General features: G+C 40.1%; 2 protein-coding genes and 1 long non-coding RNA gene across 12 annotated transcripts in view; 2 read left to right on the top strand and 1 right to left on the bottom strand.

Moving 5' to 3' along the window:
• Positions 1-31,029: 31,029 nt before the first annotated feature.
• KCNJ16 (potassium inwardly rectifying channel subfamily J member 16) lies at positions 31,030-83,299 on the top strand. 10 transcript variants are annotated; one of them, XM_073883189.1, is made up of 7 exons: positions 31,030-31,201; positions 35,783-35,981; positions 39,622-39,728; positions 58,404-58,556; positions 60,479-60,709; positions 73,254-73,461; positions 81,096-83,299. In XM_073883189.1, exon 7 carries the CDS (start codon positions 81,183-81,185, stop codon positions 82,440-82,442), a length of 1,260 nt encoding a protein of 419 aa, XP_073739290.1. In that variant the 5' UTR covers positions 31,030-31,201; positions 35,783-35,981; positions 39,622-39,728; positions 58,404-58,556; positions 60,479-60,709; positions 73,254-73,461; positions 81,096-81,182; the 3' UTR covers positions 82,443-83,299. The 10 variants fall into 10 exon arrangements, with proteins under 10 accessions (XP_073739290.1, XP_073739295.1, XP_073739289.1 ...); XM_073883194.1 differs by lacking the exons at positions 58,404-58,556; positions 60,479-60,709 and having other exon boundaries at positions 81,096-81,303; positions 81,541-83,299; XM_073883188.1 differs by lacking the exon at positions 58,404-58,556.
• On the bottom strand, positions 72,251-73,653 carry LOC112837595 (uncharacterized). Its single transcript, XR_003211775.2, has 2 exons — positions 73,529-73,653; positions 72,251-73,427 (listed from the first exon to the last, which is right to left on the bottom strand). It is a non-coding gene; the product is annotated as an uncharacterized lncRNA (long non-coding RNA).
• A 28,872-nt stretch (positions 83,300-112,171) lies between the features above and the next one.
• The window catches only part of KCNJ2 (potassium inwardly rectifying channel subfamily J member 2), a 345,114-nt gene continuing 325,947 nt past the window's right edge, over positions 112,172-131,338 (top strand). The window contains exons 1-5 of the mRNA XM_025889973.2: positions 112,172-112,351; positions 112,857-113,271; positions 113,602-113,749; positions 117,304-118,754; positions 126,380-127,264. Of these exons, the coding sequence (XP_025745758.1) occupies positions 117,522-118,754; positions 126,380-126,442 (1,296 nt within the window). The 5' untranslated portion in view covers positions 112,172-112,351; positions 112,857-113,271; positions 113,602-113,749; positions 117,304-117,521 and the 3' untranslated portion in view covers positions 126,443-127,264. The remainder of the gene's footprint in view (positions 112,352-112,856; positions 113,272-113,601; positions 113,750-117,303; positions 118,755-126,379; positions 127,265-131,338) is intronic.

Below are 131,338 nucleotides of genomic sequence, written 5' to 3'. Positions count from 1 at the left end.
AAAGAAAGAAAGAAAGAAAGAAAGAAAGAAAGAAAGAAAGAAAGAAAAAAAGAAAAACAGTATGGTAGTCTCTCAAAAAATTAAAAACTAGAACTACCATATAATCCAGCATCCCACTTCTAGGTATATATTCAAAGGAACTGAAATTAGAATCTTAAAGAGCTAATATGCAACCCCCTGGAGTTTTTCTCTCTCAGACTCATCCACATGAGCCTCCAGCAATGATCAGGAACAGTTTCGATTTTTCTACCCCAGCACTGGTTCCCACGGAGATTTCTGCTCTGGTAACTTGTGACTCTGTATTTCCTTGTACATGTCTCCAATTTCAGTGGCAGCAATTTGCTCTGGCAGATCTGAGAAGAGTTGTTGATTTTTCAGCTTGATCAGTTTTTTATTTGTTGTTAGGATGGTGTGACAACTTCCAAGCTTCTTATATCCCAGACAAAGACCCATTTGTTTTTTTAAACTAAAAATTTTATTATGCTTTAAACTGAGGGATACATCCTTCTAGAAATACAGCACTATGATACAGAGGATATGTCTGATAATATTTTTAAATTACTGGACTTGGGAGCTTATTCTTTGATTCTAATCATTTTCAACGTTATAATCTGATAAAGGAGTTAATTCATCATGTTATTAGAGGCAGGTTCCCATATACATCTGTGCAGAGTAGATGATTTTAAATGGTTACTTCCTAAAGACAATGATGAAAGGAGGAAAGATACATTTGGATAATAAAGGATTATAGATAAATTGACAGAAACAGAGCCTGAATATTCTACCTAAAAACTCCATATCATCCCTAGTTTTCAACCTAAATTTACTTGAATTAAGTTCGAATTTTGTCTCCTCAAGAAACCCTTCATATGAGTTTTGGTAAATCTCCAATTATGTATCAACCTGAAGGGCTTACAATGAAAGAGGACTGCCTACGGTGCTACTTTGCAACCCCATCTATTGCAAATAAGCTTTGCAAAAGGAACAAAAGGGACATGAGTGGAATAGCATTTAAGGAATCAGAGCACAATACACCAACCCAAGCAAATGAGATCTGTAGAGCTATTGTTTGTTGTTGGTAGATTTACCATTACTAGCCTTTAGGTGATGGAAGCTATGATTTCTCCAAAGTCTCTCAGACAGTAACATCTTTTGTCTGGATATATTTGCATCCTAATATTGCAGAAGACCTGGTAACGTGCTGGTAAGAAACAGAGCTCAGGTTGTCGCCCTCTCTTAAACTTCTAAAATTATTTCTTACTTTGCAGAAGATTTCTGGAGTTGTAAGCCCTGGGATTCATGGCTCCCTCTCAGTGCATGAGACTCACTTTCCTTGAGGCAAATACTTGACATATTTTCTTAAATGCAACAGTGGGAAGCCAGTGTATCAGTCAGGTGTTGCCTTTACCTTGCTGTAAGCAGATTTCTTCAGATTTGGGATGTTTCTCTTAAGTTTTCATTGCCGGACTTGCCAGGCCATGCATGTGCAGAAGCTAAACAAAACAAAACAAAACAAAACAAAACACAAAAAAAACCCAAAACAACAACAACGTTTTTGTATTATTCTCACAGCCTTTTGGCAGTACTGTAGCCTTGATTTATAATTTGGCAATTAAATTTTCTTTTGTACTTGGAGAAAATTTTAAAAACGTGGCTTCATAGTGTCTCTCTACACCCAGTGGTGTCAAAAGACTTAAAAACAATTATTATGTAAGTTTCAAAGGTGTGAAGGCCATTTCATTTTGGGGTTTTGTTTCTCTTTTCTAGCTGACTCTCTGGAAGGCCTTTTTCTTCTCCAGAGGCAAATGTCTTGTTGCTGGATATCACATGCATAGAGGGGGAACTTTGAAACTGGATCTGTGGACTTCTTCCTACCCCATGCCCTCTGACCTCAGCTGCATTTTTCTTTCCCAGAAATTCCTGTGAAAATGGGAATGATGGACTTTGAAAATCTAGACCATCCAATTCAATCATTTTAATCCTACCACAAATCATGGCTGCAGTGGGGATGTTATTTAAGATATATTAGCCTATATTCTAAAGGAAATTTAGTCATTTATTTAAAAAAAAATTCTTCAAAGGTATCTAATCACTGTGAACAGACATTGATTTACGTGTCATTCTGTTTTTCTGTCTGAGTCCCAAGATCAACTTCACATGTCTTCAAAACACATTAGTTTTGAGCAGGGTTGATAAAGAACAAAGGTCATTTTTAACAGGCTAGAAAACTGGATTCTCATAACAGTGCAGCCACGCCGAAGTATGAAGCTGCATTTCTGGGTGAAAGAATCATTGAGGAACTGAGAGCAAGCTACAAAATGCAATCAAAGGCAAGCAGATTTGCTCTTAGCAAACAGGAAGCCTGCTGCCTTTCCTTCGTAGTAGTACGGGAGAAAGAGTAAATAAGATCAGACTGAGGAAGTAATTTGTATCTCATGGTGCCTACCTACTCTGTGATAAAGAGTAGTTGCAAAATAACATAAGCTATATTTTTCTTTAGGGCCAAGGCATTCATTGACATGAAGGACAACCAAAGGTCTTTTATATTTATTTAAAAAGTCAATATGAAATTCCTACTATGACGTTACCATGGAGAGTTAGAGGGACCAAGGAGGGTGGGTGGCAGTAGCCAAAATGAGGAGGAGAAGGCCTTGAGAAATTCCCAGTATGATGGGGAAGGACGCTGTGCATATAAATAATCATAATTTGTAGTTACAAGTGTGATCATAATGCCTTGCACAATGGGCTATGGAAGGACACATTTAGCCTGGTAAGAAGGGAGGATTTATTGGAGATGCATGGGCCTCTAATAAGTCACTGGTAAAATATACCTAGCTGTTCTAGACTTCAAACTTTCCCAATTAGACAAATAGGCCAATCCATTTTCATACTACAGTTATAAATGGCCCTGTAAGCAAGTCAAGAGTAGGACTGAGCAAATGAGACTTGAAATGCAAAAGCAGGAACCAGGAAGTGGTGTGGGGCTAATAATCTTTCACGTTCAAGGGTCCCCTGAGTTTGGGTGGACGAAGTTAATTAGGTGGTGTAAAGGGGAGTAAGAGGCACCAAAAGCTTGCCCTTCGGAAATGGGCCCAGTAAACAAACCAGCCGTCATATGCATCCATAACTTCATCTTCTCCTTATGCTTCTTATGAGGTTTAAGGTGTGGATGCTCCCGCCTCACGGGCTGCAGCTGTGTGCCTGCGCGTGCACATGCGCATGCTGCAATTCTGGCTAGACCTTAGCCAGGACTTTGGGAAGAAGATTAGAAGGGGGCATTGGGTAGAGGGAAGTGAAAAACAAGAGGCAGAAGTTCCTTTGAAAAGGAAAGGGAGAAAAAGGCCAGCTCTCCAGGGTAGAGCAGATTCTGTTTCCTTGTTCCTCCATGCTTGCTCCTTCCCCAGATTTGTATTGCTCGCTCCTGATGACTTGTGGAACCCCCCTTCCTGGAATGTCATTGGTCCAAGTATTGTACGTCCGTAGAGAACAAAATTGAAAGGCAGCTGGAGTAAAACCAGAGTATACCTACGAAATGGTAGCTTGGGATGAAATTCTGTTTGGTTTTCTGACATGTTGCTCCGATGATCCTGAATAATAGATAATAGATTGTATAGACAGAAATTGTCAAAAAAATTTTTTTTATAAGTGGCTCTTGTGTGCTTTAATGGGTTAATATATGAGAGTCATTTGTATTTTTTTAAATTTTATTTCGTTATGTTATGTTAGTCACCATACAGAACATCATTAGATTTTGATGTAGTGATCCATGATTCATTGTTTACATATAACACCCAGTGCTCCATGCAGTGCATGCCCTCCTTAAAACCCATCACTGGGCTAACCCATCCCCCCACCCCCCTTCCCTCTAAAACCCTCAGTTTGTTTCTCGGAGTCCATAGTCTCTCATGGTTCATCTCCCCCTCCAATTTACCCCCCTTCATTTGTATTTTTAAAAGGCAAAAGATTTATGCAATCTGAAGAGAAACCACAGTTCATTTGTATTTTTAAAACAAACTTGATGTGTGGATTTCAAAATATTATAACTAAAAGCTAATTATAAAAATACACTTTTTGGGGTGTCTGGGTGGCTCAGTTGGTTAAGGGTCCCACTCTTGATTTCAGCTCAAAGTCATGATCTCAGGGTCTTGAGATAAAGCCCCAGGTTGGCTCCATGCTGGGGGTGGAGCCTGCTTAAGATTCTCTCTCCCTCTGCCTCTTCCCCCATCTCTGTCTCTCTCCCCATCACTAAAAATAAAATGAAATAAAAAAAAAATACTATCACTTCTTATTGAACTAAAATCATTATTTTGACTTGTAAATGTTAAGTGTGTGCTTTACTTTCAAGATGATAACAAGTTACTTTAATTGTTTACTTATTTATTTAGAAGTGTTTATTTTTTACTGTTAGGATATTGACATTGCTAAGTCTTTAAGGTTTTCCACAATTGTGACTGTTATTTTTGTTTAATGATTAGGAAAGGTGCCCTGTGACCAGGCAAATCAGGTTTTCTATCAGTCTGCCTATGTGCGTTTATATACTTTTCAAAAAAGGCAATTCATTAAAAAGGTAATCAAATTTTGTTTTTTGGGAAATAAACTCATAAATCAGAAACATATTCCCCTGGACCATATATCCTGATTTATTTCCATAAAATTTGGTCATTTTACCCATGATTATAATAACACGAAAGGGCATAGCTTGGAAAATAGAAAGTTAAAGGAAACTTTCTATTGAGATTTAAAATGTGGACTGGATATCGTTTGAATGCAAGTGAACCTCTGGGGGAAGTCACTATAAAGGATTGCTAAACATTAAGTATAGTTAAGGACTGAATGAAGCTGGGTAACTCCTGTAGATTTTTAAGTGAGGATGATCATACCCTGTTCAGCTTTATAATTTTTGTCTTTACTGAGATTTTGTCAAATTCTTGAATTTCAACTTGCTCAGTATAATATCGAATGAAAATCCCATTAGGTTAATCCCATAGAACCAGTTTGCGACCTTCTCTTTCCACAATCCCATTGTGGTTTGGATGTTTAGAACATCCAGGAACTTGCAGATCAGTATCGGTTTCAAGGGTTTAAGTAATTTCAGGAAATGAATGAAGTGGCCCATCTGACCTCCAGTATATGTGCCTGGTGTTTTCTTGTGACGACCTTGAAAATCACTTCTGTGACAATGTAAGCCCTATTCTACCAGTCAGAGGAAGACAAATATTTTTTCACGAAGTCATGAGAGTTCAAGGAAGAAAAGTGACTAACACAACAGTATTAGCCCACTCTTGGTGAAGATGAGTCCTGAAAAAAAGCTTGGAATGTGTTACTTCCCATTTACTTTTAAAGAGAGTTGCAACATCCAGGACATCTAACATTCAGTCAATAGCTGGGTTCTGCCCATGTGCATTTTCCTTCTTTTTAGAATACCCAGAAGTGATCTGTTTTAATTCAAAAGGAAATTTCTCATTTGGATGAAAGAGACTGTTGAGTTCATTTCTACCCCGATGACCATATGCAAAAGCACGGGTAGGGGAGGAAGGCCAGTGATGAGGAGACCCCAGGACCTTTACTCGAGATGTGACTTTGAGGTCAACTTTTTCAAGGCTCATATTTTTATTTGCAAAATGGGAGTGATAATTTTGTATTGACTCATGAGGTTATAAGGATTAAATAAGATAACACACTTGAAGTGCTTAACGTAGCACTTGACCTTTATAGCAAAGCCTACAACGGGAGAAAGCTGCTATAAATAACTCAAGACGGTTGTTTCCCTGTGTGTTTTTCTCCCTGCACTGATTCTCTTTTAACTAATGGCAGTAATGGATTTGTATCTCTTCTGGGGAAAAATAAGGACATACGGAACCAAACTAGTTTCTATTCCTTTGTCATGATACAAGCTTTTCCTCAGAAAATGCCTGGAACAAGAGCAATTCAAATGTATAATGAGAGGGTTCATCATTTATGAATAGCTATCTAACTAAGGTAAAGACCAAAAGAACCATGGCAGGATGTCTTACTCTTGTCCTTGGTTTGCTAGGCTTACTGGTGAGTTCTCATTTTTAGAATTCATGTCATTAGGATAGAAGTAGTGTAACTGTGAGAACTAGCTCTGAAGGAGAGAATTCTGCTCCCTAGAGAATGGGTACACTGCCTTCCCAATAAAAGAAAGAGGACACTTTCTGTGGCTCTATAGTTTAGTGACTCAGTTCGGTCCCTCTCTGATGTTGACTGAGGCTGGCTGGAAGTAAAGAGATACTAATTCCTTCCACACACAGCACAGGTGCTGTTTTTTGAAAGTTGGATGGATGACAATGAATATTTTAACCTCCCCATAACATGTAGTTGACACTTCTGTGCTTGGGGGAATTTTGACCCGTCTTGGCACTGTTACCTTGCTGCACATGGCACTTGTTCAAACAATTCTCAGCTTTCACCGAGCTTATGGTTTTCCATCTGGTTGTGTTGGAACAACTTCCTTTTGTCCACTGACCACATTAACAAAGAGTAAAGGGTCAGGAACAAAAATTACTAGGATCCAGCTGCCATATTGGATGTGTTTCTATGACAGGATCCTGTTTTATTTTTAGTAAGAGTATACATTTTTTCCATTGCTCTGGATACCTCTATCACTGTCCCATGGGACAAACTAAAGGAGCAGCCTCCATGTATCTATTCTGTACTTGAAACCATTTGTCCTCAAACACAAAACACTTCTAACTCACTTTTTCAAGAAACCACATTCTTTGTGGTGGAGGAAAATTCTATGCCTGAATGGCAATGTATGTATTCGTAGCTCCATTTTTCGAGATAGGTCTGATTAGCATATTATGATATGCCAGCAATATTACTGAATATCAGAATTACATATCCTACAGTCAAGTTTAAGGTGAAATGCTTTGGCTTATTTCATGCTAATCCATTAAATTAAAAACCATATGGTAGTTTGGTTGCATGTTAAAAAGAAAGCAAAGGAGACTATGTCTTAAGCTTTAGCTTATTCTCATAGAACAGTAAATTACAATTAAAATATAGGAATGTGACAAAAACTTATCCAAGACCATGGAATTTCTAGGCTGGAAAGAATCTCAGGTTTGACTCTTAGTCATCTTAACTTTGCAGATGAACAAATGAGACTAAAGGAGGCAAAGAGGCATCTCAAGGTCACAGATGAGTAAGTGGTGAAATTGAGACCCCAAGCTAGAGCTCTCAATTTTAAGACCAGTGTTCTTCAAACTGTGTAGTCAAGCTGTGTCTTCTCTTCAACATTATACAATTCAATTTTATGTGATTTAATAAATACTTATGATTTCCTATACCTAGTTAGTTCCTGCCATCTCATATGGATATCCTCTGAAACAAGTATCAACTGGTTGTTGAGATTTAATGAAATGATCCAGAATTTACCTTTTATTTTATTTCAGAAATCATCGCCCCAAGAGTTCTGGGTTTGTTTGTTTGTTTTTTAAGATTTTTATTTATAAGAGAGAGAGCACAAGCAGAGGGAGGAGAGAGGGAGAAGCAGACCCTCGCTGAGCAGGAAGCCCAATGTGGGGCTCGATCCCAGGACCCCGGGATCATGACCTGAGCTGAAGGCAGATGCTTAATCGACGGAGCCACCCAGGCGCCCCACCAAGAGTTCTATTTTTCTATCTTACAAATATATATATGCATTTATATATTATTATATATATTTACAATATATATAGTTTATATATATGTATGTAATTTTTGAAATTTTTTCTAGGATAACTGAATGATGGGAAAGGTCATGAGTCATAACCACCTATCATAAACATGTAGCCCAGAGATGAAATACCTGGTTTCCTCTATACACTTTCTTCTTCACAGAGGCTTGCTGGGAATGGTTATTAGTAGAAGCTATTTTGCCCATTCCTCACTAATTTGAAGGAACTGGTAGCAATCTGCTTCCCATTAATTCATGATGCATGGAGATTCGTGCTCTCATAGCACAAGCTATGTCTGCATGTTCAGATGACTCAACAGTTTGACTTTGCCAAGTTGATTCATTAACCCATTGTTTTATTGACACATGCAGAGTGCCGGCTATGCATCAGGGGCCCAAACTCTGTTCCCCAATCCCACTGGCATTTTCCTTTCATAGGCCCAAATGGAAGTACAGAAAACCAACAGTAGACTTGCACTGAGGAGTTAACCTGGCAATGGGACGAACCTATTTGAAAGAGAGGCACTGTCTCCAAATATGGTAACCAAATAAGGATAGAAAATCCACACTCTATCTGGACAAGTGGTAAAGTACCAGAGGACAAGCCAATAGGTCAACGTATTTCAGGGAGTGGATTCAAGCAAATCATTCAGGATCATGGCATCTAAGACAGAGCTCAGAAGTGCTTGCATATGGCATGTATCAGTACCCGAAACTGAGTCTGAGTGAGGAAATTAGCAATTAACAACAGCATCTATGTCTAGTTAAAAAAGCAAATAAAATAAATAATCTAAAATAAAGAGTAAAAATCTGCTACAGTAGAAATGATGAGAAATCCTGGGTATATTTTCTTCACAACAGTTATATGCTATTTCTTTATCTTTTTCCTTTATACTCAAATAATGTCGACTTACATTGGGGCGTTTCAGTTGGTCATTCCCACCGCTAAACTCTTCTATTTCTTGTTCCCTCTCCTGGAGGAACTAACTATACAATACGTCACCTGTCACAAGCTCAGAAGAGATCTGACAGGAGTATTTTCGACTGATTGCTATCCCCTGCTCTCCTCCAGTTACTGATACCTGAGCTGGGCCCCATGAGCTGGATTTGAGTTGATGCTGCCGAGCTGAATAATTTGCACAATTCAGCTTCCTATGTCCATTCATCTGCAGCTCTCTCTCTTCTTTTTAAAACAAATCACCTTAGGCACTATTGCAGGCAGGCCGTGATGGCATACTCTAATAGCTCGGTTATGTTGGTAATTACAATCATATGAGAGACGTCTCCCATGTAGACTATGACAACAACAGCCCATAAAAGCAGGACATTGGTAATTTGAGTTCCCACTTTAAAAAGAATCTGATTTTTTTTGTACATGTTTTCCTTCTCTGCTTAAAATTTCAGAATTTCATGAGCAATGTTGGAGAGTTGGGGTAGTTACACGACATTCAAATTTCAAGCTCTGATAATCTCTGATCTCTAGGAAAAAAAAAAAAAAGAAGTGACTCATCAGCAATCTATGGTTTATGGAATTGTGTCGTGTTACTCTGAGAAAGCAAAACATATTGGCTCCATAAAGGAAATGGAAACATTTGTCTTCAAAGAGATGTAGGTAAGAGAGTTTAATACTGTCAGGGAAATCATGTTCCCTGTGTGAAACATCTGCTGATTTTCTTTTCACTCAAGAAAGCCAAAATTGATCTCACATGGTATCCCCATTTGGTGATTCAAGCAAAGTTGCCCCAAAAGGGCCTGGGATTGATTGATTGATATTTGCCTATTTGTATTCAAGAAAATTAAGAAACACATGTCCCTAAATGTGAAGAAGTTTAAAAAGTTCTCTAAGGTTTCTACTTTCCTTACAATGGCAAAGAAGTCCTGTTTGGCAAGCTTATTAGCATTGAGAATCCAACTCTTCTGTTTTGCTTTGCTTTTTTATAATTGTGATCCTAAGTCTGGCTCTTTCCTCTGTTTCTCATCTATCATCCTGTCTGATCAATACATGGCCTCTATCCCTGGATGGCAAAATTTTCTGTTGCTTTCTGCTTGTGTGTAGGCTTAGGGATAAAATAGCAAGAGATCGAGACTTTCAGTGAATCTTTCAAAACTCAGCTTTCTTTTGTTTCCAGAAGTCTGTATTCATTTGATTCTATAGAAGTGGTAGGATTTTCCCCTAGTTTTAATCTTGGCTCTCTGTTTCGGTTTGACATAAACGAGGTCATCTTAAGTGGCTATAAAACTAATGCATATTATTAACACAAAACATTCTCAGGGGTACAGGAAGTTTTGAAAGTGACCTTTGGTACTGCTTGTCTTAACCAATTCCTCAGGAATCAGTTTAATCACAGAAGGGATGTTTACAAGAAGATCTGCAATGTACATACGTGTGTGCATATTTTACAGGCTGTTTTCTTGGATTATTAGCATTAAAAACACGATGGAAAAGAGGCCAAACATGGTGTGGGTGTTCCTGTTATTTTATATTTACGTTGGATCCTTGTAAAATGTTTTCCAAAGAGTGAATAAGATTCCTAGACAGAGAAGATTCTGAACTCTGCACATTATTGAAAAACCAGATGAGATATAGTGAAAAGCATTTGCTTTGGATATTTTAAGTAAGTGGATTAGTGTCACAGAATTGGAACAACACAAAAAACTAAAACAGTAACAACAAAACCCAACTTTAAATGAAACAAGAAAAGAACATTTCAAGTATAAGAGATTGCTGAATAAACTTTCAGAATGTAGCAATAATAAGTTGATAGGTTATAGAATACTGTGATTGAGATCTGGCAGAAATAGAAGAATAAAAAAAAACAGGATAGAAGATGGACGAGGAGTTGGAAGGGTAACATAATCCAATCAATAAGGCATTCCATCATGCAAGAAGAAAGGAAGCTCTTGATCAATGTCTTCAATTCTACCATAATTATGGTCCTCTGTTCTGAGTAGGGGAATGGTATTATTGGGGCCAGCTAATAGAATTTAGAGGTAGAATGATATAATATGTCAACACAACACTGAACAGCTATCTGGATATCTCCAAAAGATAACAAAAACTTTAACTCTTCATTTGACTGTTTAGGCATTAAATAAGTGTAATCTGAGAATATGCAGTCAGTTCTGGGTAACACTTGTTCTGAAAATGTGAGTTAGTTCCACGCACTTGATATACAAGGGAAAAATGTGAGCATAACATGTAATTTGAGCAAAGCTTTGTGTTTGCCTATATGTGATTTTGTGCTCAGGAAACACTAGGTGAATGAAAACAACTGTACCTACCTCACGTGAGTGGCCCAGGAATACACAAAACCCATCCGTACGATCCTTGGACATCTCCCAGTCATTTTAGGGCCCTGCATGTGTTATGAGCTCATCCCTCCATCCCTGGTATTACAACTTTCCATCAGATTTCAGATAATCTTCCTTCCACCACTTTGCAATAAACTCATAAGCTATACACCCTTCTTCTGATGCCCACATCCACAAGTAAATCTCAGACCTTTCTCAAGGCAAAGCACCCTGTTTATTGTAGTATTTATACATTCCTTAATACTGACCAAGTGTAAAACTCTGCCATCCTTTCAGTTAGCATCCTGCGTTTGTTTGTTTTTTTAATTTTTTTTTAACATATTACTGACAAAACTTTTGAGTATTATGCCCCCACCCTATTTTCCTTGTATGTCCTTTTTCTTTTTTTTTTCTCCTAGATCATGCATAGCATGGTGGATTTTTAAGAACACTTAGGTCATGTTATAGCAGAACCACTACACCAAAGAGGAAAACTCAGGGGTGATGGGGTTGTGCCAGGACTCCATGCCCCGAAGGTACTATTTCCTGTGAAATAGGATCTGTTCACTGCCCTCACCACATTAGCAAGAAAATCTAAACATGTTACTTTGTCTTCATTTGCAAATTTGCCCTCTGGTCATTTTATTCCTAATGCCTCTGTGGCTTCATTTACCGAGGGTGAACCTAACCAGTTGGCAATGCCTCACATTCTGAGATGGGTTTTCCAAAGGCCAAATGGACCATTTTCTTGTCTTTTCAAAGAGAGCCACACAGGAAGGAAAACAAGAAATTCAACTTTTAAGCTGGGCTATTCATGGCCTTTGCTAAATCCTGCCAAAGAATCATGGTTTTTCATTACAATTCATCTCACTGATTTCCTAATGGAATAAACTGGCCTTTTCATTAAGGCCATAGGAAAGCGAAGTTGGGTGACCCAAGTCATTAAGTGTTGCTATCTGATGAGTGAAAAATGGATTACTTTTCAGTATGCATTTGGGGATCCCTGCGTTTTCTTTCACTGGGTTCTATTTTGTGAAAATTGGTTCAAGGGGAATGAGAAGGTCAATCTTGCCTATTCTGCCCTGCTAGAACAATGTATGCCTTTCTGCTCTGTGGGCAAGCGAAATAAAATAGATGGGTTCAGTAATTGGAAATGTAGTGCTAACATTCTTATTTCCTGTTTTTAAGAGAGCCTAGCCATCTCACCCGCTCAGGAACATTCTATTCCTGTAACCAACAGGAATGTTACTTCATTAGTTTCTTAGCTTTTCCATCAAAGCAGACACACACATACGCGCACATGCATATGCACAGTGACTTTCTCTTTCTTCTACCAAACCCCCCTTCGTAGAGATATCAGTTTGCATAAAAGAGGAGAATAGATTCATTTAAACCCCACCTAGATTCACTATTAGGAATATAATGCTCTCTAACTCTGAGCTTATTAAAATACTCTGTGGATAAACAATGTAATTACATCTTTGCTGTAATGTGAATGCAATTCACTGTAAAACACATTCTGTGATTTATAATTTATTGAAATGAATAATTTGCTTATTTACTTTATACTTATTTAGCTACATTTACTTATTTGGGATAGTATTAAATATAACCTCACAAAGTATTATTTATCTTATGATTTATCTTCTGACTTATCAAAGTATCTTATGAAGGTCCGATTTTATCTTATTATAGTCTTAGTCTATAACATACACTGAACTGTTTGCATATCCAATTCATTATATTATTAAATTTTAAATAAGAAGAAAATAACAGTGGGTTAGGATTGGGATAAGATGGTATATAAGCCATTAGATACAATGTTCAAACATCTTTATTACAGGCAAACCATCTTTCATCTAAGTATTCTGTATACATCGTACTAAATATTCAGATTTTGTAATGTGTGTTTTTGTTGTGGGGGATAGAATGTATTAATACTTAGCAACCTGCTTTTGAAACTCATAGATCAGGAAAGGAGAAATTGTGAATACACTTTCTAGAGCAATTGTGTGTAGAGGTTTGTCTACACAGTTCTGCTAAGTTTTGGCTCCTTTGTTCTTTGTCCTTGTGAATCAAAGCAATAGTTGAAATGTGAAATATGTTGCTTTCTAAGCTGGATTGTGATTTACAAGGTACCAAAATAACTGGACATTATAAATATAGTCAGCCAATTTATTGTAGGAAAAAAACCATTCAAGATGTATTTTATCTTCAAACAGCATTATAGAAATCCACAACCAAATGTAAGCTTTCCAAACCAGTGAAATTTCAAAGTAACTCCTTCCAATTCAGCCTCAACTAGATCAATATTTTATATAGCATTAGCAACCTGGAGAGATAGCAATGGGAAAAAGAGATCTACAGAAATGTACAGAAATTTTCCATTTTGAAGAGTAATAATTGCTGGGAATATTTACATGTGAGTAATAGCAAAAACCTTGAAGACTATAGAAGTGTGACTATAATTTTTTAGTGTCAAATCCAGCTCTAATAATGAAGCTAAAACTTCAAATGCCTCCTTTGACTTAAAAACAAAAACAAGGGGCACCTGGGTGGCCCATTCAGTTAAGCATCTGCCTTGGGCTCAGGTCATGATCTCGGGGTCCTGGGATCGAGCCCCACATCGGGCTCCCTGCTCAGCAGCGAGTCTGCTTCTCTCTCTCCCTCTATGATCTCTCGCTTTTGTTCTCTCTCAAATAGATAAATATAATCTTAAAAAATAAATTGAATCAATCGGTCCTTTTGCCTTGATATAAACACAGAATCTTTTGTTGATTTATTCATTCACTCATTCATTAAGCATGTTATTGAGCACATATTACAGTTAAGGTACTAGTGTTAGGTACTGACTTTGCAGTGTAGAATAAAACAAAAGACGTAATCCCTGTTCTTATTTATGAAACTTCATTATAATATGGAACAATAAAATTTTATTTATCATCCAACTCTTACTGGCACGCTAGAAAACTAAGATGCGAAGAAATAAAGTGTCTTGACAAGGGTCATGTCTGTGGTTAGTTGTCAGTACAGAGGTAGAACCCAATTTCCTGACTTTTTCTCTAATAATGTTGCCCCTGCATTGGCTGCTTGTACTTACTTGCTGCCATTGGAAAATATTATTCTCATTAAGATGTAATGAATCTTCAGCAGAATTCCTCCCACGTACTCAGATAATGAAAACTGAGAATTATCTTTGGCTCTTTTCTCCCTTATTGCTTAGTTTTATCAACTGCTAAATAACATAAAACCATTTTTATTCTGTTTATGTTTGCCTAATTCTCCCTTGACTCAGTAACTTCAGCTTTCATTAATAAATGACTCCTGATTCATTCCACCCCCTTTTTGGATGCACCCCTCCTCCCGCCCAGTTGTCTCTTTCCACTCAGATTTGTGGGCAGATTCCCATTCTGACTCCGGCCTCCAGTGTCTCCATGTTGCCTCCACACCGAACACAACATCCTCAGTGGACAATGAAGCTCTTCCAGGATCTGGCACCACTGTTTTCAACCTCTGCTTTATTTATATATTTTTTAAGATTTTATTTATTTATTAGAGAGAGAGAGAGGGAGAGAGAACATGAGCAGGGGGTGGGGCAGAGGCAGAAGTGGGCTCCCTGCTGAGGAGGAAGCCCGATGTGGGGCTCGATCCCAGGACCCTGGGATCATGACCTGAGCTGAAAGCAGAGGCTTAACCAACTGAGCCACCCAGGTGCCCCTCAGCCTTTGCTTTATTAGAGTTGCCCCAAACCACATCAACCTGCAACACTCTTGTTTCCCCAAGAGTTTCTCTGTTCTGTCTCGTTCATGTTTTTCTTTAGGTTCAGAATACATGCATAACCTTTTCTACCTCTTGAAACTTCATGAAATTACCACTCGCATGCCGCTTTTAGGGATCTCCACCAATGGATTAAATTGTCCCTGCTTTGATCCCATACCAGTTGGGCTGTACTTCTTTTTTTTTTGTCTCTCTCTTTTTTTAAATTTTTTTATTGTTATGTTAATCACCATACATTACATCATTAGTTCTTGACATAGTGTTCCATGATTCGTTGTTTGTGCATAACACCCAGTGCTCCATGCAGAACGTGCCCTTCTTAATACCCATCACCAGGCTAACACGTCCCCCCACGCCCCCCAGAACCCTCAGTTTGTTTTTCAGAGTCCATCGTCTCTCATGGTTCGTCTCCCCCTCCGACTTACTCCCCTTCCTTCTTCCCTTCCTGCTATCTTCTTCTTTTTCTTTTTTCTTAACATATTTTGCATTATTTGTTTCAGAAGTACAGATCTGTGATTCAACGGTCTTGCACAAATCACAGGGCTCACCATAGCACATACCTTACCCAATGTCTATCACCCAACCACCCCATCCCTCCCACGTCCCCCCCACCACTCCAGCAACCCTCAGTTTGTTTCCTGAGATTAAGAATTCCTCATATCAGTGAGATCATATGATACATGTCTTTCTCTGATCGACTTATATCACTCAGCAGAACACCCTTCAGTTCCATCCACATCGTTGCAAATGGCAAGATCTCATTCCTTTTGATGGCTGCATAATATTGCATTGTGTATATATACCACATCTTCTTTATCCATTCATCTGTTGATGCACATCTTGGCTCTTTCCACAGTTTGGTTATTGTGGACATTGCTGCTATAAACATTGGGGTGCACATACCCCTTCGGATCCCTACATTTGTATCTTTGGGGTAAATACCCAGTAGTGCAATTGCTGGATCGTATGGTAGCTCTATTTTCAACTGTTTGAGGAACCTCCATACTGTTTTCCAGAGTGGCTGCACCAGCTTGCATTCCCACCAAAAGTGTAGGAGGGTTCCCCTTTCTCCACATCCCCGCCAACATCTGTCGTTTCCTGACTTGTTAATTTTAGCCATTCTGACTGGTGTGAGGTGGTATCTCATGGAGGTTTTGATTTGGATTTCTCTGATGCCGAGCGATGTTGAGCACTTTTTCATGTGTCTGTTGGCCATTTGGATGTGTTCTTTGGAAAAATGTCTGTTCATGTCTTCTGCCCATTTCTTGATTGGATTATTTGTTCTTCGGGTGTTGAGTTTGATAAGTTCTTTATAGATTTTGGATATAAGCCCTTTATCTGATATGTCATTTGCAAATATTTTCTCCCATTCTGTTGGTTGTCTTTTGGTTTTGTGGACTGTTTCTTTTGATGTGCAAAAGCTTTTTATCTTGAGGAAATCCCAATAGTTCATTTTTGCCCTTGCTTCCCTTGCCTTTGGCGATGTCTCTAGGAAGAAGTTGCGGCGGCTGAGGTCGAAGAGGTTGCAGCCTGTGTTCTCCTTTAGGATTTTGATGGACTCCTGTCTCACATTTAGGTCTTTCAACCATTTGGAGTCTATTTTTGTGTATGGTGTAAGGAAATGGTCCGGTTTCATTCTTCTGCATGTGGCTGGCCAATTTTCCCAACACCATTTGTTTAAGAAACGGTCTTTTTTCCATTGGACATTCTTTCCTGCTTTGTCAAAGATGAGTTGACCATAGAGTTGAGGGTCCATTTCTGGGCTCTCAATTCTGTTCCATTGATCTATGTGACAGCTTTTGTGCCAGTACCATACTGTCTTGATGATGACAGCTTTGTAATAGAGCTGGAAGTCTGGAATTGTGATGCCGCCAGCTCTGCTTTTCTTTTTCAATATTCCTCTGGCTATTCGGGGTCTCTTCTGGTTCCATACAAATTTTAGGATTATTTGTTCCATTTCTTTGAAAAAAGTGGATGGTATTTTGATGGGGATTGCATTGAATGTGTAGATTGCTCTAGGTACCATTGACATCTTCACAATGTTTGTTCTTCCAATCCATGAGCATGGAACGTTTTTCCATTTCTTTGTGAATTCTTCAATTTCTTTCATGAGTATTTTATAGTTTTCTGAGTATAGATCCTTTGCCTCTTTGGTTCAATTTATTCCTAGGTATCTTATGGTTTTGGGTGCAATTGTAAATGGAATCGACTCCTTGATTTCTCTCTCTTCTGTTTTGTTGTTGGTGTATAGGAATGCCACTGATTTCTGTGCATTGATTTTATATCCTGCTATTTGACTGAATTCCTGTATGAATTCTAGCAGTTTTGGGGTGGAGTCTTTTCGGTTTTCCACGTACAGTATCATATCATCTGCAAAGAGTGAGAGTTTGACTTCCTCTTTGCTGATTTGGATGCCTTTGATTTCTTTTTGTTGTCTGATTGCTGTGGCTAGGACTTCTAATATTATGTTGAATAGCAGTGGTGGTAGTGGACATCCCTGCCGCGTTCCTGACCTTAAGGGAAAAGCTCTCAGCTTTTCCACATTGAGAATGATATTCGTTGTAGTTTTTCATAGATGGCTTTTATGATATTGAGGTATATACCCTCTATCCCTATACTCTGAAGAGTTTTGATCAAGAAAGGATGCTGTACTTTGTCAAATGCTTTTTCTGCATCTATTGAGAGGATCATATGATCCTTGTTCTTTCTTTTGTTAAAGTATTGTATCACGTTGATCAATTTGCGGATGTTGAACCAGCCTTGCAGCCCAGGGATAAATCCCACTTGGTCATGGTGAATAATCCTTTTAATGTACTGTTGGATCCTATTGGCTAGTATTTTGGTGAGAATTTTTGCATCCATGTTCATCAAAGATATTGGTCTGTAATTCTCCTTTTTGATGGGGTCTTTGTCTGGTTTTGGGGTCAAGGTAATGGTGGCCTCATAAAATGAGTTTGGAAGTTTTCCTTCCATTTCTATTTTTTGGAACAGTTTCAGGAGAATAGGTATTAATTCTTCTTTAAATGTCTGATAGAATTCCCCTGGGAAGCCGTCTGGCCCTGGGCTTTTGTTTCTTGGGAGATTTTTGAGGACTGCTTCAATTCCCTTTGTGTTTATAGGTCTGTTCAGGTTTTCTATTTCTTCCTGGTTCAATTTTGGTAGTTGATACATCTCTAGGAATGCACCCATTTCTTCTAGATTATCTGATTTGCTGGCATAGACTTGCTCATAATATGTTCTTAGAATCGTTTGTATTTCTTTGGTGTTGGTTGTGATCTCTCCTCTTTCATTCATGATTTTGTGGATTTGGGTCATTTCTCTTTTCTTTTTGATAAGTCTGGCCCGGGGTTTATCAATCTTGTTAATTCTTTCAAAGAACCAGCTCCTAGTTTCGTTAATCTGTTCTACTGTTCTTTTGGTTTCTAGTTCATTGATTTCTGCTCTGATCTTTATTATTTCTCTTCTCCTGCTAGGTTAAAGCTTTATTTGCTGTTCTTTCTCCAGCTCCTTTAGGTGTAGGGTTAGGTTGTGTATTTGAGACCTTTCTTGTTTCTTGACAAAGGCTTGTATTGCTATGTACTTTCCCCTCAGGACTACCTTTGCTGTGTCCCAAAGATTTTGAACCGTTGTGTTTTCATTTTCATTGGTTTCCATGAATTTTTTTACTTCTTCTTTAATTTCCTGGTTGACCCATTCCTTCTTTAGTAGGATGCTCTTTAGCCTCCATGTATTTGAGTTCTTTCCCACTTTCCTCTTGTGATTGAGTTCTAGTTTGAAAACATTGTTGTCTGAAAATATGCAGGGAATAATCCCAGTCTTTTGTTACCGGTTGAGACCTGATTTGTGACCTAGGATGTGATCAATTCTGGAGAGTGTTCCATGGGCACTAGAGAAGAATGTGTATTCCATTGTTTGGGATGGAATGTTCTGAATATGTCTGTGAAGTCCATTTGGTCCAGTGTGTCATTTAAAGTCTTTATTTCCTTGTTGATCTTTTGCTTAGATGATCTGTCCATTTCAGTCAGGGGAGTGTTAAAGTCCCCCACTATTATTGTATTGCTGTCAATGTTTTTCTTCGCTTTTGTTATTAATTGCCTTGTATAATTGGCTGCTCCCATGTTCGGGGATAGATATTTACAATTGTTAGATCTTCTTGTTGGATAGACCCTTTAAGTAGGATATAGTGTCCTTCCTCATCTCTTACTACAGTCTTTGTTTTAAAATCTAATTTGTCTGATATAAGGATGGCCACCCCAGCTTTCTTTTGGTGTCCATTAGCATGGTAAATTGTTTCCATCCCCTCACTTTCAATGTGGGGGTGTCTTTGGGTCTAAAATGAGTCTCTTGCAGACAACATATGGATGGGTCTTGTTTTTTAATCCAATCTGATAGCCTGTTTCTTTTGATTGGGGCATTTAGTCCATTTACATTCAGGGTAACTATTGAAAGGTATGAATTTAGTGCCATTGTATTGCCTGTAAGGTGACTGTTACTGTATATTGTCTCTGTTCCTTTCTGATCTGTGCTGCTTTTAGTCTCTCTCTTTGCTTAGAGGACCCCTTTCAATATTTCTTGGAGGGCTGGTTTCATGTTTGCAAATTCCTTTAGTTTTTGTTTGTCCTGGAAGCTTTTTATCCCTCCTACAATTTTCAAAGAGAGCCTAGCTGGATATAGTATTCTTGGCTGCATATTTTTCTCATTTAGTGCTCTGAAGATCTGATGCCAGTCCTTTCTGGCCTGCCAGGTCTCTGTGGATAGGTCTGTTGCCAATCTAATATTTCTACCATTGTAGGTTACATATCTCTTCTCCTGAGCTGCTTTCAGGATTTTCTCTTTGTCTCTGAGACTCGTAAGTTTTACTATTTGATGTCGGGGTGTTGACCTATTTTTATTGATTTGGAGAGGGGTTCTCTGTGCCTCCTGGATTTTGATGCCTGTTTCCTTCCTCACATTAGGGAAGTTCTCTGCTATAATTTGCTCCAATATACCTTCTGCCCCTCTCTCTCTTTCTTCTTCTTCTGGGATCCCAATTATTCTAATGTTGTTTCTTCTTATGGTATCACTTATCTCTCGAATTCTGCCCTCGTGATCCTCTAGTTGTTTATCTCTCTTTTTCTCAGCCTCTTTATTTTCCATCATTTGGTCTTCTATATCGCTGATTCTCTCTTCTTCCTCATTTATCCTAGCAGTTAGTGGCCCCCATTTTTTATTGTACCTCATGAATAGCCTTTTTGATTTCGACTTGGTTAGATTTTAGTTCTTTTATTTCTCCAGAAAGGGTTTCTCTAATAATTTCCATCCTTTTTTCAAGTCCAGCTAGTATCTTTAAAGTCATGATTCTGAACTCTAGGTCCGACATCGTACTAATGTCTGTATTGAGTAGGTCCCTGGCTGATGGTACTATCTCTTGTTCTTTTTGCTGAGGTGATTTTTTTTGTCTTGTCATTTTGTCCAGAGGAGAATAGATGAATGAGAGAACAAAATGCTAACAGGTTAACAACGTCCCCAGCAAATATACTCTATACAAATCCGAAAAGTCCTGAAACCAGGGGAAAAGAAAGGGAAAGAAAGAAAAAAGAAAGAGAAAAGAAAGAAAAAAAAAAACCAAAAAGTTTAAAAGCAAAAACAGAACAATACAAAAAAACCGAATATGATCAAATATGATCAGGTAGTGCATAGATCAGTGCCACACACTAGATTTTGGGCGTATTTTGTTCTTTTAGCATAAATAGAAGTATACCTTAATATAGACATATATATATATATATGCCAAAAATAAGGGTAACTACTATGAAGGGATAACATATGACTCTAAAAAGGAAAAATAAAAAATGTTTTTTTAAAAAAAAGGGATTGATAAGATGTTGGTTGAAAAAGGGAAAAAGAGAAATTAAAAAAAACAGTTAAAAAATTAACTTTGAAAAACTAATGAATCATGGTAAAAAAAGTCATGAATTCTAGGTGCAGTATTCCCCTAGCGCTGGAGTTCTCCCCTTCTCCTTGATCGGTAAACTTGGTCTTGGCTTGCTGGCTGTTCGTGAGGATCTCCTGGGGGAGGGGCCTGTTGCCGTGGTTCCCAAATGTCTTTGCCGGAGGCGGAATTGCCCCGCCCTTGTCGGTCCCAGCTAAGCAAGCTGCTCGGGTTTGCTCTCAGAAGCTTTCGCTCCCTGCAAGCTTTCCCTATGGCCCTGGAGGACGACAGTGAAAACAGTGGCCTCCCAATCACCGCCCCAGAGGAGGCAAGAACTCGGGGCTCCGCTCCTCAGTGCGCCCCCAGAGAAAAGCAGTCACTCCCGTGTCCCCGGTCTCCGGCCGCACTCCGTGCTCACCCGGCCTGTGACCGAGCGTTTCTATCTCTGGCACCCGACCCCGCGTGGAGTCTCCAAACCCAGCAGATCCCTGCGGTGCGCTCCCGCGCCGCTCCTCCCGGGGGAGAAAGGGGAGTCTCCCCGGCTCTGCCGCTTGTTGGGTCCCTGCTGGAGGAGCAGTGGCCCGACTGTGCCACGGATCACAGTTTATGGCAACCCCGAGCTGAGAGCCCGTGCCTCGGCTCCGTCTCTGCAGCCGGCTTCCCCGCTCCGATACCTGGGAGCTCTGCCGCACTCAGGCACCCCCGGTCTTTCTGTGACCCCGAGGGTCCCGAGACCACACTGTCCCGGGAGGATTCTACCCCCCGCTTAGCCACTGGAGCGACGTCCCTTAGCGGAGCCGACTTCTAAAAGGTCCGATTTTGTGCTCCGCGGCTCTAGCACTTGCCAGAAGCGGCCGACGGAGGCCCCCTCCCCTGCCGTCTATCCTCCCGAATATCACCTCGGATTCACTTCTCCGCTCGCCCTACCTTCCAGAAAGTGGTCGCTTCTCTGTTCAGAGAGTTGTTGCTACTCTCCTCTTCGATCTCCTGTTGAGTTCGTAGGTGTTCAGAATGGTTTGATCCCTATTCAGCTGAATTCCTGAGACCAGACGAAATCCAGGTCTCCTGCTCCTCTGCCATCTTGCTCCGCCACCCCCCCCGGGTTTGTACTTCTTTTAAGCATTCCTATTACCTGACATCCAACAGTGTTGTTGTTTTTTCCATACTTATTGTATTTTCCTACTAGACTAATAACTCCTTGAGGGCATCAGGGGATTGTGTCTTATTCAAGTTCATAACTGTAGTGTTATGAACACTATATACACATTGCCTGTGCCTTGGTGCTCAGTAAATGTGTGCTAAATCAAGTTAATATATATTAATTAATATATTTATTATTAATTAGTTATATTAATGATATTATATAATTATGTTTGTTGTAACAACAACACCCGGGAGATACAAGTTAAGCCATGCATGTTTGTTATAACAAACATAATTATATAATATCATTAACATAACTAATTAATATATCTATATTAATATATGTTAATTATATATAAATATATAATATATTTTAGACCTAAATCCTATTCTAACAGATAACGATGCTTTCCTATCTCCTCCCCTTCTGCCCTATTCTTTTTTCTCCTCCCTCTTTCCTTGCCTTTCTATCTCTTCTAGAAAAGTGTATAAATTCTAAGCCCCTATCTGTCTTATTATATAACATGTGTAAGATTCAGTGAAAAAATTCAAGGAGTTGTAATTTAGTGGTGTTTGTTTTTGCTATGTGAGTGATCCAAAAGTCCTAGGAATTTGAGTTTATTTAAATGGGTAAATAGGTGAAATAGGCAGAGAGTGGACTTTATCACCAGAATACGAGCTATGACATGAAACTCAAATGAAATGTGGTCAGGGTTTGAAAGGACCTGGAAGGAGACGGCAGTGACCTTCACATCCGATCTCTTAGGGAGTCTAGAGCTCAGGCAGGGGCACTCTGTTGCTGGGTACTGGAGGCAGAGTGGGGAGTTACTTATGGATAGGAATTGTTCTGAGTTGGGTGAATTATTTAGCCTACACTAAATAAGCATACAAAAATCTTATGCTATGAAATAAATTTACCCGATATGTTTGCCTTACACTGAGCTTTAAATCTGTCAAAAAGAAGATAGTCTAAACTTTAGATTTTGAGATTTTCATTATAATTTAGTTGTATTTGCCTATTTTATTAGCTGACCGTATTTAGAACTAGAGATGCAAAAACTGATCTCTAGTTACTATAATCTGAAATGATTTTACTTTCATCCAGGGTCTGATAAAATTCAGTCCAGGGCTCATTGTTGATATTGAATCAAGACAATATAATTGTTAAACCAAGGAAAGATTTGCTCAGCTGATACCTAGGCAGAAACAAGTGGTTCAGATCTCTGGTTCTATAGCCAGACTGCCTGGGTTCATACCCTGGGGCCATTATTGACTAGATGTAGGGCCTTACGCAGATACTATAAGATGCCTGTGCCTTCCTCAGCTTACCCACTGGTTAAGTGAGAAAAATAAATGAGTTAATACATCAAAAATGTCTAAAACAGTCCCTGCTACTAGTATGCACTCAATAAATGTTTCTTATTGCTTTTATTTAGGGTCTAATTAGTATTGTTTCAGTAAAAATATGCTCTTGGAAATTTAAAAAAATTTTTCAGAAAAAAATTTCAGAAAAACAGAGCAATGTTAAATGCTATTTATATAGAATTTAACATGTTGCTGTAGACATCATCTTAATTAAATTGTTTCATTTCAAATGATACCAGTTTACATGAATATATTTCTTTCACATTTTGTCCAAATCACCCACTTTAGGAAACTATAATTTCATCATTAAAAAAAAAATATATCATTCTTTGAGGGGCGCCTGGGTGACTCAGTCAGTGGAGCATCTGACTGTTGATTTCGGCTCAGGTCATGTTCTTGGGGGTCATGGGATCGAGCCCCCGCCTCGGGCTTTGTGCTCAGAGGGGTGTCTGCTTGAGATTCTCTCTCTTCCTCTCCCTCTGCCCCTCCCCCTGCTCACGCAGGCATGTGTTCTCTCTCTGTCTCTCAAATAAATCTTAAAAAAAAAAATCATTCGTTGGAATATCATGCATTGTCTTCTGAAAATGCTGACCTGGATTGTTTCTTGAAGAAACAAATTCAAGTGGACTCTTTCCTTGGCTCTTTACTTTTTCTTCTGCTTCTTATCATATACATTCTGGAAGGCTCGGAACATATTAAAATACACAGAGCCCTTTAGTATTTAAACAGAAAAGAAGGGAAGAAATGAATGGGGAAGGGAGGCAGGGAGAGAGGAAGGGAAGGAGGAAGGGATGGGGAAAGGGAAGAAGGGAGGGAAGATGGAAGGCAGGAAGGGAGGGGAGATGGTTGAGCAGAGACTTATTTCAGGAGTCAAAGTTGTAGTTCTCATTACAATATGAAACATTTTGATGTGTGGTTTGAGGGACTCGCTGGGTGAACTTTATCTTTACAAAAGCAAAAATCCCGTTTGCATAAGCCAAAGAATCCCATTTCAGTTATATTCCCCTTGGAATTTCAAAAGCTCTCAAGTTCTCCCTCCTTCAATTACAAACATCAGTTCAGTGAGGTTTTTCATCGGCATAGAAGAAGTTAAAGGACATGTGACTCTGGTAGACAAAACAAGAAGATATACAGACTCACTGGAAATGTCTAGATTTTGAAAAGTACCTGATGTGGAAAAAAATTGAAAGGGACATCGGAATGGAAAATTCCTTTGCTGGCTTCCTGTTCTCCTTCCTGCTAAGGTGGGATTAGTTACCAGCTGTCAAATGAAATATCACTTTTAATTCTTATTTTGGGGGAAGGAAAGCATTAGAAAAAAAAATGTCTTGGAAGGGAATGAGGCAACAAGAACCTTCCTTTCTGTAATTCATTCCTGAAGTTTGACCAGAGGACAAAAGGGCACAGGCAGAGAAGGACAGGATTCTGCCTCCAGTACGAAAAGCGAGGAAGAAGTGAAGCGACTATGCAGGTAAACGGGTCTCCCGCAAGTATTTCCTAATGAAGTCATCAGTGTGGTAAGGAAGTTAGTTAAGGGTTTGGAGCTTGAAGCATTCAGGGAATTACCTCAAATCTTCCCTCAGATAGACAAAGACAGAATCAATAAAAACAAAATTGTCTCTAAAATGAGGGTGTGTTTGCAAACCCAGGCAGCCGCCTTTGATGCAATTCTCATTCCCTCAGAAGGCATGCCTCCTTGAGGAGAGTGACCGCTTTTCAACATACAAGCACTTCTTGCACAGGATTAGGATTTACCTAATGTTTGGGCACACCTTCAAATGTTGCATCACATCTGTGGCATGCTTGACAGTTTATAAAGCCCTCTCCCGGCATGGTTTCAGTTAATGCCCACAGCATGGTATCAACCATACCCGTAAATGTGGGTGGGCCTGGGGTACTGGGAAGCCAGCGCATAGGCTCCCAAAGATTGGCTTGACTTGTATCTCCCGGATGTTGGGAATTCCAAGGTTAGGAATGCATTCTGTTACATTATGACAAGAGGTCCTTGACCAAGGTTAAAAAACAAGAATCAAAATTGCTAATACAATTTGAATCTCAATTTTATCTTAAAACTATAGGGGAAAAGCATGCAAATCATTTTACCAAAGGACACTGAGGCTTGTGATTAATCTTTATTGCTTTCTTTGCACTCTTATTCATATTATATCCAATAAACATATAGAACTTTAATACCCGGGAGAGATTTTTAAAGGTATTTTTCCAATTTTTTTTCCCCTCTAGGATGGATCATGCAGCTTTTATCCTGTTTGCATGATTCAATATATCAGGCTTTTTTGGTATGGTCACCTTCATCATTTTTATTTAAATCATTTGTTGAAATAATGGTATATCATCTTATAACAATGCTGGACTGGATTGCTCCTTAAGAAAGCAAATTCAGATTAACTTTTTTGCCCCTTTTTCCTCTACCTCTTATGTATATTCTGGAGGGCTTGGAACACAGTACATCAGACTCCTTCAAGTGAAATGAGACACAACAAAGAAAAATTTGAGAGCTGGGGTGATGAAGAAAAAAAACAAAAAACAAAAAACAAAACAAAAATGTAATCACCTAGTAATTATTTATTTATGTTTTAATTAATTTATTTTTTATTATTATGTTATGTTAATCACCATATATTATATCATTAGTTTTTGATATAGTGTTCCATGATTCATTGTTTGCATCTTCTAGTAATTATGATGTTGGGTAGATTATCTGGTCAGCAAGAGGGTCTTCAGTGTCAGGACAAGTGGGAAATGGACAAGGAATGATAAGGCAGCTCATTAAGACCTTGGACTAAAGAAGAGTCCAGGGGATTTAAAAAGAAAAAATAAGTGTTTTGACCCCTCCAAATATGGCATACTTGTTTTTAAGAAAAGCCTTCATTGCTTAACATCTACTGTGTCACAGCTGTCTGCATGCTTTGTTAGATTCAAAGATGGTTAAGACTCAGTCAATCCTTATCCACTAGTATTTAAAATTCAGTAAATGAGGGGCGCCTGGGTGGTTCAGTCAGTTAAGCGTCTGCCTTGGGCTCAGGTCATAATCCCAGGATCCTGAGATGGAGTCCCACATCGGGCTCCCTGCTCAGCGGGAAGCCTGCTTCTCCCTCTCCCTCTACCCCACCTCCCTGCTTGTGCTTGAGCGTGGCACTCTCTCTCTCAAATAAATAAATAATCTTAAAAAAAATAAAGTTCAGTAAATGAAATGAGATGTGCAACAAAGGACTGTAATATACAAATTGAAAGGGACAGTGCCTTTAAAAAGTTTGTTCTTCCCATCCAAATGGCCAACAGGCACATGAAAAAGTGCTCCACATCGCTCGGCATCAGGGAAATCCAAATCAAAACCTCAATGAGATACCACCTCACACCCGTCAGAATAGCAAAAATTAACAAGTCAGGGAACGACAGATGTTGGCGGGGATGTGGAGAAAGGGGAACCCTGCTACACTGTTGGTGGGAATGCAAGCTGGTGCAACCCCTGTGGAAAACAGTATGGAGGTTCCTCAAACAGTTGAAATTAGAGCTACCAGTCGATCCAGCAATTGCACTACTGGGTATTTACCCCAAAGATACAAATGTAGGGACCCGAAGGGGTACGTGCACCCCAATGTTTATAGCAGCAATGTCCACAATAGCCAAACTGTGGAAAGAGCCAAGATGCCCATCAACAGATGAATGGATAAAGAAGAAGTGGTATATATACACAATGGAATATTATGCAGCCATCAAAAGGAATGAGATCTTGCCATTTGCAACGACGTGGATGGAACTGGAGGGTGTTATGCTGAGTGAAATAAGTCAATCAGAGAAAGACATGTATCATATGACCTCACTGATATGAGGAATTCTTAATCTCAGGAACAAACTGAGGGTTGCTGGAGTGGTCGGGGGTGGGAGGGGTGGGGTGGCTGGGTGATAGACATTGGGGAAGATATGTGCTACGGTGAGCACTGTGAATTGTGTAAGACTGTTGAATCACAGATCTGTACTTCTGAAACAAATAACGCAACATATTTTAAGAAAAAAAAAAGAAAAAGAAGAAGATAGCAGGAGAGGAAGAATGAAGGGGAGTAAGTCAGAGGGGGAGACGAACCAGGAGAGATGATGGACTCTGAAAAACAAACTGAGGTTTCTAGAGGGGAGGAGGGTAGGGGGATGGGTTAGCCTGGTGATGGGTGTTAAAGAGGGCACATTCTGCATGGAGCACTGGGTGTTATGAACAAACAATGAATCATGGAACACTACACCAAAACAAATTATGTAATATATGGTGATTAACATAACAATAAAAATTAAAAAAAAAGTTTGTTCTTCCTTAAAATTATTTTCCCTTTAAAAAAAAAATTGAGGATTTTATTTATTTATTTGTCAGGGAGAGAGAGAGAGTGAGCCAGCACAAGCAGGGGGAACAACAGGCGGAGGGAGAAGCAGGCTCCCCGCTGAGCAGGGAGCCCAATGTGGGACTCGATCTGGGATCCTGGGATCATGACCTGAGCTGAAGGCAGACGCTTAACCAACTGAGCCACCCAGGCATCCCTAAAATTATTTTTTAAATAAAATATAAGTTGATGTTTACAGTAGTCAGAGGAGGAGTTAGTAAAAGGAAACTTGAAGGAAAGATAGGATTTTTAAAAGATGTTTATCTCTTTACAGCAGTTGTAGGTTTACAGTAAAATTGAGGGAAGATACAGATTTCCCATCTAGTCCCTGCCCCACTCATGCATAGCTTCCTCCATTACCAACATCACTTACCAGAGTGGTGCATTGTTTTTTATCAAGAAGGAACCTACATTGACACATAATCACCCCATACCCACAGCTTAACTTAAGGTTCATTCTTGGTGTATATTCTATGAGTTCGGACAAATGCATAATGACACGTATCCTTCATTATAAAACCATACAGAGTATTTTCACTCTCTAAAAGTTCTCTGTGCTCTCTGCCTATTCATCTGTTCAGGCTACCCTCCCCCAAATCTTTTCACTGTCTCTATAGTTTTGCCTTTTCCAGAATGTCATATAGTTGGAATCATCCAGTATGTAGCCTTTTCAGATTGGCTTCTTTCACTTAGTAATATACATTTAAGATTCCTCCTTGCTTTAACCACAGTTTACTTACCCATTCACAGACTGAAGAACATCTTGGTTGGTTCCAAGTTTTGGCAACTGTGAATAGAGCTGCTCTAAATGCCAATGTGTAGGTTTTTGTGTGGGCAAAGTTTTTAACTCTTTTGGGTAAAGACCAAGGAGCATGATGGCTGGATTGTACAATAGAATGATAAGATTTTAGATTATAGAGTTGACTTGTGAGTTAACCATGTATTAATCATTAATCATAAAAGAAGAACATTGTCACTGGAGAATAGTGAATTGTATGGGTTAGCTGGCGTAGACATTGGCAAACATTTTTCTGTAAAGGGCCAGATACTAAATATTTTAGTCTTTGAGGGCTGCATGGTCTCTCTTAAGGCTCCAAGGACAACTGGACTCTACTACTATAGAGTGAAAGCAGCCATTGACAGTATGTAAATGAATAAGTGCAGCTATATTCCAATAAAACTTTATTTATGGACCTTGAAATTTGAATATCATATAATTTCCAAATGTCACAGAATCTTCTTCTTCTTTTAATTGTGCCCCCACGATTTAAACATGTAAAAATGATTTTTAGCTTGCAGGACTTACAAAAACAGGCATCAGGCTGAACAAACAAAAGCAGTTTTCCAGTGACAGAACTAGAGTGATAATACCACACTTCTACATAAGAAGTAGCCTCTTTGTATTATCTAACTCCTCTTTAGGCCATTACTGAAATCACTGAAGAGCAATCAAGTACAAATTATTGAAAAAGAGAATTGTTTATCACTTAAAGTTTTTACACTTTATTAATGAATTCTTTCATCATCTTGTTGCCTGACAAATCTTAACACAAACTTGCCTCTTTGATTTGCCTTGGCGTCTCTCTCTGTTTCGGGGAAGATTACAGTTCACCAAAGTTGACCTTCAGTGAAGTTAATTTTCAGTTAAGGTGGATTTAGGAGGCATAGACATGCAACAGAAAGCCAACACAGATATCATTTTCATCTGGCTTTAGAAAGTGTTTTTCTACTTACATGTGAGTATGGGTGTGTCTGATGTTCTGGGAATTTACTTCAAACAAAGGAATGAAGCCACGCTGTGATTTTCTGACTCAGTTGGAGTTGGGAAACCATCCAATTTCTCTATCTTGCCTTCTGTCCTGCTCTTCTCTGTAGTCTTTTTTAGGCTGTGTTTAGATGTCTCATCTTCTCAGATCAATCCAAACACTCACCCAAACAAAGCTACCTTTCCTGAAATGGTCCTTGCAGAGTTGAGGGTGTTACGTGTATCGTGGTGTTCTTGTAAAAGTTCCTTCAGATGGAATGCTAACAAAGGGAGCTCAGCTTTCAAACAAGGAAGGAATCAAGCAGAGTAAGTGATAAAATACTCACTAAATGACCAAGTCAGACTTATTATGGATAAACCACAGGGTAAGTTGCCTTGATTAGTATGTGCATGTCCTATTTTCCTGGTATTCAGATTTCTTTGCAGAAGAGGCAACTCCGTGTCCATCACCTCCCTAACATTTACTGGTAATTGAAAAGCTAGCTCCTTTAGAGGGTTCAGACTCTTCTGCATGGTACTCTGTAGCAGAAAATCAGTGCTTCCATCAGAATGTCCAATCCTTAATGATAGCTATAGCAGGTTGAGGATACTAATTATCTTCCTAAAGTAGGTCGTATTTATTATTATCATCCTCATTTTACAGATGAGGCAACTGGGATGCAGACAGCGTACATAGCTCCCAATATCACAAGCCTAGTGAGCACTAACATGAAAATCATATCTTGCTTCCTCAAGTGTTCATGCTTTTAAAAATGGAAACAAAACCCAAAAACCCCAAAATGGCAACTACGGTCAGAACCCAGAAATGACCCCCTAAATTCGGAGGGCTGACCAAACTGGATGGGGCCCCCTAGATCCTCCAGCTACCAATGCTCTTGGGAGTAAAAAAATACATGAATTCCTTGCCTGCACAATCTTCCTTTTGGGATCTCCTGGGCACCCCTCCCGCAGGTTCTGAAGAGCTTGGGATTGTTATTTCTTTAGTTTCTTGTGGCTGCCTTTCACATTCTTCTGGACCTTTCTCTTGACTCTACCATTTTAAATCCACCTTCTCGCTTATTCAATTTTCTGACTTCCGGTCCACTAGTTTGACCACATGACCACTCACCATTTCATTTCATCTCTTAGGACCTATTGCTGGGGCAGAGCAACTATCAGACTGCATATCCTGGATGTGAACCACAGCCTGTGTTTTTTATTAATCATTTCTGTCCTAAGCTCTGATCCTTGGGGTTCAGGGAGGGAGGACCCTCCAGTCTCCATCTCTGTCTTCCATTTATCAGGGCTTATTCAAAGATGCTAGACTAGTTCCTTGAAACTGTGCTGTACAGGGTAACTAATCGTTAGAGGCATGTTGAATAAAGGAATGAATGGATGCTTAGCTATTTCTAGCTGTCCTGTCTCAGTATCATTGGCATTGGATCTCAGCCCTCACTTGCTAAGAGGTAGAGTTCTGGTAAAAAGGATTTCTTTGCATTGGGTAGGAGCATTTCCATAGGTCACCTAACCAAGCCTGTTTATCAATATTTGTTGAACATATTTCTGGCCCAGGAAATCCTCCTCCTTTATTTCCCTGACCTGGTGAAAAGTTAATCAGGGTATGCTTGAATGCCCTTCACGCTGTACCTCCTCCAGAGGGACAGGGGCAGTGAGGTAACCTCTGTCTCAGCTGACCGGCTATCACCTGTTTTATAAGATGCCAAGGGCTACCTATGTAGATTCTCAGGTGGGACTGTAGGAACAAACCTGTGTCAATGGTTAACTCAAGTTCTTGGTTTCTGGAGTTTTTCTTTCCTTTATTATTAACTAAAGAACATTTTTACCATTGCTCAGCTGGGAGCACCAAGCTCATAGAGCCTCTGCAGGGAGAGTGAATAAAGGTAAGCATTGCTGTATTTTTGTTATATTCAGCCTATGCTTTGTTCATGCTGGCTTCTGTTTAAGGGGCAGCAATGTTTTGTACACAGCAATGTCAATTCAATGTTGAGTTAAAGGCAATTAAGATAATTTAATTTCCTATGCGAGTGTTTTAAGTAGTGTCATATTCCTTGAGTTCTTTTGAAACTTTGGTCAAAAGTATTCTCAAATTGGTCTTTATAGAGTTTATTAAACAGCTTTTACATGACACTATATATGTAGATATCTAAAAGTGACTTTATCGTATTCCATATTCAATACCAGATGGAGTATTCTATAATTTCTTTTGAAAGCAAATTATTGCATCCTGCATAAGTGTATAGACATTTATGGATATATAGCTTCAAACATTGAAATGTGCTTTTACACACACCTTCAAAAAACTTCAAGAAAAAATAGGTTAATTTTTTCTGGGAATTGTAAATAATGATATGAGAGGAAATAAAAATATACGTGTTTATAGACTTGTTTTTAAATGCTCCCTTTTTTCTAGTTGCCTGTGTGAGGCCGTTTTTTTGTGTTTTGTTTTTTTGTTTTTCAAGTAAGCTCTATGCCCCTTGAACTCACAACCCTGAGATCAAGAGTAGCATGCTTTACTGACTGAACCAGCCAGGTGCCCAGTTCTAGACTTATTTTGACATAAATTAGAAGTAGAGAATTCCATTTTGTTGTGTTCACTTTAATTTCTCCAAAGGTTTTTTTTTTCTCCTCATCCAATAAAATCTTAGAAATTTTATTCTTAGGTATGTATTGAGACAAGTGTGTACATGTTGATCTTTGCCCTCTGGAAACTATGAATTCTCTATTGTATACAATTGAACTGTTTCTGTTGGCAGTGGGTACAGGTGGTAACTATGAACTTTTTTACAAACCAGGTGGATTTTGACCAAGTGCATTAAGCTCTTAGATGATCATATGAACTGAAATGTTCTTAGGAAAATAGACCTGGATGGAATATTTCTGCTGAGCATTAATGCTACAGCTAGGCAAGAGTCAGAGCCTTAGGAAGAAAGACTAGATTAATGTATCTTTGCCACTTTACTTTGGAAACTGTAGGCCAACCACTGTCTATGTCAGATCTTAACCAGCAAAGTAACACAAAGAGCCTAAACTACAATTGTTTTGTAGAATGCCATTTAAGGAGTTCTTGAAATGAAGCTAAAAAGAAGTTTAAAGTGAACAGGGTCCAGAGTTCACGTCCATTCAAATTAGCAGAGGGAGAGGGAGAGAGAGAGAGAAAGAGAGATAGAGACAAAGACAGAAGGAGGAAGATACAGAGGGGAACTGGAGGTAACTGGTAGAAGTAACTCCTGTTTAGGATTACTTTTAGAACATGAGAATTGTGGTAAATCCAAGTCATTAGTCTCATTCAAAACAGGACCATGACCACATTTGACATTGGAAGAAAAGACTTGAGGAGGATGCTATTTGAAATCATTTTCCTAAATAAGTATATTTTGACTTGCAAGAGAACAAGTGTTTTCAAGGATATTGGAAAACTATGTTTCTTCCATTTTATATATATTAGTGGTGAGTCCAAGTGAAGGCTTAGATATCAGTTAGTTGAAAATTAGGAAACAGCAAAAAGTGTAGTTTTAGGGAAGATGATAGACATATACAGGATATTTAGAGCAAATATTTGGTACCAAAACAACTCATATATTTAGGTAAACCTTTTTTTCAAATTTACAAAACCCATCATCTGAACAAACTGTCCAGCTTTTGTCCCATATGAATTTATTCTTAAGTATAAATAAAGTTACCTCCTTGTTCTAGGAACAGTGGCCTCAAACCTAACTTTAGGAATAAAATGTGCATGCTTCCCATCACCACACAATACCCTACCTTTTCTAATCTGATGAATATTGAGAGTTAATAGGCTTGATACAAAGGGCAAAGAGGAAATGCCCCCAAAAGATCTCTCATGTGTGGTCCTTGTGCATGGATGTGGCTGAGAACATGTAGGTCACCAATACCCTCTTCCTATGAACCTGTGAGTGATGTCTTATCCATGGATATTGTTTTAACATACCTGGGAGCCTATCATCATAACTTTGTAACTCAGCATGACTGAAGCCTTAGCCCCCAAGAATCTACCTTGATTGTTTTTACCAAGAGATGGCTGGCATTGCTTTTCTTTTCTAGGCATACACAATTACTTATGTCACATTGATAAAAGCAGTTTTTCTAGCTGGAGGAAATTTTATTTGTTTTTTCCACTAATAGATTTTTGGGGATAATGGGAAAGAAATAAGTTGTTTTTTTTCAGGAGGGCAACGACCTATGTTTTGTTTGTGGAAAAGTAAACTCCAGAATTTTCCCTCTCTCTCTTTTTTCTTTTCTTTTTTTAAATTTGTTTTGTTTTTGTTTTTTTACCATCATGGTCTCAGCTCCTTAACCCCTGGTAAGACACTGATATTGAGATAATGGGTCATCCTGTCATTTCCCTGATTTAACTGGTAGTGTACTTAGCAAGAGACATTTTTCTCTGATTTATTCATTGATTGGTTCTCTCAGCAAATATTTACTAAGTGACAAAAAAGTCCTAAAGCTTGTGGGTTGCATGGGAGATTGCTTAATGGGTGAAACCACTTTCTTTGGGAATTTAAGACTAGTGAAGGAAGAAAAACAGATGATTTGTCAATGCATGACATATCATGTATCCAACAAATATTTATTGACTGACTACTCTGTGCCAGGCATTGATTAGACATATATTGATGAAAAGGACATATTAATGAAAAGAAAAAGACAAAAATTCCTGCCTTTATGAATCTTGCATTTTATAGTAGATGTTAGGGGAGTCTATCCAGAAGTAAAATTAAAAGCATGTTAGTGGTGATAAGCAGTATAGAGGAAAACACAATGGAGGAAGGAATTACTGGGGGCGGGGGCTGGAGGAGTGAGAGCATTGTATTCGTTATCTATTGCTGTGTAACAAATTTCCCCAAAACTGTGTCTCAGAGCAAAAATTGTTTGTCATCTCCAGTTTTCTGGGTCAGGAATCCAGGCTGATCTGGGTCCTCTGGATCACATACTGCAGTCAAAGTGTCCACTGGAACTAACCATCTGAAACCTTGCATGGGGGAGGATTCCCTTCCAAGCTCAATCACATGGTACTTGGCAGGATTGGTTCCTTTGGGGCAGTTGGATGGGGGGGGGGCGCTCAGTTCTCCACTAGTTGTTGGCGAGAGTCCTTCCTTAGTTCCTTGCCATGTGGGCCTCGCCATAAAATATCTCAAAACATGGCAGCTGGTTTCCATTAGAGCAAGCGGCAAGTAAACAAGACAGAGACAGAGTCTTTTTCAAACCTAATCTTGAAAGTGATGTCCCCTCACTTTGGCCAAATTCTATTCATTAGAAGTGAGTCACTTATTCCAGCCAACACTCAAGGGGAGGGGATTTCACAAGAACATGAACACCAGGAAACAGGGATCTTAGGGAACCATCTTCAAAGCTGTCTATTGCAGCTCTACATTTTTAAATAGAATTGTCAAAAGGGAGCCTCACTAAGTAGGTGATATTTGACTGAAGACTTGGAGGCGGTGAGGAAGTGAGCAATATGGATATCTTGGAGAAGCACAGTTCAGGTAGATGGAATAGTTGGGCAAGGCTCTGAGTGTCCCTGGCACGTTTGAGAGACAGCAAGGGGGATCAGTGTGGCTGAAGCAAAGTTGCAAGGGGAAGAGGAGTTGTAGATGAGGTCATGTGGATGTGCCAGGATTTTTTTCCAGAATGGAGAGGATTCTGCAAGCTAAATGTCTCAGAGATGGTTTTTTGAGACATTATGAAGGATCACCAGGAGGTATCAGTTTGAATAGGTAGAAAGACAGTGAGGAAGAGCATTGTAGATGGTAGACAGGTGATGTGGATGAAGAAAATACAGAAGTGGGGATGAGGGTAAAAGAAGACATGGCTCCTCTAGTTTGACCAATGGAAGAACAAGAAAGTATCTTAATATCAAGACTATGCTGAGGCCAATGACCTGCTCACCAAATGAGACTTGTAAGGAACACACAAATCTCATCACCATAGAAACCAGGTCTTCTTTGGCTGCTGTCAACAGACAGGGGGGCTACAAAGCAAAACTAGTTTTCTTGGGCAGTAAACAGTATTAGAAGGCTTTCTGGAAGGCTTTCTCCAAATGCCTCTCCCCTGAGGAGGATGTGATCTTCTCTCATCTTTTAGCACATAATGACCCAGCAGGTTGTCCATCAGTCTTAGCATCTTCAAAGAGTCCCTCTGTTGGAAACCATGGAAATAAGGGATCTAAATAAACAGTCCTTCTGAGATGCATTTTATCTCAGTCCATTCAGGCTTTTGTATCAAAAATGCTACTGATTGGGTGGCTTAAACAACAAACATTTAGTTCTCACAATCCTGGAGGCTGGAAGTTCAACATCAAGATACCGGTATATGTAGTGTTTGGTGAGACCCATTTTCTGGTTCATAGAGGGCCATTTTCTCAGTGGGAGGACACAAACATTTAGTCCATGGCATCTATTAGCATTGAAATAAACTCAGATAGGTTGTTTTTGGTTAAGGTTTCTAGGTCCAAGAGCTCAGCTTCAGTGGGAGAAAAATGGCTTTGTCTACACTCTGAAATGCATTGCATTGAAGGATTCCTATGTGGAGACAGTTGCATCCTGGTTTCTCAGCTGGCCAGCCTCAGAGGACTTGGAGGAGAGATCTCATCATCATCCTTTAAGCCATATGTGCCCTGAACTTTGTGGTTATTAAAATGTAGGGACTGAATGACTTTATTTTTTTTATGGCTGCTTTTGCCTGCAAAAGATGGGATCAACTATTTTTCTCCAGGGTTTTCTACTCTGAAACCAAGAATTCAGATGCAAAATGTACATTGCATTTTAAAGAGGCTTTTCACTATTAAATACAACTTTTTCTAGTTACCTTGGCTCCACATTCACTTTCTCTCAAAAATAGACCTGAAACTGTCCACAGATGCAAAGGAAATTGGGGAAAAGTCAATCTGAGTAAGAAACAGTCCCAAAGTAGATTTACTTGACAATTCCAAATAAAGGTGATCTTCACCTTAAATATGGTCCAGAAATATCACCTCAATTCTTAATTTTATTTTACTTACATGAGTATAGTTTAAAAGACTTCAAATGGTTACGTGGCTTCAGATTATATTCCACAAGATTTGTTCTTTTAACTTAAAAACAAACATTCAGCTATTTCTTTTTTCTTTTTTTTTTTTAAAGAAAAAAGTATGTTCAAGGAAACATAACCAAAAGCATCTTTTATTATGGTGAATTTTAATTTTTCATTATATTCCATTTTAAATTAGAACCATGTTCCCATGCAATCAATAATCTTTTATTCAATCTGGATACAAAGATAACAAACACTTGGTCCCTGCCCTCAGTCTGGCAGAAAAAAAGACAGATCTGTACATAATTAAGGGCAATTCAATGGCCTAGGACCATGATAAAATAAGATAGGATTAACACACCAACCCATTGAACTTTTTTCAGGAAAGCAATAGGGGGATAGCCTTCTTTGGGGCATGTGGCTGTTGTTCAGGATGGGCTTTTAGAATTCAGGAAGTTTAAACACTGAGATATTGTGTGTGTGTGTGTGTTTTTTTAAGATTTATGTATTTGAGAGAGAGAGAGAGAGAGAGAGCATGCATATGTGTGAGGGGAAGGGGGAGGGTCAGGGAGAGAATCCTCAAGCAGAGCCCAGCCTGGGGCTCGAGCCTACTGAGATCAAAACCTGAGACAAAACCAAGAGTCAGATGCTCAGCTGACTGAGCAACCCAGGTGCCCCTGAGATACTGTTTTTACTATGAACTGTTTTACAAGATTTTTCTTTGCCTTACATTTGCCATCTTCTTTCCCTTCGTTTGGTAACTGTATTAGTCAGGGTTCCCCAGAGAACCAGAGCCAATAGGATATATAGAAAAGGAGAGACAGAAAATGATTTATTCTAAAGAATTGGTCATGTGATCGCCAGGGAAGGCAAGTCTGAAATCTGTAGGTTAGGTGGCAGGTTGGAAATTAAAGTAAGAGCAGATATTGTAGTATTTTTTTTGAAAGATTTATTTATTTTTAGAGAGAGAGAGAGAACCCAAACGGGGAGAGGGACAGAAGGAGAGGGAGAGAGAGAATCCTCAGGCAGAACTCCCTGTTGAGTGCAGAGCCCGACGTGGGACTGGATCCCACGACCCTGAGATCACCACCCGAGCTGAAATCAAGAGTCGGACGCTTAACCAACCACCCAGGTGCCCTGAAATCATAGTTTTGAGTCCAAAATTTGCGAGTTAGACCAGCAGGCAGGAACCTTAGGCAGAGTTTCATATGTTGCAATCTTGAGGTAGTATTGCTTCTCCTTCGGGAAACTTCAATTTTGCTCTTAATACTTTCAACTGCTTGGATGTGGGCCACACGTATTTTGGAGGATCATCTGCTTTGCTGAAAGTGGACACATTGTAAGTGTTAATCACATCTAACAAATGTCTTCACAAAAACATCCAGGATGATGATTGGCCAAACAACTGGGCATTATAGCTTAGCCACATTGATATATAAAATTAACCATCACAGTGACATAGGACATTTTCAACCCTGATTGTATTTTGTCATACAGACATTCTAAGTTTGAGGCGTCAGTTTCTATAAAAGAACTTAAGAACCGTACTTTATTAGTTATTACATTTTTAATTCCACAAAATAGATATGCCTAAAAATGTGATCATTTGGGCAGAGAAGTAGCCATTAATTTAATACGGCATTTTCAGTACTATAGCTTTTTACCATGCAGTTTGGCCAAAGAGAAAGTAATTTCTCTTTACTAAGACAAAGAACGGGTTACTTTAAAAGGCATCCGTGGTCCATCCTAATGGCATTGTCTCCTCTTCCATTAACTTCACATTCTACACCATATTTTTCAGCTATTATATATTCTCTCCTATATTTGCATGCCGTTGATTTTTCATGAGTAGGAGTCCTGCTTCCAAATGACTATGTTCATGGTAGTAATGATGTGCCAGGAACTGTGAGAAGCCACAAGATAAACATGGTGTACATTTCAGAAGCATTAATTTAACTCCAGGATTTGGATTGAGAATAAGATGAATTAAATAATTTAACTGATAAGCAGTTTAAAGAATTATTTTTGTAGTTCAGGTGTTTTGAGATATATATCCAGAATTCAAAATGAGCATAGATTTTAAAGAAAAATCCTAAGACCAGAATATTTTGAGCTTCAGCCCAATCCTTTATGTTATATTTTCAGATCCCCCTAGGATTTGGGGAAGGGATAAGGGTAACATACTCATTTCTCTTGTTGGTTTTTTTTTTTTTCAGGTTTTTCATTTAATGGAAAATTTTGAGAAGTACTATTAAAGGATAATTTTTGTGAGACCAAATTCTTGGGTTAGGTTACTACTTGATTAGTTAGTTGGCTCTGCCCCAGAAAAATATCTACTCACCCACAAACTTGGCCAGTCTTTTCACGACTATGTACTCTTCACATCTCATGTGAGAATTTTCCAAACAATGGGTAATTCAGGACATTCTGTCTCTACTTCGGGAAAATAATCCAAAGTAACCTCACAAAACAAGGCACCTAGCATAATGGCTGGACCACAAAAATTGTTCAGTAGATCTCTGATTCAGGGCTCCCCTAGACAGAAGCCAGCACATCGAGTCTGCTGTGCAAGAGCAAACTAGCTCTCGCCAACTAGCACTTACCTGAAAGAAACACTCAGCCATCTTTGATGAGCTATTAGGTTATTAACTGACCTTCTAGTGTTCTGGTAATGTACTATTGAGTTCTATTTATAGATGGCACAGTAAAATCCTTCCCCAGACTTGCACCTAAAATTGAGAAGGTGCCAGAACATTAAAGACTATGAGCCATACACCAGGATCGTCACAGCAAGAAGCCTGTTCCTGTTGTGAGTTTAGCCTGCCTTTTATTTGGGACAGAGTTGAGCCAACTTGTGGGTGGTTAGATAACACTCAAGGAGAAAGTGGTGTGACTAATTTGAACAAAGTTACACATATTTAAATTTAGGCTTTGTGGGAATAGAAAGTGGTTCCATTTCCTTATGACTAAAGTTTTATTTAGCTGTGCTCGATAACAATATTGTGCTGATGATAAGATTGCACCATTTGCATCAGGAGTTGAAAGGCTAGAGAAACATTTGGAGAAATAAAACTAAGGAGAGCAAAATCACAAACAAGCAGACCTGAACAAAACCCAACAGAAGTAAAATGTACTGTGCTTTACACTCACAGGAGTTAGCATGATGGAAACCAGGACAATGTTTCCATGCATTATATAGCTATAGGCAGATTATTTTGTGTGTGTTTCCCCTGCATGATTGCATCAAATCATTCCTGTTCTTTGCTAGTGTGAACAGCGGACACAACTTCTCATTCGGCATGGAATTTGGTTATGATCTGCTGTAGCAGCTTGTGAAACAGAAGCACGGGAGTACAGACTGAGCAGAACTAGGAGGTGAGTGGAAGTCCAGCATTGTGTCCTGTATGCAAGAGTTGTTCAGAGTCACCATGCTTCTTTTTGTGTGGAATGTAAGGGACTATACTAATGATATACAATCAAATACCATGGTAATCGCTATACCATTAGTATAGGATTGTGGACATGGCTATTGTAGGCATCGAAATCATAGCATTTGGTAAACCCATTGCCATTCAATGGACAGAACATTGTCATCTTCCACGCTTTGGTTTCTTGAACAAATGGTACCTCCATTACTCTAAATCAGTGTGCAATGCTCATTGCACTGGGCACTAGGTATATAAAGATAAATCTATCAGTTGCTTGCCATTGGGAAAGTCAAAACCTAGCAAAGGAAGACACAGGCAGAAAAACCAGCTGTGCCTGGGGACTTGAGGGAAGCTAAAAGAAAGAAGAAATGTCTGCCTGATTTATGAAGAACCTGACATGTTTGGAAGAACGTGAGAAGTTCTGAGGGGTTGGCACATAGAGTTTTCAGTGTGACGGTGAAAGTAGAATGGAAATAAATGGAATAGAAAACATAGGTATGACCTAAGCAGTAGGTGGCATGGGAAGGATATTTATGGTGCCCACCCTTCTCTCCCAAATGACTGAGGACTGTAGTCGTTACGACTGAACAAGTTCCCCATTACTTGGGACTGGCTCTGGGAAAGGGGGAGGATTTAACAGGAGGTGTGGAGAATGGAGAAGAGAGAGGACAAAATAATTAGTGATGCTTTCCTACTTTAGAGAGGACACTGGTTTCGTTGCAAGGTAGGTTTTTTCAATAAAGAGCACTCTCTCTAATCTGAAGAACTTGATAATTGCTTATCAGCGTTCTACTTTCTTCTGATGTTGTCCATTTCCTTTGCCTTATTGTCCTTAACTGCATGGATGTTAACTTGGTGCCCACTCTGTTCATGGAGTAGGTGGACAGAATCTCTTTTTATATCTTAATGGTGGGTTTAAGGTGGACTTAGGAATTTACCCTACATACCAACGGATGGGTAGATAGAAAGAGGCATCATGGTGCAGCAGTGCATTGGGCTCAACATCAGAAGTCTTCAATCTCACCATCTTTACACATTTATTATTATTTGACAGTGACTAGTTCTCTATCATCAGTTTCCTCATCTATAAAATAAATATGAATTTTCCTAGTGGTTCTGCTTCTGTAATCAAACCTTGATAATTGAGCCTATTAAATATGTGTGTGTATATACATGCATGTGTGTATGTGTGTGTGTTTGTGTGTGTGTGTGTGTGTATTTATCTGGTGCTGGAGCCTGAAGCCACAAGGCGGGCAGTTGGAAAGACAGATGCATGTGAAATGAAGGAAGACAACAGATGAGAACCAGTGAAAATGATCTGGAAGCCATCAGGATGAAATGGAGCTCACATCCGTCTCTCACAATGCTTGAGCCTCCAATTAGATAATGAAGGTGGCCAGCAGGAGAAGCTGGTATCTGCCATCATGTAACCAGGAGCCATAGAAGCTGAAGGAAGAGAGTTTCAGAAACTGTGGGGTGACCTGCTTTTCAGTGCCAATCACACGAGGCAGCAGATCAGTGACAACCTCTGTGAATGACCACAAAGCCTCATGCCCTATGCCAACCTTCTGACGTAAAAAGAATATGGCTTGCATCTTACAAATCTCATGCGAAATGTCTCCCAGTGGGTCCAGGCTAACCTGGAACTATGAAGGGAATGGAATTCTGGAACATGTGGTCCCAGTTTAGCTAAATTAATACAATCCAAATCTACTACACCTGTCACCTGCCATTCAGAATATAAAACAAATGATTGAGACATAGTTCCTACCCCCACATAGCTATCCTTGTGGTGGAAGAGAGTCTTAATTCACTCTGGTATACGTTGCAATAGAACTGCTTTGTCTCTTTTACAAGCAAAAAGTGAGACTAAGGCACATGAATGAGCTTTGGAAGTGTTAAAGGTTTAACGGCTTTTAGAGTCTCACTTTGGCTGTGTGATGTTAGATTACCCCTATGCTTAAAAGTGAACACTGGGAATGAATTCATTCTGGATATCTTAGTCAGTTTAGATCCCCTAGGCTTTGTCTTATTTCACCTAAGTAATGTGGTGGTGCTGAATGGATAGCAACCAAATTTCTACACTAACCCAAATCCTTTCATTCATGAGATTATACCTGTTCATTTAAGTCACCAACCATTTCCCCACAGAAACAACGTTTGTCCTGATTTAGCATAACTTATCCCTCTTTTAAGCTGAGAAAATGGGATACATTAAACCGATAGCTAAGTTCCTTGACTGTTAATTTTTTGAAAAAACATTGAAGATTAGAAATGGCCTCAAAATGTTGTGCCAAATCTGTCCTGTGAAAACTCCTTTTTAATCAGCACCATCTTGCATAGATTGTCTCTGCTATCTCTTTATTAGATTGTGCTTGACTCACCCTTTCAACTTAACCTGTCTCATTTTTCTCTTCCTTCGATGCTGCCTCGTTAGGCAGATTTTGAGTCTTTCGGAGACTGCACGTTTTCTCTGTATCTCAAAGATAGTGTCACAATGATGAAATGGCCTCATTGTTTCCACAACCCAAATGTTCTGTTACCGAAGTCATGAATAGAAGACATTTTTGCTCAATCTTCTATGAATGATAGGAGACCACATGGAGAAACTTCTGAGATGTTTCCCCTACCAATAACAAAGGAATGTGTGTTGCTTGACTGCAGAAATAATATTTTCAATTTACAGATTGATTTTTGTTTTAAAAAAGACATGCTGTGCCCCATGATGAGTGCTTCACAGATCTTAATCCTTCCATCCCTATGATGAACTTCATTTTTACAGATGAGGAAGCAGGCACAAAGGAGCCATGCAATGTTTCAAAGATCACACAGCTTGTAAATGGCACAGCTGATTTTGGGCCAGGCAGTCTTTGTCCCTGGTATCTGTTTTTAACTACTAATCTGTGCCCTCTAAAGAACCCCAGTTTTCCATAAATTCATAGCTGCGTGATGATTAAGAATGCTAAATGATATTAACACATAATTTGGATTATACACCCAGCATTCAAGAAACCTTTGTACACAACACAAAGGGAAAGCATGAGAAATGCTCAGGCATTGAAATGATAAAATAGAATCAAACCCTACCAATGGGACCCAGCTCTCTACTCTGTAATTATTGATTTCTTTGAAGTATTCTCGTTTGCATGCTAGGCATTAAAGTGTTCTTTCTCTGTGGCATTTAAAAAATAAAAACAAGCCAATCAGAAACAGAGAAGATATCTGCCCTCTAGTTAAGGGGCAGAACCCCAGCCACACCAATACAGGGCTTTGTCATTTTCATCAAAAGTGAATAAACACAAACAGAACTTTAACATCATAGGTCAATAAGAATTTCACTCCGTTGAGCAATATTTCACTGATGTGGGAAAAGGCAGTCATTCTTTATGGTCCTAATGACATATGAAAGTCCGTTGGCTTTAATACCAAATATTGAACTAAGATCAAATAAGCCATTTGTTTGAGGGAAAAGATGGAGATAAAAGTAGAGCCCAGTGGGTCCTGAGAAATTTCTCGGTTTAGAGCAAAAAGTCTCTTCTACATTAATCTAATGTAAAATAGCCCTTTTTCTTTGTGCTAGTAAATATTCATTTTGCTAGAAATTACTGCTCTTGATATGCAAATATTTACAATGAGAAATTTCATGGAGTAGGAAGAAGCAATCTTAGTTTTGACTCCTGTATTAACACTCAGTGAAGATTAACAGTGATGAAGTCATTTATCGAAGAGCAAATCCTGTGTTTCATTGGTTCGGCCATGTAATACAAATGGAGTCAAATGTATATTTTCAAGAAAGAGCACCAGACAAAAGCCAACCATCAACATAATAAAATTGTATTTTTTTAAGTAAAATATTTTCAGTATTCTATGAAAGAAAGAAAACTGTACTTCCTAAGAAAGCTGCTAACATAAACTTTTACAATTCAAAAATAATTGCATCAGAAAATAAGAATCAAATAACATATAGCATAATAATCAAATAATTAAATAATTGCATGATGTATTAATCATTTTTCAGTATTCATCATAAGACCATCTCTTAAAGAAATATGATGTTTACTCTTTAAGTTAAAAAAAATTCGAAAAAATTTGGCAGTTGCCCTACCCTTAAAACCGTTAGTGTATTCATCCTAAAGATCACTGAACTCCTGAAGTTTCTAATAAATTTCTTTGTTGTGTTTGGCATTTCCTTTTACGTAGTCTCAGCTTTTAAATTAAAGACCAGATCATTCACTGGCATGTTTTTTGTTTTTCTTGTTTGGTTCACCTTTATTCTTTTTTTTTTTTTTTCCTTTTTGATTCCTAATGAATATAACAAAACAACCCCTGTGGTTGCACTTCAAAGCTTAGAAAATGCTTTGACAGCAATGATCACATTTTGTCTTCAGAACACCTTTGCAAGAGTAGTGAAAATACTAGAGAATTCTTCGTATAGTGATGGAAATAGTAAGGATCAGCCAAATTAAGGGATGCGCTGGTAAAGGGCCAGGGGGGGAACTCAGCCTCTGGGGTTTGCCTCCAGATCCATTTCTCTTTCATGTACTCCTGCTTTCTTGCCTCTTCCATCTCTGTACTGGAGAAATCTTAGGAGGATAACAGGTATCTTCTCAGTGTGGTGTCAGCTTGCATTTCAATATCAGACAGACCTGGGTTTTAATCTAAACTCTGCCACGTGTGACTTGTAGTCATTCTCAAAGTGTGGTCCAGGACTAGCAGCATCAGAATTGCCTGGGAACTTGTGCAAAATGCAAATTCTCAGGCTCCACCTCAAACCTACTGAATAAGCAGCTCTGGGGCTGGAGTCCAGCATCTGTCTTCCTCACGATCCCTCTAAGTGATTCTGATCGATCCGAAGGTTTGAAAACCAGTGGTCTAGACCAAAGCATGTCACCACTGCAGAAATTCTGTTTTGTCTTCCAGTTGGGTCAATGGTAGCTCTTACAAATGTCACACAGCACATGGTAGACAGACACTTGAGAAATGTTGACATTCCCAGGGAACTGAATTTTATTGCAAGAGTTAATTCCAACTCATTCAATAAATGTGAGAACAGAAGTGAAGTGAGCACCCTTCTTGAATGCAGCATTTTCTCTAAACCCAGAAGAGACAACTATTTCTAACTTGTGGGTAAACGGGATGGTATACTGTGGCTATGTCTGAAGTAGTTAGTAGCTGCCATTGAAAATAAATCCAAGGAAGCCAAGTGATTTTTGTTTAAAAATCAGGGAGAGGCAGGGCCTGTCTTTGTCACTACCATTTTATTTGTTGTTTGTTTATGTGATTCTGGCAACTGCGTTATGATAGCTTTATCCAAAGGCCAGACGTCATCCCATGGCTTGAATTACTTAAAATTTATATATCGGGAGGCACCTGGGTGGCTCAGTCGATTCAGCGTCTGACTCTTGATTTCGGCTCAGGTCATGATCTCAGGGTTGTGAGATGACCCCCGAGCTCCACACTCAGTGGGGAGTCTACTTGAGATTCTCTCTCTCCCTCTGCCCCTCCCACAATTCAGCTCATGTCCCCTTGCTCTGTAAAAAAAAAAAAATATATATATATATGTATATACATATATATGTATATATGTATACACACACACACACACATATATATATGGATCAATAATTTAAAAGCCCTCAGTTCAAAAAAAAATCCATAAATTCAATTTTGAAACTCAATGAAAAAATTTTTCAGTCTGTGTTCACCCAAAGTTGTCCTTAGGTAGCCATATGGAGTATGTAGATACGGACAGGCAAATTAAATCAATTTCTCTTGGATTCCTCTGTTTGTCCTCTTCCCGGACTTACAAAAGTAGAGAACACTTGTTAAAAACCTCCCATGAGCAGGTACTATGTTGTATGCTTGGGGGTTATGGGGGAGCCAGGTAGGAGGTGTTCTTGAAATTGCGGTATTCAAGCCACATCAACTGACCACCCAAGTTCTTGGCTTTAGATGGAATTCAGAGCCTCACATAATTTGTACATGGGTCTTAACTATCAGGAAGGGGGCAGCAGTTACTTGCTTTAAGTTCCTGAAGTTTGAAGAGAAACAACCACCCAAAGCCATGTTTTTTTGTCGCTAATTTTTCTCCATAGGTCCCGAAGGTGGGATTCCTAACTAGGGGCAGGGGAAGCAGTGAGAAAAACAAACAAACAAAAAAGCCCAAAAAACCTAAAAAGCCCTTCTGTTCCTAAAGTGTGAAACTACAAGGTTTCCGTCACTGTGGGCCTATAATCAGAGGGTACGCTAATGAAGAATCTTACCTTCCAGGGAAGAAGGGGAAATATTTAGCTATAAACTAGACTTAGAAGTGCAGGTAACATTATTTCGAAGGTTTCCCTATCTCTGTTTACCAACGCTGCATGTCGATAAAAAGATTAAAAGCTAGTTACTCCAGTATTTACAGAGAACACAGGGCTCTGACTAACTCTGCTCAGAATCTCTAGTTACATCACCCTGAGACACTCCGCCAGCATTTCATGTCCTCACGGTAACTGCTCCCATTGCTGCGTCCAGCCCTGAACTAGTGCTTGTGGCAAGGGCATCTCGAAGGGGGAACCGGTGGTGGCCACTTCCGTTCGGCCTCAGCTATCACCTTGCCCAGCAAAAAAAAAAAAAAAAAAAAAAAAAAAAAGCTACTCAGTCATTTGCTCAGCATTTATATTTTTAGGCTCTGCCTTGGATTTAATCACTTACTTCTCTCCCTGCCAAAGTATTTGTGCTGGTAAAACAGGGCCACGCAATCCAGACAGAACCTGCTGTTTCTGCTCCTGTCTAAAGGGTCAGCCATGGAAAGGCTGATCACAGTGATTTTATAGTTGAATGGTGTCATTGTTCTGGATTTTTTGTGTTTCCCTTGAAAGAAAATTCTGAGGCTTGAGAGCTCTAAGATAAGGGGGAAAGTCTACCTGAAAACACTGTGTGCCTTCTCACCAACCTTTTGCTGGTAGAGAACAGATCATCTTTGTTACACTTTGGCTGGATGAAAATGCACACATTATATGGGCAATTAAGGTTAATGAAAACACTTGGACGTCATTTTCCCAGGTCCTTTCCTTTTCTGGGCTGAATTGTGGACCTGATTTAGGTATGTAGTCCTACTTACAGATTAAATTGAATTCATTGGGAGACTTTGGCATATTCATAATGCTAAAGACACTTAAAAGTCTGTAGCTATCGTTTTGAATTATCAAATTCTCTAATCTCTCTCCAATAAGCTGTGATTCATCTACTTAGGTGACCAAGGATGTGTATTGTATAATTTTGCAAAGTTGGTCAAACACAATACCTGAGAAATGGAAAGGTAATCCATTACTAATTGCCTTGATTGCCAGAAATGTAACCGAAACCTTGTTCAGAATATATACATATACATATACATATATATATATATATATTTCTTTTTAGAGAGCATGCATGAGCAGGTCGGGGGGAGGGGCAGAGGGAGAGGGAGAGAGAATCTCAAGCAGACTCCCCACTGAGTAGAGAGCCTGACATGGGGCTTTACCCCACAACCCTGAAATCATGACCTGCACCGAAATCAAGAGTTGGACACTTAACCAACTGAGCCACCCAGGTGCCCCCAGAAATGTTCTTTAAGAGATATATGGCTACTGAAAAAAGAAGAAAAAAAGGGATTCAAAGTCCTTAGCCAAGCAGGTAAAAGCTTTGCCATTTGGGGCCCGACGACGTAATGTTTTGGTGTTCTCAGCTACCACTTCTCTTTTATGAATCCAGGTTTCTCGCTTTACAAAAATGCTGTGTTCTTTGATGCCATCTGGAGAACGTTAAGTCTTCTCCCTTTGGACTCTTATTTATTCCAGCATGTATCTCAAAGTTCTAGCCAAATCCACCTTTTGCATGACATCTTACAGAATGAATTTGAATTAAACCAACAAGGAGCCTGCCCTCCTTTGACTGTTTCCTCTTCTACTCACTTGACCTTCATCCATGACCCTTTCCCACTCATCTGACTATTAACCAAAGCAAAACTGAAATAAGAATACAATTCAAGTAGTCATTTTCTTTTTCTTATATCTTATCTTCTAAATAGCTTATGAACTTCTTGTGGACTGGCATTATGTCTTAGAAATCATAAATTTGCAAACAACCTGTTACCTGCCTTGAATATAGGAAGCAGGGGAAGGCCTAACAAATAGCAATCATTTATTTGAGGCAAAGAATAAAAAAGTTAGGCTTAGAAATGATATAGAATAGAATTTGCTCTTTGATAGGATATACTGCAAACAAGTTATGTTAAATTATTTTATTTGGGGCCCTCCTTCCCTGTAGTACCTCACCCTATCTCCCCAACACACATGAGTGTGCACACACACACACACACATACACACCTCTTTCTGATGTTTTAATGTTATCTGTTCTTTCCGTTGCTGGCCTAGTTCTTTGTTATTACTCCAGGTAGGTTTTCACTTTCTTGCTATTGCCCACATAGGGCTTTCTTTATAAGACACATAGGGACCTCTCTGCTTGATTTTAACCTATACTCTCAAATCATCCTGAACTATTCCATGAAGAGATACTTCTCTCTTATTTTACTCTCTCATGTAATAGTTACATTTAATTTGAGACTTTTGGGTGCACAGACCTGTATAGTGAATAATGTTAACATGTCAAATACTCTGGTGGCCTGGTTGAAAGTTTAATCTGAGGCAGGTGGGAAGGATGTCACTTGTACTGTTGAAGCGGAGCCTCCTTCAGAGGCCAGGAAAACAGGTGTTCTATAATACCAAAAAATCTAAAATTTGGTCTGCATCATAAATAACAGAATACCAAAGTGTCTATTTAAAAGCACACTTAGGTGAAGCAGAGCAGGCTACTCATATTTTGGATTTAGTTTTTATTGTTTTATGAGTCTCAGTTTTCATATAGAATCAAAATTACTTAACGTCTTCCAAAAATGTGTTTGCTCCCTTTAGCCTGTATATTCAAAATTATGGAATAAACTATTTAAGCAGCCTCACCCCCCCTCCCCTCCAGGAAATAGACAGCCAGCGATCTGTAGATATCAGGTAAAGTTGAAGAGCAACTTTTTAAGATTTCCATCTCCTCTTGGGAATGTGATATGTCACAACCAGAGAGTAAGCTCAATATCTAAACAAACTCAGAACCTGACTTCCATGGGGCAGCTGGTTTATAGTTGGAAATAATTGAACTACATACTAGTCCATTGATGCAAAGGTGGTAGAAGATCCCTCAGAAACAAAGGAACAGATGGGAGAAAATTCTAGAAGGTGTAAAATAACCTTTCAAATGCAAGTATGGGTATCGTATTAGTTTCCTCAGGCTACTGTAACTGGGTGGTTTAAAACAAAAATTTATTCTCTCGCGGTTTGGGAAGACTAAATTCTGAAATCAAGGTTACCCTCCCACCACAGCCTCTAGGGGAGGATCCTTCTTTGCCTCTTCATCTTCTGGTAGCCTGAGGCTCCTTGCTTGTGGCAAAACCACTCCAACCTCCACCTCTGCCTTCCTGTGTTATTCTTCTCTCTGGGTGGACATTCCTTCTTCTTAGAAGGACACCAGTCATATTGGACAAGGGCCTACACTAATGACCTCCTTTTAACTTGATTACATCTGCGAAGACCCTATTTCCAAATAAGGTCACAGTCACAGGTGCCAGAGGTGACGACTCCAAAATGTCTTTTTGGGAGGACACAGTCCAACCCATAACAGACAATGATGGCAGAAAAATGAGAGACTCCACACTTTCCTCAGAAACACACTGAAAACACACCGAAATGAAAGATAACCTTCCTTTCCTTTCCTTGCCATTCTTTCTGTTATTTATTGTGCCTTTTGTTTATGTCGGCCATTATAAAATGGTTAGATAATATTAGATGGAAGCATTTATTTTTCTATTTATTGTTTTGAATCTTTCACCTTTTGAAGAGGCACAGCCCGACTGTTCTTTTGTAATTTGTGACAACTATCAGAATTTGATTTTTTTTTTTTTGTCAGTAAGCAGGAAGTCTTAATGCTGATAATGAACAAAATGGAAGAAGGTATTTCACAGAGAGGAAAGGAAAAGCCAAATAAAAAGGGGAAATAAAGGGAACAATCAACCATGGATTGAGGAAAGGTGAAAGACATGAAGTATTCTCAGAAATAGCCAGTAAACACGGAGAAAATGGCGATTTGGGTGTTGACGCAAGAACTCATGACTCAGATTTTCTTCCATCGCTTCTCTTGCGCCCCAGACGGCCGTGTGTTCTGAAGCTTCCTCTGTATTTTCCAGATTTCCTAGCATAAGAGAAATAACAATAGTAACATTTGCATTTACTTAAGGCTTTGGAAAAATCAAAGTGAAAATAAAAGTAATCTTCAAGTAGTGTCTGCACGGAATAGCTCAGCTCTTTCGGCTAAGCCTGTCTCTTGGTCCTTATTTTCAGGGTAGCAATTTGCAATATTTTCAAACAGTGGAGGGTGGGGTGGTGAGAATATTAAATAAATCATTCTGTGAGAGAAAGCATCAACAAGCTGAAAATCCTGTTGATTGGTGAGTGTTGGCATTTGTGACTTTGAGAGAGGTGCCAACAATTAGCAGACGTGTGTACTGTATACACAGATACCAACTAGACTGAAAGAATGGACTGGCAAAATATTCAAATCACCACATCCATCCAGTGCACTTTATTAGCCAATGATGTAAGAGGCCACAGAAATAGAGCCAGAAGAAAAGGTGGGGAAAATGGTAGAATACGTCTACCTTCCTTTTTGTGGCCAAAACAAATTTGGTTTGGTAGATTTAACAAGGCTGAAATTTATTATACACTCCCCCCGCCACCACCAAGGTTTAAAATAATTTTGGACTGTTAAAATAGAGTCACACTTTAAAGTAAACACAAAATGGGTAAAATGCCATGTGTCTAAGAACTTATGTTATGCATCCAACATGCTAGAGTTTACCAGTCCTGAGAGATGGCAGGAGCTGTTGTTCTCAAGATCCTATACTGCAAGGTCATGCAATTTCTCCACAGAAAAACCATTATCACTGGGTATTTGTTACAATATTTTTCATTGAGATTGGGGAGATTCAACTACAATTAAATCAGTCCAGCTTTAATATTTAGCTAATAGATAACTACATTTCTAAGAAAGCCAAGCTGTCCTAAAAAAAAAAAAGAGTGATTAAATGCATTTTTTTGAGTCCTATAATGGAGGAGTATGAATACTTTATTTTGGGAATTTTAATCACAAATGATCCAATTTACAAGTATTGGTAATGGAGGCTATAGTTTCAAGAAGGGTATTTTTGTTAAAGCAGCTGTCCCACATTTCATTTACCACCATATTGTGGTGCTTGTTTTGGGAGGCTGGATATACAAATGGACAATGGCCAAGACCATGTATGACAGTACAACACTGACCCATAGCCTTTATAACAAATAGCCAAGTGACAAAAGACAATTTTTGGAGCAGTGAGCCCCAAATGGTCTAGACTTCGTCATTGACTTCCAACATCCCACTCTTTCCCCCTACTTCTAACTTAGAACCAAACCAGAGAAAATAAAATATACTTCTCAAACCAATCACAGAGAATGTCCTGCTTCTAGTTAACCTGATTCTAGCTTCCCACATCAGTAGCCCCTGATCATATCTTTAGCTTTCCCGTTTTCACTATAAAGCTTCCCTCATCTTTTGCCTTTCTTTGAGTCTCTGCCAAACACAAGTAATCAATCATGGCTGACTCCCTTGCTATAGCAGACTCTGAATGGTACCCTCTGCTTGATTCTAATTTGGGTAGTCTTTGTTTATTTCTATAATACTTATTATAATTTCTATATAGAAACCTCTAAAGGGCAAGATGAGCTATGCCCAATTCAGAAAATCATTTAGGACCGCTGGATATTAAGTGTAGTGCCAGTAATCCGAAAGCCAGAAAAATTATTAGAAGTGGTTCACATTTGGGTCAAGATTCCTTCAACCTAGCTCAGATCTGTGATGATTTGGCATTTGTATTACTCAGTCTTACATCTAAGTCATTACAGCAAATGTCTCTCCGCTTGTGAGTCTCTTGCTTGCAGTCTGGTTCGTGTGCTTGTTTTCTCTGTGGAACTAGTCAGGTGTAATGGACGCTTCCTGTGGCTCAAATTGGCTCTCTGTCTTTGAGAAGGTCGATTTTGCTTTGATTAGCTGAAAAGCGTGTGGTCTTTGATATTATAGGATTTCATTTCTAATCCTGCCAATAAATTTCATTCCTCGTGTGACTTTGAGGAGAGTCGTTCAACACACTTAAGTCTCGGTTGGCTTATTTAAGCATTGCTAATGATTTTAGCACCTACCATATGGGTTGCTTAAGAATTAAAACAGAATCTCTGTAAAATAATTACCAAAATCCCAATACATGATATGTATTTAACAAGTGATAGCCATTATAATTCTATCAAAATAGATGTTCATATTTCCAATGAACAATCTTCTTTATATCTTATGTGACAACATAGAACATTTCTTTTTTGTTTAAAGATTTATTGATTTATTTGAGAGAGAGAGTGTGAGTGAGAGGTGGGGGAGGGGCCGAGGGAGAAGGAGACAAGAAGACTCCCCCCAGAGCAGGAAGCCCGATTCGGGGCTCGATGCCAGGACCCTGAGAGCATGACCTGAGCTGAAATGAAGAGTTGGACGCTTAATTGACTGAGCCACCCAGGGGCCCCAACACAGAATATTTCAAGCAAAGATTTGGAAATCGCTGGCAACTTGCTCATTTTTCTGATTGTCTTAGGTATCAGATAAGCACTGTTACAAGACAATATGTACGTTACCTCATATGGAGAATGAAGGCATTTGTCTTCATAATTCCACTGATGTACACCTTCTGCTCTATGAAAAACCAAACCTCTCGGAGCTGGACTGACTTGGCATGAGGCAATCAGGGATGTTTTGACTTTTGCCTTCTCCATGGCCTCTACTGGTTGAGCAGGTTGCAGCTAGTAAGTTGGTTAAGATTTTTGGATATGAACTTTGCTTCTTCGAGTGTAGACAAAACCACGTTTAAAATCCGTTAACTCCGGAGGTGCCAGAAGGCACACGGCACAGGTTGCAGAAGAAGGTTGCGTGTCCTCTCTTCTCTTCTACAGACTATTACAATCAAAGAAAGCCTCTGACAAAGGTTGAAATATTCATTTTGCAGACATGACATGGGCATGTTTAACTTCTGAATCAAACAAAGGAAAAATTCTTGGGCATTTTATGTGCATTTTTCTTAACATGATCACAGAATCAGAGTTAGCCATTTAATCCCAAATGAGACATGACCTCACTGGGGTTTGGTCCTTGACTAAATTTCGGAGTTCCTCACAAAGACAGCGTCGCCTCTGTGCTCCTGTCTCCTCGCTGATGTCCTGGGGTTTGTTTGCGGTGGAGGTGTGGGGGGTCTCCAGCAAATGTTTTCAGAGCAAATACTTGTGGGAATTTTACTGTTTTTGTCACAAAAGCCATTTAGTAGTCAATCTGGAAACAGAATGGAATGAGTTACCTTGTTTAAAATTCTTCAATCATGAAGCGTTTGTTATGTATGGTGGGTTTCATTAGAAATTAGAGGAATAGGTCATTAGAGGGAAGTGGGATGACCTATTGGGAGCATCAGGAATGCTTTTTCACAATACATGTATGTAGTAGATTCTTGATGAGACGTGACTAAGGAAGGGGCCCTTGGTGCAGCCTCACATCCCATATTTTTAACTTCCCTGCAGTGGCTATTTCAAATGTTTTAGATTCTCTTTAAATCTCTAAATCTGTCTCCTCGCCCCACTACCCCTTTATTTAACCAGGGAATGAAATCACAAACGTGTTGCCACCCAGCCTATAGGCTTGATCCCAGATGCATGCATTCTTTCCTTGGACTCATCCCTGTTTCCTATCCCTCCACTCTGCAGCTCCTCCTGTCCTTCCCTCCCTCCCCGATGGATTTCTGATTGTTGTAGATTCAGACTCCCAGGGATCTCTCCTATCTCTTCTCTTTGCTTTATTCCCCTGGGTTATGCAATATCTTTCTTATTGCCTTCCCTGTCAGATGTCTGGCCAATCCAGAATCGGCCAGAATATCTTCTCTGAAATGCTAATCAGATTGGCTTACTCCCTTGATCAAAACCCTTTAATTCTTCCTTAGAATGAGCAACACTCTTTAGCCTGACTTAGCTGGTACTGCTCACCACCCCAGCTCCATCTTTCTTATACTTCTCGCCATCCTTGATCCCATGATTAAGCCACATAAGCATTTTTATTTTTACTTTGCCTGCTAATGCGTATTCAGTGCTAACGTAGTTTGTCTCAACCAGTTGCATTCAGTATGAATAGAGTAAGGGTGTAAATTATACCCTTGGGGAAATGTGACTCACGAGTAACTACTGCAGAGTGAATTCACTAGAACAAAAACAAACATATCCATGGCTTTTAAGAAAATAGGAGCCTATCCAAGAGTGAAAAAGGCTAAACAAGAAAACAAATTTATTCATTATGGAGGTGTTTTTTGTTTTTTGTTGTTGTTATTGTTTTTTTTTTTTTTTTTTTTTTTAGAGGTGGGGGAGTAGCAAAGGGAGAGAGAGAATGTTAAGCAGGTTCCAGGCCCAGCACAGAGCCCAATGCCGGGCTCGATCCCACGGCCCTGAGAGCATGACCGACTTAGCCACCCAGGCGCCCCTCATTGTGGAATTTTAAGTTGAATATTTATAGTTTCCTTAATGCATGATAAAGACTTGATACATGCTTACTGAATTATATGAAAACATTTAAAACTTTAAATCATGTTTTGCAGTATCCCTCTTAACAAGCCAGCAGTTTATAATCCAAGTTTCTTCTCCAGTCCATTAAAAAACCGCACACACACAACTTAGTGGTACATATAATTAAGCTTAGTAGTATATAATAATTGCTTAGTGGTGTGTATAATTTAATGAGAATGTACCCTAATATATCAATTTTGCAGTTGATTTTATTTCCAGGACTTTATTTTATTTCCAATGGAGATACCAATTTTTCTTTTCTGACCCAAATATTAGAAGCTAGAGGGTTTCTCTGTGACATGTTATACTTCCCCATTCACAGACACTTTGTTGTTGAATTTTGATGGAATTGGACCTTTGAAGTTGAGTTTCGAGTGGAATCTGGACTGATTCTGGGCTGGTCAAACAACACCTCAGTGATTATGAATTAAAAATATATCACATGTTAAAAGAGACCTTCAGAGGAGAACAGCCAGGACCTTGAGCAGATACAAAAGCCTGCCTTATGAGATAGTGCTCTGCGTGAGCAGCTCCCACCAGCCCAGGAGAGCCAGCAACCTCTTACCAACCTCACCTTCTGAGACATCACATTGGTCACTTGAAATCAGCCATGGTTAGAGCATTTACACGACAGAAATTGGTAAACTCTACCAGGCAGTCCTTTGTTTTCCTCAGAGAGCCCTATTAAAATTTGCCAGCACATCGTTGCTTATAAATAAGTTGACCAAATACCTCAGCAGTCCCAGTTGACACCTGTTGTCTCAGCGACCTGTCGTTTTAGCATTTGTCCCTATCCTTTACGCTTTCAAAAGTGACAAATTAAATACACACTGTGCAGATCAGGGATAGCTGGAGGCTTTGGAGATTGTTCACTGGAAGAAGCGAAGACAGAGTTAGAAAGAAGCAACGAGAAGATTCTTATCTGACATCGTCTGAGGAACTTGCTCTTAGAAATGGTACAAGACTTGTTTTTCAGAGGCACAGCATGAGGACAGGAAAGCCTTGTGAAAGCTAAGGGGAGACATTTTTATCTGAGTTTAAGGAAGGACTTCCTCGTTGGTAGCATCGACTCATCCTAAAACAGGAACAGAACGTATGAGGGCTCAGTGAGGTCCTTGTCAATGACAATGCTCGGAGACAGAGGGCCAACGCTAGGGGATCTGGTAGAAAGACTCAAGAAATGATCTCTTGATGTGTTAATGCCCTCTTGAGGATTCATATTTTGAGTCGAATCCTCTACTGACAGTACTTGACTCAGACATTTTGGCAATTCTCGGCGGCGGGGGGGGGGTCTTTGCTTGGTAACATGTGTGTTTTGTAATTGGTACAACAACCAGCTGGGAAAATAATTCCTCCAAATTCAGGGGAAAAAAAATGACCCCAAACAGAAACCTTATTAAACCTCATGTCCAGTTGGAAAATTAACTAATTATCACTAATTTGAGAGGAAATACATGCTCACCAGCTCACATGGATTTATTTCTGATTCCAAAACTCTACTAGGATACTCTACTTTAGCACAGTTTAGCCAAAGAGAAGAAAATAAGTCAATGAGTTTCAAATAATTTTAGTATCAGAAGTAGTGGGAGAGAGACTGTCATAAGTAGCGGGAGGGGAACATACTGGTGAGTAACAAGGACTTCAAGCACTTTCTCTGTACCCTATGGTAGCCAGGGTTAGAATAAGAGGAAGCCCTCAGGCCAGCAAAAATGGCACCGGTGAAGATTGTTTGGGTCTACCTGAAGGCATGGTTTCAACAGGAAACAACATAAAATTGTCCACTGGATATGGAAAACCAGGTTAAAATAAACAATTCTCTCCCTTACCTACTATACTGTACTTACTATACTGTACCATGTAAAAGTCAGACTATTTTTTTTTCCCTATCTCAGCTGATGACTTTCCTGAATTAGTCAGTTAGATTATCACATGGATTATCATAAGAATCATTTGTAGGGGTTTTCTCCTAGACCAAAGCCTTTCATTTGCACACATCGAAGCTTACCTCAAATGATTCTGCCCATCCCTCCTGCTATGTGGATTCCTCCAATGCTTTCCATATTTTGTTTGACTTCTTGCCAACTAGAAACCTGTACCCTCATCCACCAGCCCACATGAATCTCTCTTCATAGTCTCCTAATGGGACTGTTACATAACAGCACAGAGATGGCAAATATTATTGCCTGATATTTTTTAAGTGCCTCAAACATATTCATTCATTTACACCTGCTGAGAGCTACATGAGAGATGCTCTTCTTATCTGTTATAGATGAGAGCGTTGAGGCACAGAGTGCCTAATAAAGTAGCTAGAGACAGCTTCTAATCAACAGAGTGTTACAAATCTCAGCTCTTAATCAGTATGTTGCCTCTTATTGTAAAGATAAGAAACTGAGCCAATCTTAATATGATGCTCCGAAAACCAATGTTAGCACTCATCCTTCCATGGAAATGTGTTTTATCCCTACCCATTCTCCTGAAGCCCCCCTTTCTTCTTACAAACTATTCACAAGCTTTGCGATGTTAAAAGTCGATGTTAAAAACACTGCATTCTTTTATATACATTTTACATATGTACCTTCTCCTTAAGGAATTCACATTTATTATATTTTGTGAAAGAAATTACATTCCCATGTTTTTTGAGTCCGTTATTCTGCTATAGATTCCATTAACTAAGAGCAAATCCCATCTACTCAGTTCTTTGATTCTCAACCGGGAGGTGATTATTTTTTCCCCCAAGGGACATCTGACAATGTCTAGACTGTCACAGCGGGGGTTGGAGTCATATTGGCATCTAATGCACAAAGTTTAGGGATGTTGTTAAACACCCTATAGACACGGAACATCCTCCCACAACAAAGAATTACCTGGCTCAAATGTCAAGGCTGAAAACCCAGGTCTAGTGTATTCTGCACATTTAAAATGATTCTGTTGGGAGCCTGGGTGGCTCAGTTGGTTAAGCAACTGCCTTCAGCTCAGGTCATGATCCCAGGGTCCTGGGATCGAGTTCCGCATCTGGCTCCCCCTGCTCTTCGGGGAGTCTGCTTCTCCCTCTCCCTCTGCCTGCCATTTCCCCTGCTGTGCTCTCTCTCTCTCTCTCTCTCTGTCAAATAAATACATAAAATCTTAAAAAATAAAATAAAATACAATGATTCTGTTGAGGACATTTTATGCACCTCCTCAGTAGTACTATAAAAGCTATATAAAACTATATGCATATAAAATTAAATTGATCGTTATTAATATATCAGTCTGTCAGATCAAGTAGACTCAATTTATATGTCTTATATTTTATTCTCTCTTCTCAGAAGGCTGAATGGTTTATAAAGGACACAGATTCATAATTTAGTCTTGAAACGAATGTGACTCTTACAGAAAATGGTTATAATAGCAATGAATTCCATTCATTTTTTAAAGTTTTTATTTAAATTCCAGTTAGTTAACACAGTCTAATATCAGCTTCAGGTGGACAATATAGTGAATCCACACGTGCATAGAACACCTGGTGCTCATCCCAGCAAGCGCCCTCTTTCATTCCCTTCAACTATTTCCCCCATCCCCCCAGCCACCTCCCCTCTGGTAACTATCAGTCTGTTTTCTAGAGTTAAGTCTATTTCTTGGTTTGCCTCTCTCTTTCTTTTTTTACCCCCTTGGTCGTTTGTTTTCTTAAGTTCATATGAGTGAAATCATATGATATTTCTCTCTCTGTGACTGACTTATTTCACTTAGCATTATACGCTCTAGCTCCATCCATGTCATTGCAAAAGGCAAGACTTCATTCTTTTTTATGGCTGAGTAATATTCCATAGTGTATGTATACCACATCTTCTTAGAAGAATGCTTTAATTTTTTTTAAGACTTTATTTATTTATTTGACACACAGATAGAGAAAGCACAAGCAGGTGGAATGGCAGGGAGAGGGAGAGGGAGAAGCAGGCTTCCAGCTGAGCAGGGGGCCCAATGCAGGGCTCTGTTCCAGGACTCTGGGATCATGACCCAAACCGAAGGCAGACGCTTAACCAACTGAGCCACGCAGGTGCCCCGTTTTAATTTTTTTAAGAAAGAAGTTTGAAGCATAAACTATATACCAAGTAATGTTCTAGGTGAACAAGTAGTTGAGGATGAAGCTATGATTAAGTTGTAGATCAATGTTAGGATTATTTTGATTAACGTTTACCGAAAGGTTATTAATGTGAGTTTTATATTTCCTATAGTTTATTTATATCATTTTACACAATTATAAAAACAGTTTTATTTAAGAAATTAAGTGAAGTATTTTACATAATGTAGGAAAACATAGGAGAGAAAAATATTGAAAGAACACAGTTGATTATTCACTTTTCACCCAGTTAGTTGAAACTGGTGGTTAGTAATATAATCCTGCACAGAGCAGACCTAGTCGTTGATCTAATAATAGTATTCCATTCTCTCCCTATGATTTTGCAATGAAACCATGAGATCAAACAGGACACCTTCCTCAAGTCTCCCCAAAATACTTATTTGTAATGGAAAGGACACACAGGACTAATTGTAGGTCATTTACTTTATTTAAAAATCAATAAGTTGGCAACATCTTAGGCGACAAATTATAATATCTCCCATATTAAAATAAAAGAAAGCAAAAACTCTCTCCCTGAAAAATAAATCCTTGCTGTTCTGTATATCCCTTTCCATCCTTCAAGCACTTTTCTACTCCATTTGACAGCAGAGCTCCCTACAAATGGGATACGTACGATCTGCAATCCCTCCTACCCTGTTCTCACCTGTTCCTGGTCTCATCGCCCATCCGACTCCAGGACACTATTGAGACATCTTTCATCAGTCACCAGTGACATCACATTGCCCCAACCAAAGATCAATTCTTAGTTCTCATCCTGACCCCCATCATTAATCTGTGACACAGATAATTCCCTTTTTCTTATTACGCTTCCTTCACTTCATCCCACATCTCAAAGTTTTCTTTCTACTTCAAACAGTTCACCTTCTTCGTCCCCTCTGTAGGATCTTCCTCATCTTCCCAACCTCAGCTTGGGTTGCCCCAGAGCTTGATCGCTGGAATCCCTTTCTTTTCTAACTATTCTCACTGACTCTCTGATCTCACCCCTGTTCATGATTTTATGCATGAATACATACTATATATGTACTGATAGCTTCTACTTCTGGACTGCTCCTCTCAATTCCAGAGCAATATATTGTCTACCTGACATTTTCATTTGGTTGTCAGAGAGGATATCCAGTTACCACAAGAATATCTCAACTTCAAAATCCCTTCTCTCCTACTTCCATCGTCTCAGTAAATGGCACCAGCATTCCCTCAATTTCTTATAAATGTCCACATTTTCATGACCAGTTCGTTCCAAATTATAAGACTTCTCAATAGGTGAAAATGGACATTGAGTAAGAAATGCATTTCCCTCCCTGATCCCAGACCTAGAAGAAGCAACACAACAAGCCAGAAAACAAAACCGGTTTCTCAGAAAAAGAGTTAAGCTTTGTCTTTGGAACAACTACTGAGGTTGTCAGTGGTCATCTAGGGGCGCACATTTTCTTGGAACCCGAATGAAATGATGTTGGGCAAGATGCTGTTTGCCTTAGGTATAGAATTACATAGACAGGGTGTGTGTTTGCACAGAAAAATCTTTACGGCAACAATAGAGCACCTACGCCTAAGAAGAACACACTTGGAAGAAGTTGTACGAGTCCTGGAGGTGTTAGTAAGAGAAAATCCAGCCTTCTGGAACAGTAAAAAGTTTAGGGGCCATTTGTGGCCTTTTGGTGATTTGGGGAGATCCTAGTCGTTGAATAAGCTCACAAAGGTCTGATCCCAAGACAAAGATGTCGATGGGCGGGGAGGAAGGATATTTCTTCTCGATGCTTGTTTTCTGTAAGCCACCATTGGCAAGACTGTCTACTACGTGTAGGCATGGGAACCAGTTAAAGAAAGTGTTGATTCACTAGAGTGAAGCTGAGAACGCACTGGCCTTTGTGTGTGGTGAATGTGTCCGGAAAGGCAAAGAAGGACGAGATTCTCCTGTGGGGTTTCTCATCTCCATGGCGGAAGGTGCTGACAGCTTCAGAGAGAGCAGGAAGGCGCAAAGAAGAAGGGAGCCTGAGATGTGTAGTCACGGCGCTCTGAGGAGATGAAAAGGACATGCGGTTTTAGCCTGAACTTCCTTATCTGTAACTAAGGTAAGACCACGTAGTGGGTTACACAGTGATCCAAGCCTCAACTAATTGCTTGCCTGATCTTCATCTCCTTCTTGCTTGCATGTTTGCCTGTTAATAGGCACCTTGATGGTGCTTCCTTTGGCTCCTTCGTGCTGTACCGTGTATGGCTGGGAATCGTCTTTCTTTCTCTCATCTAATCTCTGGGGAGTGCTGAACCAAACAGATTAAGAATGTGAGTGCCATTTATAGATCAGTTAAAGGAAGTAACATTCGGAGAGAGAGACTAAAAGCCTGATGACTTAGCCAGCTGAACATTACTTACTGACGTGGGGCAGCATGGAAAAGGATGAGTCTTTTTTATCTCCCGTGGAAACAATCATTCGTAAGACCCTCTTTTTTGTAGGTCTCTGTCACTCTTCCAACTATTCCAAAGTGACGACAGAGTGGCATCGAGAATTTGAAAGGGTGTGTTAAAACACGCTGCCTTTGATTTGTAATTCATCGCGTCCTTACAACTAAAAATAGAGATGGAAATACTGGAAAGTCTTGCTAGAAAAAAGGCAGCTAAAAGTTAACTCCAGTAAATAATAAGCTTCTCGAGCAGTGAAGTCTGGTGAGGTACAAAAGCACTGGGCTTTCTAACTTTTTTAAAGGCTTCCTTCGACTCCTTGTTGTCTTTCGATTTGCAATCTGAACCGTTGCTATGGAGTAAATAGCATCTGTTCCATTCCATGCCTTCAGCTTCCCACTTGGCCGGTGGAAGGAGCAGAGGCTGAGATAATGCAGCTCGTCTACCTGGAAATTCCAAGATTGCAGAGATGCATGGCCATGGCTTCAAACATAAATATGTCTTATTGATGAAACTCCTGAAGCTCTTTTTTTAAAAGCCTCTTCCTGTGCTCTTTCTTTTATTTTTATGAGCCTTGACATAATGCTGAGAATTTAGAAGAAGCTGGGGATAATATCCCCGGGGCTTCTGAAAGCCCATAATCCTGCAGGTAGAGCCCAAATTGGCTGCTTATCAGAAGTGTGACCTTCCCAAGTTACTTAGCTTCTCTCTGCCTCCTTTTCAGACGCCTTTAATAATGCCTGTCTCTTAGATATCACTGAATCTCATTCGATAGGGCATCTGGCACCAAGTGAGCACAAACTACGTGGAGACAATGGTTAGTGGCTCCACATTAGGAGGGAAACTGATGTAGACGTGATAGTGGGTTAATAGCTAAGCTCGGAGTAATATCTCAAATGACTTAACTCCAAGGAACGTACCCTCTGGTTCTCAGGCTTGAGAAAAGGTCAGCCAATTGCAATTTCATCATAAGGAAGGTAGGATACTGTTGCATTGTCCAAAGTAGTAGTCCTGACAATGTACACCAGCCTCCACCTGCTTCTGACTTGGCTTTCTGACCAGCAGTACTGAACATTCCCGCATTCCAGCCCTGGGCCTCACCTCTCTGATGAGCCCAGTCTCTGCAGGCCAGCGATGGCAGTGGAGGTCAGGGAAGATATATTGGGCTGGCATGGTGGGTAATGGAAGCCAACGAGAGAATGAAGGGTGTTGTTTGGTGTAGACCTAGTTTAATGAAGGTGAATCAGTCATTTCACATTTTGATCTCTTAAAATCAAAACAGCTGTCTCTCGCATGTCACAGTAGCAGCTTCAAATCAGCCGGGGCAAAGTTCCTAGTATGTCCGAGTGCTAAGCGTCAGGTGAAAACAACTGACATTTATGGGATACCTACTCGTTGACAATGCTATCTGATTTAATTCTCTGGATTACCCTTTTTGAAGGGATGGGGATCAAAGAGGTAAAATAACCACTCTGAATTCAGCTAGGTACATGGTGGAGATGAGATGCAAAGAGAAATCAGTCTGACTCCAAAAATCAAATCTAAAGGATGAAGGCAAAGGCGCTTTTTTGTTTCCATTATATAAATAATATCTCTGGAATGATAGGTTGTGATAAGCCCTTCTGAGACCAGACCATCAGAACCTGAATTTGGTTCACCTATAAGAGATGGTCTGCCCAACCTCATAGTGGGACTCAGGGGCATCCTGGAATACAAGATTGAACTGATCCAGAAGCATCTCCTGCCCTTGGAAACTTCCCTGTCAACCATTATCCTGGGTTTTCTCTATTTTTTTTTTTCTAAGAAAAATTCATGATCCAGGCAGAGGGTTTTTTGTTTGTTTGTTTGGTGTTTTTTGTTTTTACTTGTTTATAGTTTAGGGCATGCACAGAAATACAAAGTGAAAATAAAACAGATCATCTAAAATAAAATCAGTGCAATGAACAAAAAACATGGGTCAGTATGATCTTTCCTACTGTTATGAAATATGGATGGTAAGATTTAAAACAAATTAGAAGACTCAAGTATTTTTACTTTAAGGAGACAATGAGGTCTTTCTGACACTTTATGTTTAATCCTCTTGGGCAGTCTTTCACCACTATTCATCTCATAGATTTGGAGTAGATGCTATTTACTAGTTAATGAAACATAACGCAAAATCCTTAAATCTTTGTGAACAAAAGAGACCGTCAGAGTTACATAGTTGGAACCTCCTATCAAATTCAGGAAACATCTATATATTCTTCAAGCTGATCGCCCAAATTCTGAGTAGAGAGTCCTAATCTTCACTCAATTGTTAGAGATACTAACAATAAAATAGTCTTGATGCAGATATTAAATCTGCTTCCCCATACAGCCCGCACCCAGACCCTCGCCCCACCCTCTGTAGCATCACACAGCAAAAGGCTTTCTTTCTTGATGGATAGAGATGTCCCATCTCTGCATTCAAGCCGATGAACTCCTTGGGGCAGAGTCATGTGATGATCTCAGTACAACTAGTTCACAGTACAAGGGATATAGTTGGTACTCAGCAAAGGTTTTGAACACATGAGTCTATATTTTCTTTGATGTTTTCTTCTTCTTCACTTCTTCCTATGTTCCACTTTTTACCATGCTAGTGACTTCTCTTAAATAGCAAGATACCCAGAGTTGAACATTACACTTCAGATATGAATTGTCTCCAATGGAACAAACTTTTATGACTTTCACTAGAAATTCTGTGTGGATGAAAAACTATTTATGTTGAATTTTTGCCTTGATTTTCTGGGAAAGATATGTTTTTAAGCTCATTTAAGCTTTCCTACTGCTCACCTCTGCGCTTGAGACTGATCAGCGTTGAGGGAAATCATTTGCCTACATTTCCCTGCTGTGAATTATTCCGATCCCTAGAGCTAAGGGCATTGACCCTATATGCGGGCACTTCTGCTCCCGGTTTTGAGTTGGGTCAATCCATAGAGCACCTAAGGGGTTCTAAAACACACCTTACAGGACTTAGCCAGTATCTCTTGCAGTTAGCTCTGCTCTGAACCCGTGCCCAGTCAGAGTGACTTTTTCCCCCTGACATCAGGTCCAGAGACCCCCTTTCATCCTGATTCTGTTTCTAATAGCTCCTCTTCTTAAGGTTTCAAACTTAAGTTGTGGAATGGGATGAATCTCTTGTAGTCGCCCCCTGCCCCCCCGCCCATATTTACTCTCTGTATGACCCTGGATAGATCTACCAAACTAGTTCAGCTTCAATTCTGCATCCTTAACATGGGAATGATGCTGACAACTGGTTGTCAGAATTTGGGGAAAAATTAAAGAGATACATAGACATACAGTGCCTGGCACCTAAGACGGGTTTCTTTTCAGGCTGAGGATTGTACCTGATCCTTACCCTTTCTCCGTTGGGAGCCCAAATCCTAAACCCCAGCTCCACACCTAGAGCCCAGTGACTGTGGGCTATCCCTCTTTAATGTGAAATGTTTGCCTGCCCAAGTCTGAACATGCTGCCTCTTCTCACCTCTCTTAAATTCCCCACCTCTGTGTGTTCCCTTCTTTATCATCCCTTGGCCCCTCCCTGGGTGGCTGTTAAGCTGATAAACTGTAATTCTTTTCTCTCTTTACTCTCCTCCTGCAGCTCAGCTGAAGTTGTGTTCTTCAGCAATTGCGTAGCTGGGCCTGCCTCCAAGCACAGCCAATGCCCCACTCCAGCAATCCTAAGGTCAATCCTTAGCTCTGACATTAAGAGTCTGGCCATTGTATTACCTATATCCACATATATCCGATTTGATACGTAGAAAGACATTGCTATCTTCTCCCTAAGTAAGTGCTCACAGCCATTTGGGGTGACCCTTTCCAAAGCTTCCTGGGCCCACATCCTGAGAGCAAGAAGCTGTGAGAGCGGTACTTTACCACCAGCTGCTTGATCAGCCGTGGCCAACACTCTCAAGCCTAGAAGACTCAGAACATGCTGTCGTTCACCTACAATGTTACAAGATACCTCTCCGGAGTGGAAAGTGCTACTTCTACCTAAAAACTCTGGCCTGTAATGGGCAATACATTCTTTACCCTTGTGGAGTTTCTTTTGCCATAAAGATGGAATTGTGTTTTTTCCCATCCCAACCTTAGGTGGTTTTGCATTCTTTTATGAGATGGTCAGGTCGTGTCCCAAGAGCGGACAGCATCGAGGCTCAGGAAAACACATTTTATTATACTCACAGGCCCTCAAGACAGGAAGCTCAGCACACAGCACAGGGCCACAAGGGAAAGACCCCAGGGTGGTCGGAAGACAGAAGACAGGAGTGAGGGGAGGGTCGAAGCCATGATCTTTATAGGGATTTGTGTGGAGTAAGTAAGGCAGGACAGGATGCCTAGTTCAGTATTGGCTAGTTTAAATAATTTTGGTGGGCTTTGGGCTATGGGAGTGGTCCTTAGCTCCTTGATCCCTGGCCCTAGGATGACTAAGGCGGAAGAATATTGCCTCCTTGAGTGTATGGGCCGGATGGAGGAGATAGGGTTAGTTAGTTAGTTATTATAATCAGAAGCATGTTCCAGCCAGGGTCCTTTGTTATCTCTAAGAATTCCCTAGCCCTAGGAGGGGCAGTCTCTTCCCACAGAATGTTGTGTTGTTTTGTTTTGTTTTCCTTTTTTAGGACGTCAAGATATCAAAATACATAGACAATTTAAAAATATTTACAATGCACAGATATTCTTTCATCACTGATTTGACCTGACAAACAGACTCTCTTCAGTCATCGGTTATGGCATGAATGTCTCTTTATTTTAACGCTGCTGGGCTGCCACTGACAAAAAGCCCCTTTTGTTTTGGGTCCCTCTTCCCTACACCCGCCTCCCCATATCTAATAATCACCATAATCATATGAGAAGGCAGACTTCCTAGTGTCCTCGAGAAGAGCAAGCCCAGGTTCTGTTTTCCCCAGTGGAAATGGCCTTTGCCTACTTAGAGGGATTCATAAACAATCTAGAGCATGTGTGGAGGGGAGGTGGGGGTGTTGGTTTTCTAGCTCATAGATCAGGAACCAGACTGACAGATACACACCCTCCTCTCCAGCACTGAGTCTTTATGATTAGGACTGATCCCTCCATAAGAGTCAAGCTACTGGGTGCACAAGGAATTCACACCAAAATAAGTCTGTGTTCTTTGGATCCAAGCAGTAGGAAGCGTTATCCTTGCTGCTTTCCTCAGGATGCTCTGTGACATCATCCACACTAGATTGTTTTTCCCTTTGTGTTCAGACGCTGGCTTCATTCCAAAGGGCGTCCAAAGCCAACAAGCCCACCCACTGGCAGTGTAATCTCACAGTTGGAAACATTCCTCTCCATGAAAAGGCAGCGCCCAACAAGCTCTCATTGACAGCATTCCCCAAAACAGCCCCCACCCCAGCTCTGAATTTCCTCTTTCCTTGCTGACACTTCTTAATGGTTCAATGAGGTGGGATTATCCTGGTTGATAGTCATTTATGCTCATGTATCCTGGTGTGCACATCAAGGGCTGATCTTATCTGTAAAGTGGGTAGATATATGTCAGGAAAGTTTGAAAACAACCACAGATGCTGAAATGTTTCCCTACAACTCTGGTGTTTGGACTTCCAGGAATAGCACACAATCTCCCTGATTCTAGAAGATCTGGCTTGAGCCTTATATACAAAAAAACATGTATATCCAAGAGCATGACATTAATCTTTATGCACCACTTATAATCTAGTTATGGAGACCTGGGCTGAAGCCTACTTCTTTAGTAGACAACTTCATCTCTCTAAGCCTTAGTTTGTTAGTTTGAAAGCATAAAGGATATAATAAAATTTGCTTTTCAGGATGGCTGTTAGGATGAAGGGAGTGTGACACAACATTGAGACTCTGAAAGAAAAGATCCAGCTGGACTGAGGGGAAGATGTCACTAAAAGTAGAAGCAGAGAGCACACAGAGAAACCTTGATTAGCATCACAAATTGCCTATTGGCTGGAACGAAGGTTGCACCACACTGAGCTCCTAGGTGGTGTTTTTTGACTTCCTGGCCATCATTGTTTAGATAGTTGAGATTTTTATTAGTGCTGTTCTATTGAACTGACTGTAAAGTCTCCTTGGGGAAAGGGACTAGGGAAATATGCCTACAGATGGGCAAGGTCACAAATCCCAATGTGTTGTTTCCATACCAAGAGTGCTCTTTGATTCAAATGACCAGGATAGAGGACATGAATGGCACTGCTGAGGCGGGGAAGTGGAGATCAGTTTTGCTTGATGGCACAGGCATAGATCTTGTGTTGCCAAGGCCAGCCTGGTACCAAGAACCTAAGATCCAAGTGGAAGTTCTGTGTTGGTGGTGCTGGAGAGGAAGGGGTGGGGCCTTTGGTTTTCACGAGATTTTAGTGCCATTTAGCCAACAATGAGTGACTAACAGGGCAAATATTCCCTCAGCCTATTATGTTCCCTTTCTTAAATGTTTGTGGATATGGAAGCTGGCACGGGCCTGTTCACAAGTTGTTGAAAATCTGCCGTTGAGGATTGGTTTGTAATTTTTTTTTCAATGAGGGCATCCAATCTATCTCTCTACTGGAAAGTTACATGAGATTTGGAAGTTCAAATGCCAATGATGTTTACATTTCTCAGTTAAAAAGCCAATATTTCTTCCTCTGCTCCTAAACTCTATGAATGGAAAAAGCTATTTTAGTTCATAGCATATTCTTTCCATTAAGATTTTAAACTTCGGCAGTACTGCCAAGACTCATCTGTTGAATGAGTTTTTCATAAATGTTATCTACCAGACATGGGTGCAAAGTGGCATTTTTATGAAGTTGAAGCAAAAGTGATTATATGACCAGAGAAAGCATTCATTTCCATCCCCTCCTCCGATCAGTCTCAAATGAAGAGAGGCCATGTTGGCTACAGTTACAATTGTATGAATAATTTTTAATAAAATCAGTAGCTAAAAATTGTTGAATTTTCAAGACACACTGGAAACCTTCTTACATATAGCTATGCTGTGTACATTCTTGGCTAAGAATGAATTTTTATTTCGATGTGGGAAATCTATTTGTTCAAGCCAAGCACCACTTAAATTTCCATAGGCAGATTATCTGCTGGATGAATTAGCCCAAGAAATTAAAAATAAAAATTCCTAAACTGCCTTTTGCTCAACTGCCCAGAATGTTCCCCTTGATTACATCCTGCCTGTCTGATAGCTTGAATTCACGGAACAGAAAAATCATTTTAATAGCCTGCAAAGTACAGAAATGGGGCATTCTTTCCAAAGCATATGATTTATTCCAAGCCAAATGCAAATTGATTTCTCATTGCTTTCCTCCTGTGACTTATCTATAGCACCATCTTCCTTCATTAGCCTAGAAAATCAAGAACTAACCAGAAAAGCAAAATGCTGGAGAAGCACCTTTGCACCTTAGATGCTGGGATGGTCTCAAACCCAACCACCTTCCTTTTGGATTTACAGCATCATGCCACTTTATTATTCTACCATAGGTACCTCTTTTCTTCAGCGGGTTGACAAGATGTCTGTGGTATACTTGGCAAATGGAGGCTCCTCCAGGGCAGTAATAGTCCTCATAATGCTCAGTAATAGCCCTCACAATGCCTCAGATATAGTTGAATGTTAATCGAATTGAAGAATACACTAAGGTTGTTCCCACGATTTTTTCTAGCTTATTACAGGCATTGAAATAGTTTAGCTAAATGAAACAGTCTCTTTTACAATGAAGGTTTCAATATCTTAGCATGAGGTGTCCCCATCTGCCCCACACTGAACTCCCTAGTGTCCATCAAGATAAATATACTGGGAATAGTATCACTTCTCTTTTTAAGAGAACTATTACTAATTTGGGTCACCTCTGTTTGCATGGGCATTCATAGATAATAGAATCAAACCTTCCAACTCAGGGTAGGATGATTCATTCTGCTTCTATAACACTGTAGTGGAGACAGGACTATAACTGGTGGAGAAAGTATAAAAAACAAATGCATGGAAATTCAAGAGTCTATCAAATACTCTAACTTCCATCAGCTACTTAAATCTTCTATTATCTGTGATAAATGGCAATGTTTTTTTGCCAAGTACCCTTGAAAAGGCACAGGCTAATAGAAAGCTAATCTGTAATAGGCAACAGGGAGCTTAAGGTACTGCCTCAGTAGGCTACCTATCTGGAGCTTCCCAGGGAGATCTTTTGTCTTACATTTTTAAAGGCCTTTTCTCAATTTATCCGTATCCACAAGGGACAATGGAAATTGAGATAACAGCCAATAACAGTTGCTTTCTTTTCCTCCTCAAAGAAGTGTCCTGAGTTTTCATTTTGACAGCTTAATGTAGAAACTCCATCATTTAAAGGGTAAAGAAGTTGAAGACACTATTCAGGGAGTTCCTGGTCTACTAGCAAATCATACGTGTGAGTTCAGTGATTCCCAGATTGAATAGGCCAATCAGTAGATTCTCTGTGCCAAAAAGGTCAGTTTGCAGGCAGTTTGCACAAAATGGGAGAATGCCAACAGAGAGATACGACTGGGTTTTCTGTTGGAATGCCATAAACACCAAACTTGAAGAAGGTCAAAAGTCATGGCACATATGTTTTCCATAGATGACATTTGTTTTGGAACGCACACCTAGGTTCAACCAAAGCAGCTCCCAAACCAGACTATATGGAAGCTACTAAAGGTCAGTCACAGGTAACCTGGCATTTAAAAAGCAAGGTGGGGGACTAGAATATAATGACTCCTATTCTTAATGATACTTGTGGCTTTTCTGGGCAGATCTGCCACGTCTCCCTGAAGGTTATGTCCAGGCAATTAGATGCTAGATGGGAACTTTCAAACAAGTCTGGGAAATTGCCAATCTAATAATTTATGGTTAAAGAAAATGGTAGCCTCTCTCTCTCTCTCTCTCATCATTTAGATCTATACTTGAATGGACTGTAGTCATAGCTAGAAGCATTGAAATTAAATATGTATTGAGTACCAGCACTGTGAAAGGAGATTTGGGAACACAGTTTCATTTAATATTCATGGCAACTGTATGATTTGCATTTTTCAGATGGGCAAATCATGGCTCAAAGAGGATAAGAAACTTATGCACAAGTGCCTAATCTCACTAATGATTAAGCAGATATCTGAACTCAATCTCAGTGTCTCAATTCTTGAAATGCTAAGATAGTAGATCTCTATCTTGAGGATATATAAGAATCAGCTGGGGCTGGGGAGAGGGGGAAGGGGATCAAAATGATTGAGGTGAAGTCCAAGGATCTGCAGGTGTAATGTTCTCCCCTAGGATTTTGCAAGCAGGTTGGTGGTAGACTACACTTGAAGAAACACCGCTATGCTCTACGGCTTGTGGAGGTATCTTAATGAGGTTTTGGAGTTCATGAAAATGAATTATTAAGAACTGGCTAGGGCCATCTATTTAGGTAAATCTACATCATAAACATATGACTGCCCTTCTTAAATCCACCCATTTCAAAGGATGATTTCCTTGGGTCTTAAAATCTAACAACATAGGCCTTAAGGTAGTAAAGTTGCAAAATAGCACAACTTTTAACATTTTCTTTCCAAAGTTATTGAAAATATTAAGATAAAAGAAAGATGCCTAAAACAGACTTTGGTAAAGCCAGCCAAGAAATGAAGGTATTAACAGTTTAATATATTTTGGAATGGGGAAGGGAGGAAAGGGGGTACCAAGCGGGAGGATTGCATTTGATGCCTGTTTAATTTTAACTTTGCTTTATGTATCCCTGATTTGTTACCAACTGCTTTCGTGATTTCTGCAATTGGTCTCCAGTGGCCAAATCTGACCTGATTCCCTCTCCATCCCAACCCCCACCCCCTTGTTTTAAATGAGATCTGGTTTTACTTAGATGAATTAAATGTCACTATATTTGTTTCTGTGAATTGTTCCAGCAAAAATTACAGCATCAATGTCTGACTTTAAACGTCTGTAGGACTGTCTGCCTCTCTGGGTTATTTATAGTTGCCTTTTAAAGGCCCTAATAAATGCTTTTAGATTGCTATTGGTTTGCTTTCCCTTTGTGGAGCCTCAGAATTGGTTCCAACTGAAATTACCTGCTTTTCTCTCTTTGCTAAAGCAATGCATGTTCACTGTAAAATATAAATAAGAAAAGAGAAGAAAAAGGAAGAGCAAAAAATCATCATACCAGACAGAGAGGGCCACAATTAACATTTTGTTGCACAGCATTCTCTTATACAAATATATATATATATGTATGTATATATGTATATACATACATATATATATATATAGTACAAGTTGTTTTACAGCTCCTCTTTTTTTTTGTTTTTAGCCCTGTTTTATTTTTTCCACCGGATGATATGTTTCACAATGTTTCTCATTCTACTCCATCACTTTTAATGGCTATATTAAAAGTACCGAGTAATATTATGATTGTACCATTATCTATGAAACAATCCCACATTTATTAGATGGCTAGGCCAGGGCCAAAATTTGCTATTACAAATAGTTGTACAAATTAGCCATGTCGCTATGCTCATCCATGATCATTTCTTTAGGATAAACTGACACAAATGGAGTTGCTGGATCAGAGGCTGTTGCAAACGCCTAGACTATTGTCATGTCATGCCATCTTCCCTCCAGAAACAGCTCAAATTAAGTAGTATAATATATATTATATTTGAACATATCTTTAAAATGACGATATAGTTACATGCATCAGTGTTGGGAGAACCACACTTCTAATAATGCAATTGTTGCTTTAATAAACTTTACGAAATACTTGTTAGTGCCAGGCTCATTTTTTTTTTCCAACTCCAGATTTCCGGAGTTCTGCAGCACAATTACGGGCATTATCATAGTGAAATCTGCAGTCCTAGGGAAGCTGCTAGCCTGAAGTAAACAGTAGGATATATATATATTTTTTAACCATGTGTGAACTGGCAGCTAGGATAGAGGAGAAGCAAGGTAAATGGAAGGAACTGAGAGCTGATGTTTGCAGAACCATCAGCATTGACATTTTAACACTTCGAGGAATGCTGATGCTTTTACTAGGACTAAAATCTCCTTAAGGATGTATTAGTTCATTCCTTCAGTGTCTACTTAGTGAGTACCTGCACGTTACGTGTTATTCTGGCTGCTGGAGCTACAGTAGCAAAGAAGTCAAGGGGATCTTTTTTCATGAAGCTTACAACCTATTCCATGGGGCCATCCAGCCAAGAAACAAGTCATCAACCAGTCGCGGCAAGCGTTTTGAAATGAAAATCATGTTTATGATCCAGAAAATAAGGATGTGGGGGAGGATTTTCGTTTACCTCCTCTTCAGACATGGCCTCTCTGAAAAGGTGACATTGAAGAGGAGACTTCAGTGATGAGAAGAAGCCACACAGTCAGAAAAGGAAGCACAAAGGCCCTGAGGCAGGAATGGGCTGGTGCGTTAGGGTGGAATTTAGCAGACTTTTTCTGTAAAGAATCAGATCATAAATATTTTGGCTTTGTGAATCACAGTTTCTGTTGCAACCACTCAAGTCTTAAGTAGCTGCAGACAATTTTATAAATAATGGTCTGAATGTTGTGTTCTAATAAAACTTTACGAAAGTGACCAGTGAGCCAGATTTGGCCCTTAGACTATAATTTTTGGACCTTTGTGTTAGTGAAAGAGAGAGACACAGTTGTGCTAGAGAGTGAACAGTAGGAAGGAGAGTGGTAGGAGGTAATTTCCAAAGGTGAGCAGAGGTCAGAGGTATCTGCTCTGTATACAGTACAGATTATGCAAATTCCTCTAGTTGCAAGGGGAAGACTGGGAAGATGCTGGAGGGTTTTAAGCGGGAGAGTGACATGTTTTGATTTTATTTTTTAAAAGGGTGGATAGAAGTACAACAAGGGCAGAAAGAGAAAATTTCTTAGGGGTCCATTGAAGACATGGGGGCTTCGACTACCAGGAGACATGATTAGATATGAGATCTACTTTGAAGGTGAGCCCACAGGACTTGCTGCTGGTTTATGTGATGGGAGTAAGGGAGAGTGATTAGACCACACTTTTGCATCTGGGAGATATTTTTAAAATGCAAATGAAACTGAATTTTAACTGAATTTTCTCTTTTCAAGGGATGAAAACTATCCCTGGGTAACACAAGCAGAAGAGAATATTATTGGAAAGGTAACAGGTAGCTTATAGCATCAAAGGAAGGGTAAAAAGAGAAAGCAGGGGGCAGGACGAAGTGAAAATCTTATCTTGGGGACTGTCTCCCCAGGAGCTGTGACTTGTGCCCTTCTCTGGAGCCACTTAGATGCTCCGCCACACCAATGACCTCTTGACTCCGTGTAGTTGCCTGGAATAATGGGCTTCGGCATCCTTGCATCATCACTGCCTCAAGAAGCAGTCTTGTTTGTGAAGTTCTGATTGGTCACTCCAAGGTCATGTGACTCTGCACCAGGGGCAGGTGAAGAAACATTCCGGTGGTAAGTGGCTTCTTCCATTTCTACCGCATCATCCCAATCCTAGCCGCCAGCCACCATCCTCTCTTACCTGATCATTGAAATGCCTTCCTGGGTTACTCCCCGCGTCAGCTTTTAAATTTCTCCAACCGATTTTCCACTGGATCGCCAGAGTGGTCTTTTGAAAAACGGAAATGTTATTATGCTGTGCTCTTAGTGAAGGTACTTCAGTTGCTTTTATTGCTCTTGGGAGAAAGACCCAAATCTTAAATTCTGCCGCTAGGTCCCTTATGCTCTGTCTCTAGCTCTCTTTCCAGCTTCCACTCCCGCCCCCCGCCCCGCCTCCCCTGCCTGAATTCAGTTCTTTGGAAAGCATGCCCTATGCATCCTTGAGTCACAGAGCCTTTGCAAATGCTGTTTATCTGCCTGGGAAACTCTTTTTCTCTTTCTTCCTATTTGGTTAACTTGTATTCATTTTACGGATTGTAGCTCAGACAGCCATCTCTCCCAGACTAGATAAAGACCCAGTATTATAAGCTATTGCAAGAAACAGAGGAGAAATATGTATTCAAGTTAAGGGTTAAACAGAGGCTATAAATGGGACAGTTTGCAAGATGCTGGCCATGGTGCTCTTTTATATTATGCCATTCATTCTCTACTAAAAGGTTTTGAGAGAGTCAAACACTGTCCCTGTTTTATTTACTTTTTTAAAAGATTTTATTTATTTGAGAGAGTGAGAGAGAGCGAGAGCGAAAGAGAGAGCGCACCCAAGGGGAAAGGCAGAGGGAGAAGCAGGCTCCCCACTGAGCAGGGAGCCTGATGTGGGGCTCGATCCCAGGACCCGGGGATCCTGACCTGAGCCGAAGGCAGATGCTTAACCGACTGAGCCACCCAGGCACCCTGTCCCTATGTTTTAAATCAATAAAAGGAAGCTGAAAGATATTTGTAAGATGCAGCTGAGATGTGGTAGAACCATGACTAGAATCCAAGTCTTTGATCCCCATACTTTTGTCCTTTAACAACGCTAAGGTAAGATCAGCCATAATATGGAGCATGGACGGGACCCACGGTAGCAGGAGAAGGGTTATTTACATTTCAGGTCAGAGCTCTCCGCTCTGTATGAAAGTAGCAAGAGATGAGTTCGAAGGGTGTTATGTAGACCAGGTAAAACCAGGTTTTTACCTGATCAGGAAAGCCTGATTTCAGTGATAAAAATGCAGATGAGCTCCTGTAATGATAGGTTCTTGTGAGAACCAGGCCTTAAAAAAGCTTAGAACAAAGGGTGCAGCATCCAGACTATACCTGTAAATAGCGAGAGCCTTAACAACTAGATAGTGACTGTGTCTCAAACAAACAAAATAGGACGGTGAACAAGGCCCAAGTTGAGAACATGTTTACCAAAGGGCACAGGCAGGAGCAGTGAAGAGCATGCTCTCGCTTGAAGGTCAAGTCCTTCACCAAACGCTCTCTGATCACCCTGGCCAAAAGGCAACCTCCCTCCTTGCTCCAGCCATTCTCCGCGTTAATGTTTCATTTTGACAGCCCTCAAAGGCACATTCCACAGAAGCAAGACTTTTACTAATTCCTAAAGTGGGTGGTCCTGGCACACAGTAGGAGCTCAATTAAAAAAAAAAAAAAAGACAAAACAAAAGAATGAAGACAGCAACAAATTCCCCCTGGAGAGTTTTAGAGATCGCTGGGGAACCTTCTGCACCAAGAGGAAATTGAACTGTGGTCTTTAAAAAGACATAAGATCTCGTGATATCCAGCTTCTGTGACCAACCCAGATACAGCGCAAAATAAGTTCTGAGCAACTCAGGCTGGTATGCACTCAAGACAGGGATGGGCTGATTATCACGATAAGAACAAGAGAAACCTTCAGAACCACCTTCGTAAAACATGCCCATACCACTTAAGACAAAGAATAAACATGATAACCACCCTGTGAATTTCTTTAACCTGTTAACTTTGCCAAGCTTGTCAGGCTTGTTCCCTTTAGCTTGGTTGTTCAGAGGAAATAGCAATCCAATTTTTTTTAAGCAATACAGTTTTAAAACTGAGTTGAAAGCATGTGTATGCATGTATATGCGAGTGTGTGTGTGTGTGTGCGTGCGTGTGTGTTGAGGACAAGGAATAGGGGATTTCCCATTTGGTGACAGTTGTGAAAAGGAAAGCTAAATGATCCGGTCCCTGGAGCTTTGGGGAGCTAGTGGAAAGACAGAGAGAATTGGGCCACGTGGCTTAGTGGTGGGAAACAGAGGTACCATCCCTGAGCTTAAGTAGAAATATCTACCGGGAGCCACACTGTCGGCCCTTCTGTCATGGAAGTGGAAAGCTCTTTGACAGGGTTCAAGCAGATGCTCTGATATTTTTACAGCGGGGGAAACTGAGCCCTTGTAGGATTCAGACTCACGCAACAATTACTGAGTAATTACTATGAGCGTGGCCCAGTGAAAGATGTCTTCCCAGTCCTTATCTCACTCAGACTCACAATCACTCAGTAACATAGGTATTCGTATCCCTGTATCATGCATGAGGACACTGAGGTTCAGAGAAAAGTTACTTTCCTAAGCCACTCAGGATGTTGGGGATAGACCTGGAGCTGGAATCTGCCTCCCGATTCATGATTTCTCTGCAAGACCAAAACACATTTTATTTCAGACTATTGCTTATTAAGGTAATTTGTTTTTAAGGGAGGATAATTCGGATTTATAATTCTTCTTATTTTGGTATGAGCTTGATATCCAGAAAATGGAGAAACATAATCCCAGCCTCTATTTTTTTCCTACTTTTTTATAAAACACAGCATCATTTGGGATGCAGCAAGATTTATGATCAGGATGTAGATATTACTTACTCAAGAAAAATATGGACTAGAAAGAGGCTCTCCAGATAAAGTTACTAGCAATGTTGTAACACCAGACTTCTGCTTCTCCCTCCCAGCTCTGGATTCAGTTCAGTTGTTTGCTCATCGTATAGTAGAGAGCCCCTTTCCTATCATAAATTGGCTCAAAACTTCTCATTTTTTTTTTTTTAATTAGAGAGAGAGCGGGAGGGGCAAGGGGAGAGGGAGAGAGAAAATCTTAAGCAGGTTCCATGCCCAGCTTGGAGCCTGATGTGGGGCTCAATCTCACAACCCAGAGATCAGGACCTGAGCTAAAATCAAGAGTCAGACACTTAACCCACTGAGCCACCCAGGCGCCCCAGCACAAAACTTTCTTAAACTGATTCAGGAGAAATTGTAGAGTTGTATCAGGAAAGAGGCAAAATTCCTTGTCACTGAGAATTTGGACCAGGGTTGGAGGCTACGGTTGGGAGGGAGAAGAGAAGGGAGAGGTCAAAGGCAATAGCTTAACCGGAGACCTGCTTTGACCAGCTGAGAAGAAACACGAGAATGCCATAGAATGTCAACAAAGGAGACTTTGTTTGACATTCGGGAGACAGGGACTACTTGGAGAAGCCTGGGCAGCATCTAGTGGGTTCTCAGTGGCTGAATGAAGAGCTCCACCTAACTGTGTCTGAATGTCTTCTGAGGATTTCAGGCAACACAAGGCTCTGTAATTCCGAGGCAACAAGTTGTGGGACAGGTTTTGAGCAAAATAACCCCAGCTTGTTTGGGTTCTGTCCTATCCCATTAACACCCCTCTTTCTTTCCTCCTTAGCATCCAGGGCGCACCCACAAGGACCATCTGACTACACCTTCTCTCACTACCCGCCTGCCACCCCTGCTCTGGCCCCTCCATGCACCACAGAGAGGCACCCAGGCCAGTCTCCAAAGACAATGACCTGCACACAGAATCTAGGCCACCCTTTGTACTCTCTGCCTCTTCCTCTCTCGTGTGTCTACTAAAATTTATCTCATCGCATAGTCGCCAGGAAAGTAACTTGATTACCGGTGACTTCATGTTAAGTCATGGACATGCTAAAGACGGTACTTGTTAATATCACAGGCCACGGGCATTAATAATTGAATTTCACCAAAGATATTTAGAGCATTGTTTGTGGTGTGTCTCAAATTACAAAAAGCCAATTCGAATCACTATTAATATATTTAAAGTAAGCAGATGCTAGAGACAAGATCGAATTTTATTTTTGAAGCTGACATGGGATTCCAAAGTTTTAACCATTACGTTGTACTTTCAACATGCTAATGAAAAGTTTTAGTTGAAGAACCACCTGCAAGGGTAGTCTGCTTGGTAAAGAGCTGAATTTGAGAGGATATAGCAAAATGACAGAGGGATTGCTTCACAATGGATGAGTCTGACTGAGGCACTTCTATGCATTAAGAAATGGGGACAGATATTCGGGGTGGTCACTCGTTTTGCTGAAAATATTCCATCCTGTGTGTAGCCCATTTGAAACATGCTAAATCAGTAAAGGTTTCTCCTTGAATTCATACAACTATCTAGAACACTGAGGACTAAAAGCAGGTCCCACTAGTGCAAGTGGATTAAGAAGCTTTTTTTTTTTTTTTTAAATGTCTGAACTTAATACAGTGAGTAGCATCTGTCAGAATTGGGTCTGCTGACCCCTCGAACTTTCTCTCTCTGCGTCGTCTCCGTGGGGTGGAGTAAACTGTAATGACTTTGATGGCATTCTCGGGAAACGACCCACCATCCCGACCCTGCCTTGCCTCTCACTCTAGCCACCTCTATATTAGAATTCCATGTCATGACAAAGAAATCGGTCTCTTTTTTGCCTTTGTCATTAACCACCTGGCAAAATACTTTGAAGCTGGTACAAAGTGGGACTGCAGATTCTGCATTTCCTGATTCAGCACTTTATATTCCATAATTTTGTCATTGCAGTGCTCAGATTCCCATTTTTAATAAAAAAAGGAATTTTGCCCCCAATGAAGTAGCCACCATCAGTTTCTAGAGAGCAAGGAGAACAACATGCAAAAAGAAATAGAGAAGTAGGAAGGTTGCAAATGCATTTTTGTGATGGAATGGAAGGTGACAAGATGGTTATGAAAGCACGGAGATGCTTTGAAAGCCAGGTTTTAATCCTGAGTAACACCACTGTTACACAAAGAATGTCCACTCAATCGACAAGTCTTTTCCTCTATTATTTAATAGCAAACAAGGGAAAAAGTGTTCAAATGAATACAACGTATGAAACAAGATATTAATAAATAGTTTGTCTAGTCGTTTTGACAAAAGAGGGCCCATAAAATTCTTTGCTCATTGGGTAATCTGAGAAATGGTTAAGACTCACTACAATTAGTTTGGTTATAATCTGGCATTTAGCTTAAAGACAATCATCTTTTGGAAAATGTATCATTTACGTGGTTGGAGAATCAAAGAATAGATGAATCAAGGGTCTGCCACCTGAACAGAATCTGAAAGTTTTTCTCTGGTTAAGCTGAAATGAATGAATGACCAATTCAACATGGTGGGCCATGGTGGGGAATACAGGGCATGGTGGGCTTAGGACAGAATTCTCACAGAATTCTCATGATTACACTATTCAGAAGTAAACTTTCCACATTCTCAAATTTGCTCAGTTACAGCTTATATTAATTGAAAATTCATTCCCCAATTAGCATACCATTGAAGGTGTTTTTAAAATGACTTGTTTATAACCGTTGTTGGCACCGCTGGAATTCACACTTCATGCCATTTCAAATAAAAACCTTTCTTTTTTCTTTTGGCAGCAGAAAAGAGCAGAGTCACACAGTAGCTCTTGATTTATGAACTGTGCTTTCTTATTCTCAGACTCTCACAGTGTGTGCCGTTCCCTTTAAGGAACGTGATTGGAAGCATTTAACAGGGAAACAATTCTATCTCCACATCTACTTTTTTTAATTTGAAGTCATATGGACCTTGGATTATAACAGGTCCCATTCTCATGCCTACAACAATCAGGTAAGAGAATGAAGACCCAGAAAACTTGAGCAGCTTCTTGTGTTTGTCAAGCGTCATTCAATGACAAATGGGACAGGAACCTACAAGAATGATGTATGTTGTGGGCAAAATTTGTGGAAACATTTTACATTCAACATTCCGGTAAGCATTTTGTCAGCCCTGGGTCACATCCTGAAATTATACAACCGTCTCCCCCAAAACCCGGTTGAGGACAAAAGAGGGAATGTAACTACTCAAAGCAAATCTGGAGGACGAGTGGGCAGAGTGGCTGGGGGTGCGTGGATGGACAGAAAGAAACTCGTACACGCCTTACAGCATTTTCTGGCTGAAAGCAGAGTTCATCCTTGCAGTGGTCCACCGAACAAAGTGTTTATTGTGAAGTGGGCTTGATCCCTGGAGAAGAAGAAAAGTGATTCCTATTGACTGGAAGGAAATTAACTCTTTCCTCCCTTTTTCAGGGAAGGTGTTGGATAAGTACTTTGTGATTAATTTCCTTGGTCGGTTTCAAGGGGGGGTGGGTCTCAATGTCAGCAACAGTACTGACTCTTAACTGTAGTTTCTTTGCAGCGCTGGCTAGATTTTCTAGTGGGAAGTCTTTTCTCCCCTTACCCTCCCTTCCCTCATCTAGCACAGGTAGGTTATGTGGAAAGCATATTCTAATAATTACTAAACCATTACATTGGGCTGCAGTGACTTTTTTTTTTGCATAGAAGTAACTAAAGACCATTTAACACTGAATTTTTAAAACTTACTTTCAGACTTGAGCTGGGAAAACCACTGGCCAATTCCAAGGATGATAAAAGCAATAGGAACTGTATGTTCTGCCTTGGTCTTTTAAAAATCGAATTTGGAGGGGGAATAACGATTTTGCCTACAGATGGCCGTGAAAGCATCAGGAATATGCTGCAGAGCTGGAGAGCAGAGTCCAATTGTAGTATGCTCCCTTTAAGAGGGAAACAAGATTAGAACTTTGGCAAATTTTCGGCTTCTATTCAGAGGGAAAGAGAAGAGATGGCAGTGCCCAAAAAAAAAAAAAAAAAAAAAAAAGAAAGAAAGAAAGAAAAAGGATGGTTGTCCTGAGACAAGAGCAAAAGCAATTTTATACCTATTGAAAGCTTACCTGGGCGTGGTTTTAACTCCCCTGGGATTAAGAACATTTTTTTGCCCTCTTAAAACTAAAGGAGCTAGTGGAAAGGACTTGAACCAGAAAGTGTCGCGGTCAGTTCTGTTCTGTCCTGGGAAATACACAAGGAAGAGAAACCTCGGGGGAAGAGAGAGAGGACGCGTCAAGGGCCGAAGGGGAGGGTCTGTGGCAACCTATGTAAGTTACATGTCAGGATGAAGGTAGTGACGCTTCCTAGCATCCTTCTTAGAAAAACCATCTGACTTCAACAGTTAGAAGGCTTATAACCCTGCTAGACAAATATCTGAATTCTATTTTGCCTTTCTACATTAAAGATTGCTTTGTGTTCTAAGCGCAGAAGAGTCTATAAAATTAAGACTTTTGTTTATATCAGGTCAGAAAAGGTAGTGAGGCTTCATTTGGGATAATCATAGTGTTTACCCAAGCCTTTTGCATAGATAAAAATGTTATTTTCTCTAATTGCATATTTTGTTCCTATAATGACTGAGTTGAATTCTAAACTGAAATGAGTAATCAATACTGAATGTCTCTGTCGTTCAAATGAAGTCTTCGCCATTTCAGATGGCGTAAAATTGCTTCAAATTTGGCAAATTGCTATAAAGATGGAAATTAAAAGCTAAAGCATACTTAATTTTCTTTTTTTTCAGGTTTTAACTGAAAACTTAAATCAACAAATAGCCACAGAACTGTTACTAGTACAAAATCACCTGGATGCCTGAAGGACAGAAGAAAGAATGAGCTATTACGGCAGCAGCTCTCCGATTGTAAACGTGAACCCCAAATACCCGGGCTATCCTCCAGAGCACATCCTAGCTGAGAAGAGAAGAGCCAGAAGACGTCTGCTCCACAAAGATGGTAGCTGCAATGTGTACTTCAAGCACATTTTTGGAGAATGGGGGAGTTATGTGGTTGACATTTTCACTACTCTTGTAGATACCAAGTGGCGCCATATGTTTGTGATATTTTCTTTATCTTATATTCTCTCTTGGTTGATATTTGGCTCTATCTTTTGGCTAATTGCCTTTCATCATGGCGATCTGTTAAATGATCCAGACATCACGCCTTGTGTTGACAACGTCCATTCCTTTACAGGGGCGTTTTTATTCTCCCTTGAGACCCAGACAACCATAGGTTATGGTTACCGCTGTGTCACTGAAGAATGCTCCGTGGCAGTGCTCATGGTGATCCTTCAGTCCATCCTGAGCTGCATCATAAACACCTTCATCATTGGAGCTGCCTTGGCCAAAATGGCAACCGCTCGAAAGAGAGCTCAAACCATTCGGTTTAGCTATTTTGCCCTCATAGGCATGAGAGATGGGAAGCTTTGCCTCATGTGGCGCATTGGTGATTTCCGGCCAAACCATGTGGTAGAAGGCACAGTGAGAGCCCAACTTCTCCGCTACGCTGAAGACAGTGAAGGGCGGATGACGATGGCATTTAAAGACCTAAAGTTGGTCAACGACCAGATCATCCTTGTCACACCAGTAACTATTGTTCATGAAATTGACCACGAGAGCCCTCTGTATGCCCTTGACCGAAAAGCAGTGGCCAAAGATAACTTTGAGATTTTGGTGACATTTATCTATACTGGTGATTCCACGGGCACTTCTCACCAATCCAGAAGTTCCTATGTTCCCCGAGAAATTCTCTGGGGCCATAGGTTTAATGATGTCCTGGAAGTTAAGAGAAAGTACTACAAAGTGAACTGCTTACAGTTTGAGGGGAGTGTTGAGGTATACGCTCCCTTTTGCAGTGCCAAACAACTGGACTGGAAAGACCAGCAGCTCCACAACACGGACAAAGCCCCTCCAGTCCGAGGATCTGGCACGTCAGACACCACGGTCAGAAGAAGGTCGTTTAGTGCGGTTGCCATTGTCAGCAGCTGTGAAAACCCAGAGGAGACCACCACCTCCACCACGGACGAGTGTAAGGAAGCCCCTTATCAGAAAGCTGTCTTGACTTTAAATAGAATCTCTGTAGAATCCCAAATGTAGTTCAAATTGTGATGACCAGGGTTACCCCGCAATCATTTTACTCTGTAGCCAGTCACCTTAAGGCAAGTAGTTATAAGCAGGGCTTTTAAGGAATGGTATAGCTGCATTCGATGGTGATAGGGGAGAAGAAGAGCAGGTTAAATCTGGTAAAAGATCATCTAAAAATTACATAGTATCCAATTGTGTAAACTTTTATTTATTTATTTTTTTTTGTGCTAGCAAATTTGGTATTAGGGATGCTATTAAGAGCCTAACTGATTAATTTAAATTTCATCTCCTTGCCTTATATCACACACTTGCATCTTCAATTGGAGGTGTCATATTCAGTGATGGAGAACAAAGGTAGGATACTGACATAAATAAAAATAGGAAGACAGGCAGCCAGCATGAGTAACAAATTTTTTAATGTATCTACATTGATAGTAGTTTCCTAGGAAAACATTATGTCATCTAACCAAGATATGCAAGATATGCATGCAGTAGATTATAACATTGAGATATTTAACTGAAATCACCTGGGAGGTTTGATGTCTGCCCCTCATAGTCTCTTGGTATCAGCAGAAAGAGGTAGAGACTGTAAGAAATAGACACCCTGACACTTGCGCAGGTAAGGATCAACGAACGCTAGGAGCTGTATTTTGTTTTTTCTAACGCATAAGGCAGAAGAAAAGTTGATGTTATTCAGAACAGTATTTCTCTCTCAAATGCCCTGGGTGACTGCAGCAAATGGCTTTATATGGAAGAGCAGAAATAAGGCAACAATGACATTTCTAGTATCTCCAGCAAGGGGGCTTCCTCTGCCCACCCCCCATCTTCTCCAAAGACAACATGAAGAAATTGGATCACAGAGATGGGATGAAGGAATAGATGGCAGTGGGAAACATTCTCAGACCGTTGGAGTGAAAACCCGTGCTCTGTCCTGAAAGACTGCAGCAGCTTTTGCCGGCTTATGTAAGGGATGGAACCGGTTTTTGTTTTGTTTTGTTTTGTTTTGTTTTGAGGAGGGGGAGGCGTGGGGGGACAGCAAGGGGAAAGACATTTATTTGTGTCCACAAGCAGTTATGTATGTTTCCTGTCTTGGTCACTTTACAAGACATAAATGACTTGAATTCTAGATTTTCAGCAACTCTCCCTTTGAACTTGGAATGATCATTTAAATGGATTTTGTGAAATATAAGGTGAATTTTATTCACATTATTAAACAGATAAGTGTTATGGAATTGCTTAAATTTTAGGAAATAAATTTGTATGCTCTATTTCTGCGTTAAAAGATAAAAGATCATGATTACTTTAAGCCCAATTCCCTATGAGTAAAGGTACTTTCAGCTTTATAAATTGAACAATTATTAGCTTCATTCAGAATTATGTGTTTCTTTACTCATTACGTATATGCCACAGTTTTTCCTTTGTTTATTTTATTTAAATGCATGTACACACAAATCGTTTTTGCTGTTTCTGGAAAAGCTCCCCACCCCCATTTAAATTAAAGCTTACAAGTAAATTGAACTGAATCATACAGGCTGCGATTACCAATCAAAGTAAAATATGTAGGTATGTAAAGTGTTTTTCTTTTTTTTTTTTCCCTTCCTTCCTTTCCTTGTTTCTTTTGACCATGAGCAGTGAGGTTACTTTTTTAAATGCACGTGTGCAAATCTTTTATTCCTGTTGTTTTATGGATAAGAGATTTGTTCAGGTCCCAGGTTGTAAAACTGTCTTGAAGCTTAATATCGGGGATCTGAAGAATGCAATTATTTTTCTGTCTGGCTTCAGAAATGCAAAACCCTTTTTTAAAATTACACATGCATTGTAGATTTGTAGTGGCAATTACTCAGCTAAATTAGAGTACCACAATCTACCAAGTAGAAATCAACCAGCACTACAACAAATCCAGATGCTCTCCCCCCGACTTTCTAAGTTTGTTTCACACACATCTAGTTTCATTTCACTTAGCTTTGCTTCCTGGACTCTGTCAATCCATGATTCTGGTTTTGTTAGTTAATATCAGAATAGAAGTGTCAACGTCCAATAATTACATTTCCCTGTGCTATGTGTTCCCACCAGCAAATCCTCTTACCCTGAGTAGAATGTAAAAGCCGTGTTCCCATGTCACATTTATTTCTAATTTTCTGTTTAGATTTATAACATACTTTGACACCCCCGATGAGTTAATAATAAAGATCTTAAAGTAATGCAGAAATTGTGTGCATTTGCCTATATTTCAGTTTAGTGTAAACTCTTGTCGACGTGCTCAGCACTGGGTACAGGGCACGCAAAAATGAGACTGCTGCCTCACAGAATTAGAACGTAGGCAGAATTATAAAGTGTTTTTATGGGTTTTTAACAGCTTGTAGAACAGCTAGATCTGAATTAACAGTTTTACTTCTGCAAGCTCTGCAAGAAGGCTCCCCGCAAAACGGCATTTCTAGTTTCAAACGCTCAGTCCATGATGAGAAGGAGGCCGAATATTTCTTTTCTTTCTGGTGGCAGCTATTTTTCTCCCTAAAGATGAAATTCTTCAGTGGGACTTCATTAGATGGGAAAAACATCGTGGCAACAGGGCGTTCTCCACTGTGTGCTCTGCCTGTGAACCGGGCCCTTGAAGAGGGAGGGAGCACCAGGAGAGAGAAGGAAATGCTATTTCCCGTACCCCCCGCCCATCAAACACCCTTGGGTGCTTTGCACACTTACACTTTGTCCCCACAACAAAACAGTGGGGTGGATATTTTTAATTTCCATATCATCAAATATCTCAGTCTTTGCTTCTTCCTAACTATTGGGACAAGAATGTGCCAGAAAAAAAAAAATATATATATATATATAACAACTAAGCTTCTCAGTCTCCCTTGCAGCCAGGGGGTGACAGGTAGGGTGGGGGGGTCATTCAACTGGTGTGGATCCGGCCCATGAGATAATAGCAGAGTTCTCTGGATGTGACCTTTAAGAAAGCCCCTTCCCCGGGTCTGAGTTAGTTGGCATATGCCCCTTGACTCCCTTCATCCATCCTTCTGCCCTAGACCTCAAACTCTGTAGCTGAAGGTCTTGCAACCATCCAGAGAGAGGGGCAATCGAGGACACGCCTTGGACAGGGCACGTCAGAAAAGGAGGAAAGAGGGTAGCTCTAGATGGCGTATCTCCAGACTTCTGCGTGAGTGAAAAGAAATGATTTCTCACCAAAAACCAAGGGAAAAAAAAAAAAAAAAAAAAAAGATGTGCCGGTTAGGTCCAGCTCGTACTTGTACTTGACATTGGACAGAGTTAGTCTGTGTGGAAAGTACATATTTTCTGGGGACCTGAGGAAATGCCACTATATTGTGAAACAAACATGAAAGAATTACTTCGGGCCTGGAAATCCCTCTGAGACACGGAGAGCTGAGTGACCGTGATAAGAAAATTGACCAGGCCCACTGTGGGGCTGCCCTTTATCTCCTTCCTCTCCCTCCCCTGGAATTATAACAACAGGACTTTCACTAGGGCAAGTGACCGAAACCTACCGAGACTCAGGCAAACTCAGGCAAGCAAGCATGGTGCAGCTTGGGAAAAAAGCAAAACTCTGCTAATACTCGACTCAGCCCCCCAGTAAGACCAAACTGCATCCATGTATTCAAGTGGAAGATCTTTATTATACATGCCAAGAAATCTAGATCCTCCCTTTAGATATTTGTATTGAACTACTTCTGAGTTGGCCAGGAGATGTGTGAAATAGATTCTCTGGGCCTAAATAATGAGGCACTAAATTCTACTTGGTTTAGAATATTCTGGGGCACCTGGATGGCTCAGTCATTAAACGTCTGCCTTCGGCTCAGGTCGTGATCCCAGGGTCCTGGGATCGAGCCCCGGTGGGGGGCTCCCTGCTCAGCAGGGAGTCTGCTTCTCCCTCTCCCACTCCCCCTGCTTGTGTTCCCTCTCGAACTGTCTCTCTCTGTCAAATAAATAAATAAAATCTTAAAAAAAAAGAATATTCTATGAGTTCCATTCATTACAAGCATTGATTCTTCTGAGTGTTCTGTAAGGCATGTATATAAGCCTCTCTCTCTCTCTCTCTCTCTTTTTTTTTTTAAGGTAAACTTCCACTGTGGACTACCAGAAACCACCCGTATCCACCCTGGGTACCCTATAAATCACAAAGCCCTCCCTCAGTTCCAAATTTGGCGTGGCCTTTCTGGCTCTCTCCCTTTCATTTTTAAATAAGCAGCCTGACCTACATTCCGGAAAAAAAGGACTTTGGGTGCCACATACAGAAGGCGAGAACGGATGATGACACAGACACATAAACAGCCCTAGGGAGGTGCTTGGCAAATTCTCTGGAGAAGTTTCTCCGGGATAGGAGAAAGCTTGTAACAGACTCCGTTCCAATGACTCTGTGGACAGAGAGCAGGCAAGGCTTCCATTTTCCTGAAAAGGCAAAATCATTGTGTTGCCGGGAAACCATCATCTGTCTGCCTTGCTTTGGAGCTTTCCTCCAGTAACAAAAACCTTAGGACGCAGTGGATTCCCAAGTTCCTCTTGCGCAGAGCCTACTTTCCTAAAGCGACTTAACACAGTCCTCTTAGGACTGTGTGATTGGGTGATGACATTTGGCTGAGGGCAAGCCCCATCTGTCCCATCAGGTCACCCTGTGCTCCTTTCTTCGGGAGGGGCCACGCCTGTGGTTTGGGATCTTTTGTACAGAGTCTGGAGACTTCAGTTGACATAGCTGGGCGTTGTGAAGTTCACTAGATTCTTAGTTGCTGAATACCAAGTGGGGAGAATTTTTAAATAAACTGTTAAGTAAACGACTGCTGTTTGGTCACACTGATTTATGCTATTTTATAATAGCATTTATAAATTTATAAATACTGCAAAGTAAAAGAATACCGTATCTAGAGTCTATTGTCCCAAGAAAAAAGCAGCTGGACTGAGATGAAGGGTCCTCTAAATAAAAAAGGCAACCTGAGCTGGGTAATCACTGAACTCAGGCCCTTGATGCAAACTTTGGAGCCTCTGGAGGCTGCAGAGAAACAGGTTAGTCATTTTAAAGTTTTCAGCAAGCCCAGTGGATGAAAACCCAAACAGATTAAGTCCTGCTAAATTACACGGCCAAGGAATGCTTTTTCTCTATGCTATCATTTACCACAGGGGCCTATAAAACATCCTTAATCACTATCTAAATAACTTGAACTTGAGACAGAAAGAGCCCCAAGAGGTTTAGAGCCCGTGAAAACGTCTTTACAGAAGGTTATCAGAAACTGACAAATTTCCACATAAAATGTGTCAGCCACAAGCACTGTGCACTGTGAGTAAAGAAGGCTCTTTATTTGAATTAGAAGCACATATTAGAGATCAATTATTTATTCTGCTACTTATTGATTCTATCTGATACCAGTTTGTGTGGGAAAGGGGGGCTAGCTACAGGGGGCTGTTTAAGGGGGCAGGTTAAGGGCAGAGCTAGCCCCTACCAGCTGCCAATTCCAGAACCAAAGACCTTTCAGACATCAGAGAGGTATTAGTTCATTTAATCAGATTCTATTTTACGAACAAGGAAACCTCCAACTTTAGAGAGGCTATCAGCCCACAGAGACACAGCCAAGGAGAGGCAGCAGAAAGAAGAAAACATAACTGGACACCTGGGTGGCTCCGTTTGTTAAGTGACTGCCTTTGGCTCAGGTCATGATCCTGGAGTCCCAGGATCGAGTCCCACGTCGGGCTCCCTGCTGAGCCAGGGAGTCTGCTTCCCCCTCTGACCCTCCCTCTCTCGTGTGCTCTCTCTATCTCATTCTCTCTCTCAAATAAATAAATAAAATCTTTAAAAAAGAAAGAAAGAAAGAAAGAAGAAAGAAAGAAAGAAAGAAAGAAAGAAAGAAAGAAAGAAAGAAAGAAAGAAAGAAAGAAAGAAAGAAAGAAAGAAAGAAAGAAAAAGAAAGAAAGGAAAACATAACTATCAATGCCCAGGGCTCTTTCTGAATAGACAGTGAGCAGTTCTGATGCTGCCTGAGGTTGAGCTATTTTCATTCTGTAACATGAAATGGGAAAAGCGATCATTCCAAGACCCTTTGTCAAATAGAAGCTCATTATTTTCTAGAAGTGCTTCTTCTGAACTGAACTGTTAATTGGTCATTGGTTATTTAGAGAGACTGGAGAGTGAGCAAGGAAAAAAAAAAGGTGAGAAACAGCCCATAAGAGCCACGATGTGAACTGTTAATTGGTCATTGGTTATTTAGAGAGACTGGAGAGTGAGCAAGGGAAAAAAAAAAAAAAAGGTGAAAAACAGCCCATAAGAGCCACGATGAGTGAGGATAATCTTCTCCAAGATGTAAACAAAAATGATTGCATTAAAAAGTCTTCCTCTTTCCAGGGCCATGCTAAGGCAGAGTGGGGCAATCTGCTGTGCACTAATCCACTGTCACCAAGCTTTTCGCCTTGGAAGCAGGAACCTTTAGTCCTCTAGCAGGGCTGGCCTTAGGGAATAAACAAACACAACGTGGAGTGGGATTTTTCATCCTTTACACGGACAGCGTGGCTTTTGAGGCAGGACCTACAAGGAAAGGGGGCCAACCTGAGAGAGTTATATAGATCTGAGCTGACAGTGTTTGGTCATCTTACTAACTGTGCAATTTGGAACAACCTGGGTAGCATTTCTGATTCTTAGTTCCCTACCCTAGAGTTTTTCCTGCTGTATTAAGCTGTCATTAAGAGTGCAGGCTTAAGAACCAGACTGCCTAGGTTTAGATCTCATCTCTACTATGTTCTTGCTATGTGACTTTGGGCAATTTACATCATCTCTCTGTGCTCCAGTTTTCTCAGCTATGAAGTGAGGAAAATAATAGAACCCACCTCACAGTTGTTGCAAGGATTAAGTGCAGTAACATTTGTAAAATGCTCACAACAGTATCTGGCACATGATGAGGGCTAATAAAGTGCAAGCTATGGTGGCTAGTGGCAAACTCTTCATCTCTTTTAGGGTTTTGTTAATTAATTTACATCCCTTGACTCTTGACATTGACTCAAGCCCCTTCCCTCACCAAAAAAAGAAGAAAAAAGAAACAAAAGGTATTAAAAGGAGCATGTAGTAGAAAGAATATAAATTATTCCCCTCCAAATGTAAATGGTATGTGTCCTGTCTTACCAAAACCACTTTGGATTACGTAAACCACACTTCCTCTCCATTGTGTGAGGCATCAGGATTGAGTAAAATGGTGCTTTGAGAATAAAAATACTACTCTACTCATCTACACAGAAGGCTTCATGAATAGTACCAACCCAGGGAAAAATCAGACTGCAGATCCTCCAGGATCTTTATATCATAATATCACGCATCATATTCAAACTTCTCAATATGTTCCACCAAATTAAAGGGGTTCTGGGAGAAGCAGGCTCATTATCCAAAAGTGACCCATCACAGCCCAGTCAAGCTGTGACTAACTGAACTTGGAAAACCTTGCTGGCTTACGATGTGTGGGACCCCATGACTCAGCAAAGCACCCAGAAGACTGAGAGCCATGCTTCATGTACCAGAAGAGAAGTGTGTCAAACTCTTCTGGGATGAAGGAAAAACAATTTTTGTTCTCTAAGGTACGACCTACAGTAGTACGATGGTCGTGGACTTGAAATCAGACAGAAGTGGGTTCAAATTCCAGGTGTGTCCCTTGCCAGCAATATGAACTTGGGCAATTTCTTAATTGTCACTGAGCCTCTGTTCCTGCATGAGTATAAATGCAGATAATAGTATTTACCTTGTGGACCAATCGTGAAGTGTGTACCAGGACACACACACACACACACACACACACACACGTATACATACATATGTGTATATATACAAACATATACATAACTATCTGATACATGGGATTTGCTCGATAAAACTAATATTCCCTGTTTTCCTTCATATGTATCAGTAATAGTAGCACTTTCTTCCTCCCAGCACCGCCACTAATTTCGGGCGGTGGGATTTCGGGGAATTACTCAACTTCTCTGGTCCACTGTTTCTGAACACTTATGGCAGGGACATTGCTTTATGTTATTCCATAATTCCTTGGAGCCTGCAAATGTGATGATTTTCCCTCCCTCTACTTCTCACCCTGATCCTTTTTTTTATTTCTTGTTGGCTTTTATGCTCTTCTTCATTAGTGTATGTAATTTACTGCAATCTTCCCTATTCTATGATTACTGTACTAACTGAATTTTATAGGAAAGGTCTATTTCATGTTATTTTTCTGCTTTTTATAAAATTCTTCTTTTTGGTGGGGGGAGGGGCAGAGGGAGAGAGAGAGAGACAAGCAGGCTTCACACCCAGCACGGAGCCTGACTCGGGTCTCAATCTCACAACCCCGAGATCATGACCTGAGCTGAAATCAAGAGTCAGGACACTTAACCGACTAAGTGAGCCACCCAGGCACCCCTATAAAATCCTTCTTTAATGTGCAACTGTGATGTGCCTTTTTACTTCCCATGATAATACATCAACAATGCAGCTACAATAATATTTGTTGAACTTAGTTTTCAGGTCTGTCATTACTGTCTTTTTCTGAAATAAGATCTATTTTAAACAGCAAAATTCAAGGAATTTAAAAATGATACAAGTCTGATTTTTTTTTAAAAGGTAAAATATTGCTTCTTCATTACAATGGCAGGAAGCAGGTAGAGGCATGAAAAATGTGGTAACTGAAGTGGAGTACTAGAATTCTCATGGGGCCCACCTAAATTTATGACAAACTCACAAAAGGCATCAAATATGCTATTGAATTGTGTGAAATGTCAGAACACTTGAACTATGGAAGTTGAGGAAAAAATTTTCAGTGAAGGATGCTACTAACCTTTTGTATTACTACTAAAAGGTGTTTCTTCAGATTGGTGATTTATGCAGTGAACAACTGAACAACTGTACCTGGCTGGCCCGTGCTATGTTTCCAGTCGGGAAAAAGTGGCTGCTCTTTTATACCCTCCCAATAACTACCACGGTTTATGATTGCAGCACCTTGCTTCCCAGACTCTAGTGATCTCTGACTCCCATGAACATGAGGAGGGATGGTCTAATCTCAATACCTAACAATCATAAAAGAAGTGGACAGCACATTAGAATCTCCTGGGTACCCTTCCCAAGAGCACGTCTAGTGTTGGATCAGAGAAAGAGCAATTTGCAAATAACAAACTCGAACTTTGTGCTGTGAACTAAAGTATCTAGGATGGCTTTTGTATTCTTACATTACAAATAAATATTAGAATGGTCATAGGATGACTAAAACTAAATCGAGAACAACGTCATCTACGTCAAACAATATAAAGTTTTGTTTATCCTTCTCCAGATATGTAACTTATTATTTAAGCCATTACTCTTTGGTTTAAAGCTTTGGACAATTATTAAATGAAGGATCTACACACCTGCTTGTCCTTCCTCGGGTAGGGGTTTGGGAAAAAGCAAAATATTAATGATTTTTCAGGCGGAAGGAAGATGATAAAAAATAAATAAAAGCACTTTCTCCTTTCCCTGAAGGCTAAGGTGGATATGTGGGTCTTCTGAAATATCGTAATGATAATAAGACACAGTATTAATAATAACAATTATGTAAAAGCTTCTGGTAATTGCAGTTCTATTAGGATGTTGAATATTCTTGGTCACCATTGTGCCACCTTGTGGTCACAAGAGAACACATGTTTTTTCCATGAAGTAAATCGATTAAATTTTTATTTTCTCCCCACTACTATGGGAGGATATTTGGAAGGATAAATTGGGAAGCACGTTGCCAATAAGGCCTATACATAAAATATAATGGGCACCACTCAAATCAGAAACTAGCATACACCGAAAAGCAACCAGATGGCCTTGGTCTAGGTATGAATTCCATGCACTAGATTTTCCCTCTGCTACCTCAATGTGAATTATCTATTTAGAAGATGAAATTGAGGTTCATTTAGGTTGCCATTCTTGATCTAAAAATATAGAGATGGAAATCTGAATCATGTCCATTGGGAATCTAATTATTAATCCAACAATCTACTTATAGTAAGAGAAAGCAACCAGAATTTAAATATCAATCACCAATACTAGATTAGAATAACCACATTAATGCATATATAGAAACAGCTTAATAAACACAATTTTTATCATGAGTAAAGATTTGCTCTGTAAATATGTTATCATCTCATAAGTTTTATGCTTTTCAAAGAGTTGTGATATTTGTTTAAATGATTTTTCTTTTTTTTTTTTTTTTCCTAAATTCCACTATGTCAGCATCCAGATGTGAAGAACAGAGAAAGACAGGATTGGCCACCTTCCCACAGAGTACTTGTGGGCTCGGGATTAAATTATATATTTTGTACCAAATTCAGAAATTTAATGGCCACTGGCTTATATTATCAATGCTTGTTTGATCAAGGCTACAGCTTTTATCAAGGATGAAACTAGTAGAAAATAATGAAGTTCCAGAACTCCCTCATTATAAGTAGTATGTGTGTGTAGAGAATGAGAGAGAGAGAGAGAGAGAACCAGAGAGTTTAACAAATGTCCACAGAGCTCTTGCCATGCTAGCATGCTTGTGAACTAGCTAGCCTTGTTTTTCTCTTCATCTGTCTCTTGGTCTCTTCTCGGTCTTCTTTATACCTCTCAATTTCCCTGTTTCTATCTCCGATTCTCATCCTCTATATGGTAGTCTCTCTGCATCTCTCTTTCTCTGTTACACTCTCTCATTTAATTTAGACTGAAATCCAGGAGGTCTCCTGCTCTAGATTGGAGTCCCAGCTCTGCGGATTTCTAGTGGTGTGTCCTCGCACAAAGTTCTCAAACTCTGTTTCCTTATGTGTTACACAGGGGTACAAATACGTACCTCCCACGACGGTTGTGACAACTGAATGACTCACGGCATGCAAAAGCACGTAAGACAATACTTAGCACAAAGAGTACATGGCCAGTGCGTGGTGCCCATCTCTATTTTTATTGTCTGGAAAAAAAAGTATCCATTCTTAATATTCAAATCCGTGTCATCATGTTCCAACACTGCCTCCCTTGGAGGCATGATGTCACGGTAAATTAGAGATGCAGCTCACAGAATTTTATAACAGAAATATCTTCTATGTACCTCTTCTCACAACTTTATCAATGAAATGCTAAGAATCAGAAAACACCTTGCCTACAGTCATGTAATTATTAAGTAGCAGAACCCAAACATGGTCCTTATCTTTATTTGTACATCTTTACCCAGAGTTTGTTGCAATGAACAATAATCCTCATTCTAAACCATGGCTTTATTTTTTGACGAGTTTTACTTTTTCCCCTCTCTCCTTGCCTCCCTTTCCCTGTACCTTATCTCTCAATCATTATCTAGCATCCATCATTATCTATTTTCTATCTTTCATCTATCATCTATCGATCTATGTATCTATCTATCTGTCATCTCTCATCCTTCTATTAATTTGCCAGGACTAGAATTAATGCAGTCAGTGAGATAAAAATTTTCCATTGCAGTACCTCATTTTTCTAGCATTCACTAATTCATGTATTCATGTATTGAACACCTACCTCATGTCTGGCCATTCATAGACATTGTGAAGGTAAAAATGAACTAAACAGAAAAAATGATCTTTCCAGGAACTTGCAATCTAGTAGGAGAGACAGAAGGTAAAACAAACAAATGAAAAAAACAAACAAACCTAACATAATTTAATGCCAGGCACAGTTCATTTGCTATGCAAAAATAAAATAAAATAAAAAATAAAATAAAATAAAATAAAATAAAATAAAATAAAATAAAATAAAATAAAAAAGGACTATACCTGTGCAGAGACTGATGGGTGCCATTTTAGGTAGAGTAGTCAGAGAAGGCCTCTCAGTGGAGGTAACATTTGCCCAAAAATCTAGAAGAGAGAAAGTAAACCATGTGGCTAGCTGGGGAAACAGAGTTCCAAGCCAGTGCAGAGGTCTTGGAGCAGAAACAAGTTTGAGAGCCTGGGGGAGAAGCAAAACTTAAGAGTTCAGTTTGGACCACGATGTGTTTCAAACGCCTTATTGGATGTCCCCAAGTAGAGAAAACAGTAGGAGGTTGTATATGTGGGTTTGGAGAAGCTGTGGGAGAAGGTCAGACCTGAGAATGGAAGTTTGGAAGCCCTCTGCATAGATAGGTCTATAAAGGCACAGGCTTGCACAAGATCCCCCAGGAACTGAGTGTAGATTCGGGGAGGGGTGTTGGATGGTCCCAGAGCCAGGGACACTGCAACATGGGGAGGTTGAAATGAATAAAAGTCATTAAAGGGAGACAAAAAGGAGCTGTCCTGTGAGGTAGGAGAAAAGACAGACGAGTGGTTCCTTAGACAAGTAAAAAAAAATAGTGAGCAAGTGATTGTCAAATACTGCTTGGAGGCCAAGTGTGAGGAAACAAAGTTGATGGGGGCGGGGCGTTTAAGAATGCCTGGGGGCGTGCCTGACTCAAGGAGACTCGACGGAGAATTTGGGCTGAGAAGACAGGGACACCTTTTGAAAAGTTCTGATAAAAAGGGGAGGAGATAAATGAAGTAGCGGCTGGAGAAAGGCACAGGGTCAAAGGAAGCTTTCTTTCTTTTTAATTTCCTTCTTTGTATTTTTCTTTCTTTTGTTAGTGGGAGGTAGTTCAGCATGCTTATGAGCAGATGGGAACGATCCCATAGAGAGGAGAAAATAGACAATGTAGGAGAGAGCGGATAAATAAAGAAGAGGCCTTGAATAGATGAGATGAGAAGGGGCGGCTCCCAGTCTACAAGAGGAAGGAGGGGACCTTCCCGCTACAGACACGGGGGGAGAACAGCGTGTCCAGGTGGGGATGAAGACGCAGGTGCGTGCAGGGACCTAGAGGTGGAGGAGGTACCCTTCTCTCCGCTTCCATTTCTTGATAAGAAGCAAGGGAATCAGCTGAGAGTGAAGCGGTTGCTCCAGGTTTGAGTGGAGCTCAATGACTCCAGGACCGCCCTCAGAGTCGGGGAGTGTGACTGGACCAGGAAAATATAATGGGGTCGTCGGACGCTCCCGAAGTCCCTCGGAGGCGTGTGACCATGTTGAAAGTTACATCAACCAGCATGGGCTGTGTGTTTTTGAATTCGTAAGAATTCACCAATTAAAAAAAAAAAAAAAACAGATTACAAAACAAAACAATAACAAAAACAAAACAAAACAAAACACCCCAAAACTCCAAAACCCCCAGCTTTCGAAATGAACACATCTTATTCCTGTGAGTGGTACAGGTGCTCACACAATTCAATAAAAGAACTAATTTTATCTGCCATGGAAACATTCATTGTGAAGATCCAGAAAGAAGTGGCTAGATCACCATTTTGGCTCAGGAAGAACATCTGACCACGTAAATATACCAAGGAGAAAAAAGCCTCTGACTCAACATGCTCGCTCTCCCTCTCTCTCTGTTTGGTCCTAGATTACAACCAACTGTCGAAGGCAAATGTGTAAAGTGTGTTGGGACTCCGTCCTGGCCCATGGGACTGTATACTATTTCACAAGCTTTTTAGGATCTGGCATTAAAGTGTAGTAAAAGAGGCTGAGTTGAGTACTTGAGCTAGAGAACAAGAGTCTGTTTGGAGCTGAGGTTTTTCTTAAACTTTGGTTACCTGGCTGCTGTGGGTTGGTGCTGGAGCTAAAGGGCCATCAACTGAGGAGCACAAATTTTAATCATACATTTGTTTGTCTTCATGATAGTTTAACTTTTATTTTTTTTTCCATTCATGGGTTTGATTTTTTTCCCCCATCTATTTGCTTTTCATGTCAAAACTGGTCTTTTCAGTTAAAGGCAGCCCCATCTCCCTGCATCTACCCTGGATTGTGATTACCTCTCTAATGAACCCTTTCCATGTCCACTCTTTTTTGGGGAGAAGGGAACAGATCTTAATGGATTTGGTCCTGCCTTGGCTTGGGATATCCTTTTAAAACAAAGTCCTTTTAAACTTGTTTTTTGGGCGCCTGGGTGGCTTAGTTGGTTAAGCGACTGCCTTCGGCTCAGGTCATGATCTTGGAGTCCTGGGATCGAGTCCCGCATTGGGCTCCCTGCTCAGCAAGGAGTCTGCTTCTCCCTCTGACCCTCCCCCCTCTCATGTGCTCTCCCTCTCTCTCTCTCATTCTCTCTCTCAAATAAATAAAATCTCTAAAAAAAATTAAACTTGTTTTGTTTCGGGGGGAGGTAGGGAGTGTACATGCATACAGGGGGAGGAGGCAAAGGGAGAGGGAGAGAGAGAGAGAATTTTAAGCAGGCTCCACGGAGCCCCGATGTGGAGCTTGATCTCATGACTCAGATCATGACCTGAGCTGAAATCAAGAGTCAGAGGCTTAACCGACTGAGCCACCCAGGTGCCCCTAAATTTGATTCTTGAATTTACTTTTCATGCTTTTAAATTTTGCTATTTCAGAGCATGTAGTTAAGTGATGCTAAAATCTAATAGGGAGATTTGCAATCAATCAGTAGAATATACAAACTAGAGAAGTTCATTTTTCATTGAAAGTATTGTAAAGAGAGAGGGTGATGGATTCAAGTGCGATAATGGGTTTTACAATGAATGCATTAACTATTTGTAAAGCTATGTTTGGGTGTGTATTAGGGCATGCATTATTGTATTGATTAATGAAAAATGTTCAATGTATACTCTTAGAGGTATTGAGAAAGAGGCCCTTGTGATGTAAACAAAACTCTGATGCATAATTTGTGGTTGTCATTGTAAGTTCAACTGTAATATTTGGACAAGGGTTGTACTTATATTTAGTGTATATTAAAGTTGCGTTTATTGGGTAGCTACGGTGCATTTGTTGATTATTATAACATATGAACAAGAGAGAGGCTCACAAAAACTTGTTAGTATGCTATTTACAAACAATTACAAAGGGAACACTCTTAAAAGCATCAAATGCACTATATTCTTATTTTTTGTGTGTTTGCAGTGATAGCTGCCATCTAATTAGTTTTTCCAGGAGACTATATGAAGGAACTCCATAATCCTACCAGAACATTGTGTTGGAAAGACAGGACGTCATGGTTTTTAAACTCACATACAATTACTGGCCATGAAGAAAGAAAGGGGTGGTCTTTAGTTTAATATTCTCTGAACTGGAAACTACAATGATAATGGTGGTAATAATAGTAATAATAGTAACAGCACCTTTATATCAACCTTCAGAGCTCATCAGATTAAAGTAACTACGCAAAAACAAACAGAAGAAATATATACTGATGTCATATTGAATGTCATAGGACTGAAACCACCCAGGTCACGGAGAACTAAGGTAATAACTCATACTTAACTGTGTTTACATCTTAATCATTTAAATTATATGACTCTCAGAGGACTTACATTCATGCGGAAGTTTTGAACAGAGATTATAACAATTTTATTTCTAGTAGACGAAGTTAAGAGGGCCAATAACGTAAGGTAAAATTTCTGCCATTTTAGTTTGGCCAAGAGATCACAGAGAAATACCTTTGGACAGAACTGCAAGGAAAATCTTGTTCAACCCCCTCTTCCAAGTTCGTACAATATTAAAAGAGGATAAAATAAGATCACAGATTTTTATCCATGGATTTTTGATGAATAATATTAAACCCCAAAGATCACTAGCATCACTTTTTTAAAATAAAAATAATTAAACTAAATAAAGAGGATGTGGGGGGGATCCTATATTGTTTGAGAGAATTAGTATCACTACTACAATTTCATTGGAGTAGATTCTAAAACTCTAAATTCCATGGAAATCAATGGGCTGGCTTTATTTCTTTTTAATGTTTGATGAATTCTCTTCCTATAATTTCTCAGGAAATGCAATAATTTATTAGTTTTTAAATCCTATCAGTATCATACTTGATTTTTCTCCCTATTGTGTTTTTCTTTCATTGATTCCTAGAGGCAATTCTGAACATTTTCTCCATGCCACATGTTTTGAAGGGCTAAATTGTTCTCTGTGGAAGCACACCTGTTATGCTACTATCTAATTGGGTTAAAAAAAATTAATGACAGGTGACAAGCCTATCAGAAACACGCTCTCTGGAAATCAATAGTTTCAGGAAGACTTTCACATGTTAGAATCTGGTTCTCAGGGTCAATCTGTGGGTTTAGCATTTCATATTATTAATAGCGTGATGACAAACCAGGGGCAGGAGGGTTAATGCCAGGAGTATGTGTTCCTGCCTCTCTCCCTTTTAAAGGAAGTATTCAAATGAACGGAAGTCCAAAGCCCTATTTATTTAATACTGAGCTTCTGATATTAAAATAAACAGACAATGTAACTTTTACAGAATAGGATTAAATTAGGCTTATAGGCATGTCTAGTGGCGTTTGGGGAGAAAAGACCAAACTCCTATTAATTCTTAGAAATTCCTAGTGGGAACAAGTTTTGGTGACTTTGTACTTCTGTTCCTTGAAGGAATTTACCAGGATTTGCCTTCTGTGAGGTAGGGTGGTAAAGGTGCACATTGCATTATATTAAAAATGTGCATTCTGCTTTTTATTTTTTCTTGTTAAACCCAGGGAGGAGTTTTCCTCCAGCCTCACCAGTGAACTTCTATTGGTTTAGAGCAATTGCTGCATTCACTCATTTAACAACTAAACAACAAAATATTATATGAGTGATTTGGTTGTGTTTCTAGACAGATAAAATATTTTTTCCCTAGTGAGTATGGAAATATGATTGCAAAGTCTGCATGCACCGGAAGAGCATTTACCCAGTATTCTCTGTTATCACCTCAGCAAATGAAGGATCAAAATGCTGTCTTGGTCTTAATAAAGAAGACAAACTTTTAATAAAAAAGGAATGGCATCTTCGTTTTAGTCTTAAAACTATACAGTGTACTAGGTCTTGTTCTTTATTAAGAAATAATAAATATTTAGAGAAAAATGAGAAAATGCCAATATACAAACATAAGAAAATAAAAATAAATTATAATCACATCTACTACATTGGGGCCCCCAGCATACCGTCTGCGGAGTACCCGTCTCCAGATGTTTTTACATGAAAGAGAAATAGGTTTGTATTTTTTTAATGTATTGATATTTTGAGTTTTTCTATTGCAGGCAACTCCAACAAATCTGAATATATATAACAATTTTGACCTACCTTGTTAATCATGGATTATTTTGCATTCTTATTTTTTAAAAAATTATGCATTAAACTGTTGCTTATCTTGATTATTGGGTTTTGCTGTTGTTTTTCTGTACCTCTTAAAGCTCATACTTGAGGTGTGTAGTGCCTTCTTTGCCACAGCCTAATCCCAGCACTAAAGACAAATATAGAAAGAGGTTCAGATTTGGACACTGATTTAAATATAAAGATTTTTGTTTTCTCAAAGAAATGGAATCATATGATATAATCTGCATTCAAAATTCAAAGTCCTTAAACAATTTTCAGGACACAGTTTCATTTTTGCAAAATAATCCATTTTCTTCTATTATTTATTGTGTTTTTTTAAATATATTAATCAATCACTAAATACCCTTACATGCAACACTTAACAATTGCTAATGAGATCAAATTCAAGATTCCTTGAGTTGAAGCAACTCAAAGGGAAAAACTTGTCTGATAGTTTCACAGACTCAGGTCCGCTATGGATCTGCAAGCCTAAAACAGGCTAGCTATAGATTTGCAAAAATCGATCTCCGCAGAATCAGTGTTGAGGTTCACTGATTTTTTTAAGGATTGATAGAAACAGTAACTTTAATTTTATTTTAGGAGTCTACTTGGAAGACACTTAATTTTGACATGTAAGTGAACTTGATCAAAATATGTCAACTATAATTAGTTTGAACAGAAAATATTTATTGTTTGAATACATATTTTATCTTCCATATATGGTTAATCCTAAAAATAAATCTATGAGCATTTTCTCTCCATTTTAACAAGGAGGCACCAACAGTTAAATAAATCCTACCATTAAATGTATTCAACCTGCTAGTACTAGAGCTGAGGAATGTCTTTCATACCCTTTATACTCAATTTGGCCTAATGCCCATAGCAGTATTCTGGACCAGTGGTCAGCAAACTTTTTCCGTAAGGGGCCAGAGAGTCAGTATTCTAGGGTTTGTGGGCCACATAGGGGCTCTGTCTCTTCTACTCAACTCAGTTTTTCTAGCCCAGAAGTGGCAGCCATAGACAATCTGCAAACGAGTGTGGCTACGTTCCAATTACAACTTTACTAATGAAGATAGAAATCTGAATTTTATAAAATAGTCAAGTGTCACAAAACACTATTCTTTCAATTTTTTCTGCCCACAATTAAGAACTGTAAATCATTCTTAGCTCAGGAACTGCATAGCATAGATGGTGAGCCAGATTTGGCCTGTGTGCTGCAACTTTATAGATCCCTTGTTCCAGAACAGTGGAAAGGGTGACATCCTTGATTTAAAATATCAGAAAGGCCCCGATTTCAGGAAGAGGTTTTCATTTTCTAGGGGTCTTGTAATAGAGGGACATTTGCATATAAATCACATATCTTTGCTCTGGTTCCTTTTCTTGATGTAGATACTCTCCCATCAAAACGCTCAATCCTATAGTGTTTTCATGAACAAAATAAAGGGGATTTTAAAGTAAAATTCTACACAAGGAATCAAGTTTTTTGAAAAGTTGATATTTAAAGGAAAAAATCTCCCAAGGACACTATCTCAAAATGTCTCAATTTTTTTTTCTGGGTTGCTTTCTTTTTCATTTTAATTGAATCCTTCATTAGTACTTCTAGTACAATTAACTGTATTGAAAAGTCCCCAAGACCACCTCTTCCAGATATCTGCTGATCTAGATAGTTGAGCTCCGTTGCCAGGAAGCATCATAAAGGTTTTTCCTTGAGACGTTTGTGTAGGAATGCAAGGAAGGCGGAGGACCAAGGAAGAAGAGAAGAGAATGACATTGGTGGGACATGCCCCTGCAGTGCCACTCATCAGTGGGCTCCATAGGCAAATACATGGTCACCCAGATGTAGCCATGGCCAAGTGCATACGTGCAACTTTTCCCATCAGTGTGACAACTGATGTCCTTGCTCTCCAGCTGATGGAAAATTCCTAGAGGAGAAAGGGAAAACAGGAAAGGGGACTGTTGGGTGGGGAGGGAATTAAGGGATGGGGGGGCTAGTCTAGCTCCGCCCATTTTCTTCGCCCGCCTGCTCCCCGCCCCCCGGACCCTCTACAGAAAGCTCAGTTTGCAACTAGTTTGTTCCCATAGGGAAGCCTCCACTGCAGAATTAGGACGTAGAGGACTGCAGCATCTGGCTCATTCACTCTTTGGAGCATTTGATCTCATCTATAAGAAAACAAATGCATGTCCCCTCTTTTTCTCCAGGACAATTTTTTGTTTTGGTTTTGTTTGTTTGTTTGTTGGCTTTTCTCTACTCATAATTCTTTCTGAAGTCAAGTCCTTTGGCAATTGAAGCCATCCCCCATCCTCACAGTTAGGTTAAAATCGGGACAAAACAGTTGTAATTCTAGAACTTGTCGGCCAGAATCAGGCCATCACAAACCAATCACACAAGGCTGCTCTCTGCTCCCAATAGTTGAGATTATTTTTCCATGATGTAATGAACCCCTTAGATCCCTTTGAAAGAAAAATCACGAGCAAGTGCATCTCTCTGTCTAGAGATCCTTTCGAACCAGAAGGTTGTTGAGGAGGTTTTTTAGACCAGAAGTATTAGTTATAGATGTTGCCATTGTTGTTCCTTGCAAGAAAAGAGAATAAAAGTGTAATCGTACTAGGTCATGTGTAAATTTATGCTGTTTTTACTGGCTCTTAACCCTTTTCCTTCCAGGAATTGTTAAGTTCCTTTGCAGTCATATATCAGTCCTTGGGTACGTTCTCAGCAAGGGTGAACGTTTGACGGTAAGGTCCCTCAGTAGACCAACAGAATAGAAGTCGGGTCACATAGCAGACTCCCTGGAAATTACGTAAGAGAAATAAATACCCTGGTATTTGCCCAGAGAGGAAATTAGGAAATTCACTTTGAGCATGAACTCATAGACTCTCTCAAACTCTCCTGTGAGAAAAATTTTTCTTGGTCTGAGGGGGTCTTCAGTGGAGTTAGGGGGTGAAACCTCGTAGGAGAGATCTCCAGTCCCTTTGTTGCTCGAAATGGGGCTGCAGGTCGGGCTGCCTTCCTTTGCTGGTGGAGACTCCGAAGAGGTTCAGGAGACAGGAGAAAGAACAGGACACCTGTCCGTGCCTAGGGGTCTTCCTCTTTTTCCTGTTCTTTCTTTCATTTTGGGGTTTTATGTCATGGCCCGTAAGTCAATTCACAGAGAATTGCTCTCCCTTGTGGAAAAATAATTTCAAAAATGGTTTTTATTTTATTTTTTTATTTTTTTTTTTGTGCCGCCTGGACTATTTTACCTGCAGGGTATGGGTTGGTTTTTATATTAAGTGTGCTTGAGGCTTTTCCGGCAACTTGCTTTGATGGGCTGTGTTTTGTAACGGAGCTTGTGGAGCTGGAATCATGCAGATCCTGAACTGCATTTGCAGAGATGAACCAAATGCTGAATAATGCTAATAATACAATTCTAAGTGTTCTGCCTGGATCACTGGCTATGTCTGGGTCCTCTTTTCTTGTAGGACTTGAAAAAATGTGTGGACCATGGAGAGGAAAAACGAACCAAGGCGAGCATTGCATGTGGAAAGAAGATAGAATACAGAGAGGAATGAATTAATATCTGTGCATAATTCACGTAGGGAAGAGCGCCGATTCATTGTGATCCCAGGATTAAGGAGACTTGCATACATTTCCATTATACTGCCTGGATTTTGACACTATGAATATGGCACCGGTGACAATCTTTTGTGCTAAATGATGCTTTGACCAAGTAGATGTTCAGATAACTTCTGCCAGGAAATCCAAGTAACACTTTCATTTTCTGCTGCTCCAAGGGAAGAACTGTTTAAGTTATGTGTACTTAGGTAGCGTTTTGCAGAAAGATTGAAGCTGTTTAGCCTCAGAGCTTCATAGATTATTCTATTTTTGGAAAATACTGAGAGAGTCGCCACTATCTGCTTTGAAAGTTTCATATTTTCATGCATAAGAAATATGTGTGCAATGGGTGAGTAGATAATGTTTTAAATTGCAAATTGTAAGATATTACCGAACTCTTAAACACCATAAAATCAGAATCATAAAAGCAAGTTGCTGAGAAATTGGAGTCTGGAAGCTGACTACGGCTCTTTTGTCAGAACTAAGTGACTACAGATCAAAATTGAGCCGTCTTCAACGTCTTGTGAGGTTCTTAGATACGACACCACTGAGGTCAAGAGGTAGAACTCTGTGTGTGTGTGCATTTTCATGTTTATGCACTTTGATTTTGCTTTGTGCCCACTAATTTATGAAGTACATTCCTTCTTTCACTTAATCCAGTACTAAGGAGGTACTAGATTTTTCTGTAAAAATAATAGGCATTAAGAACAATAGCTTTGGGTTTTAACCTTTGCCCAAGCGGGAAATACATCATCATCTTTGAAGAATTTTTCTTTTGGAAAGCATTATTGCGGGTTAAGTTAACACTTATGTATAAGAGGTTTAATCTCAGTCAATGGGAAAGCTAAACTCTTAATTGACTTTTTCCTCCACGTTGACTTCACCGGTACAGTAGGAGACTTTGTATTTCAGTTTACAGGCAGGAAGATGACCAAGAGGTGACAAGAACGCATAATTTATGGTCTCAGTTCCTGCTCTGCTAGAATTTGATTATTCAGTTATACCAACCATATAAATGGATAGATTTAGCATAAATACAAGTTTTAAAGTGAGATCTCCTTTGCTGATAAGAAGATCAGAAGCTGAAACACCGTGACAGAATTTAAGTCTGTCATAAATTCAGAGTTTCTCTGTTGCTAACCACATAAACAATTTCCTGAAATGCTCCTTTCTAGGGAATCATTCCTTTGGATTTCTTTAACATTTATAATGGACTGAATGAAGCTCAAATCCAAATGGAGGAGAAGAAATATCTGGATTTGATCCTAATTAGTACATTAAAATATCTAAGTAAGCACCTATAAAATGGGCAGTAACATAACTTGGGTTTTCTTTTAATAATCATATAATGCTATTAATGCTGTTTTTCCTATTATCATGAGTCATTAATGTTATCAGTGACTGAGGTATAGTATTTGATTTCTGCATAGTTGTGTATGTTACAAGTTATATATATATATATATATATATATATATATATAGTGTATGTTATAAGTTACAAGTTACTTGTAACTTATACACAGGGCTTTGAATATTAAAAGATAAATTGACCAAGGGCCAAAGAAGGCTATCTGCCTGCAGAATACAAGTCAGTGAAGGAGGAAACGATTAACCATCTCCTCAGATACTGATCAAATTTATTTTTAAAATGGAAGAAATCTCTCACAGGGAAGCATAAGAATTGAGCCAGACATTTGGAAATAGGTCTTGTCTGAGGAGTGCGAGGTCAAATCTTATGTACTACAGTCAGTGTAGGAACCATTTGGGGGGCCTTAGTCACTGGCTGCAAAAATTATCAGCCCTATTCTATGATTTCTAGATTTGTCTGAGCACAGATGCCATGAAAAGTTACCCTCTGCAAAAAGCAGAGGAAGGAAACTTGGGCTTGAAATCTGCAGGCTTAGAGGCTGTATTAACAGCCTCCATTCACATGAGGACCTTCCTTGCAACAAGAATTTCTCTACCTCCATTTCCCTATCAATTACAATTGGGATTCGGGAAATCGCAGGAAGAGAAATCCAGAAGAAACAATCACATGGTAGGACCGCAGCCAGAGGCAATGGACAGAGAAATGACAGTGAGATCAGTGTTCTAGGAATCCTGCTCACGTCTCTTAGCCTTGCATTCACTCATCTGCAGATCCCTCCCTGTCTAAAGAAGAAAGTATCACTTCTCATGCTTGTCTTACAGGTCTAAAATCTGGCCCGAATTTAATGTTCAATCCTAATATCCTTTTATTCATGAATGTATTCAAATGCTGACCATCACCTGGAAAATCACTTTGCTTTTCTCCCTCTAACACCAACCCATACTTCCATACGGCTATGAAAATGTTGCTAAACTCCTCAGATACTTACCTTTTCATTTATGATTTTCCCACTGAGGCAGGCACTGCAACAGCTTTGCTATGTTATTTAAAGACTTATTATAATATAAGTATCTCTTGAAGACATCTTACTCCCCCAATTAAGTTATTCTATTTATTAACCTCATCATCCTCAGTAGCAGTAGCAAGAGCTAGTGTAAATAATTCCACTGCCTAAGTGTTCATGTGTCAAGCATTTTATGTGCATTATTTCTAATCCCTAAAACAGTCTTTTATAGCTAGCTGGATCAATGTCACAAACACATAGCAGGACGACCCAGAGCCCAAACTCTCCCCAACCGTGCAATGCCGTCACCACCATCAAGGTCACACAACTTAGAACATCCTTGAAATTCAGTGCATTGGGATTGGACCTGAAAGAATGAAATTAAAAAAAAAAAAGTTTCAAGAGAGCATACCCTTTGACCTATAATTCCACATTCGGAAATCTAACAAAATAGTAGGAGATGAAGATAAACAATCTACAAGAGTAGTTAATGTATCTTTATACAAGTACAAAATAAATACAAATATAAAGGTATAAAAATAGGTGATGATTCATCAAAGTATGGTTCATACATATTAGGACATAAAATACATATAAAATTAAAATACATGCTTTCAAATGAATTTTAATTGCATGACAAATACTTAAATATAAAAAGTATGATACTCATGTACCAAAAAGTATGACAAAATTGATCCTAAAATTATAAAAAAATATAAAGATATAAAAATAGAAACAGAAAGATAGGAAAAGGGGGAAAGAAATGTACCAATGTATTTATAATGGTGGGAATATGGATTTATTTTCTATGTTTTTCTACATTAATCTACATTTTTAATGTTTATCTTGTACATTTTACATAATTGCTTTGACTATTAAAAAAAAAAGACCTATACATACTCAACACTTGAAAAACCACACACACACACACACACACACACACACACACATACTGTTAAAGCCAATATCCCAAAACCTAGACATTCAGGTATGTACACTTTCTTTCAAAAGTAACATGACAAAAAAAAGTAACATGACAGTATCATTATTGACATTACTCAAAATATGTTTTGTATATTCTTTGTATCTTGTGGCATATTCCTGAAATGTCTCCAATGGTGACTAACTTTGGTTGTCTCAAGTTGCTTTTTGTTGTTGTTAGTTCTGGAAAATGCCAAGGTGCAGGCATTTTATAACAAAGCTACCTGACCTAAGGAGCTGCCATCCCCTTTAACAGAGAATGAACCGGGACTTCAGGTTCATTAGCTCTGAGGCAGCTAGTGTACCACAGACAACACAGATGAAACGGTTGTCGTAATCCCTGTGTTAAGAGCCACGGTAACGGGGAGTCTGGATAAATGCAGCATTTTCAGAGTGTCATTGCTTCACCCACATGAAATACGTAAAGTCTTCCAGAGCATGACAGAAGAGTAATTTGCTAAATAATAATTTAGCTGCTCTGCAAGTGTGAATTAAAAAAAAAATGATCCCACTTATTATTGTTGGCTTTAACATATTTGATGGAAAATAAAGATCGTATTAATGGACACAGTAAGCACTCCGGTGATTTCTCAATAAATGACTGTATGACTTTGTTGTACATCTACATGGAAACAAATGAACATTTGCAGACACAGAGCTACCTCCCTTACCCAGAGGTCTTCCTCAACGATTCATTACACAGTAAATGCAAGGACTAAAGCATTTAAATGCTCTGAGAAGCCAAAATAGATGTCATAAATCCATATCCTGAAGCTTTTTTACCCAGAAAAAGGAAACTGACCAAAACAAGGTAACTCCAAATTTGGCATCTTCTCATACTATTTTAAAAATATATATCCACTTTAAGCCCTTCAGATTATATTTGCTTTTACTTTGCATATTTTTTAAGTAACCTTGGTTATATAATTTCTCAGTCCAGTGCAGATTAGAATCAACAAATTAGATAGAGCATGGTGACAGCCTGATATATTTGGCAGAAGCAAAAATGAGAAGTGAAAGCTGTCATTGGTGGAGAAGAGAGAAAAAACAAACAGATGACTTAAATAAGCTTAGTCTATGGTCATTTAACGTAGAAGACATTGCCCTCATTGTACCAGCATAGTACCCCTCCGTTGCAGGTAAAAATGAAGTAGCTTATGTTTATCGTAACAATACTGAGTCATTGTTCAAAAGTCGTAGTCTACTCAAAAATACCATTAATTTCATTCCATCATTCAGCTGACATTCATTGAGACTGATGTATTTCCTTGGCTGTGTGCAAGGCAATGAGGATATAAAGAGAAAAAAAAGACATGGCAGTGGATTTTGAAAAGTGGAAAACATATAGGGAAACGTATTTGTAATAGCATGAGAGGAACAAAACGTGCTCTGGTAGAGATAAATACAGAGTGCTCCAGGAACAATCAGATACAGTTTGAGGATGCATACAGCATGGTAGAGAGGATGATTCTCACCATAAAGAAATGTCAATTAGTTAGAAAAGCTATTATGTGATATGCTGCATTCCCAGGTATGCCAGAAAAATAAGGCATCACCACTGTGTGTTACAGTGGTCACTAATGGCCAATAAGGCTTGTGGAATAAAGCCCACTGCTTTAGAAGAAAGAGTGTCTGTGTAGGCAGAGACGTGCAGCCTTCGTAGAAGCAGCTTATAATTTATACACATGATTACATGTATATAGACAGATCTGGGAGTATAACGGGTGTTTTAGGACATAAATTTAATGAAGAGGCAATCCTGTCTTCTGGTTCGCTCTTAGCATCCTTAACCCAACTCTACATGGTAATATGTCACACAGATTAAATCCTCCATTCTAAACTTGCCCATGAATTCTAGTTGATTTCACTCCTCCGAAACTCTCCAGAATTTTTTTTTCCTTGCGTGATCGATTTTAGCACTTCAATCATAGGCTGCCTTAATTATACTGTCATTTGGCCATTTGATTTCACCTGTGCATTGCTTGTCTTCTCAACGAGAGACTGTGAATCCTCAGAGGGAAGGAATTGTTCCTCGCAGGGCTCTTAAGCCTCCCGTATCACTCAGCATATCGCTAAAGTACAAAGTATTTACTCAACAAATACATTTATTGAATTTACTATGAAGATGAAATCTTACCAGTATGGTAAGTGAAATTGCCAAAGCTGTTTTCCCATTGATAAGATTATATTCAGGGCCTGGCACTTGGGTGGCTCAGTCGGTTGGATCCTGGGATCAAGTCCCACATTGGGCTCCCTGCTCTGCAGGAAGCCTGCTTCTCCTTCTCTTTGCTGCCCCCCCAACTTGTTCTCATTCTCTCTCTCTCAAACAAATAAATAAAATCTTAAAAAAAAAAAGATTACATTCAGTGCCTTAAAATACCATAGTCAATGGCTTGTCCTCATTGCAGCAGATTGCAAACTCATCCTGCCTACACTTTTAAGTTCATCTGACATTTATTTTCTATTGCTATTAATTATTTCTGTGAAGATTAGAAAGGGGTTCTCAATACCCAGCAGATGCAAGTGACAGGGATTTCCATTTCTCATCACTGTAAAATTGGACTGCATATATGGTTAATAGAAGACTGAAAATATATTGGATTGCTAGAGATATTTATATAAGTGCAAAGGAAAGATCTGTGCTGCTAGTAGAACAATCACCTTCTGCGTCACACAACCATTCATAATCGGACTGCAGATCTAGATTATGACTAATATTTGGCTCTAATATTATAGGTGGTTACTGTGGAGGGAATCAGTAACAGCATAACTGTCATTTCCTTGGAAAAATTTAATCCACAGATGGATCCCAACACCCAACTGCATTGGTGTCCAAAATTAATGGGGATTTTTGCTAAATAAGGACTGATTCAGCCAAAAAAAGATACACTTTGACTAAAGAAATCTGTATCATGCCTCACTCCAAAAAGCACTGAATGCTTTGGAACACTAGAATTTCCCTAATAGGGACATAGTGAAAAGTCACTTATTAATTAAAATGCACATTTAATTTTTTTCCTTTGTAACATGAAGCAGTGGAGTTAATCAAAACTATCACGCATTTACAAAATTTCACTTACTTATAAAACAGAATCCTTCATTTTCCTTATTTAGCTAAATAATTAAGGTAACACTTTGATTCAGGCTGCGAAGCTGCTTATTGCAATTATCAATTTTTCTCTAACTTTCTACTTCAAGAAATAAGCATTGCTGCCTATCAGCCCATGGTGGGTAAGAGTGATGTTGATAAGAAAGATTAGGATATGTGTATTCATTTGCCCCCTCCCATAACTAAATTTACACAACCAACCATAATCTTATAACTTTGTGTTCATTTCTTTAAAGGTTCTTCTATTAGGGGCGCCTGGGTGGCTCAGTCGGTTAAGCGTCTGCCTTCCGCTCAGGTCATGATCCCAGGGTCCTGGGATCGAGCCCCGCATTGGGCTCCCCGAGGGAAGCCTGCTTCTCCCTCTCCCACTCCCCCTGCTTGTGTTCCCTCTCTCGCTGTCTCTCTCTCTCTGTCAAATAAGTAAATAAAATCTTAAAAAAAAAAAGATTCTTCTATTATACGAAACTGTCTTGGCCTATGGTGTACTCAGTTTATTTAGAGTAGAATATTAAAGTAAAACAATTTCAATCCATGTTCCAGACAAATGGCATCCCTCTCTGGGTGACTGATTTTCAAAAAGAGCTCATTACCTGGAAATAAAAATGCTGCCTCTCTGAATTCACACGGGTTGGGAAATTCTTAGCCATCTACAGATGCACAGATTGAATCATGATAAAGAAGAGAACACACATAATGATTAATTTCCTCTTTCCATTTAGGCTTAATATGTTTTAAGGGATTAATTGGACCTCTCCCACCTGTTTCTTAGAAGAAATCCATGCAGAAACACATTTCAGAAGAAGCCTATTGTGGTGGAGCGAGATGTTACTCCTCCTTCCTTTGACTACATAGAATTAGCTCCTCTGTCTCCAAGTTTTTAGCTTTGGGCTACAGTCTGGGTTTCTATACATCCATCTATTTTCCAGAGTTAATTCAAGCTGTTTAAACGTAATACATTACTTAATAAATATTAAAGTAGACAGACCCCCCCACCCCCGCCCCCGCCCAGTGGTGTGAGGCATTATTCCCCCGCATACAGGGTTTTAAAAGGCAAGACGGTTACAGGGCTTGCAGGGCTGTGTAATCTCAGCGAGTGGAATGGAACAGCAATACGTTCGGCTATCAAAGCAGATACATCGCATGCACAACTTATTGCACACTTTTAATTTCACTATCTCGCTCAGCGCTAGGAAAAGCGGCACACTTGCTAAAGCGGGGTTAAGTACGCATCTGCAAAACCTAGCATATCTCACCAGCACCTCCTAGGGGCCATGTGGGGGCATGAAAGCTAGGAAGTGGGTACCCGCGCGGACCCTTTCCTTGAATTGTCAGTTTCACGTCCCCTACACACAAAAATCCACCGTGTCTGTGCAGCCCCGAATACGAGCTACATTGGCGAAGCAGTTCGGCGACTCTAGGGAGGCCGTTGAGAGGTTTAAATAAACTGCACGAAAGACGCATTTGCTCGCTTGAGGAAATAAACATTACACACACACACAGGAATTTCAAAGTCTGTAAGGAAGACTCCTAAATATATTGTGTCCTTTAAGAGCAAAGCTTCGTTATGACACCACAGCACTCAGAGGTATATGCACTTACCCAACTGACACACACACACACACGCACACACACACACCGACACACGGACACATGGATTAATCTGCAAAGTTCCAGGATCCAGACGCGGTTAACACTGAAGTTGACAGGTTTTTAAAGGGTCTACATGCTCTTGCCTGGTTGCTGGGAATGAGGGCTGGGAGGCGCTGATGCGAGGGCAGAGCTGAGTGTCTGTAGGAGTTGCTGTTCCAGAGAATTCATTACTCTAATTGCTCTGATTTTAGATCAGTAGAGCGTGCCGGGCGGTGGTGGAGACAGAGATTGAGGGCGGACAAAGCGAGAGGGAACGAGTCGTTCACCCTTCAGAGAAGTCCAGGCGCTTTTGTAAGTAATTCACGAACAGCCCGGAGCGGAAAGAGCCCAGCTGCTCTGCAGTTGCAACAGTTGTGCGCATCTAAATCCAGCCGGGTTCTGCGCGCCGGTCCCGGTCCCTTTCCCCAGTGGATTCGCGGCTCCTCCGCGCACCGCAGCCTCTGCGGCGAATTCGGGGGGATGGGGGCGTGGGGAGCTCTGGGGGGCGGGGGGGAGCGAGGGAAGAGGGAGACGCGCCTGGGCTGAAAGGCAATCCTCCCCGCCTGCAAACGTGTCGCCCGGCCCTGGCACCTCGCGGGCCCCTCTAGGAGCCCGCACAGCACAGCGGCCACCGAGGAGAGGAAAAGGGAAGTGTGGGGCTCGGCGAGGGCGAGGAAGCTTTGCCCAAGGCCAGGCTGCAATTAGGCAGCCGCAAAAGCCCCGCCGCGGAGCTTCCCACCTGCTGCTGTCCCAGCTGGGGCTCAACCTCCTCCTCCCCGGCCGGGGCCGGACTCCCAGACCCGGCTCGCTGGGCGGAGGGGGCGGAAGCGGCGGCAGGTTCTCCTCCCTGGCAGCGTCGCGGGCAGCGGGTGTAGCATCGTCCCCTCCCCGCCGAGATTCCCGGGGCCGGCCGTGCGGCCAGGCGCGCTGCGATTGGCCGGCCGAGGCCGGGGGGCGGAGCCAGGCGGGCCGGTATCTCAAAAGAGCCCAGGATATTGCAGAGCGCACTGGAGCCCTGGCCAGCGCGCAGCCTTCCCCGGCGCCGGCAAGCTGGGTCTTGGGGATTCTGGTTTGCTTTGGCTCACTCGCTTTTTACAAACTACTGGATCTTACATGCCTCTGTACCCCCCACTTCCACTTCATGTCCCCATGCTCCTGCGCCAGCAACAGGTAAGGGCTGCTGTGTGTTTTCTTCCCTCCTTGTCTCCCGCTGCCTGTGTGTCCTGGGGAGTGGACTCGGGCCGCCGTCCCCAACCCTACCCTGCCCCGCTGCTCCAGAGGTCCCCAGCTGTCACGCTGCTGTAGCGCTTACCCACGCTGTGGAGTCCCAGATCATGCCTATAGAGTTTGTGTGCGCACCAGAACATCCCCAGAGCTAAAAATACTGAGACATGCTTGGAACAGTTGAGCAATAGAAACAGATTTCTCTGCAGCATCTGTTTGTGCTCATAACTTCCAGTGCACCAGCTGTAGCGAGATACTGAGTTTGGAGACAGGGGCGAGGGAGCCTGTGTTCGATTCTCGCTCTAAGGAAAAAAAAAAAAAGGCGAGGGTGGGGGTGGGGAGTGCTCCTAGAGCACTGGTCTCAAATCTTGGCAGACTTGGGACTCAGCCCTAGTCTTGATCCTTGGCGTCTTTTTTTTTTTTTTTTCCTTTGTCATTGCTTCAAGTGTAGCGTCGAGTTCCAAACAGAGCGAGCGTCTCAAAGTTGCTTTGCTGGGGAAAGAGAGCGCGAGCCCGAGTTGGATTTGAGCCCGAAGACCGCAAAACTTTCACATCATATGTCACTCCCTCTTAAGCAACGCATTATTCTTAGTAATAATAGCATTAATACCTAAGTTGAAGACAGCGTGGTTTCAGGAAAGAGCACAGTGGTCGAAAAGACTGGATTCTGCAAGAAGATTGCATCATAACATAGACTCATCATGACAATTGAAAAAAAAATCGAGATAGGAAATGGGCAGTTTAATGTCTGTGTCTGGATGAGCCTTACCAATGGAATGGTAACTAGGATACGGCTGTGAATCCTGGGGATTTTCATAAACTCAGAATTACCTGTTAGGAAACAAGGCATTGAAAACGTGTTTTGGGTATGCAAAGAATGCATATTGCCTTTTACCACTTGCTTTCTTTTCACGTTAATAATCAATACGTTGTTAGATATCCTCTCACTAACCACTGCCCTACGTCTGCTATATATTACCTGTTGCCAATAGCTGTAAAAATCTCAAGGCTCAGGGAGTAAGAGATGTTACTACAGGGATGGTGAGAGGGGTCAAAGTTGGGGTCAAGGTCATTTAACTTTGATTTTAACCCCTCTCCCTCCTGTTTTGATGGCACTTTCTTTAACATTATTGGTATCCGTAGGAATATTTATTCTAAACTTTTGTGAATTTGGCCTTTTTTTTTTTTTTTTAAAGGACACACAGTATTTCTACTCTCTTCAGATGCCCCAGGTGTAGAATCTCTGGGTAACTGTAGAGTCCTTGTATGACTTCTCGGTAGCATGAAAGATGGGCCACATCTTTACCTGAACAGATAGACTGTTACAGGTTTTTTAATCACAAGGTACGTATATTTCTCAGCATTTGCAAATGCTGAGTGATGCTACGTGCACTGTTGAGTATAGATGTTAGATAGATAAATGCCTATCCCTCTGCCCTGCCCCTATTTCCCCTCCCCCTCCCTTCTGTTTACTGAGCTTCTAAGAGGTTGCTTTGCTAGCAGTTGTGCTCACATAGCAACATGTGCCCAGAGCACACTCAGGCTGGTCTATATGGCGTCAGCTGGGGAATAACTACTCTAAACACTCATTAGCAGACCTCTCTCTCAGCCCAACGCGCTTTCTTTTACTATCCTTATTTGCTATCCATAGTCAGAAACTTTCTTATCCACAGCACACCATGACCATATTATGAGACACATTTATTCTCATTTATTTCTCACAATTATGTTTTTCTAGTTTTTTATCACCCAAATTGGAAATATTTCCTATATGGGAACAATGATTTAGATTCACTCATTTATATAGTGTTATCTCCTTGACTTTGAATTTATCTATAGCGCGCGCTCTCTCTCTCTCTCTCTCTTTAACATCTACCTAAGGTTGAAATGGCTGAACTATTTTTTTCCATTGCTTATGCTTAATTTTGGCTCAGCCTATAAATAGTCTTAACATGAACAGCACCACATGTAGCCTCTCAATTTCCCAGAAATACTTTCTACCTCATTGGTTATAGCCTGGGTAAAATGATTATTTGTATCTATTAAATTTATATCAGGCCCTTAAATGTTTTGGCTGAGAGGGGAGTTTACACATTGTTCATCAAATCGAATGTGGTTTCTCCTGAATTGCACCCAGCAAGGAGTCAGATCACTTAGTGTTCTCATCTCCTCTTAATCGAATGTTTCTCAGAGAATTATTTTGAATATATGCCTAAAATAAAGCTGCACAAAAACCCTATTTCTAATGAAAGTTTTTTTCCAGATGCTCATGAATCGGTGATTTTTAGTGAGAGAAAAGCAGGCAAGGAAGTTTTCTGCTCGCCTGTGGGCAGGTCAGTGAGGAGGGCATTCTTCATAATGAGATGTTAAGACAATTACCCTAGCAGACTGTGGCAGGTTCCAGATTTTTGCTATGTAGTCAGCGCCCCAATACACATAACGTGTGTGCACACATATACACACATAAATCCGTTTAGGAGCATATCTATTGGAAGTGACAAAAGCTTCCATTTTGCCAAAAGAATCTTTTTTTTCCCCCTTTCCAGGCAGAATGGTAAAATTTCTAAATGATGCTCCGCATGTGGAACAAATTCTATCATTAACAGTGGAAATAAGACAATAATAGTCATTCAATACAGGCTATTTTCAAAGTTCTAAAGGCCGAGAGCTCTTGGTTGGGAAGCTGGTATAGTGTGTTTTGTGGAATTCAGACTAATGTCCTGGGGTCAAGATATTTGGAAGGTCACAATTCGGTCTTTAGATTTCATATGGTTGTTATGCTTTAATCTGCAAAGAGTGCAGAAATATGTCGGAAGAAATTTGAAACTGTCTACTCATGGTCCCTAATGGTAACTCAGATGGAAGGATTGTTTTAAATTATGGAAAGGGAGTTTCTTGGTGTCAACTTTTAAGATTCTGAAGTCACTCAGACCTCAAGGATACAAGCACTATTTAAATGAGGCACCCCCTTCCCCTGTTTCGGAGAGTACACCTCCATCTGATGTTCTATTCTTATCTCTCTCTGGTTTTGCATAGAAATCCTCGGCAATTTCATATGAGCCCAATAATCTGAAATCACTGGTAAAAAAAATTCTTTCCATGTCCCGGATCTAGAACCCTGAGGAACAGGAATCTTATTTCTTTTGTCCAAGTACAAACTTCACGGGGAAGCAGACAAAACATTGAAGCAGGTGGAAGACTAGGAAGGCACAGTAACTTCTTTTTATAAAGTAATTCAAAGGCACTTTCAAATCGGGCATCATTTACGTGTCAAAAGCTGCCAAAATGTAACACACATTGCAATTTTCACAGATGACTAATCTCAGGAAAAATGTGTTGGGGCACATTCTTGCATAATAACTTGGATAAGGAGGGAGAAGTGAAAAGACAGTAACAAGGCATTTTCAAAGACCATGCACCTTGCCTCTCTTTAAGGGGGTGCGCAGAAACAAGATAAATGACTTGCTTGATTTGTTTGCAGGTGGCTCGGCTGAAATTGGTTCTGTTAACTACTTAATCTCGTGTGGTTTGGGGGGGAGAAAGAAAAAGTGGAGTCCTCATTATCAGGGCTGCAGCGAATTTCTGTTCCTTTCCATCTGTTTTCCATCGTCCCCCTTTACTACACGAGATCGATTGGGTTGTTGGACGAGTGGAGCATCACTTCTGGTTTTTTGTTCTATGCTGTATTCATTTTGTTAATTTCTATTTGATACAGGGAAACACTTTGGACTTTATCTTAGACTTCTGTGAGTCAAGGAAAAAATAGTTTCTTTGGAGTGAAGATGGGAAGTTAAAGTAAATAGATAGTTTTTATCGAGGTTAGGATGAGGCTAGAGGAGAAAACTGAAAACTACTGTTTGTTCACATGAGGTAAAGGTGAGTGCCTTCTCCATGGGAACATAGAGCAAACAGTAGGGCTCGAAGTGAAAGTAAGCTGACTGACAATTATGACCTACTCCTACAAAGTTGTCTCTGTTTGGGAAAACACAGAACTGGACCCACATGAAATGAGTTCCTGCCTTATCGCAATCCGCTAAAGACCTGGTCCTTTGGCACAAAGGTGCTTGCTTCCTAGCCTGTCATTACACATGGCGGTCCCATCTCTGGAGAATTTCAGGACTCATTGCTAGGCAACAGACTCGCTCTTTATCCCCCAGAGCAAACCTACGCCTTCAAGTCAGAATCACTTGCACTAACAGAGATGTTATCGGGCATTTCTGCAAAGGGGCTGCTTGCAGTGTATGAAGTGATGAAGCAAACCCAAACAGTTTCCAGAAAGTGGGACTGATTTCAGGTCATTATAAGGGCTGTCTGCTCAGTTGTTGTTTTGTTTTTGTTTTTTTTTTTTATCATTTAAACAAAATAGTCTGTGCCTTCTGATTTTCACCGTGTCATCGAGGGCTCTGGTATCCTCCCATAATGCACCTGCGACTCAATTTATATTAATATTCTGCCTTGATGCAAACTGTTCTCTAGACATGTCTGAGTTCTCAAAGCCTCGTGACAAACCTTGGACTTAGCAAGTCTTTCTTCTGCTTAATAACTTGGGACCCTAGCAAGTAGAGAAGGCCAGAGAGAGAATGAGAGAGGTTTATCTGTAAAAACAGAATCTCCTAGATTGCTGAAAAAAATAGGGGGGAAAGAACCTGAAATTTTGATTGAAAGACTGTCCCAAACAATGAACTCTCCTATGCTTAATGACTTTATGCTTTTTAAGTACAGTAAAAATATTTTTAGGGTACAAGGAAATTAAATACCTTATAATTTACTGCAGAGTATATTTATCTGTATCTGGCTGTGCCTTGCTAGGAAATGTTATACCTTAGAGAGTAGAATCGATTAATAATGACTTCTTTTCTAATGAATAATGTCTTTTTTGTTGTTGTTGTTGTTTTCAGGACATGTACTCTGGATGTCAGCTGAGTTACTGAGGTAGCTCTGCATGTCCGTAGACAGACCTTGGTAGAACCTCGAGAGGCTCCTGGAAACCCCCACTCTCTCCTTATTCTTTTTTGTATGCGTCCTCACTGAACATTCAAAACTGTTTCTCCAAAGGGTTTTGCAAAAACTCAGACTGTTTTCCAAAGCAGAAGCACTGGAGTCCACGGCAGAAGCGATGGGCAGTGTGCGAACCAACCGCTATAGCATTGTCTCTTCAGAAGAAGACGGGATGAAGTTGGCCACCATGGCGGTTGCAAATGGCTTTGGGAACGGGAAGAGTAAAGTCCACACTCGACAGCAGTGCAGGAACCGCTTTGTGAAGAAAGACGGCCACTGCAACGTTCAGTTCATCAATGTGGGGGAGAAGGGACAACGGTACCTTGCAGACATTTTTACCACGTGCGTGGACATTCGCTGGCGGTGGATGCTGGTTATCTTCTGCCTGGCTTTTGTTCTCTCGTGGCTGTTCTTTGGCTGTGTGTTTTGGTTGATAGCTCTGCTCCATGGGGATCTGGATGCGTCAAGAGAGAGCAAAGCCTGCGTGTCTGAGGTCAACAGCTTCACGGCTGCCTTCCTTTTCTCCATTGAGACCCAGACGACCATAGGCTACGGCTTCAGGTGTGTCACAGATGAGTGCCCGATTGCGGTCTTCATGGTGGTGTTCCAGTCCATCGTGGGCTGCATCATCGACGCCTTTATCATCGGCGCCGTTATGGCAAAGATGGCAAAGCCAAAGAAGAGAAACGAGACCCTGGTCTTCAGTCACAACGCTGTGATTGCCATGAGAGACGGCAAGCTGTGTTTGATGTGGCGGGTGGGCAATCTTCGGAAAAGCCACTTGGTGGAAGCTCACGTGAGAGCCCAGCTGCTCAAATCCAGAATTACTTCCGAAGGGGAGTACATCCCCCTGGATCAAATAGATATCAATGTTGGGTTTGACAGTGGAATTGACCGCATATTTCTGGTGTCCCCGATCACGATAGTCCATGAAATAGATGAAGACAGTCCTTTATATGATTTGAGTAAACAGGACATTGACAACGCAGACTTTGAAATTGTGGTGATTCTGGAGGGCATGGTGGAAGCTACGGCCATGACAACACAGTGCCGTAGCTCCTATCTGGCAAACGAAATCCTCTGGGGCCACCGCTACGAGCCTGTACTCTTCGAGGAGAAGCACTATTACAAAGTGGACTATTCCAGGTTCCACAAGACTTATGAAGTGCCCAACACTCCCCTCTGTAGTGCCAGGGACTTAGCAGAAAAGAAATATATCCTCTCAAACGCTAATTCATTTTGCTACGAAAATGAAGTCGCCCTCACGAGCAAAGAGGAAGATGACAGTGACAATGGGGTTCCAGAAAGCACCAGTACGGACACACCCCCTGACATAGACCTTCACAATCAGGCAAGTGTCCCTCTAGAGCCCAGGCCCTTACGGCGAGAGTCGGAGATATGACTGCTTCTTTCTCTGGAATATTTTACTTTAAAATAACAGTCTGTTGGTCAAAGGCCCCAAACAGTTATTCAGACGACGGTACCGGTGAAGAGGTGGGTCAAGGCAAGTGGCCACAAAGGACTGAGACTAGCACAATGGTTTCAAAGAAAGACTGTAAGCTCGGAGATGAACGTAAAGCACTCACCATGCCTCCCCCCGCCCCCCTCCCCCGCGACCCAATGGCACATACATGTTGTAGAATAAGTTATGGGGTTTTTATGTTTTGTTTTGTGTTTTTTACAAAACTTGAACTTGCAGGCAAGCCTTGGTTGGGTATTTGACTAATCCAGAATGCTTCTCTTTAGGGAACAAGAATGTTTTTAATGGCATAACAAAGGCAAGACTCTGCCTTAATTTTTGAAAAGCTGCTAACTACATGAACACAAAGTGTATTTTTGTTGCCGTGTAGTTTTTCTTTCGTGTAATTTAAAAGTCAGTGTTGAACTTTGTTGAAAGCTCATGATATGTGCTTCAAAGTGGCAAGTATTTGGCTATTAAGCTGCCAAAACGAGAGCCTGATTTTTTTGAGGCCAGTAATTTGCTAGAATTGATTTTCTCTCTCTCTCTCTCTCTCTCTCTTTCTCTGGTTACATAAGGGCATTATGTAACACTAGCCAAATGGTAGCCTATGGGTTTTGTTTTGTTTTGTTTTGTTTTCCTTCCATGATGTTAATGGGTTATCTCAAATTTTAAGTTAGACTACCTAAAATAAATACCAAAGATAATGCACATTTTTGCACAGTGGAGCTTAGACTAAAAAGGATAGAAAGCTCCACGGCTGCCTTGAAATCAAGAAACAATAACTTTGAACCTCAGCAAGACCTCGAACTGCCCTCTCCTTTTTCACCTTACTCAGAAAATAGAACATCATACACACAAAGTCTAGTAAGTGTCCGTGCTTTTTCGATTTTGCTCTTTCATGCAACTTGTGTTTGTTAGGGGAAGAAGAAAGGTGAAGTAAAATTCACACATACACAATCAAAATATCTTTTCTTTCCTGCTTGGTAGGGCTGGCCAGGCCAACGCATAAGGTGAGAGATGGTGATGTGCTCTTAGATTTGTCTGGATTTCCCCTGTTCGCACATTCCAAAATTTATTCCATTAAGATAAGACCTAGGTTTGGAGTTAGTTGGCATCCTCAAAAACTGAGCCACCCAACATGATAGATAGGTTTAAACTCTTGTGGCTGAATGCATTGCCCCAACGGTCAGGACATTTCCAACTTGACTTGGCTTTCGAGAAGATGCCACGCCTAGCCTCTAGGCTGGTTCTTCCCATCAGTCTGTCTGGAGCGAATCCTACAGTGTCTGGAAGGCTGCAGATGCCAAAGGGGGAGCCGGCAAGGTGTGGACCGGCCACTTTGATGTAGAACATCAGCTCAAGTATTCGTGAGGGAGAGGGAAGTGACTTTATTTTAATGGTAGAGGGTAGGAATGGAAATGCCGCAGTATTTTGGGGCCAACAAGAGCCATACAAAATATAACACAGCCACAAGTAGGAGATAGTGATCCAAAGGGTTATTTCTCCTTTATGTATGCACATTTGAGACTGGATCTGAGCTGATCCTTCTCGCCTGTGGAGCCCTAGTGCAGGTTACTAAGGACACATTGTTTTCCAGAAGTCTCTCCTGCCTGGCTGCCTGACTTGATCGAAACATTTTTTTTTTTTTCTTTCTCCCTGCTCTAACTCAATCCTGGAACTCTTTTTTGGTTTAAAGTTCCTTATGTGTGAATTCTGGGGGTTGCTGACTTTTCTTTTTCATTGGAGTCTCAAAATCAACTCTCTTATGGTATTATATCCCTGTATGCCATTAAAAAAACAGCTTGTTCCGGAATCCTGTATTTTGTAAATTGATGTGTGTGATGGTCTCTGGGTCTTGAACAGCCATCTCTGAATGCCGTGCCTGCAATAATATGACAGTTTCTGCTCTTCTCAGCCTTCAAAGCTGCCGGGTTTGAAAACTGTGGTGTTCTTTTCATGGAAACCAAGACAGAGATGTCAAGCAAAGGGATGCTATTTTAAATCCAAATTGAAAGGCAGGTTTGGGAAGTTGTTTAGAGAGCTGGACGAATTGGGATTGACAGACGAGGGAACAATTCGGCTATTAAGGGCGAGAGGTTACTGAGGGCTTCAGCTGCTGCTATTTCGATATTTTGCAAAGGAAAATAATCAAACCAAAGAGTATTCAGTGATATGTAAACTAAATGAAGATGCAGTGGAGCACAGAGCGACCACTAAGAGGGCTCCTCCCAAATACACAGTGTTGCCACTTAAAAGGACTTGAGACAGTTGAAAGAGGGTGGGTCTGGGGGCAAGAACGAGGGAGGGAAATCTTTCAACTTCTTTCTGAAAAACAAAAAAAAAAATCTAAAATTTCTGGTGCACAGGTTTGTTTTTGTTTTGTTTTGTTTTTTTCCAAGAAAATTTTGCAGAAGCTATGTTTTTAAAGTGTACATTTTATAAAGTTTATCAGATATTTTCATATTTAAAGCCAAATGTAAATAGAAGTCTGTAAAGGGAAAAAAAATGCCATAGAAAGTATAATTTCAGTGCAGCAATTTTGGAGAGCTAGTACCTCTATGCTACCGGTTAGCATGGTTTTAGCAAATATTTACCAGCCTTATAAGGTTCGTATTGCTATGTTCTGTTATTTATTTCAGCATGGACTGTTCCTTTGAAAGCTTTTCCTAGTTAGTAGTATTTTAACAATTACAAGCTTTAAATGGCGATTTTTCTTTTCTTTTCTTTTCTTTTTTTTTTGTCAAGAGCCAAGACACAGGTAATGCACAACATTTTTTTGTTGCATTTTACCTTCAAAACATTTGTCCTTATTGACTGGGTCTCCTTAATTAGTGCACATATGTCATTAGAATGAAGTCAGAGGAGACTCACCGTGAGTATCTGGGGTCTCTTCCCAGTTACGTGTTCCTTCTCTATTGCAAGCAAAACCCCCGTTGAATTTACTTAGGAATTACTCCCTTTTAAAGAATATTTGCTCGTATCTGGATGGGCATTATATTTTTGGGAGGAGGCATAGATTGCTGGTTATCCTATTTTTAAATAAAAGATAGACAAAGTGAATTCTATTTTGACTATTGAGAATGGAATAGTTTTCTATCCCTCTAAGAGTATACTTGAATCAGACATTGTAAGAATGTCAGTATAGACAGCACTGTAGCCATTTCCAAATTGCTGGAGAAAGTCTGTTTTACCTTTTTAAAAAAAAAAAAAACACAAAAAAACTATTCATGCATTATTTCTTCTCTTCACTTCTTTTCTTCCCTATGAACCCCCATCCCAAACCTTGACCGTCTGTTTGATGAGGTCTATCCCCCAAATCATATTACCCATGCAAATGACAAATGTCAGCTCCCGTTTTATAATAAGCCGCTCAGTAAAGGCAAAAAGTTTGTTCTGAGAAGCAGGGTGAGTTCTTTTTCACTCTGTGTCTAATGATGTTAAGGCGAAAAATTAAGTGTTGCGTAGTCCCCTCTCCACTCCCGACGAGAACCTCTTTTCTAGTTACGTTGGGTTTCACCTCTGGGCTCTGGCAAGTTGAACAGTCCCGACCTTTGACAATCGTGATAGTTATTATTTTCCCGTTTGCCGTCTTTTTGTATCCGAAAGTCTTCCTATTGTACTGCACAAACCATGGATTGTACATATTTTTATATATTATGTCTTATTTTATTATTTCTAAATAAAAAATCAAAAAATTGAAGACAAATCCGTGCAAGAATTTGCGGGCCTCCTGTATGGTTACTGTTAGCCTCGCTGGGATACGAAGCCAATGTTCCCAAAGCACAGGACAGAAAGGCTGATAGTTGGGATGAATAGAGCCATAGAAATGGCCTCAACAGGGAGGTGTGGTGCGGTGGCAGATTAACTTAATCCAAGTTAGAGGAAGTCAAGCTCATATTTTGTTTTTGGACGGAACAGGGGAGGTAGAGAGAGGGTAGCAAACAAGCAAGCAAACAACACTGACGAAACATATTATAAGCTTTAGATTTAAAGTCTCTGTTTAAATGATGGTAGTTATCCTTTATGGAGCCTAAACTATGTATAGGGTTCTGCCTTATATGTTATCTCAACCGTCCTTCCCCACTCCCAGATTAGGATAGTATTCTTCTTGTATTGTAAATCAGGAGTTGATGAAAGTGTTCTGTAAAGGGCCGGAAGGTAAAAATTTTTGGCTCTGCAAAACAGAGGGTCTGTCTCCACTCTGCCCTTGGAGTGCAACACTGATAATAGGAAAACAAATGATATGACTGTGTTTCAATAAAACTTTACTTATAACTACAGGTGACGGGCCAGATTGGGCGCATGGCCTATAATTTACCAACCCCTGGTACAGAGGAAACTGAGGCTGGGTGTAAAGCTAATAAAATTCGAGTTCCAGGTTTTATATGCCTCCACAGTTAGTTTAATCCACTAAACTATATATTGTTTGAGGACACAAAGTTACCAGGGCTATGCAGTCTCAGAGAAAATGCGACTTTTTCTAGCAGATTTGGAATAACTTCGCTGTTGTTTCATGATTGGAAATCTCGAGAAAATCTGCATTCTGAAATATGGGTTGCTCCTTAATATTTTTTCTTTAACAAATATTCGTGTGGCACTTACTGTGTTTCAAGCATGGTTCTAGATTCTTTGTAAGTATTAAGTACTTTAATCTTAACAGCAACTCTATGGAGTAGGCAGTGCTATTATCCTCATTTAAGAAATGAGGAACCAGGACCAGAGAGGTCGAGTGCCTTGTGCAAGCACACATAGCAAGTAGGTAGGAGAGCTGAGATTTAAACTGAGGCCATTTAGCACCTGGCTGTACTTTTTATCAGTCCTTTGTGCTTTCCATTTGGAGGCATTCTTGGTTAAAATTTTCGCCATTTACCCCAAAGCCTTTCTGCTTCTTAGTTTTTATTTTTCTAGGTGATAAAAATGCATTCTGGTTCTCCACATGGGACACATGAGCCCAGGATTCTCACCTTCTTCAAAACCTGCTCCTCCATTTCTCATCCAGTTCTTGGAGAGAGTGAGCAGCTCACAAAGGGTAGACTAAGGACAAATTTAAGCACTGGTTGTGGGATTTGGGTAAATTTCAAACTTCAGATTAATTTCAATTAACTAGGAATTGCTTAGTCCTGACTCCGGGCGAAACCACAAAGCCCTGTTACTAAGCAAGTTCCAGGCACCCTACCCCATCAGACACTTCTGCTCTCTTCCCACTGTAGGGAGCCAAAGGTGTACCATGAGCTTCTTGGTGACTGAGCCCACTGAGCAAGATATATGATGGTACCTCCAGACAGTGAATTGAATGCGATATGGGCCTCACCTCTACTTTTTAAAATTTTGTTATTAAATACACATGCAAAAACAAAAGGCAGAGGTGGGATTTCAGAGACCTTCTGCTTAGGCTTCTTTCTTCAGTGACAGTCAAACAAAAACCTCCAAATACTGGCCTTCTGAAGCAGTAGAAGCCCAGATCACACTTGCAAAGAAGAAAACAAATTCCCCTCCAGAAATTTCCATCTTAGAGCCGGCAGAACAGATTAAGTCAATCAGATTCCCTTCCCCAATTTAAATAAATGCATAAATAAAGGAAGGCTAGCTCTACCCACTTTAAGGGAAGTAAAGAACCAAGTCCGCGATCAGCATATTTCAAGAACCCAGAGCCTTTTCCTTTTTTTTTTTTTTCAAAATAGTTCAGGTCAAGGGCTCTAGTGACCTGATGATTTGAGCCACTACATGAGGATTGTTATCGTGACTTTAAAAAATTGCATAATTACAAGGTAATACCTGCAAGACACCAGCACAATACTATCACACTGACCTTTTCTAGAATAGGGTGACCACCTGTCCTGGTTTGCCTGGGAGAGAGGGGTTTCCCCAGATGCAGGGCTCACAGTGCTAAAACTGGGAACGTTCTGGGCAAACGGGGATGAGTCAGTCCCCTAGGTTGGAAGCCAGAGGAGTGGAGTGTCGGGGAAGGAAAGGAGAGAGATGGTTAAGAAGAACGTGGAAGGGGAGGAGTTTAAAATCTGACACAGGGGTGTTATTAACTCATAAGAATAATAATGATGAATAATTACCTCTAAGTGGCTTTCTCCAAATAACTGAAAGTTGTTGCCTCAAGGGCATCAATTGTTTTGGAGGGACAGTTTTCTAAAATATTATACAATTCTCTGCTTATTTAAAAAAATGATACGTATTATTTAATGTTTCCTTGTGCAACACAAGCTAATAGGTGCTGCTTTGCCTGGTGCTTGTAAATTTTGTCCACGAAATCATCAGCTGCTCTTTCGTCCATCACCAGAGTCCCCTAGCATCATTTAGGTCTTTCTTCCCATCTGCTGTGCCCAGGAAATAAGATAATCCATTCTAAGGAATATATGACAAACATCAGAATGCCAGGCAAATCAGGAAAGGCGCAGATGAGACACAAAAGTCTGGCTTGAACGGAGGGATTTCATGGTGACTGCACTCATTACCAGAGATTTTTTTTTTTTCAGGTTTCAGATTATATGCTGAGAGGTTGAGGCTGTTAAGGGCTTTGGCTTCTAGAAAATCCTATTCAACTTGACCAAATATTTGTTGAGGAATTATGATATGGTGCAGGTTATTCAGTTTTCTATGTGGACTTGGTCTTCCTTAGATCCTAGTTTAGAAAATGAGCAGTTCAGATGGATATTCATTTTCATTCCTTTTGAATGGATATAAAAATATTTGGATATTCATAGAAAAGCAGTTGAGTTTTAGATGTAAGAAATTTACGTATAAAAACAATAGCTACCAGTTGAGTATTTACAGTACATTAGCCACTACACAAAGATAGAATTGTTGCCCTCCATAGGAAGGAATCCTCACTTCATTAAATATTTTTTTTCAGGGATGTTGCCATGGAGCCAAATACTTTTGCAACACCTTATTGGGAATTGCTTAAGTTGGTTTTGTAAAAACTTTGCTCCCAAAGATGCTGTTCTTTCACTTCGTGCTGAATGATTATTCTGACCCGTCTCTGCTGAGATTAGGTCTGTGGAATCATTTGCCTTAGCACCTCCCCCATCCTGACACATGGACAGAAAGACATCCCTTGGGCAAGTGTCTGGATTCACTCCTGGTTAACAAACAAATGAACCAAATCTCACACTGTACAGTTTTATTTGGCTTTTGCTTTTCAAATTTTTTGCTAATATACTTCCACATCTAAAGTCCTAGTTAAGCAATTTCTTCTTTGACCCTGCAGAGGGTTCCACTAAATAGGATATATGAGAGTTTCTTTTAAAATATATAAATTGCTGCATTAGGGGTTTAGACACAGACCCATAACAACAGATTATTTACCAATAGTGAAGTGTCAAAGGCAAATGCGTACACATCCCTAACAAAATACTCTTGGTAAAGGTGCTCTCAGATGGCTGCCCATTCATGCAAAAACGAGGGAAAGTCGAATCAATCATTCAGAGATGTTCTTCAGTTCTGTCAGAAGCTCTTTGGGTGGCCATAAGATCAACAGCACTCCTCCTTGCCTTTTCCAGGAGCAGCCAAAAGTTGCAGCCTGCATTGCTTGGACACATTCAGTCAATGAGGTAGCTGAATAAGATGCCCCAGAGTTGCCATAGCAACTGCAAGAAGCATCGAAGCACCTTCTCCTGCATCCTCTTTAATTTCATCTGAGCGACTTTATTCAAGAACCAAAAATAAAAAGTGCACAAGGATGTAATTATTTAAAAAGCTGTGTTCGATTATAGATACAGTATGTACTTTGGCCTCAGTCTGCAGATCGCTCCTCCCTTCTGTTTCGAGACATTTGAACTATTCAAATGGGAGTCTTCATTTAAGGTTTAATAGAAGTGAGCCCAAATTTGCAAAGATAAGGGGATGAGGCCGTCTTCCGAATTTCTACCTTTTCCCAGCTCACACTCAACGTCTGGATGTGAAGTCTTTCAAAAGAGGGTCCATTTCTAGGGTCTGTTCGTTCCTATTAGACCACCTGGACTCACCAGGGCTTACTGAAATTGCTCTGCCTTCAGGCATTCACTGATCTAAAACATTCTATAGGTTTATGATCATTGTGTCGGTTAATAAAAAGAAGTGGACAGGAGAATGCCAAAAAGCAATTAGTGGAGAAGCTAGTTAACAAAACTCTTTTTTTTTTCTTCTTCTTCTTCCTCCTCTTCTTCTTCTTCTTCCCTTTTTTTCAATCCTGTTGCTACTTGCAATGCACAGCTCGTTTCACAATGACGAGGTGGAGGAGGGAGACACACATCCCTCACCAGTAGTCCTACTGCAATATTCACCTAGGAGAAAGGGTCAGGATGACAGAGGCAGCCCCTGTTCTTTACCCTTTCTGATGGGCTGATGGATTAAATTTGCTGGAAGAGAAAGTTACCTTCTCCCTATTCTCCTGTTCTGGAAACAAGGTAATCCCGAACCTACCTGCTGGCCTGATTTGAAAAGTGTTCAGGTTGCTATTTCCTGCTAGTGATTTGCATGAATTGGTGTGCAATATGGAATTTACTTAAAAAGGACAAATGCAAAGGTACAAGGTATGCCCAAGAAGCAAGAATACGACCTTATGTGTGGTCTGTGTATATGCCTGTGAATACATTTTCTTGGTTTGGAGGATTAGGTACACCCTCTCACCATTTTACATAGTGTGTGGGCCCTACCCTGAGGTTCTCTGCAAGGCAAGTAAGTCCTTTTTATGAATAAAACATGAAAGAATGTCCCCATTTTGGAGAGATGACAGCCTGCAGGTAAAAACTGGTTGGTTGATCTGGTGCCATTTGTAAAACCAAGTTAACTATGTTGCTTAAGTATCTGCTGAAACCAGCTACATGCTTGCAAAAAATATGGAGCTCAAGAAACTGCTTGTGAGTCTAAGGTTGAAAATGTTTACTTTAACGAACCTGGGATTCTCAGACCTTTGTACCTAGAGGTATGTAACAGCTACTCAGAGGAGGTTATTACTCTGTCCATCTTAGTTATTATATAAGATAAAAAGAAATCTGCACAGTTACAAAGTTGCCCTTACCTAACCAGGAGGGTCTTCCTAATCACATGGTCATTTGTTTTGCTTAGCATCTTCCTGGGTTTTAGGAGGCAAAAAGAGTCAAGTCTGGCTGAGAGAAGGGAGAGGGGAAGAGGAAAAAGTCCTCATAAAGATAGGACCTACAAGATGAGTTAGATTTTTTTTTTCCTGTGCTGAAAACCCCTACTCAAGTTCCCATATGAAATTTTCTGCAAAGCCCCACATTGCTTAATAATGGATTTTAAAATCATTTTGGAAAGACTCAAAGAGGAATTGAATTCTAGTTGTGGGTCAATGTGAGGAAAACAAAAACAAAACCAAACCAACACCAACAACAGCAACTAAAAACCAGAAACAGTCCATCTGAACTCAGAGCCAAGCATATATTTAAAGCTGTGTTTTAAGGAACCTCTGAGTGGTTATTACCTACCTCTGGGTATAAAGGTCTGGGAATTCTAGATTTTAGAGTCCAGTTACTTTTGACTTTTGACCCTTGGTTTGCTCATTGGAAAATAAGAACAAAAACAGAATTTTGTGAGATTTGAAAGGAGATCTTTTTTGTAAGAGTGCTTTATGATTGAAAGTACTGTATGTGTTAGTTTTATATTTGTAGTAGCAGTTTTTTGATTTCCTAATATATATCATCTTTACTCCAAATTCAAAGCATTGGTCCATCTCCCCTCCCTCTCCCCCTCCCCCCCCCAAAAAAAAAGAGGAAGAAAAAAAGAAAAGAAAAAGAAAATTGCCCTTTCTCATTTGGAAACATTCACCAAGCATCTAGCACCCAGATCTGTGGTGTATGTTGGAGATTCAAAAGTACTCTTTTCAAAGAGCTTGCAGTTGGGTGAGGGGGAATGAGAACAATAATCATAGTAAACTAAGTTTAGATTTCTATATTTGTGCTCTGACCTTAGCAATCAAGCCAAAAGACCTCCAATATGGTGTCTGTGCAAGCTTAGGGGCGCCTGGGTGGCTCAGTCGTTAAGCGTCTGCCTTCGGCTCAGGTCATGATCGCAGGGTCCTGGGATCGAGCCCCGCATCAGGCTCCCTACTCCATGGGAAGCCTGCTTCTCCCTCTCCCACTCCCCCTGCTTGTGTTCCCTCTCGCGCTGTGTCTCTCTCTGTCAAATAAATAAATAAAATCTTAAAAAAAAAAAAAGAGAGAGAGATGTAAGCCTACTCTTCTCCACCCTTGCCAAGAAAATCCGTGGCATTACCTGTCATGTTGTATTATACGTACTAAATGCCAAGGTGGTTGTTTTTTTTGTTGTTGTTTGTTTGTTTTGTTTCGTTTTGTTTTGTACTGGAGTTTATAGGGTTGGAGTTTATGCACCTGGACCCTGGCACTACGTGAAGGAAAGGCGTTGTTCTTGGCAAAACGCTCAGTAACAAACCTATCAGATTACAGAGTGGATTTCCTTTATCTTGGGGCATTGGACTCTATTCAGGGGCCAGAAGAATAGGATTTCACAGCTTGTTAAGACATGCTAGTTGTTTCTTATTCTCGTTCTTTCTGAGAGAAGAGTGTAGTCTCTTGGCATACCTCCTAGTAGGGTCAATGCCCAAACAAGAAACGTATTAGGTGCTGCCTTCTGCTGAACAAAATGGCTTCACTGGCCAAAAACAGAACAACTGCTTCCCAGGTGCAAGGGGCTGGCTCTTCCTGGAACTTGAGCCAAACTAGAGTGGCCTGTGTTGGTTGTATAAGGAAGGCTCCTCTCTGCCATCTCCGCGTCTAAAGCGATTTCCCCTCATTGCATTCCAAAGGATTTTTTCTCTCTCACTTCCTTACAGACTTTTTTTCTCTCAGTGCCTTTATCAAATCATTTTGCAAGCCAAATCACTACATTTTCATGTCACTGAAATCTTTCTGGAAAATCTGCTAAAATGAACCATTTATTTTTCCTTTGACAAATTCTTTTAAAAAAGGAAAGCAGTATTCCTGACAAGGAGTTAGGAGGGAGCTCATTTTGCCCATCATCCGCATGCTACCATGCGCGCGCACACCCACAAGCACCCACCTGCATATGCAGGAATAAAACTGAATGCACACTCCACTTACTCCATTTACTCCCAGAGTCCTCACTTTTAAGGAGTCTCTCTTGTGATATTGGTAAGATCAAAGGGGAAATCCAACCTAGAAACGGCGCAAACATCCCATAATTCAGATCATTTAGCCTGAGTTATTGTTTATGTCTTATAGTTACAAGAAAGGAAACAGTAATAACAGTGGGATTGTGGGTGATTCTCACTTTTTGCTTTATAATTTATTTACAATTTCCACAACTTTCCAGTGAAAAGATATCATTGTTTTAGGTCTTATGCAAGATTATTGAGTTGAACACATGGTTCATTTTTCCCATTCTCTTTTTTCTTTGTTTTATAATACATGCATTAATTTATAAAATATCATCTGGGTGCCACTTTTGCCAAAACCCATAGGCTTTTGGATATATAGCATTCTCATGTTTTTAAAAATTTCTAAGTAGTTTGCAATAACTCAAAGATTATCAAAAAGAATTTTTAAAATATCCAGTTGGATATTTATTTTTTGTATTGGTTTATTCTTGTGGAAGGAAGCTATCTCTTTCCTTTTGTTTTTAATTTCTAATTTTATCGACCATAATCAGAAAACATGTAATAAATTATTTTCTTTCAAACACGATGATCAATTTTTGTAAATATGCCATGACTATTTGAAATCAAAGTATATCTGTACTTTGTTAGGTACACATTCTATGCATTTATATGCCTGTTAATTATATCATTCTATAATTCAGGTATTATATAATTCAAATATTCCATACCTTTAAATATGTTCATCTGTGTGATCTCTTGACTACTGAGATAAGTGTGTTTAAGTCTCTATAATGATGATGAAATAGTCTATTTCTCGTTGTAATTTTTTTTTTAAGATTTATTTATTTGAGAGAGATTGCATGCACTCACAAGCTGGGGGAGGAGCAGAGGGAGAGAATCTTCAAGTAGGCTCACCTGCTGAGTACTGAACCCAACCTGGGGCTTGCTCTCAGGACCATGAGATCACCACCTGAGCTGAAACCAAGAGTTGGCGGCTGAACGGACTGAGCCACCCAGGTGCCCCACTACTTGTATTTCTAACAGCACTTGCTTCCTGTATGTCTCAGTGATAAAATTGTTAGGTGCATTCATGTTAAAGACTGTTCAATCTTATTGGAGGATTGTCACTTTATCAAATAAAGTAATCCTCTCTTTTGCCATGAATTATTTTTTTGTCAGACAGTAATATGACAATGCTGTTTTAGGTTTTTTTTGTGTGTGTGGTTTTTCCTTCCTTCCTTCCTTTCTTTTTCTTTCTTCTTTCTTTCTTCTTTCTTCTTTCTTTCTTTCTTTTTCTTTCTTTCTTTCTTCTTTCTTTCTTTTTCTTTCTTTCTTTCTTCTTTCTTTCTTTCTTTCTTTCTTTCTTTCTTTCTTTCTTTCTTTC

The sequence above is a fragment of the Callorhinus ursinus genome, unplaced genomic scaffold (genome assembly GCF_003265705.2).
Source record: "Callorhinus ursinus isolate GAN/ISIS: 27379988/994484 unplaced genomic scaffold, GSC_fseal_2.0 scaffold50, whole genome shotgun sequence".
Lineage (NCBI taxonomy): Eukaryota > Metazoa > Chordata > Mammalia > Carnivora > Otariidae > Callorhinus > Callorhinus ursinus.
Note: the sequence above shows the minus strand (reverse complement) of the source record. Positions and strands in the feature narration are given on the sequence as shown.

Coding starts and splice junctions, on each gene's coding strand:
- KCNJ16 (XM_073883191.1), top strand. CDS start 81,183: ATGAGCTATTACGGCAGCAGCTCTCCGATTGTAAACGTGAACCCCAAA.